This window comes from Serinus canaria, chromosome 3, assembly GCF_022539315.1.
Source record: "Serinus canaria isolate serCan28SL12 chromosome 3, serCan2020, whole genome shotgun sequence".
Lineage (NCBI taxonomy): Eukaryota > Metazoa > Chordata > Aves > Passeriformes > Fringillidae > Serinus > Serinus canaria.
This window is the reverse complement of record NC_066316.1, coordinates 107,039,025-107,182,508: the sequence shown is the minus strand read 5'-3', so window position 1 is coordinate 107,182,508 and position 143,484 is coordinate 107,039,025. Positions and strand designations below refer to the sequence as shown.

At 41.2% G+C, this 143,484-nt stretch overlaps 2 protein-coding genes across 7 annotated transcripts; both read left to right on the top strand.

Moving 5' to 3' along the window:
- The first annotated feature begins 34,934 nt into the window (after positions 1–34,934).
- Positions 34,935–111,224, top strand: CD2AP (CD2 associated protein). 5 transcript variants are annotated; one of them, XM_030236076.2, is made up of 18 exons: positions 34,935–35,110; positions 56,468–56,628; positions 72,500–72,653; positions 76,195–76,295; positions 80,273–80,393; positions 82,706–82,890; positions 86,237–86,345; positions 89,044–89,135; positions 90,677–90,781; positions 93,122–93,158; positions 93,522–93,584; positions 96,886–97,045; positions 98,865–99,007; positions 105,171–105,286; positions 106,087–106,173; positions 106,789–106,973; positions 107,688–107,751; positions 108,916–111,224. In XM_030236076.2, the coding sequence occupies exons 1-18, from the start codon at positions 35,107–35,109 to the stop codon at positions 108,955–108,957; spliced, it is 1,929 nt and encodes a 642-aa protein (XP_030091936.1). In that variant the 5' UTR covers positions 34,935–35,106; the 3' UTR covers positions 108,958–111,224. The 5 variants fall into 5 exon arrangements, with proteins under 5 accessions (XP_030091936.1, XP_018777039.1, XP_018777035.1 ...); XM_018921494.3 differs by lacking the exon at positions 34,935–35,110 and adding an exon at positions 35,383–35,464; XM_018921490.3 differs by lacking the exon at positions 34,935–35,110 and adding an exon at positions 49,888–49,997.
- Positions 111,225–113,394: 2,170 nt separating this feature from the next.
- On the top strand, positions 113,395–125,269 carry LOC103823101 (adhesion G protein-coupled receptor F4-like). 2 transcript variants are annotated; one of them, XM_050972350.1, is made up of 9 exons: positions 113,396–113,656; positions 116,705–116,806; positions 117,187–117,223; positions 117,351–117,511; positions 118,524–118,802; positions 119,501–120,865; positions 121,731–121,772; positions 121,852–121,911; positions 124,133–125,268. In XM_050972350.1, the coding sequence occupies exons 2-9, from the start codon at positions 116,729–116,731 to the stop codon at positions 124,136–124,138; spliced, it is 2,028 nt and encodes a 675-aa protein (XP_050828307.1). In that variant the 5' UTR covers positions 113,396–113,656; positions 116,705–116,728; the 3' UTR covers positions 124,139–125,268. The 2 variants fall into 2 exon arrangements, with proteins under 2 accessions (XP_018777020.3, XP_050828307.1); XM_018921475.3 differs by having other exon boundaries at positions 113,395–113,656; positions 116,705–117,223; positions 124,133–125,269.
- Positions 125,270–143,484: the final 18,215 nt, after the last annotated feature.

The following is a 143,484-nucleotide window of genomic DNA, read 5'->3' as shown; positions in this document are numbered from 1 at the left end:
ATTTGGGTGATGGATGGTCTCTGCTGGGAGCAAAACTCCTCTGCAGTTGAAGCTGACAGGCTTGCTACAGACAGGCAGCACTCCACTTCTTATCCTCTGTATTGTATATCACAGAGTCACAGAGTGTTTTGGGCTGGAAAGGACCTTACAGATCATCTAATTCCAACCCCATACCATGGGCAGGGAGACGTCCCAATAGACCAGGTTTCTCTGAGTCTTATCCAGCCTTGTCTTGGGCCCTTCCAGGGTTTGGGCATCTGCAACCTCCCTGGGGAATCTGTTCCAGTGTCTCACCATCCTCACAGTAAAGAATTTCTTACTTCTATCTAACCTAAGTTTCCCGTCTTTCAATTTGTACCCCAATATGGTTTTACATCTGCTGTGGCAGTTTGGGTGTGCAGTTTAGCCCATACAGACCATCAGTCCTTTGCCCCTAACCCTGGGTGAAGACCTTACCCACCACTTGTGTGTGTCCCTCCCAGGGGAAGGGGTGGGATGCTCCACATGTACCTGTCTGATCACAGCCCTGGGGCTCTCCCGTTCCATTCCAGGCTCAAGACCAGCTCTGGAGCTGACCTGTTTCATGCTCTTGGGCAAATCCCTGGTACAGGGATCATCATGTCCAGTGCCAGTCTCTGAGGGGAGCACAGAGGCTTCATTCACACAGAGCTGATGTTTAGGGAAGGCTTTGGGCAGGAAAAGTGTATTCAGCGTTAAAAATGAATGAGCATCAGTAATGCCAAAAATGTGTGTGTGATAGAGGGAGAGAAAGACAATATTGGAGGACAGAATGCTCAGGGAGCTGGGAGCTGGCCCAGACAGAGCCACAGAATTCCTAGTGCCCAGGCAGAGGGCATGGCTGCAGCCCTGGCTGTGGCACAGTGTCCTTCAGGGACCCGTGGCCCAGCTGGCTTGCCCCACCTTGTCCTGGCACATGGAGCAATGGAATACTCAGCACTCTCCTGGGGAGTAGCAAGCAGGAGATGTGCTGGTACCACTGTCCTTCCACCATCCCTTCATCCCAGTCCTCAGACTTGTTGGGCTGAAGACAGCTCCTGTCCCCTGAGAAACAGATTGTCCAATAAACTTCTCATGCTTCCCTCCCCACCACTGCCCAATTTTACACTTCCAAGGCCACACTGAGGAATGACAGTCACACAACAGCACTGGACACCTTGAAATGGGAATACAAGCTCTGCCTATCCTGTTCATTGAGCAGATCTGCTCATACAGGGTCTGTAACAAAACTACTGAGCATTCAGCACATCTCTAGCAGGGAGCAGCCCTGGGAAACCACTCACTCCTCCTCCTTCTTCTCCTAGGACTGAATGTCATCCTTGGTCCAGATCAGGAGGCTGCAATTTCCTTGATTACAGGAGCAAGTCAGCATGGAGACCTCACCACAGGGAGATGAGCCACAGCTCTCTGGGCTGTCCTTGCTTTTGTGGTGACATTGGCTCAGGCTTTGTGCTGAAGAGCTGGGGGGTGAGAAGGTGTGGAAAGGAGAAGCTGAGAGCGTGAGCACAGCAGTGACTGAGAAGGTGAATTTGCTCACTCACGTGGTTTCCCTGCTGGTCTCCAGGTCCATCTCACTCTGCAAGGAACCTGCTAGCATCCCTGTCCATGGCTTTGCTCCCTGGATCAGCTCCTGTCCCTCCCAGGCAGCTCAGATCTTGGCCAGCAGGAATACAGAGGCTCTCTGCAACTCCAGCAGAGTTCTCAAAGGCTTGGATGGGAAAGTACCTTCTAACCCTTCTCTTCCCTGCCCTCTAGCAGAAAAACATCTTTGATCTCTTGTGTATTACTACAATATCTCCCTTGTGACATGGTTCTGTAAGAGGGAAGGAAATGTCCCTTGGTCCCATCCCAGGTGAAGGTACAGCTCTCATGCACACATGCTGGAGCACACTGTGCCTCGTGCTCGCGGGGAAATGAGGACACTTCCTCCTCCCTCCCTGAGGAGCACAGCTGAACTGCTTGCAGGGAAAGTGCTGCCAAGCTTCCCAGATGAGCTGCATGTCACTTCCCACGTCCCTGGCATAGCAGCTCTGACATTGAGTTAACAAGTGCTGCCAGCATGCTGGGAGCATTCCCCCTTCTGGATGTTTTTCCAAACCAGATCCAAACTCTGAGCTCATTTCACTGGTGACCCACTGTTGCTGCAGGGCAGGGAGGCAGAGCAAATTATATGAGAACCAGGACAATGATAGCAGGGACCAGGAGAACCTTTGGAGGAGTGAGAATGGTTGCAGTGGGATCTGCAGAAGGTTTGTGCTATAGGATCCAGGCAGGACTGAGTGCAAAGTGCAGCAGGACAAGGTTGTGCTGTAATCAGAATTTCTGCTCAAAAGCAACTTTCCCAATACCAGTGCTGGGTGCAGCCTTTCACAACCACAGCTTTCTCAGCCAGCCCACTCAAATCTAAGGGGGGAAAAGAAAGGAAAAGCAATGAAAACTGTTTGATTTTTGCATTCAAGAGAGAGAAAGATTCAGAAGATGGATGTTGGCCACAGGGCTTCACAGACGTCTTCACATTTCTTTTTTTATGATAAATATCATGTGTGACCCTTGGCAAATCAAAAACTTATACTACACCGGAACATCTCATTTACTTTCTTGTTTGACACAGAATTATAAGATATAACCAGCTCCTCCTGTTGTGTCCAACAGCTTGTGTTTGACTAAGGCACAGATTTCCCATCTGTTCTGCAGTCTCAGTCCTTTTTGCTGCAACATCAGACTGAGAGCTGGTACAGATTATCCCCCTAAATCCCTCAAATCCTCTTCTAGACACAGTGAGTCCCCATTCTATAGGCACTGCCTGAGTTTCTTGTTCTCCTCTGCATCCCACTGCATAGAGCAATATTCATCCTACGCTGTTGGAAGAGAGACAGGCCATGGTACAACTGCTCTGTCACTGATTACTGATTGTCCCACCAGTCTTTCTGCAATCCCCAGCTCTTAACAACAATTATATTAATTTTTTTCCCCTCAGTCTAGTGGCAGAGTTGATCAGTACTGGAATTAGCAGCTCTTCCTCCAGTTTCCAGTTAAGGAAAGAGAAAATTTTATTTTGCCTGGAGCTACCTGCACCATTTCAGGCTAACTGGGGGTTATTCCTTCAGTAGGTCTGGATCATCCTACACCCTATAAGGCTCTGACACATGGGCTACTGCCCCACAGCAGCCCCTCCATGGGAAGACCTCAAGGAGAGCCCATCTTTAACAGAAGAAGGGGAGGAAGGTGCTGGGAGCAATGACATAGAAGGATGTGGAAACTCCTGGACTTTGGCTCAGTTTAAGACCTTGTCCTCTTGCTTCTTGCTCTTCTGGAAAACTGGCACAGTGTTCCCTAAAACCAGCAGAGTGGTGCCTCCAAGTCTCAGCAAGTGGAGGCACAACAGAAAGGAAGTAAAAGAGGGCTGACAATGCCAGAGCTGGCTGGGAAGCCCCACTTCCTTGAAATGATGCTGGGATTTGCAGAGTTATTTTCATGTGGGATTAAAAGAGAACCTCAAACAACATTAAAGAAAGCAAAATCCTGCAGTTTTGTTTTGGAAACACAGTTTTTTTTTTAAAGCAAATCTGGCTTCCAAGATCCCTGGCGGCTTTTGGATCAAAATAACAGAATGCCCAGGGGTCTCAGGGCTGCTCAGGGGATGGGCAGCTGCCAGGAGAGACCATGGCAGATGCCTCTGTTCATTACAACAGGTACATGGAGACTTTTACTGGTTGCTGGGTTTGTTATTTTATTATGGAGATCCTCAGAATCTGACATGAGATTTTGAAGAAGGCCAGTGGTGGAGGTGTTGGGAGGGGAAGGAGGACTAGTAGGAAAGGGAATAACCTCTTTCATACCTGAAGTTCTCATGATGCCAGCAGAGCACATAGTTGCAGACAAGGCTGGGAGCGAGACTGGTATGGATGAGCAATTCCACTTTCCAATGTGGTTTTTCCCCTTTCATTCCTGCACTCGTGGGCAGCCAGCCTGCACCACAAGAATACTCCCACATCCCTCCCCTTGCTGCTGAGGGTCTCTGAGACACGTCAGGTTCCACTCATCCAACACAAACCCAAGATCTGCTGCCCCTCCTTCTGCCTCTCCACCCCGTGGGCCCTCACTGTGCACAAGCCCAGGGTGTCCCAGTGCTGATTTGAGGCTGGGGGCTGCTGCCAGGAATAAATGTGACTGGTTAAGCAGGGACAGCAGTTCTACTGCTGAGAAAGCAGCTCCATATCAGCTCCTCCATATCAGAACTTCAAATCACAGCCATGCACAGCTGTGCTGGTGCTGCTCAGCAGTGAAGGAGCTGAGGCATTCCCTGCTGCTGATGTGAAGATTGTACTCAAGGAGGGAAATGTTTTAAGGAAAGTGGAGGCTCAGCAGAGCTTTTGATTACAGATTTCAGTCCCTGAGTGATAACACAGTGAGGGTCCTGAAACAATTTGACACAGGAGGTTTTTAGACACAGGCTATTATCCTTCAGGGCTGATTTGAAACAACTCTTGGGGGCTAATTCTAAAATAGTGAACACATTACACATCAGGGCACAGCAGGCATTAACATGTTAGAGCCTAGTCATCAAACACACCTTTCACTCATAAACACCTGAGAACTTTGCCATTTACCAATCAGCCCAGCCCAGGATGCTTTTGAGATGCCTTTGTATGGCAGCCCAGGGCCCAGTACAGAGAGCAAGGCTCAGTACAGAGAGCAAGGCTCCTTTTCATTGCTGTGAGTCATGAAGGCATCCTTAGGCAATAGATCCTCCAAGGATTTCAGTGCTCTTCAGGCTGGCCCTTTACAAGGCAGCAAGCATCTTCCTTGGGCAACCTTTACCCTGTCCTATCCTGCCCAGGCTGGATGAGTAATGATAAAACCCAGCACAGAGGCCAGCCCCTGTCTGCTTGGATTCTCAGCAAGACTGAGCCTGGGGAGAAAGGCCCCAGCACAGGTTCTGACCATGGAGTCAATGTGGAGCCTGCCAAGGCAAAGGCAGAGCAGTGGTTTGTAGCTCAGCTCAGTGGGAAGGAGATGGGCACCTTCTTTTTCTTTCTTTCCAGAAAAAGGGGAAAGAAGTGGCTGGAGGGCACATGGAGATGGGAGGGGAGAGAGGCACTGCTGCTCATTCCTAAGCCTACTGGCCCTGAAGCACTGCCCTCACACTCACTATGCAGGGCTGTCCTGGTTTGAGTTATGGGGCTGCTTATTCCACCTACACAGCCTGACCAAATGGCAGGAGGATGTCTCCTTCCCTGTGCTCAGTGGTGAAGAAGTGAGGCATGGAAGGGCTGAGGATCTCAGGGAGCAACAGCCCAGGCAACCCCAGCAGCAAATTGCTCATGGCTTGGACAGCCCTTTTGGAGCTATAGGGCTGCTACAGAGATCTTGGGCCTTTTGCAAATTTTGTGGTAAGAGCAGAAATATGAGCAGTCATTGAAGTCCCCTGGTGATGGCTGCCATGGGTGGCTTACCCAAATGACAACTGCATTCAGGGGATAGAATTCCTGGGATGCATCCTGGAGTCTGGGCTCTTGTGACACACCAGCTGCCCAATCCAGCCGTGGTGCCTGGCACTGTTCTATTCCTGTGCCACCCTGTTGTGACCTTCTGCCAAAGCAGAGCAGGTGGGGCAGGTGCCTTCCCCAACTCCACATTTCCACTAAACTGGCCCATGAAGTGGTCTGCACCAAGATGCCTGAACCACAGTCCTGCCCAGCCACAGTAGGGACACATGTTCTGCACAGTCAGATCTGTCTGGGAGCTGTAGCTCCAGGGAGGATGTGGGACTGAGTTGAAAAGCAGGGCAGTGGCTCTGTAGATGGATGTAGCTATTTTTATAGTGCATGTGAGCTGTAGCTCTTTACATTTCCCTTCCAAATGGTGCCCTGCAGTGCCCATGGGACATCCCCCAGAGAAGCTGACCCTGCTGAACACAGGGCTCTGGTGGCAGGTGGGAATAGGCAGAGCATGGTTTGTTCTGTGTGCTGGGCATGCTGTGCCAGCTTCCCTGAAGGAATGGCTTTCAGCCACTGTCTGTCCAAATGAGCAGGCTCTTGCCTTGATTTGTCTGGAATTTGTCAAGGGAGCCAAAGCTCAGCATTGCTCTGAGAGAACATTTTTATTTCCATTTTGAAACATCATCACTTTCAGTTTTGTCTTATAAAAGTCTTCTTTGCCTTTTCCCTGACCTTGAGGTTGCACGGTATGATAAGGCTGCATCCATCCTGTTACACTTTTACCTTTTAAAGGAATGTGTGCATCCAGTTTGCTGCTGGGCATGGCTCCTGTGTTGGGTTAAGCCCTGAATACACCCCAGGAATTGCTTGGGGAGAGCTGTGGCCAAGTTTGTGTCTAGGGCTGTCCCACCAAGATGAGCGTGCAGACAGCTGGGCACCAGTGCCTGGACATTGCATTTACACAGATGGGGCCTTTGTGTCCCTCTTTGGGACCAGGCACACTGCCACCATGCCAGGATCTTCTCTGGCAGCTCAGGGTCAAGGATTTGCCTTTGTGGAATTCAAGTGGGAAAGTTTCTCACTTTCACTTCTCCATGGCTTTTATCTTCATAAATGAAAACACTCAGATGTAGAGGAAATAAATAGAAAAGTGAAGGTAGTGGGAGGAAAGGCAGCAGGGTTTAAAAAGAAACAACAAAACCTTGATAACAGGGTTGTAGTACCAGTTTAGGGTGAGGTTCCAGCTGAGGAATGCTCTGCACAGGCAGAACAATGTGTGTCCCTTGGGGATGGAAGGGCTTTGAAGGGGCTCATCGTGGACAAAGGGGGGGTCTTTTCAGCCCAGATCCAATGACGTGACCAAGCCCCCCATTCACAGGCAACCTCCTTCAAGTCAGCTCCAATCCCCTGAGGGAATTTTTTCTGTGCCTCTTCAGTGTAGAAATGGTGCCATCCCCCGCCTAAGCAACTTCAGAGACCTTTTTAAATCATACCCTGTGTGGTGAGGGACAGAACAAAAACCATTGTTACAGTGTAGTAAAGGATTCCTGAAGGGCAAAGGGGTCCAGGCAGGCTGGTCATTCCTCAGGGAGGAAATCCTAGAAGTGCAGGAGCATGCTGTCCCCAAGTGACAGAAGATGAGCTGCTGGAGAAGACTTGCCTGGCTGAAGAGAGTTTTGGCTGGAGCTCAGGCTAAATAAATGAGTTTACCATCTTTGGAAGAAGGGGCAGGCAACTCAGGAGGACTACAAGGATGTTGTGGGATTATGCAGGGAGAAAATTACAAGGGCCAAAGCCCAACTAGAAATTAATCTGGCTACTGCTGTAATGGTCAATACAAAATGTTTCTATAAATATATTCACAACAAAAAGGGGGCTAAGGAGAATCTCTGTCCTTTATTGGATGCAGGGGACATGTAATGACAAAGGCTGAGGTACTTAGTGCCTTCTTTATCTCAATATTTAAGTCTTTTAAGACCAGTTGTTCTGCAGACAGCCAGGCCCTTGAGCTGGAAAACAGAGATGAGGAGAAAATGAAGCTCCCCAAATCCAAAGGGAAATGGTCAGTGACCTGTGACACCACTTGGACAAACAGCATATGGGGCTGGATGGGGTCACTACCCCTGGAGGTATTTAAAAGATGTGTAGATGTGGTGCTTGGAGACATGGTTTAGTGCTGGGCTTGACATTGCTGGGTTAAAGGTTGGACTTGATGATCTTAAGAGTTTTTTCCAACCTAAATGATTCTATGATGCTAATTTTAGAGAACAAGCTCAGTTTTTTTAGATAACAAGTAAAGCTGCAGCCCCTTTTGCCAGCCTGGATGCTACTGTGTAGGTAAAAATCTGTTTATATGATTTAAACCACTCAGGCATTTGCCACCCTTGACAAACCTTCCTGATATCTCCATAGCAATCTGCTCTAGCTGGAAAGGTTGCCCTTTTCCCTGACTGTTCCAAGCCTGGGCTGTTCCATAAGAGTGCTTGTGGCTTGCACCCCCAACCTAAATGTGTTCTCTATGAAACTCAATTTTTGATTTTGCACGGTCACAGGAGACAAACGCCTGTAAATTGAGTTGCCAGATAGGAAAAAGTCAAGCAGATTGGACCTCTAGAGGCTTTCCAGCATTAGGCATGGAAGAGATGCTACAAGGCTCTGGTCTGAGCTGTATTTTCTGCGGTGTGGGGGATGGCAGCTGCTGCCTTCACCTGCTCGGTGCCTGAGGGCGCACTGCGGCCAGCTGAGGTGCCTCCAGCGCTCTCGGGGATGCGATGCCGCTGTGGAAATGCAACTGCGGTGCCTGGGATGCTGCGGGCAGCAGGGCAGGGCTGCCGGAGCAGCTGCGCTGAGGTACCCACCCAGCGAGTGCCAGCAGCGTTCAGCTGAAGGTGGGATGGGCAGTGATGGATGAGCCCGTGCTCATCCTGGGCTGGACCTGCCGAGTCAGCAGGGTAGGGTGGGCATCAGTTACAAAAGAATAAAGTCAGGTTGGGAAAGATGCCAGAGAGAACAGTGGCTAGACAGAACCCGTGGGGTTTTGCAGATTTTGGGGCACTCAAAATTTCCCCAGGCAGGAAGCAGGACCTGCAGTAGGGCCCGCAGCCGGGCTGCCTCCCGCCCATCCTGACCCATCCTGATCCCCAGCCCCGCCGCAGCTCCGTGGTTATCCCGGCAGCGCCGCGGCGTGCAGAGCCATCTACTGACAGAGGGATGCAGCACAAGGAGGGATTATTTTTTTCCCTGTAGGTTTTTTTCAACTTTGTCCATGGAGTTGAAGGGTTCATTGCAGTGCAGCCCATGGGCAGTAGAGACGGTGTGGTCTGGCTCCTACACACAACTCAGCACAGGAATTGTTTTACTCTGCCAGCCTGACACCGGCTCTTCTCTATAAGAAATGTTCCAACATTGCCCCATCTTTAGCTATGGATCTGTTATGCAAGACAAAGGAAGAAATGAAACACTTTTTGAAATATCCTTGGAACCCAGGAGACAGATCCTTCCCTTCTCAAGCAGGAGCTCTGCTTGGGATTTCAGCACTGTGAAATAATAGATAATGTGGACACAGGCCTGGAAGTTGCTCGAGGACACATCGAGTAGCATCCGGAGCAAGAGGGACAGGCTGAGCAGAGCTGTGCTGAGGCCACAGGCCTGCAGTCCCTGAGTTACCAATGAGGCAGGGGCACATCCGCTCTAAGAAAGTTTCTTTCCATGCCTTTTCTCAGGGCACTTTTTTATCTGCTGTAAATGTACACAAGCTCCAGCACTTTCATTTTGCATCAGCTCATGCAGATCGCTGCCTTCTCTCCAAGAGCAGCACAAACAAACCTCTTCTGCCTGACCTGGGTCTGCAAAACAGATTGTGTGTTTATTCCACCACAATAACCACTTCTTTATCTGTGTGCAAAAAAGCAGGCTTCAGAAGGAGCATGATTCTCCTTTGCAAAGTGCTCTGTGCCTTTGGGGTAGAAACTCACCTTTCCTTTAAAGCTATAAACAGATTCTGTGATTCTTGGGTTTGCAGGGTGACTGCTTCACAGAAAGCAGAGCTTACAGCAGGCTAGAAAGAGCTGCTTTTGTATCAAAATGTGGACATTAGGATGGAGTTTGAGAGGATCATAGAATGGTCTTTAAAAAATCACTTGACTCCAACCTCCCTGCCATTAAATTTTTCCTTAGATCAGGTTGCTCAAGCTGACCTTAGGGTGACTGTTGCTCTCATGACTATTGTAGTTGGTGCTCATCTTGTCCCAGGTGAGCACCTATGGGTGGCTCATGTCCCCTCTGCTCCCACCCTGGCTCACACTGTTGGTTCCAGCTGTTTGTGATACCAATCCACTGCATCTATCTCCATCTGAGAGCCTTTTTCCCAGCATGAGCTGGGCTTGCTTTTGCAGTTTGGAGGACCCCTGGCAATTCAGTTTGTGATACTTTGGCAGGGGTGAAATGAAATCAGAAATGAAGATGAAAAAAAAAAAAAAAAGAGTAAGCAGGCTCAGAAAGTCATAGGAAAAATAGGGGGGAAGAAGAAAGCTTTTGAAAGGAAGGGGAGAGAGCTGAGTCTTTGTGCTATTTTTGTCTTGCCCAGAGTGGTACAGGGTGGAAGACTGCTGCTAGCTAATTAGAATATGCAGAAAAGGTGAAACTGGATCATGCTACTCCTGACACAAAGACTCTCCCCATGGCACAGAGCACATGTCTGGCCTTTTTTCCCTGAGCCTGGCTTTCATCCTGGCATATCTAGACTTTTGTGGACAGGGACTGATATGCATTGAACAAATATTTCAGTTCTGTGTCTGCACAGAATACTGATAGGAATGGGCAGGTTCTATGTATTGCATAAATAATAAACATGTTAATTCTCTCCAAAAAAAAACCAACCATGTGTGAAATAGCATGTTACATACTCCAAAAAAGAGCCTTAACTTTGCCCATTATATTGAAATGCACCCTCATTGTGTGTGTTATCAGTGCCTTTCAAGACCAAAGTGTGAAAAATGCCCTTTATGTATTTGTTACTTATAATATTTTATTTGTTTGATTTTAAGGATTTTTTTATGACCCCATAGCAAGGCTGGGCTGAAACAAGGTATTTCTGGAGTATTTTCATTAAGGCAGCTGTCACTAAGTGCTTTATTTGCCTCACTGATGTGACATATCTCTTTTGCACCACATTCCCTTAAAGGTTTTATTGTCTTATTTGGTGTTACATTAAAGAATATTTGCAAGTCAGAGACAATCCTTCAGTGCCATCTGACAAGAGTGTGGCAGTGCTGCTTGCACTGCTGCCAGTGTGAGACACCCAAAGGGACACGGTGCTGCAGGTGGGCAGGTGCCCTTCTTTGCTAGATGATGAGAACTGTCCTTCATTCCCTTCTGGGAAGGTCTGTGTGGCTGCAGAGAAGATGGAACTGGTAACAAATCAGGATCAGAAAAGTATTGGAGGAAATCAGACAGCAGATCATAGAATAATTTAGGTTGGAAAGGACCCTTGAGATCTAACCCAGCCATTGACCTAACACACCAAGCCCACTACTGAATCATGTCCCTGAGTGCCATGTTCTACACATCCCGTAAATACCTCCAGGAATGGTGGCTCCACCACTTCCCTGCTCTGAGCTGGGCCAGTCATCTTCATCTACTTTGCAGCACCTTGGTTTGAATTGTCAATACAGACTTGTTTTCCGTTTTCACTTGACATCTTTCCTAGAACTGCTGCATGTCAAAGACATCAGGTGACAAACACCTGGCAGGGCCACTTGCTTCCCTCCAGCCCTGCTGAGACCTCCCTGCACTCCCAGGGAAATATCTCTGAAATATTCCCAGGGAGCATTGGAGGCTGGGTCACCACAGGCTGCAGTGGCATTTGCAGCCTCCTGTCTCTGCTCTGTCCCTGACAGAATGCAGTGGAGAGCACCAAGATCACATGAAGGTGGCATTGCTCAGTGTGGGAAGTACAGGACATCTCTTCAAACAACCTCCCACACATTTGTTTGCAGCCAGCCCTGCTCAGCTTTCTTCTTAGATCCATCTGGACAGGGAGCTCTCAGTTTTCTTAGAGAATTTCACTCAGTTTGCCTTGATTAGGCAGCAGCACTCCAAGACAACAATCAACACTATCAGATTCCTTTTGGCCTGACCCCCTGCCCCACACAAATCAGCTGGTGATGGCCTCCACAGAGCTGAGCATGAGGGCCTTGGCCAAACTGGACAGCTCTGCATGGTGGGAAAACACAGGTGTGCGGGGCCAGCTTGAGGCAGGTGAGTTTTGATAACACACAGGTACATCACATGTGTAAAATCATCACATTAGGTTGGAAAAGATCTTTAAGACCATAAAGCTCAACCTTTAATCCAAGGGTTGAAGGAGGAACCTGCTGCCTGTGGCTCCAGCAGGAGCACCATGAGGTGGTGAAAATGGTTTCTCCTTCTCTCTGAGGATATCTTGCATGGCCAGAGTGTTTGTGGGCAGGCCACAATGCTCACCCAACCAAAAGGGCTGTGGGACTGGCAGTGTGCAGAGCTCAAGCAGAAATCAGCTGTGGGGATGCTCTCCTGCTGGGTTCATGGTATTGACAGGCTGAGGGAGGATGAAAAAGGTGAAGGTTTCTTGTGGCTACCTCTCCTCCATGCTCAGGAGCTAGAGTGTATTTATTGGTGTAATAAATACCACTCCTTTGATCTTTCAAATAAATTTTTTCAGGCAGCTTCTCCATCTAAAATCCTTTTTGAATGAGTGCCATGACCAAGGCACCAAGGAAAAATATGGAGGTTTTTTTGCCAAATGCTCCCTTCCTCAAGGGACTTCTTGTGAGATTCTAAGTTTGACCTGATTTTGGATATGTTTTTTTGAAGTAATGTGACATCGTCTAAGACAATGAACAAACTGAATTTTTGGACCAGCCCCCCTGCTGGATGTGCAAAAATGGCCAAGTGCTCTCCTAAGTGGGGTTGTGATCACATGGAAAGTACTTTTGGCATAAGGCTAACTCTGTGCCTCTAGTTTTGTTTGGAGAGCTTTCCCAATATTTACACCTAGGAAATGATGCACAGAGAAAAACACATCCCTCTAGAGAGCAATGCTGGAAGGCAAAATTATTCATGCATTTACTTAATACAGGATCTTTCCTACATTACAGTAATTTTAATATTCTGTCCTGGGGTGACTTTACAAGAAAAAAAATTACCCAAAAAATTTCCTACAAGAAATTTCCCATTAAAAACATCAGGTTCTGTAAAAACTCCATAGTTAATTAAGGGTTGTGCATGCCAGTGTTAATTATGCTTTGTTAGATTATAGTTTAAAAAGGTTTAATTTAAAAAATAATGTAATTAGTGCAATTTAATCTTTGGCATGACTTCATTAAATCATTATTAATAGGAAAAGGATTTTAAAATTAAAAAATAATAATATTTTTAGTGCTCTTTTGAGGTTCATTGGCTTCCAGTTTTACTTGATCCTGTTTTACCAGAACATATATGTTAGAAAAAAGATTTCAAAATTCCATAAACTTGTAAACGTGAATTTCTATGTATGATGCAAATTTTACCATCAGCTGTCAATGTAGCTCAGGTCCTTCTGAACCACTGGTATATGTAGATGTTATGAATAAAACATGTTTTTTTTAATATCATCTAATCACTAAACCAAGAATTCTACCAGCATTTTTTATATGACAGGACTATCCAATATATGACTGAAGAACAACCTATGCAGACTTTTTGGAAAATATGACACCTATATTTGATAAAAAATTCCAAATGAAGAATAAGTCTTGTAAAATTTCACTTTGGTCACTGAGAAAGAGAGCACAGACCCCTTGTATAATGTATAAAACACCTTCTTTACAGGAATGGTGCTTGAACAGCTCAGAATTCAAAGACTGCTCAGATCAGAGCTCTTGCTAAAGCTGAAGCTCAGCCATCCTGTAAACTCATAGTGTTGCACACCCTGGATGAGCATCATGTAGGGATATGGCTTCTGCCAGAAGGAGGGACAGTCCTAGAGACACAGCTTGGTGATCCCAATCCACACAGAGTGGCTGCAGCTGGAAAACACAGCTCTGTGACTCTCATGAGACACCTCAGAGCCGGAGTGGAGAAGAGGCTGGAGAGTGGAGTTTGGGTGTGGGGATCCCAAGGTTCTCCTGCTCCTTCTGCATCATTTCCCTGGCTCAGGAGGTTCTCAGTGCCACATGAGGAAACACCCCTTCCTCTCCAGGGTGAATTCGAGGAGGGGCTGCATGGTGGGAATGGAGCAAGCTTTGCCTGTGATTAACAGAACTCCAGGCTTGGAAAATTCTAAAAATTTTATGTTCTAGGTCAAGTTTTATTCTGAAAAGCACAGGGATTTATTTCTGCCAAGTGACGAAAAACTGGCAGTTAAAGGGTTAGCACGGACACCTCTAAGATGTTTCATGACAGAGCTGCCAAGCAGGTGGGAAATGATCCTGGGTTAGCAGTGAATCCTGGAAGCAGAGATGAGGAATCACTTTTCTTGGCTCAGCCCACGTAGAGGGGCTGCAGACCCAGGAACAAACCAGTTCACCCCCAAGAAGAGACAGATCATATGCAGAGACCCAGCACCACCAGTTGTTAGCTATATTTCACAGGTTTTTTGTTTGGTTGGTTTTGTTTTGTTGCTCTTGTTGTTGGTTTTAGGTTTTTTTTTGTTTGGCTGGGGTTTTTTTGTGAAACATTAGAATACTTTCACTTTATCTTTTCCCATACTTATTTAGTAATGATGCATTCAAAAAGGAAAGGAAGTGTCAGCTGGTGTTCTTTAGCTCAAACAATATATTTCTTGTAAAACTTCACAAGCAATTCATATCTGATTAAAGTTGGGCAAAACACTTTTTTCCTCTAACTTCAGAACTGCCTTTCTATTATGCTTCTCATGAAGGAAAATGTTTGTTGTGAACAATAAAAGGAAAGTCCCACTTTCCTGTGAATAGCTGTAACATCAAACCTCAGGCTTTCATATAATGGGCTCCTGTTCTCTCCCTGGACTGAAGGGGAGCCTAAGTGAAACATTCCCAAAAAGAGATGTGGAAAAAAATCCCCTAGAAACAATAAAAAATTTTCCAAAAAACGAAACACTCAGACTTTGTCTTGTGCCAAATCTCTCTGCTTTGCTATTTACCTTATTGTCTGTCAACAAATGGGGATTATCCCAGAGCAAAACAGGATCCTTTTCCCTGCACCACAGCTTTCACAGGGAAAGTAGAGACCAAGCAGATGGGAAAAAAAAAAAGTAAAATTTCTTTGTAAAAAGCAAGAGGACAAAAATGTGCAATATAGATGTGAAAGAGATGGATGACTCATTGACTAAAAGGGAAGATGCAGCCATTTTTACCATCATGTAAAGATTAATTAAATCGTGTTCTGAATGGGGGCACTGATAGGGAATCCCTTTGTGCCTCTTCAACTCACTGCACCATTTTGTCTCTTCCTTCCAGGCAGGAAGAAAGAACTTTACCTGCATTGCTGAGCAGTGAGAGATCAGTTAATGACTGAAGAGGATTTTAAAGATGGGAAGTGTGCAGCAATAAAACTGGTAAATACCAGGTGGCTCAAGCTTTGCCCTCAGCTCACAAAGGCAATCAAGCATCTGGACTTCCACATTTTCATTCATTTTGGAACAGGTTCAGTTTGTGCTCTGAATCATGCTTAGACAAATGTTGCAAAACCTACAGTCAAAACTCTCAATTATGTTTAAATAAAAACATATTAAACAGTAGAAATAAGAAATATCAGAGAAAAACAGTATTATGGAAGCACTTCAGAACTGTCAAAATACTGTTTTCTGGCTAGTATGGGAAACATTCAGAAAATTCTCAGAAAATATTTGAATTTGGGTTTATCCAACCTTTGCTAGAGCAGTTGTTTATTCATACAGTTAGATTTCAGGTATTCAAACAGAATAAAATGTGCTTTCAGTGGTCAAAGTGTTCCTCTCTTTCATGTCTAGTTATAAAAATTAAAAAATACCATTGCAAAAAAAAAAAAAAATCTGTGGTATTTTAGTTAAAATGTATTTGCTTACTGTTATCTGTCAGAGAAAAGCTAAGCTGCTGCCCTGTGTGACAGAAGTCCTGAATCAAATGGGTTTGGGCATGATGAATTCCTATGACTACCATAACCATAGGGACAAATATGAAGAACAGAATAAGATACAACCAGAAAATGGAATGAAAAATAACATGAGGACATTCTCCAAAGATATGAAAGATAAGCTAGTCCAATATATGAAAGGAAAGAAGTAATAATAATGGGTGACAGGTTTAAGGCCTTTTTTTCCTTCAGTAGTCACTTAAAAAAAGGAAGTTTATTTAAAATGGTTAAGTAGCTGTTGCAAGCAGGATGAGATGTTAGTGATGCTGCCTGAGAACAGCACGGTGAGGACAGATGAGGTTCCAGGGCACAGGGGAAGAGCAATCAGGGTGACTGTTTTCAGAAAAGAAGGAAGGGAGGTGTATCAGAATTGCCACTAATCAACCTGATGGTATTTCCTGAAAAAAGAACAGAACAATATTTGTAAGATGCAGGAAACCTCTCATTAAGAAAAGTCAAGGCAGGTTGGTAGACAATCAGTTGGTTCCACCAGTAAGATGCTGAAATATCCTTGACAGTCTAGATAGCATAGACAAGGCTGCAGATGGAATATATGTCCTTGGTTTGGAAAAAACACTTCAGCAGAGATATAGCCAACTAATCAATTTCTAGAAACTTCTAGACATTTCTAAAAAAGAGAGCAGCTGGAAAAGATTTTAACAACCCTTAAACACAAAATGACTCCTGAAAAGAGGAAAATAATTGTTCCTCTTGTACACTGTGAAGTGAGATAGAATAAACAAAATACAGAAATTACACTTGCACTGATGTTTTGAAGTCCCAAATGAGTGAGCTGTTGCAGCTCACATTTGCTGCGGTAAATTCTGACCTCTCTTGCACTGCAAACCAGTCCTGCTCCACAGTAAGTGATTTGTTTACACTAAATGCTCTCCTTTGTGGGAAGTTGGTCTGGCAAAAATCATTGTTATATCTCAAACAGTGAGTCACTGAGCTTCCTCTGTAGCAGGACAAATTAAACACTTTTCACCATCAACCAAATAATCCCTGCGGATCATGAGTTCTGATTGTTGGAAATCCTTGCAGACAGTCATTATAAAATTTCCTGCCTCTGTACAGAGGCTCCTTCTGAATAATAAAGAGTACAAGGGAGCTAGAATAACCATATGGTGCTGCTCCTGGTCAAAGAATATCTTCCTATGATCTTTTTTCATTGAACCTGTGCACAAGAGGGTGGAAGATGCCAGAAACAGGGGCAGTAGTCTGGAAATCTGAAGATCTTTGCTTGCTTTCCACAGCAGGTCATGAGATAGACCTGCAAGGCAGATGGTACAACAGACAGTTCAGGAGAAGAATTCACAAAGCCCAATTCTCTGTGGGCTGAATTGGGAAGTTTTCAGACCAATGGATGGTGACCACCAGCAGGATGCTCCCAAGGGTAGGGGCTTCCTGAAGGTCTCTCTTTGCTTTTTGCCAAATTTTTCCTTTACATATCCACATAAAAAAATCCAGCAGGCAATTTCCTAAGGGGCTCCAGCCCCAAATAAACACCTCCCCAGTCAGAAAAAGGGCTGCATGCCATGGATGTTTGGCCCATAGGGGCCTTCCCTTAACAGAGGTGTATCTTTGCTGAGACAATCCTGTTAGAGTACAGTACAGTGAGGATTCAAAGCATTTCAGGAAAAACTGCAGCTGTAATATGAAGTCTTCCTCCTGGAAAAGAGTTCTGGACAGTGGGGTTCCTACAAAAGATAAGCATTGATCCTGGCTGTCTATGGGGGATCACAACACTGGCATGCATGTTACACAACTGGAGTGAACCAGGTCTGTGAGGGTTGCCCAGTTTCTAAATTCTGAGTAGCCCCTGACTAAAAATTAAGTCCAGAGAGGTTTAATCCAGAGCAGTGTTTACTGTAAAACATGTGAGTAACCCTGGGATTCACAGGTACCGCATTCCCACTGAAAATGCCAGAAGCTCCAAAGCAGGCTGTGTGCTTCAAATGTCCTCAGTGATAGTGAGGCTCTTGATTTTTTAAGCATCAGAATTTTAACTGATTAAATTTGCTGTGGTATGGAGCCCCTGACAGTTAATTTTAGGTTGTGCTCCTGTGAACAGAATTGTGCCATTCTGATGCAGCATGTGTGCAGTGTAGTATGGGGCATTTTATTGCTGTGGCCTGCTGCCATATCACCTTATTATTATCCCTTGAGAAGGAAACAATGTAGATTTATGTTTTTCTTGATCTCTTTATTTTGGTTGTTTTTTCCTGCCTGGTTATTTTTAGTGCAAAATTGTTCCAAATTATGTCAAGGACAGGAGAAGTTGAGCTAAAACCATGATCGAAAGTGCTGCTGTCTGTGAGGGATGTTTCTGTGAACAACAAAAACCAGAGATATGTTCTATTGCACAACTCTAAAGAAATCTGTAGAAAGTGAAGTGCTGCCTCTGTTATCTCCACACAGTCTCCATTCCAGCCCCTCCTGGTGTGAAGAAGCTGGCTCTCAATTTTAGCAGCTGCAGGATCACATTCTCTGACATGAAACAGCCACTTTCAAGAAAAAACACATCTGTGTAAGGAGATGAGCTAGCTGGCAAAGTCCTTCCCCTTCCATTGCTTTTGAAGAATATACAATATTCAAATCCTGAAATCACTTGCAGGTTTACATTCTCTGCTCAAGACTTTTAACATCTCCCTGGGCTATTTGCTTTTGGAGACAGACCCACGGTGTTTCCCAGAAATTAATGAACAAATTCCCAACCTCTTTTGCTGGCTTGGGAAACAGCAGCATGGATGAATGCTCCATGGATAAGGTTTTAATGTTGAGTTGTCAGAGGTACAGGTACCTGACAGCTCTTGAAGATTTATTATGGAGCACAGCTTTCTCTGTTCCTGTCTGCCTGCACCAAAGACACAACTGTGTTTCCTTCCCTTTAATGACTGTATGCTGTAATAACAGCTTGCAAATATTTTACCTCTGGAAGCAATTACTGAGTTTGTTTTAAAAGCTGAGCTAACACTGAAGACATGTTTTCTCTCCAAGTAGACACCCTGTATTTGAGCTATTACATTTGTTACTATTTTTAAACCAGTGTTGTGAATGCAAGTTGCTTCATCTGCTACAACAAACACCCTAATTTGTTAATAAATTAGCAAAAGGGGATTTGAGGGAGAGGTTTCAAGAGCAAAACAATGTGTTGGGAAATCACCTTCATTCCAAATTAAATTAGAAGTGTGTGATGCTGCCAGACGTTGTGGAAGGCATAACGAGCTGTGTAATGCTCAAAGCCCCTCTGCTCCTCTCCCTGGTGCCTGCAGCTCCTGCTCAAGACATTTTACACTTCCTGGGCTCTTTGCTTGTGTCCATTGCTTTCTTTCTCCTGTGGGAAAACAGTGGCAGCAGCAGCAGCCAGGGACAAGGCAGGGACAGTGGTGGCCTCCACTGGCACTTTCCAAATCCTTTCTGTAGCACTGTAAACCTTAATCTCAAACAATCTGTAGAGATTAGGGCCAGTCTCCATTAGTCTGCTCTTGGGAGTAGCCTCAGACAGGTTTTCTTCTCAATTAATAATTGCCACAGGCTCTTATGTCAGGGATTACTGATTTAGTGGAGACCACCTTTGGAAGTGACCCCTGGCAGGTGTCTGAATCACAGACAGAGTTAAATTCAAGGGAAATTGTTGTTTTATGAATATGAAGGAGTTTAGGAAGATGCAAACTGGACAAGTGAAGTTATTTTCAATTTTTTCTGTGTTATTTTTCCTTCCTTTCCTGGAGGGAAACTTGCTGTCAAAATCCTTCTCTAGCAATTAGGAAATGTAGGCAGAATATCACACATCTTGTGTTCATGGCTCTGTGCATAAGAGCTAATAACACACCTTTGAGAAGAAGGAGGCAGCCTTATAATCACAATGGGTGACATTGGATTTTGGGAAATGGTATCCTATTTCCCCTCTCAGTCACCACCATGGCACATTCAAGGTCAGGCTGAATGGGGCTTTTAGCAACCTGATGTAATTCAGGATTTCCTTGCTCATTGCAGGGGCCATGGACTTCAAAGCTCCCTTACAACCTAAGGGAGCACCCTCTAAGATTTTTACGGTGCTATTTCAACTCAGTACAGCCCTCTACCCCATCCTTCCTTTGCTCTTTCCCCTTGTACCTCCACTGATCCTTTTTGCTCCATTGCTTGTCTCCTTTTGGCATTTTGGTGAAGAAAGGAAAAAGGGCAACAGATGAAAAATAGGGGGCAGCTCCTCTGGTCCCTAGGAGCAGAAAGCCAGTGCAACACAGCCCTGGTTCTGTTTCCTTCCTACACAGGGGAGTTTTTAGGATTCCATCACACAGTAAAAGTACAAAACTGCCTCATTGTCCTAAAAAGCCGTGTAAGAATCTAAAGTAATTTTTTTGCACAATCAAAGTTGATGAGAGGTCTTCCTACCAAATTCACAAGCAGCAGGACCAAGTCTATACAACTAAAATGGGAGCTCCAACATCAAAGGCAGGAAAAGAAAGGGCACAGCATGAGCTCATGGGATTATTTACTATGCAACTGTGCTCTCCACATTTTTAAACCTTTTGCTTTGTTTAAAAATGGTTGGTTTTTTCCTTTGAACTCCAGGCAACATGCATGTTTAGGCCCACTAAAATACATTATGTTTTCTAACAAACTACAATGCAGATTAGATCAATTCTTTAATCTCATGTTTTCCTCTTGAACACTGCAATCAACCATTTTATGCTCAATTAGATATAAAATTAACCCAAGCACTTTAGCTTTATTTCAGAATGTTCTGTATTCTAAACTGTCTAATTTTAATGGGAATATGCCACTTTCTTCTCATCCATAAAGGTGAACATAGCCCAGATCTAAACAGAAGGTTCACAGCTACTTTACTGTGAAAATACTGGGTGAGGTAGAATCACACAACATTTTGATGGATATTAAAGAGAGGCCACAATCACAGGCATTTTTTTCCAGGGAAAATTAACAACATGGAATATGCTGGTGAATCTGAAGAAAAAGCAGCTCAAGAAAATATTTTAAAGATCTGAAAATCCCAACAACAAGACCACCACTGACAATGTGAACAATTTGCAGTTACTGCTCCAGCTACTCTCTGCCAGTAACTGTCTCCTACAGGCAAGTGTTTTCCTTGAGCACATGGAAAGTGTATGGTAACAGCCAGAGAGCTCTTCTATCATGTTAAAAAAAACGGTTTTAAAAGTATTGGGAAGCTTGTGATATCATAAGGTCCTTGTGATACTGGGAGACAGACCTTTATGTAATTTACAGGAAGTGCTTTTAACAACTTTATGACTACAATTTCTATAAATATCTGTTGTAGAAAAAACACAAGGACAAAGGAAGCTTTCTCAGAAAAACAACAAACTGTTATAGGCAGATTGCACTTTGCAAAAACTATACTCAGAAGCTTTGGTTTATAATTTGAAGGAGTAACCTGCAGCCTTCCACTCCTACTGGGCTAAAATCTGTTTTTCTAAAATCTGCCTGTTGCTGAATTCCTCTTCTTCCATTAAGTCCTTTTCATTCTCTTTCTGGGCTGGACTAGTACTGTTTTCTTGTACTTCTTGGAATAAAGTTTGATCCTGGGCAGAATTGTGTCCTGTGTCATTTCCCACATTTTGGACTTTGGGAGCAGGTTTTTTGGGGACGGGTGTTTCACTGTGCTTAATGCAGCTGCAGCCTTTTCCCAACACCCAAGTAAACCATTAAAGTGCTCTCAGCTTTTCTATAATATTTCTGGAAGACCCTGGATGGCAGCCATAAGGGCTGGCTTTGATTATCTGTGAAGGATTGTTGTGAAGATTGGTTTGAGCCCCAGCCCAGACACTTGAGAAAATTTCCTTTCCCATCACACTAATGAATCACTGTGTTAAAATGACAGCAACTTGTTAAATGTGGAGAAGATGAAAAAATAGCATGCAATGACCAGGAGTAATAAACAAAGTAAAACGATTTGAAGTCTCCTTCTGTAATTTCAGGGTTTGTGTCTCCAGTTCTAACACCCCATGTGGCAGACTCTGAGCCCTGTTTCTCCTCCCAGGATAAAAAAAGCTGATGACTCAATTCTGAACAACCCTTCAGCCAACCCCAGCTCCTTCTCTTTTCTGGCTCCTCTAGTAAGCAGCCCCTTTTTGACCATTATTCCTCTTCTTCAAACATTTCTACCCCAAGACCCCATTTCCCCCAAAGACACTCCTTACTGTGATTCCTTCTCTCTCTTGTTTAATATGTACTTTTATGCCCTAAAGCTGCAAGCTATGAAAGATCAGACCAGTCACTCCAGGCCTGTTTTGGCATGGTGAATTGGCTCAGGTTTTTCTTGTGTTAGAGTAATTGTGTAATTTGCTCCCCTTTTTCATGTCTTTTTCTTTCTTTATTTTTTTTAACAGAAATTCTCCAAATATGAAGAACTTAAATGAAAATACAACATCTTCCAGATGGCTTCCTCAAACACAAAAATTAATCAATTTCCCTAGGTGAAAGGCTTTGGTCTCCAAGGCACAGCTCAGATCTATCTGATACAAAGCTCTTGGGTGAGGTAAGTTTCCTCTCCAACACTTGTGCTCATTTCCTGGAGAAGGCCTTTGTTTCTCTGGTCTATGTTTGCTGTGTGGGCCACAAGTCCTTATCAGCCTTTTTCTCCCTCTGATCTCCTATCCTTTCAGCTTCTCTGGTTTGCATCTGTGCCTGGAGCTCCTTTGCCTTCCCAGATCATGGATTTTCTAGTCTGTTGGTCTGGTATTGCCCCACTGCTCCTGGGATCAAACTGTGCTCCCACGTGCAGACTGTCTGAAACTGGGGCTAGAGATTACTTTATAAAAACCAGGTGACTTATAAAATTAGACAGTCAAAATTACAGGCAGTTATAACACATTTGTGACTGTTACACTTCTTTGGGGAATGACTTGAGAGGGTTTTTAAGGCAGCAGGCGAATAGCTGGTACTTCAAAGACAAGCATCATCCTGAAACTTATTACAAAAATTATCAGCATTTCCTACAAATGGCAAGATACATAGAACAGACCTCTGGATTAGATACCAACTCTTTTATAAATGGTTTTACAGAAAGAAATAATAATAGATACACAATTTAAACAAAAATGAATAGTGAATGTGGAGGTGAGAAGGACAAGCAGAAAATTTGAATGGGCAAAGGGAGATTAGGCTGTTGAAAAAACCCCAAATACACATGAAAGACAACACAGCAGAGCAATAGGAGACTGAGGACTGCATAGGGCAGTGATGGTGTACTGACAAAAAAAAAGTAAGTAGAAGGAACAAAAATGTCATTTTCTAAGAAAAGAATCACCATGTAGAAATGACACAATGGCTCTTGGTTTTTTTCTCCCTCCCTCCCTGCAAATGCAGTCTAGGAGAATGTATTACTACATCACATGCATCACATTTTCTCATGGAAGTTACAATGCTGTTAGCGGATACTGCCATGACACTCATCCCACTATGACTTTCTTCAAGGACCTCCCAGAGGAAAACTCTAGAGTGTAGTAAAATTAGGCATATTTTGTCTCTTTCTTGTCTTTGGTAGGGGTGAAATTCAACCCTGTGCATAGTTTATGTGTCTTGTAATGACACTCACTCATTCACTGCAGAAGAGACATTCTATTGTCCTCCAGTGACACTTCCTTGGGATTGCAGCTGGAAGATGTGTCACTGGGATTTCCCTTTGTTCCCGTGCTCTGAGCTAGACACTTGTGGCAGGTGCTGGATTGGGACCTCACAGAAACAGATATTCTAGGTCACAGCTTGCACAAGTGGAAACAGTTTAAGTGTCTGGCTTGTGTGTGGCACTATCACTGCTGCTCGAGCACAGGGGTTAATCAGCAGCTGTCAAACAGCACTGTTCCAGCACTCCTGAGCTGGGGTGGTAACTCAGTATTGTGGGACGACAGCCAAAGCTGAGAGAAGATTTCAGTTCTTGATTTCAGCCTTTTTTATTTTTTCTTTTTTTTTTACCTTTTAGAGCAGGAGAGAATTGTAGTCACTACTGCAGATCTATGCCTCTACTTGCCCCTTTAAGGATGCCTTTCTGGAAATCTGAGGACTGCCCTTCCAAGGAAAAAGAAACAGAGGGAAAGTGGGACTGTGATCACCCATTAATAAACCCAGTCTGATGAGGAGCAGCTGAGGAAGTTTGGGGTGTTCAGCCTGGACAGAGGGAGGCTCAGAGGGAACCCTCTCACTCCACATCTCCCTGAGAGCAGGTTGTACCAAGTGGGGGGTGCTTTGTCCTCTCAAGTAGAAAGTGACAGGACTAAAGGAAATGGCCTCAGGTTGCACTGGAGAGGTTTAGATTGGATGTTATGAAAAAAACTTCTTCCCAAAAAGGTTTCAAGCATTGGAACAGGCTGCCCAGGGGAGGGGTTGTGTCACCATCCCTGGGGATATTTAAAAGATGAGTAAATGTGGCTCTTGCAGACATGGTTTATTGGTTGTGTGAACTTGCTGGGTGAAAGGCTGGACTTGATCTCAGAGGTCTTTTCCAACCTAAACAATTCCATCCTTCCATGCTATAAACTTCAGACTGCAGACTGGCTAGCTTGTTGAGATCTTTACCATGACTGCTGTCACCAGGACTGAGATTTGGCACTGCTAAGCTTGCTCTGGCACCTGTGTGCTGTGTTGGAGTTGCTCCTGCATGTTTGGAGATCAAAGGCAAAACGGGAGTAGTGAAAGCTACGCTGTACTTGTATCAGCCTGTGAAGGAACACAGATGCCTGTACCCTTTGTTTTCCATGGACTGGTAAGAACTTGACCCTTGCGCCCGGGACTTCTAGAAGATGAATAAAGAGCTGTATATATATATAGCACACACACACACACAAACATCCATTCAATATGTGTGTATGTTAATACATGGACTTTGTGAACAATAAAACCAAGGCCTTTTTCCTGCTGCCAAAGCAAATCACTGAATAATAATCCATTAGGTAGAAGGAACAAGCTTCATCCTGAGAACCATTAATGTCACTTCTCTCCAAACTCCTCTATCAATGTTGTTTCAGAATATCATGGCAGTGCTCTGCCATAATATCTCTTTTCTAATTTCCAGTCTAAGCACATCCACCACCATTTTGTGTCTATTGATTCTGAGCAGTCCTGCTTGTAAAGCTTTAGTCATGAGCTAAACCTAACTCTGCGTTGTTTTGTTTGCAAGCAAAACAGAAGTGTAGCAGAACCTAAAGGCAAAACTAACACAAAGATGCTGCAAAAGGAATTTGTATGACGACATTTGCTTTATCCAACTTTAGTCAAGTCTGAGGTGGTTGTGTGTTTTCCCTCCACAATCATCAGAAAGACGGTGGCACCTCTCCAGGGTTTTTATCACTAAGACACTTATTTGAGTATCTGAAGAACCATTTCCCATCAGTGCCTGCTTCTTCCTTTCCACAGATTGTCAAGTGAATCTGCATCAGAAGAGTAGCTGAAGCATGCACCTAAAAGCAGATGAAATGAGCCTCTCCTCACCATCTTAAAATCCAAAAGAATATTCCAGTCAATAGCACTTGGATTTTTTGCTCTTGAGAAGAAAATGGATCACAGAGAAGTCACCTTGGATGTCACAGAACTGTTTTAAAGAACTAAACTCCCTAAATCTGGTCTTTATCGACCAGTCATGAGACAAACATAAACACTGAAAGAAAAACATGGAATGTTTAAACCATTTTTGTTTCCCCAGAAGCAAGTGGCTTTTAGAATATTCATCACACAAATTGCTTTAATTACAAATTGGAACAAGAATAAGTTTTGGAATTCTGATTTCACATGACAGAGCTCTGATTCTATGGTGAAAAAATTGCTGAAACAGGAAATTTCCTTCCTTCAATAATGTGTTGCTCTCTGCCCATATATCAGACCAATTCTATTTTCTAGGAGCTCACTCTGAAAAAATATGATCTTTTAGCAGACCACTGTGTTTAAACAAAATTATTATTCTCCCTCTTATTTTTGACAAAAGGTAATGAATGGATACTGGGAGTTCCTGAATACAACAGGAGCTTTGGAATAACTATTACCATGAATTTCTGGAAAAGAAGGAATTTGATGTGAAGGGCCAAAGCATAAGGACAAATTAGATAGAAGAAGATATGCTGATTTTCCAGTCTGGGCTGGAAATAACACAGATGGAGAAGTGAAAAAGAATAGGAAAGATTGTGTCTGCAAACTGTTCTCTCAATGGGTGTTTTTGGGAGAGTGTCAGCTGAAGGACAACTTTTGGTAGGGTAAGTATGTGTTATCCATGTCCAAATTTGTGGGTAATCAACTCACAAATCAGCTGATGAGTTAGTTAAATGTTGCTTCCTTAGAAAAAAAACCACTCAGGTTTGCAAATACCCTTGATGATACACTTCTGGCAACTCAGGGTCAGGCTGGAGCATGTTCCCCTTCTCTGTCACACGTTCCCCTCTGCACTTACCCATGGGCAAATGCCAAGTCCAAAAATGCATCAAACTATTCTGTATTATTTTCTTTGTGGTGTTTTCCTCTGCAAACAAAAAACTTGCAGTTCTTCGCACACTTATCAGGAGAAGCAGCAATAATCTCAGTTCACCATCCCACTTAGAATGGGAATGCAGAAACATTTCACTTATCAGGCCGTAAATCCAATCTTCTGTTTGTGTCTCTAACTTCATTGGCTCTGAGAGCAAAACAGGAGCTGCTATTCCTCCTTCAGGCTGAGATTTTCATAACAGTTAAAGTGGGATTACAGAGTCAAAATTTACACTTGTAGCCAATGAATGAAACAGAAAACTCATATTCTGCTGCTTTTGTGGGAGGGAATGCACTGTGGTAAAATGAATAATCCCCAATACTTTAACTTCTTAGGAAGGAAAATATAAGGTAATTAGGTGCTCCTGAAGTGCTCAGTCTGTTGTTTGGCTCAGTTTGCTGCCTCTCTAGAAAACCTGATGTGTATTCTTGGCATCAGGCATCAGTGCCCCGAGGGAGAGGACATACAAGCCTGCAGGAATGTAGATAAACATCTAAGTTCTTACTCTGCATAACAACAACAAAAAATAATCAGTGAAAGCCTTCAAAGTGCTGCCAAGGGGCCCTTCTTCATAGTCACAAGTACCATACTAAGAAGAGAGCTTACACGTCTCATTAAAAATATTTCATATTTAATAGATCCAGTCATAATTCTGACTTTTTTTTAACAACAGAAAAAACTAATCTATAGGGTTTTATTTTTCTGGGGCCAAGCAGTGGGAATAGCCAAGCATGTGTGTTCCTTCTAGCACTGGGCAATGTTTTCCTTGTAGTAATGCCTAATGGTTTTGTCAGTTGTTATTTACATAATAACTTTCAAAACAAAAAATGCAGGAAACATTATTTTGTAAAATTTAGTAGATTGCTGGGAACAATTATACACTTCACAGAAGCATCTACTGAAGCATCTACTCTAGAAGCACACAGAGTTCAGCTGGTATAACTGAAGGTGAGGGTGTGTAATTGTCAGGGGAAATAATGTTTTATTAGAGAATTTTCTAACAGTGGGTATTTGGTCAACTCTGGCAATTACACAGAAGTACAGAATGACTGCCCTTTGGGAGTGCTATTTATAAACTCAAAAGTGCCTGAACAGCACTCAAAAAAGGCTGCCAGTTTCAAGAAAATTAATGACAATCTGACGTTGGAGGATGAAGAGAGAAGAGGCTTTGTGCTGAGCTTAAGGCATGAAGTGTGTTTGCACTGCTTTGTCTTGGCTTCTCTGTGGAAGCCTGGGGTATTGATGGGAGCACCCTGCTCATGGCATTGTCAGCTTAGGCAAATCAATACAGGAAAATGTAAACTTAGAGGTAACCTCACATTCCTTTCTCCTAAAGGTTCCCAAGAGAAAACCAAAGAAAACGGTGTCTTTGTGTCCTGGAGCCTTCAGGGTGTGTCTTTGCTGTACTTCCATTAAAAAACAATCCACAACAAAACCACAAAACCCACCCCACAGACAATCACACCCAAAATAGTTCCCTGAGTGCAAGTAGTTTGTGCAGAGTTTCTTCACCTAATCCAGCCTTTTGCTGATAGACTGGTTTTATTTGGAATTTTTAAAATTCCAGTCAGACATAGTTCAATGACAAGTTCACACTGCTCTAAAGACTAACAATTCTCCACTTTAAATTTTCCTGCTGGATGTCAAAATTGAACTTACTGTGCATAACCATCAGATGAGCACCAGAACCAGCACAGGAGTGAGAGCCAGAAAGAGAAGTTCAGTGTCAAAGAGTGACACATTCCAGTTGCTGTGTCAGTGCCTCTGCTCCCGTTGGCAGCCACAGCACAACTTCCAGCACAAAGGGCCTGTACAGGTATCAGTGACTGTCTTTGAATAAAAAAGCACTTTCAGTTGATACCATCATCCTGCCAGTGGCACAGAAATGCAGGCACATATTTAACATGTGTGCATTCACTGTGACGTGAGTATTTATGTATCAAATGTTTTAATAAAACTCACTGACTTCTGAGCAAACTTTTTATCTTCCGATCACTTCAAGTCGGGCTACATTGCTGTTACCTATGGAGTGAGGGGAAAATCACATTTCTAATGCTGTGTGTTTTGTGTGAAGTCATCTCTGCAGAAAAAAGGCTTTGTATCCTGCTCGCAGAGCATGTGTGAGAACTGTTACAACAACAACAAGCAGCTTCCCATACTTTTATTTTGGAAAGACAAAATGGCTGAAGGCCACAGCTGTTGATTTATTCAGATGCCGAAGGAAACCATTAGCCCATTGGACCCTGAAGATGAGATTCCTTTGTGCTAAATGTTAATATAAGGAAATCCCAAATAGGGGCTGCCAAAGGGACATAATACAAATGCAAAACGCCAAATGTACCTAGAAAGGAAGGAGGTAGATGGTTGTTTATTAGAGAAGAGAAAAAAATTCCAGTGAAAAGCACAGTTTGCTTTTTTTCTCCTTCTTCTTAAGTACAGTGTGATTTACTATGAGATGAAAACTCTCCTGTATTCAAATCAAACAGAATATCTTTGAAACACACAACTACGCATATGGTTGTACGTTAACGACTGCATGTCCATGTGAACTGGTTTTTATCAGCATAATGCAGATGGAGCTGCTCCACACACTCCCTGCTGTTTGCAGCTTTGTTTTAATTAGTTATAATAGCCCAGTATAAATGAATTGCATCCTCAGAAGAGAGGTCAAAGAAAAAACATAATAGCTGTCATCAGGGTAGGCAACTCCTCTTTCAGATTGCTGCTGTAATGACCTCATGGCAGAAACATGATTAATCATTGCCTGTATTTAGCCTAAATTTCACAAACGTCTTCCTCTCCCCCAGCTCTTTTCTTTCAAGATTCAACAGTTACAAGTACTTTATTCCATACCTTGCAGGAGTGACATTTCTAATACTTCATTCAGACCTTTAAAAATATTTAGTACAGGACAAGCTGTCATCTACTGCAATGTTTAAATCAATATGGGGTCCTGTTTGAAGAATGTATTTTTATATGTCACAATAAGACCACAGAACTGAAACTTGTCCTGGCTTCCTGTCTTCTTCTTAGCCCAGCAAAATGGAGCTTTTGGCATGTGGCAAAGAAATGACACGAGGAAAATGAACAGTACTCACTAGTCAAGGCTGAACTGATTATAGGAAAGAGAACATGATTGACTGAGGAGGTTGATAATAGTGGAGGAAATAGACCAAGAGTGGTTGAAACAAAGGACAGAGGAATTTGTTTCCGCTGGCTGATGTTCCTCCACTTTTCCAACCAAGATTTTAACCAATAAAAAACAAACCATGTTTGTGGTGTTGTCACAACAGTTTCCAGTTAAATCAAATCAGGATAAACTTCCAGCGTCCAAATAATTTCCCTCATTTTGGTTGGTTGCTTGCCAAATGAGTGAGAATGCAAAATATGGTGGGTTTACAAAGTCATTTGCAGTTATTTGCAGACCACTTCTTATAGAGTTCTTATAGATCAGCATTGACCCACATTCCATGGTTTGAAAGATATGGCACTGGGACATGATTCTTTCAACATCCAGAAAAACGGCCCCACAAATTCCTTACTATCACTGGCTGTATTCTGGCGGTCCTTGCTGCATCCAGCTGGTGACAGTTTTTCACCGTCCTTTAGCAATCATCTCTGCAAGACAGACTCTGACCAGTGCTCTTGGCCAGCCTGGAGAGAGCTGTGCTGTACCCAAAGGGTCCAGCCTGTGACCCTGTGTAGCTGCTAAGATGTCCCTAAATGGGTGTCTGCAGGGGGAAAGAAGAACAGGAAAAATAAAGTTTGCTTTGCTTCTTTGAATAACGATAGAATCTGAGAATCATTAAAATCAGTAAAGACCTCCAAGATCATTGAGTCCAACCTTTGACTGGACACATCCATGTCAAGCAACCCAAAGCACTGAGTGCCACATCCAGTCTTCCTTCAGGAGTTCCAGGGATGATGACTCCAACAACCTTCCTGGAGGCCCCTTCCAGTGCCTGACAACCCTTTCACTGATGAAATTCTTCCTGATGTCAGTCTGAACATCCCCTGGCACAGCTTGAAGCCATTTCCTTTTGTTCTGTCCACCCCTCACCTGGTTGTCCCCTCCTGTCAGAGAGTTGTGGAGAGACAGAAGGTCCCCCCTGAGCCCCTTTTTCTCTGGCTGAGCTCTTTTCCCAGCTCCCGCAGCTGCTCCTCATCAGAACTGTGCTCCAGCCCCTTCCCCAGCTCTGTTCCCTTCCCTGGACATACTCCATGCAACCATCTCCACAACAGGTAAAAAAAAGTAGATTCAATATTAGTATGCAAGTTTCTTTTTCCCCTTGCTTGAAAATCTGCATTTTGATACAATTTTAATTTACAAAAAAACCCTTCTCTGTGGTTTTATATTTTTTCCCTTACTTTTTTAAAATAAGAGTCCTGCCTCCTTCTGTGGAATAAACAGATTGACTCCTCACTGATTATGCAGTGAAGGGAAAAGTGCTGTGTGTGTTGAATGAATATTTTCCCAGTTTGCATGTTTTTAAATGAAATATATCTGCTGCTGCTTCAAACCAGCAGAGGGAGTTTGGTCATCCAAATAATTTTTAAACATCTCAACACAATCCTATTTTTTCAGTACTGTTGTTATCTGGCAAGCACTGCTGCTGAAAAGAAAAGGTGAAATTTTACTATCCACACTGTTTAACTCCTTAGTCCTAGAGACTGCTTGCTTCCAGTCAATTTCTACAGATGTCATTGTGCCAGAAGTTGTTGCAATGAAAAATGCCTTAGAGAACTAAGAACATGAAAAAATCAACTCAGTGGGAATGTTTGGGAGCAAACTGTTTGGTTAAAGGGGAATGTACAATTATTGCAGTGCATGTGCCATTCAAAAGTGCATGAAATCACTGTGTGGTAACAGCTGACACCCTTTTTTTTGGGGGGGGGGGGAAGTTAGTTCCTTTATTTTTTGCACTCTAGAGAGAAGCTTTGAAAGTTCCTGGTTTAGGTTTCTTTATTTGGAAATACTGAAGTAATTTTAAGATGACCGCAGTGGCAAAAAAGGTCAAGTGAAACATTCACTGTAGAGCAGTACTAGGGAGTCTCATTATTACTAGGGTGGCTTTTTTTTTTTTTTTTTTTTTTTTTTTTTTTTTTTTTTTTTGTGAGAGAAAACAAATCAGCTCTAGTGGTGACAAATTGTATCATTCTTATTTTGTGTTATAAACCTGCATAGCAGGAACTACACAATGATCTCTCTTGTAAAATAAAATTATAGCAGTTACTGATGTTAACAGTGGATATTATCTCGATTTGCAAGTATGTCACAACTCTTCCTCTCTCAAAAGCAAGGTAGAAATTCAGATATTCCATTAAGCTCAATCATAAAACACTTAAAATGCTAACCTTTCATTTTAAAAAGTTTTCTTGAACAAATTTATGAGACCATTGTGTTATTTTCGCAAACCTAATTGGATTTGAAAATACTCTGAAACAAATATGCACTTTTATAATTCCATTGAGTCAGAATATCAATTCTCCACACCTGGAACTGAAAGGAAGGTCAGAATAAAAAGCAAGAGACGGTGTTCCCTGTATATCTGTCCAAAACTATTTTCAAAGGACTGCATAAATACCAATTATTGACTAATATTCAAGGGAAAATGGCTCATTACAATTTTCAGCTTTTACTGAAGTGGAAAGTGAGGAAGGAGCTCATTGTAGGTGATTTAAAAGGTAATTTTTGGTAAATAAGCATTTAGCACATGCCACCAGACATAGAGCATAGAGAAAAGAAATGAAGTAGTCACATGATTTAACAGTTGAGTGAAAATAGTCAATAGCCTGGCACAGATGTATTTTCCTTACATGTATTACAATTGTCAACTCAGATGAGATTGCTAAATACAGGTCCCCATGCTGGTCTGAGTCAACATGAGCAGACTCCTGCACTTTTGCAAACCTCAGTGCTGTGAAGTCTTGTCAGACTCAGCAAAGCATGGGGCAGACACAGCTGCCAGTGCCACACACCTCACAGGGCACAGAAATCGGCTCAGGCTGCAGGGCATGGATTCAGCAGCATCGCAGGCATTCACCCACAGACAACGAGACTGGGGCTCAGCAGCCCCCCACAGGGGCTCCCTCGGGAGCCATTCCATTTCTGCCTCACCTGTACTGGAAAGAGAATGGAGGCTGAAGCACAGGACCAGCAGATGCTGGTGCTTTATCATCAGAGCATATGGCTCAGAATAAAGCTCAGGTTTGGCATTCAGGCTGCTAAGAACCTTTGAGCCAGACCTGGCCAGAGTTATCAAGGCATGTTGAAATAAAACAGAATTTCACAAAGGTAAGATACCTGTTGCACAGCATAAGAACCAAGAACCAGGGCTTCTCTCTCCAGCCTGCTCTAGGCTGAAGGGAGGGGCAAAGGCAGCTTTATATCAGCATGAGTGAATATGAACTGGAGTGAGATTTGGACAGCTTCCAGAAAGAAGGCTACATGAAGCTCCCTCAATGCTCTCTAAACATGTACACTATTGACATTTTATTTCTCACCTCTTGTTCATGCACACTTAGCTTTGTGGCGGAGTTTAAAAAAGTAAAAACTGCTACATCAGATAAAATTTGTAATTCTTGTTATCCTTTGTCCTTCTTTTTTAGCACGTAGCTCTACAAAGGAAGTGGAAAAAAGTGATACATTAGACAGATGAGGATAATTCATTCTCATGGAAATTATTTTCTGAATTTTTATTGGAAGAGACTTCAAACTCTAAGGCTGATGTTTCCTTTCTGTCCCAAAACTCCTCTTCTTATTAAGTACTTTAAACCTGGGGGTGCAGGAGGGTTGTAGTTTTATAAAAAATAAATTATCCTTTTAAAGGTAGCATAATGGGGCCATTTATCAGCAAAACACTGCACTTGCTTCAAGGAAATTCTGACTATGACTTGTACATTCTCAGTTCTGCAGTTGAAAAAAATGGAAGCACCTGCTTCAAAGCATGGTGAAGCAGATAAAATACCATAATAAAATGTGATACATAGTTGCTTATGCACTCAGACTTCATGTTTTGTCTTTAGTGCTCATGATCTGACTCATTTTCCCATTCTGTGCCATGAGAAAGATGCTAAGCAAAAGCTGACTCCTGGAAATACTTGACATTCTTTTCAGGCTAATTTTGTCCTGAGCTTGGCTGAAACAGCTCATTTGGAACCACTCATAAAAGGATGTCTGCAGCCAAAAAGAGGGCATATTTTCACTTCAGAGAGCCCTGCTGTGTTATATTCCCTGATTTTCATCAAAACCAGACCATGTTTACTTGTCCTTTTGGCCTTAGGGTCAGGGTTTTTTCTTTAAATTTCTTCAGTTCTATGTAGTTGTTTCACTCATTCCTGAGTTTCCCACAAAAACCTAAACAGTGGCAGCCTGATATAGCTTGCAGCACTTTCCTACATGCATCTGAAGTAAAAAAAAAAACCCACCCAACAAAAAAGACCCCCCTAACCCATAAACTATTCAAAAGATGTGCATAAGCCCACAGACAAGTGCATGATGTTAATGACATTGGCCAAGGGGATGGTTAGGTTGGGAAAGTCCTCTCAGACCATCCAGTCCAACCTGTGACCAGACAGCACCAGGTCAGCTAGACCCTGGCACTAAGTGCTATATCCAGTGTTTGCTGAACATTCCTCCAGGGATGAGACTCCACTGCCTCTGAGCTGCCCATTCCAGTGGGTAATCAACCTTTCTGTGAAAGGCTCCAACCTGAGCCCCCTCAGCCTTTCCTCATGAGATTTGTGCTCCAGACCCAGAGGAAGAGGAGGACTTTGTGGCAGGAAGCAGGGCAGGGATGCGGGTGACCCCAGCAGTGAAGGCAGTGGTGAGAGGGATGGCGCTGTTCATGAGTCCTTGAGGCCAAAATGGTGAAAGGAATCCTGTGTGAATTAGGAAGAACATTGCCAGCACATCAGAGAGGTGATCCTGCACCTCTGCTCAGCCCTGCTGAGGCATATCTAGAGTGCTGTGTCCTGATCTGGGCTCTTTGAGAGACATGGAGCTCCTGGAGTGAGTCCAGTGGAGACTATGGAGATGATGAAGGGAGTGGAACATCTTTCTTACAAGGAAAGGCTGAGAGAGCTGAGGCTGTTCAGCCTTGAGAGGGGCCTCATCCCCATCTGTCCCTTCTGCAGGGAGGGTCAGAACAGGGCCCAGTTTCTGCTCCAGGGGAGCAATGGCACCAGAGGAACAGGCAGGAACGGATCCCAGCAAGTTCCGCCAGAACATGAGGCAGAACTTCTTTACTGTGCAGTGACCGAGCACTGAACGGATTGCCCAGAGAGAGTATGGAGTCTCCCTCACTGGAGATACTACAGATCTGTCTGGACACAATCCCATGCCATATGCTCTGGGTAATTCTGATTGAGCAGGGAGGTAGAACCACTGTGGTCCCTTCCGACCTGACCTATTCTGTGGTTGTGTGAAGGGGGTGATGAGGGTAGTGAGGAGGAGGCTGAGGAGGAGGCTGATGAAGGGACTGTGAGGGGCGGTGAGTCGGTTATGAAAGGGCTGTGAGGAGGTCATGAGGGAGCTGTGAAGAAGCTGATTGGGGAGTGATGAGGGAGCTCTGAGGGGGTTATGAGGGGGGGGTTTGATGAGGGTGGTGATGAGGTGCCTGACGCGGGGCGCGACGAAGGGTCTGACGAGGGGGACGATGAGGGTGTGACGGGGGCGGTGCCGGGGGCGGTCCCTGCCCTGAGGGGCGGGACCGGGGGAGGAGCGAGTTCCCCGCGCGGGGCGGACCCGCGGTGGTTACGTCACCCCCGCCTGGCAACGGCGTGGGGGCGGTGGCGGCGCGCGGCTCTCGCGGGACTTGGCGCCCCCCGCCGTGGGCGGAGCGGAGCCGCCGGTGCCCGAGCTCGGCTGAGGCAGCGGCGGGAGCGACGGGACGGGCGAGCGGTGCCTTTGCCCCGGGCCGCCCGCGGCTCGGAGCCGCCCCTTCCACGCCCGTAGTGCCACGGATGGAGCCGCAGTGCCCGGCTTGAGCGTGTCGGCGGGACCCGGAGCCGCTCCGCCGAGCCTGGGCGGGCGGTCGCAGCATGGGTGAGCGCGGCACGGCGGGACCGGCCCTTCCCGCTTCTTCGGGGGTGCCTTCGCCGCCCTTTGTCTGAGGGTAGGGCGCGGACCCGCGGATCCCGGGGCAGCCCCGGGATGCCCGGGGCGGGAGCGGTGTCGATACCCGGGGGACGGTGGAGGAGCTGCCGGGCCGGCGAGTGCGGCAGGTGCTCTGTGAGCGCTCCCTCCCCGGAGAGGCCGGGGGCGCCCCGTCCCGCCCGGCCGGTCCCGGGGGCTGCGGAGGGCTCCGGGCTGAGAGGAGGCGCGGGGGTTCCATGCGTTTCGGTGTGGAGAGCGAGGTGTGCAGGAATGCCTGGTGCTGCTTGGAGAGGGAGTGGCTTGGTGAGCATAAAAGTTTTTATGGCTAAATCCAGCCCTTTCGCCTTTTTTTTTTTTTTTTCCACTCAGCGTCGCCTTCGCCCATTTGTCCAAGGCGGAAGCGCTCACTGTATAGTAAAGAGTGTGAGTGTAGAACCCCTGGGAATGTTCCTATGTTCAGGTTCACACTGGGAACAGTCATTTGTGATGGGTCTGGTTTTTATTGTAAGCGTCGATATAGGGGAAGTATCAACGAGTGAACTTAAACACCGCTCTTGAGAGCCGTCTTTGCTTATAGCGACTTCCCCTTTATAGAGATTTCGGACCTCACTGGAGTCGAGAACGATGCGCGGATCATTTTGTCTGTCTCTCATACCTCCACCCTGCTCTGCTGTGCTGTGCAGCACCGGTGTACTCGTGGAGGGTGTGTGCAGGGGCGCCGGGCAGTGGCTTCAGTGTCCTGTGTGCAAACATGCTCCATCAGAACGGGAGTAAAGCTTTTAAAGTGGGACGGTACCTGGGTTTTGGATAGCTTTTCTGCCTCCCCGTTGTGCATGAAAATGAAGAAGTGCACGGTGTGCACGTCAAACGTGCAGTTGGTGAAGCGAGAAACGCTCCTCCTGGCTGGTGTTCTGCTGATTATCAAAATCTGCTTTCAGTATGTTCATCTCAGTGGAAGTTGTCTTACGAGGTGAAAGCACACTTAAAATGAAATCTGAAAATAGAAAATGAAGCTAGTGTTTTAAATTCTGGTTGAAGCCAAGCATCTCACTTTTAAATGCTTTTTGTGATTATTCAGAATAGGTAACACTTGCTCTTAATTTCTTTTCACGCTGCATTGTTTTATTTGCAAGTGAGAACTGTCTATGAGAAAGGTCATTGTAGTGGCCTGTGATGGTAGTTCCTAAAGCATAAAAGCTTAGTGTGCTAATTAAATGTATTGAACCGCTGAAATGAAAAATACCTCAGGATTGACCTATAGTAGGTTTGGGTTATTAAAATCCTTAGTATACTCAATTAGTACAGTTAGGAATACTGTATAGGGACTGAGTCCAGTTCATGATTGTATGTGATTATTCTATGATATGGTTTTATGTATTTTTTTCTTTGAGTTTCCTTTTCTAATGGAAATCCTCTCCTGATGAGTATAATGAGCATGTTATTACTGTTCTAGATATGACTGAACTGAGGGGGTGCATACACTGTGTCGAGTATTGCTGTTGTGTGGGTTATTTATTACCATAACAATTTGTGTGTATGTGCAGTTACAGAGCAGTTCCTGCCAGGATGGTGACCAAGTTCTAGAAAGGATTGTATAATAATCCCAGAACCTTTTAAACAGATTTTCCTCTGAAGGTGTTGTCCTGTATTCAGATTTCCAGGTATTTCTTTATTGTGGTCAAAAGGGGTGAGGAATGTACAATAAGACATCACTAAAAGTAAGAGTGGAAAAAGAAGTAACTGTAGCTTGCTTTGCACTCACTGTAATTAGTAGTTTCCTCCCAATTTACCTTGAGAAGTCATTAGTTGATTATTTTATTACTGGTCTTGTGGTAGAGCTGGCTCTTGATAAGAGATTGTCTGTTATGTCAGCTTGTGGAAGGGATTTTACATGTAAGAGGCTGCTTAGAGGGGATTGTTGAGGTATCTTTGATGAACTCAAGGATTTTTGGCTCCTCCAGAGTCATACTGACTGTTCCTACTTCTCCATAAATTTTTTGATTTATGGAGATAATAATAATAATTTGATTTATGGAGAAGTAGGAACAGTCAGTATGACTCTGGAGGAGCCAAAAGGAGAAGGGCAGAAGTACAGAATGCCTTGGAAACAAGTTCTTTCATGTTCTTTTGGTAGCTGGAAATTAATGTTTCAAGAGCATGTGTCATTCAGGCGTCTGAAGGATGGGGAGGGTGATATGATCAGAGGTGACACACACAAGACCATATAAAGTTATTCGTTATGTCCAATGACACGCTTGAGCCTTGTCATTATAATTCTCTACCTTCTGCACTAGAGTAATCCTGTGTCTATGACTCTAGAAACAGCTTGGTAAACAGATTAAAGGGAAAAATTGTATTCAGATGTTCTAGGTAGAAAAAACTTTATTTATTGAATTGTCTTTTGCTGTCTTGGGTTGATATTAACTTGGAGAGATTAGCTTCCAGCTAACTGTCATATAGCTTTATAACTAAGAAGGAAACATTCCAGCAGCAGCTGATAAATTGCCACAGTGGAAAGCTGCAATCCACTGAACATCTGTCAGTATCTTCTTAGCTATATGCATCCCCCCATCTTTTTTATTTCCAAAAATTTGTGCAGTCTTTGATTTGTGGTTCCTGTGGTGAGTATATCTGAATTTGCTACCTGTTATCTTCAGAAAAAATTATAATTTTGGGATACTTTAAGAAGCGAGACATACTTCCTTCTGTTGCCAACAGAATAAGTATAAATATATTTGGTCTACAGAGTAAGTTCATTGAACATTAAACTTGTATGAAGCCTTTTGCTAGCTTCATGTTGGCAACAAAAAACAATCTAGAAGGTTTTTGTAAGCAGACTTAATAATTTTGACATATTGCTGTGGGGACAGTGGCAGCTTCAGTATTCCTCAGTAGTATTCCAAGAACCTGTTAGAACATTACTTCAGGATTTGTTCTTTAATTCAAAAAGAAACAAAACCTCTCACAGAACAATCCCCAGCCAAAAATCTACTCCATACACCCCCAAGCAAATAGATGAAGAGTCCTGCTGCTGCTATTTTTACCAGGAAATATGTAAGGTGGGATGTGCAGTTGAGCTTCAGTCAGACTTTATTGTGGACTAAATGGTTATCAGAAGTTCAAGTTGTTAAATCGTTCTGCACTCAGGTACCTGATGATCATGACCAGCTGTACTTGTGGTAGTCAGCAAAGTGGTTTCATACTACCATTTTCTTTATTGTAGACAAAACCATAAGGGAGAGTGTTGTAAAACTGACTCTGGAAGAGACATGCCTAAGCTACTGGGAAACCAAATTACAGTAACTGGGATGAGTCGATGGATCCTGACTTTGGGTCAAGACCGAGCAGAAATCACTTCAAAAGGTGCTAGGGATTCTGTCAGCTCAGCTCTTGCCTTTTTTGTTTTCTGGGGTTTTTTCCCCCAAGAATGTAAGAACTGCTGTGCTGAGAGTCCTGACTGTGGAGACTGGTAGGGAGGAAAAGGATTTGCAAGGCAGGTTTGTAGTGGAAAGTTGTTTTTTGTTTCTTTTTTCTTTTTTTTTTTTTTTTTTTAATAAAAACCCCTAGTCTGGCAGTAAGTGATTTATGAACTTTCTCAGAGGTGTTTGTGGTTTCACCAGATCTTTTTTTATACATAGTTCAAGTCTGTTCTTGCCCATCCCTAAGGGGCTCAAAAAAGCCTTGTGGTTCTTGTCAACCACTGTCTGTGACAGTGAGAATCCCTGTTTAGCATATATGGGAATGAGTGGGGGAAATATGACCTTTCAGCTTGAGTTTTTTTTTTTTGCCCTGAAACTGCTCCTTGTTCTGCCGGACTTCTTTGTGTTTTTGAGAAATGGTGGGTGATTGTTTGGTGGCTTCATACTGACAAGTCCCTCTACATGTACTTTTATCATGTGCCAGGCATTCCAGGTGCTGGTCACCTTTACTGGATAGTTATTTTAGTACTGATCATGCTTTCATCTTGTTGAAAAGAGTTTTTTCATGTTATTCAAGAGTTAACTTCGTGCAGGGGGGAATTATATTACTGTCTTGATTTCTTTTGTTTTTGTAACAGTTCTTAAGAGCTTTATTTTCAGCTAGGTAGGACCTTGCCCTCGAATTACCCTCACCTTCACAGGCTTTCTCCATTGTCTGCCTGTGCTTGGTTTTTTTCCCTTAGTGGTTTTTGTTGCATAAACACAGGAAATGTGTGGTCGGGCACACTGTCCTGTCTGGGGCTAAGTGAGGTGGCTGCCTGCTCCGTCCTGCTCCAGCTGTCATAGCTCTGCTCTTCCCAGTTGTTTTGCTTCCTTGAAATGCTGTCACATATGACTGCTGGTCTGATAGTTCCCTAACCTGGCTTGATAAAAATGATTTGTTAGGAAAGAGCAACAATGAAAAAGCTTAAAGTGACTGAAATAATCTTGACGGAAGTGGTGAGTCAGTCAGGTGAAATTTGTTGCTAGTGGGTCTGGGGTGTAGTGATTTCTGTCAGCTGTGATTGCTCCTTGGGCACTTAAAATGTGCTCTCGGCCTTGGCAGGGGTTTAACCTTTTTCTTCTGCTCTTTTTAAAGTGGGTATTTGTCTTTTTTTTAAACTGCATCCTGTATTTTGTAAGGTAGCTAAATTCCATTCTGCTTTTTCTTTCCATAATATTTTTTGTTTCTACTCTGAGTTGTGAATGTGCTAATGATCTGAAATGTTCCCAGTATTCCGTGGATGTGGTGCCTGAGCTTTTACTGTCCCTTGCTTTGGATGTAGGCTGGTGAGAAACAGATTTCCCCAGTGCTGTGGTGGTGGGAGCACAACTCTGCTTGAGCATCACCCATGGCTGTCCTGGTGCACTGGTGACAGCAGGACTGAAGCACTAAAACTGCCTTTTCAGTTGCCTCTTTTCTGGTGTGAACTCTTGCTACGCTAATAAGTGTCATTTCACCCTAAATTATTCCCTGTTTCCCAGCATAAACTTCAGACTTCATTTCACCAGCATGGCTATTTACTTTCTCTGACTAATGCCAGCAATAGTTTTTGGGTGGGATTGTGTTTTACTTCACTACTTTGATGCAGAATTGACTTTCTTCATATACAATCAATATGAAATACTTATTTTTCAGACATCTTGAACAAAGAAAATGATGCATTGTAAATATTTTTGAACAAAAATTTAAGTCTTTTCACTGACAGAGTCCTAAATCAGACTGAAGGAAAAATCATAGTATAGGTCTATCTGCCAAATGAGTTAAATCTTTCCACTTTGGGGTGATGTAGAGAGTATAGTATGAGGTAATTTAGAATATTAAGTTCAGTTCTCTTAAAGGAATATTTATTGCCTATAATATGCTCATGACCCTGAGATTGGCTCAGCTCATCAGAGCCTGGTGCTAAAAACAGCAAGGTTATGAATTTAGTCCCTCTACGGGCCATTTATTTAGGAGTTGGACTCAATGATCCTTGTGAGTCCCAACTCAGAACATTCTGTGAAATCTGTATTAGGCCAGGACTGCTTTCAGCAGAATAAATTAGAATATAATATTTTGACTAATGAAAAAAATGAAGCATTTTCCTGTAATTTCAGCAGTTTGCACAGTGCTGACTCATGGTGTTACAGGTGAGGGCTGCAATTGCTCTCCACTTAGTGCTGAAGAACTTTGTGACTGCAAATTTGGTTTAAATTTCACATTGTTGTTGAAGAAACTCAAAATGTATGCTATTGCTTTCTAGTTTTAACTAGATAAAGTGTTGCTTTAAATTATTTAAATGGCTTAAGATTGCACTGTTTCTTAACAGTAAATAAATCCCTGTAAACATGGTACATTTTGTCATTAGAGGCAAACGGTTTTGGAATTAAGCAGTGCTAGGCAATCTAATTTTTACTTCTGCAGCAGTTGTGAATAGGTTTTTGTGGATGGCAGTTATTAATGATTTTTACTTTAATTTAAAATAAGGCAGTTTTGCTAGAGTTCCTGGAAACTTGCCTGACTTACTATTTAAAGAAGACTTTTAAGTCATCAGTTTCTGCCTCCTTGATAAAGTTACTCAGTGGTTGGCCTTTGTTTTTAACTGTGGATAGAGTTTGGTCTTTTTAAGCTGCCACTGAAGTTAAGTCTGAGCCTTTGCTTACCTCCGACCAATGAGCTTGCTTGTATGAACCAAATAATCTGAAACTTCCCCATCTTCCTGAATCAGCTTTCAGCCAGGCTGGCTGTCCAAAACCAGACTGAGCTCATGGCTGAAGGGGAGGATGAGCATGCTACTGACACTGATATCAGCTACAGCATACTTACAGCAGTTGTCAGTTTAGCCCCAACAGAAGTTTTTTGTCTTCCAGTTTTGGCTCTTCAGTTCAATTGTGTCTTTATTGGTAACATACCAGTGTAGCTTCATTCCTCTTAGTGTGTTTTTATTTCGCCAAGTTGCACTGTTTCTTCATTTTTCAGGAAAAATATAAAAGGAAATTTGTCAGAATGTTTCAAGTTGTTTCTTCTCAGTGCATCTTTGGCACTCAGGGAGAAGGGTCTCCCTCTTTGCTGCTTGAAGAAATAAAACCACTAGTTTCATGAAGTGGGGAAGAATCTCATCACTTAACTCTGAACTTGTACCTTGAGCTACAAACAGATTTGTTTTAAGGCTGCTTTGCATATAATCTCCCTTGTCACACTGTGAGTGCAGTTCCAGGCTGTGCTTCAGAGATAACTCCAGGCTGCTGCTGGCCGGGCCTGAGCTCTGCAGTGCCTGTGTCTGGCTCCAGTGGCCGTGAGCCCTGCTGGGAGCTGACGAGCTGCCTGGTGGGGAGAAACTCCTGAGCCAGCTTTGCCATCATGTCAGCAAGCTGGATGGCCTCACTGGCTGCAGTCCTTACTTCCTGGGCAAGAGGGTGGATGGGACTGAATTTCAGGTGTCAGGGAATGTAGAATGTTTTTCCTTTTCCATTTTAACCTGCAGTTACTTTGCACTAGATCCATGCTATAATTTCATAAGTTTTTTCAGTGTATCTATATTAATTGTTCTCCCTAAGTCTTGATGATCCACCAAACTGGTTCTTTCACAGCATTCTTTTTCTGAATTTTTAAAGGTTTTTTTAATCCTTCCCAATCCATTTTAAGCCAGCCAAATGTTACTTTTAAAATGTACCTCTAATCTGCAATTTTTTAATTGATTTAATAATACCTCTAAAGAGGAAATAGATTCTAAACAGCTAAAACCTGTTACTGAGGTGCCTTTTTTATTTCTGTTGGTGTTGGTTTTGGTTGTTCTCAATAATGTGTATGTCTAGAGAAGCGGACTGAGCATAATATGTAAAAGTATGCATCTGTTCTTCTGTATCCTGATTTTTTGCAGTTGGGCTGGACTTGCAGTGTTCCCTTCGCTTAAATGCTTTTATGTTGTTTGGCTTTTTTAGCACTATCGTAAACCAGTAAATGCAAGATTAAGTAGAATAAGCCTGCCTAAAACTTGAGGTAAATCACATTGCTATTTGCACTCATTTTAAAATCTAAATGTTTCTGTCAGGGAAGTTATTAATTGCTAGAACAAACTGCCAGGAGAATGCTAGATCCATCATTTTTTGGTATAGTCAATCCCTGGATAATGCAGATATCAGTGTGTTCTTTAATCTCCGCTTTTGGCAGGTTTAGTGATCATGTGTCCATACAATGATCTAGTCTAAGACACTGGCTAAGGCTGAATCCAGCTGGAAGAGAACCAGCTGGCTGATTTGGCAGCAAACTAGACTGACACACCCTGGAGCAGCACAACTGTGAGACCAGCACAGGGGAAGAGGTGGTGAAATGAGAATGAGTAGGGAGAGACCATGCAGGGTCACTGCTTTAGCATCAGAATGTTGGAGTCACTGTAAAACTCTGGTCTCTGTAAGTGACTGAAGCAGTCATTCCTGAGAAGCAGAGCCTGTCTGCTTCCCTTTCCAAAGAGGTTAAGTGAGGAATATTCTTTTGTTAAGAGATTTTGGTACAGGACTTGACAAAATTAGTGGGATTTACAAGCTCCATGAGTGTCTGCAGGGTGGGCCATGGGCTGTTTGTTTGAAACCTGTGTCCCAAACAGCACTTCTTGCTCTGTTCAGCTGAGTTGGTGCTGTTTAGAAACCAGATGGAATGAGATGCTATGTTGCAAGTGGGGCAGTGGAAGTGCTGAGGTGAGCAAGGCTTTTGAAGCCATGAAGATAAAAGCAAATATGTTAATCCTATGCTCTCCTGGGTATGGTAGATAAAGAGGCAGCAGATTTTCTTGAGAAGTGCAAACAGCAGAGTGTAGCCTTTTAATTAAGGATAAATTATCATGAACTGTGCTGTTTTGCTCTTGAAAATCAAATATAGGGCTTCCTTTACCTGACCTGCAGGTTACTGAAAATACATCTCATCCTTCAGCACAGGGAAGGAGAGTATCTGTGAAGGGGGAGATTATACTAAAAATCACTACATTGACACATTCACATTATCAGAAACCTAACAGAGTCTGCTTTTACAGCCTACCAGTATCTGAATAAGGATTTGGGGTCAGGAAGTAGGGGAGTTGGAAATTATCCCAGTTGACACCCTTTGCAGCTTGAGGAGATCTTGAAGGCATTTTTAAAATCATTGTGTGATATAGGGATATATATATATATATATATATATTATATATATATATATATATTATATATATATATATATATATATATATATATATAAAAACAGGGTGGGGTCGTCAAGTAAAAGCACAATTAAGAATGAATTGCTTCCTCTTGTTTTCATGTGCTCATCATCTTACTAGATGCTTATTTTGTGGGAAGAGTTTCCTGTTTCAGTCTTAGCACTTCATCCTTACTGAGAGAGAGCTATAAGGTAGATGTATGGAATGTAATGTAAATAGCTTCTAATGTGTAGGTTGTAGGAGAAAACCTGCCCTGATAGATAACCAGTAACAGAAAGCCTCAGGCTGAATGAATAACAGAAGAAATAAAGCTGTTTATAAAATAGGAGATGTGCTGTCAGTACAATAAGGCACAGCCTGCCATCTCCATGCAGCGAGGAGACTGGACTGATTTCCCATCAACACAGAGCTGCTGGATCCTGCTGTTCACTGCTGTATCCTGGTTTTTCAGTTCTGGGCAGTGACTGAAGTGGTAAATCCTGACCTTGTTGTTTGAAAAGCTGAGGTTGTGTTGCTGACTCTTCTCTCTTGATTTTTTTTTTTTTTTTTTTTTTTTTTTGTATGTAGCTGGGTCCCCAGGATTATGCCTGTACTTGTGAATATGTGGGAACAACCAAGAGTATTTCATTTGTGTTTCTGAAATCCAAACTACTCCTTCAAGTGACTGTTGGGAACAGCTGAGGCGAGGGTTGACTTTCTGTGAACTTGCCTCAGGTGCTTTTCCTCCTGATGGCAGCAACTGCTATCCCTTGCTTTTCTGCTATCCCAGACTGCTTTTCATGAACTCCTGTTAAGGCCTCTGATCCCTTCTCAAATTCTTCAAATACCAATCGTGGTGTTACTATCAATTAGCTCTGTGAGACACAAGCACATGCTGTAGCTGCTTCCAAGCTGCATATTTGGTGATCAGCCAGCCATCAGGTTAGAAGGGCAAATGTTGGGGCAGTCCTGAAGTCTTTTCCTTGGAAGGACTGAGATTTGAGTGCTTCAGTGCTGACTCTGCAAAAAAAAACTGAAAATAAAAATTGTACAGCTCTTACTTTTAGAGATGCTGCTCTCTGGAATATTTCAGCCAAATGGGTGTACAGGGGAAGAATTATTGGGAGTGAAGCAGGCGGATGAGCAGGTAGGGACACTCACATAACACTGATTTCTTCAAATGCTCAAGATTATGATCAGGTACCTAAAAAATTCCCCGGTGAATGGGGGTGGTGGATGATTGGTGTGCTGCAGTAGTAATGAACTACCTTACTGTCTGCCAGGGGGCATGAGAACGACAGTAGCCAGCAGCTCCTGGGAAGTGGTTGTTCCCTACTCCCTGGCACTCACAGGCAGGCTCTAAAATACTGTGTCCAGTTTTGCTCCTCCCTCCCCTCAAATGCCGCGGGAATGCCCCTGAACTGGAGAGTTGAGGATGGTTGGGAGGGTGATGCATATGGTGTGCAAGAAGTAGGTGTAGCCTGGAGAGAACAACCTACTCTCCTTCGAGGGACAGTGAAAAATTATGAGCAATGCCTGCAAGTTATGACAGAGGTAATTGCCGCTGAATATAATGTAGAAAAATTATTATGAGAATTCAGTATCAGGGGTAACTGTTTTATCTCCCATCCTTTCAAGGCTTCTAAAATATAGCTGGACAAAGCCTTGAGCAACCTGATTTGACTTTGGGATTAACCTTGCTGTGACCAGTTTGGAATAAGTAACCTCCAGAGGTCTTTCAAACCCTATTTTCCTGTGATTGGAAGCATTGCAAACCATGCAGATTGAAATAATGATCTTAATAAGAATTACTCAAATCCTTCTAAATTCATGTGGAAATAGATATTTGTAAGGACTTGCTCTCTGAACTTTTAGAACATAATTGTCTAATGAAACAATTTTGCCTCCTTTAAAACTGTCTGATTGAGATTGTAGGGTGCCCTTGAGCATCTGCTGTTTTGACTGGCTTTTGTAAAATCCATTTCATAGAGATTTCTTTCTGTGCTTTTCCATCAGATGTTCAGTTTATTGTCTTGACTAAAATGCCCACATTAAAAAGTAAATGAACTTTATGTCACAATTAGTGTGCCCTGACAGCATGGAGTCAGATACAAACACTTGTTCCTGTTGTAATGCTAAGCATATTTTGTGGTTTTGCAAAATTCCAATCTGGGACCATTCAGACTCTTGCATCATGTCTGTTTTTACAGATGAAGGGAACACTTTGTGCATGCTCCAAATAATGCTTTTAAGTTCCTGTAAATTTATTTCAAAGCCAGATTCTTGCCATGTTTGCACAAGTACTAATTGCCATTCAGAATTAGAGATGTGCCAAATTGTAGGCTGTCTGTCAAAGCATTTCTGCATTTCTTTGGAGCATAAAAGGAGTTTTCATTTAAACCCAAAAGGCTTTCAGAGATTTTCTTGTTTTCATAACTCTTGAATTCATAACCTGGGGCTATGATCATGATGTCCTTTTTGGCTAGGAAAATTCTGGAAAAAAACATCTGCAGGAGAAGCTGAAGCTTTTATACTAATGTGGAGTCCTGACAGAAGAAAGGAAATTTCAAATACAATTTTTGATTTTTTTCATGGGAATGACTTTGTAAAAAGAGTTCTCAGATAAGCAACAACTTCAAACTTATTTTTGTGAGCGAATTATCTAATGAAGGCTTTGAGGGAACACATGTAAATACTGTGTTGACCTCAAGGTACTTTCACTGCTTATTTGGTGCTTTAGATTTGAACAAAATATAGATGAGGCATGATTCTTTTGTTCTTTAGTGCTTTTTTGGCATGGCTTTGTTTTAGCAGAACTTGTAATTTGGTGTTTTGTGACTCACCTTGAATGTTTTGCCAAATAGATGTTATAAAATTAACTTAAAGGAAGGAACAGAGGAAGAGGCATAAATCTATATATGGAACGATGTCTGAGTCATGGCTTCAGAAAATGTGGTGTGGTTTTTTTTTAAATATGTTCCCCTGTGCCCTCAAAGATCCCTGGTTTTCTCTGCAATGTGAATTAGTAGCATTTTTTCACTTCCGCTCGCGGAGACATTTGCTGCCTTTCCTGCAGGTGTCAGCTCTTATTTCTGGGCTGGTTTCTTGCTCTGACTGAAGGAAATAACATGCAGCACAAACCATCACTTTCTGCTCCATGTCACTTCCCAGGCAAAATGTTTTGACCTCCTTTGTCCTTATAAAGTATTAAATACCTGGAGGTGGTTGAGGTTTTATTCAAATATTCCCATTTCATGTCTTGCGCTGTAAAGGGAATGCTGCTCATAGAAGTGGGGGGTTAAATTAAATACACAATTGTAACATTTATTCAATTTATGACTGAGTTTAAGACAAGTATTTCTGATAATATTGGAGAAGACATGAAGGGGCACTTCTAGAGTTGATAAATGTGGAGTGAGGTATTCCTAAAATATTTTTCTTCCCATCTGGTTGTCAGTGGTGACTTATCATCTACAGCACCGTTGTAAAATTATGAGAGTATGCATGGAGACAATTTGCTTTAGGTAAGTGAAAATTGACAAACATTCTTTTTTCAGTTGTGTTTTTTCTTATGCAGTGTTAAGCACTATAATGCACTCAGTAAATTATGGGAGTCTAGAGCGGGAAAAGGAGGCATATGTAGTTTGTGTCTTTCAGAGCAGGCTGCTGGGCAGGGTTTCTGCTATACTGTTTAGTGTCCTTCCCAAAGTCTCTTGCTAATTGCACCAGAGCCAGCACGAGAAACTGATGTTTGAGGTGGTTGCTGTTAGAATGCAATGAGTTTCTCATTAGTTGAAATAATTTGGGAGGAAAAGCCTATATTTTAAACTGTTTTAAACTGCTCATTTTCCTAATTATTTCAGGCATTCTTACTGGGCTGTAAAATTCAACACAAACTTTGTATTAAAAATGCCTGGTGAGTCATATCTTGGAGAATGCACCATTGCCTTACTCAATCTCAAAATGCCAGGCGGATTCAGGGCGGCTTCCAGATGGACGAGTTCTGCGCTGACAGAACCGAGTCTCCTGGCTTTAGACTGTCTCAAGGGTAGACTGCTATTTTTATTTTATTTTTATTTTCCCTTTTTTTTTTCTTTTTTTTTCTCTAGGGAAGCTATGGATGTAGAGGAATTGTTGCTTTAAGCAGAAAATATTTGTTCTAGAACTGGGTGATGCAGCACAGTGCAAGTTACAAAAGAAGTAAGGAAAAACAGCATATACTGCAGGGTGGACAGAAAGCAAACGAAAAAGAAACTATACAAGTTGTCTTATCACAGTCTTGAGACACTGGAAGAGTGTGCTCAGAGAAGCTGCAGATGTTTCATCCCTGGAAATGTTCAAGGCCAGGCTGGATGGGGCTTGCAGCAACCAGGTCTGGTGCCAGGTGTCCCTGCCCATGGATGTTCTTTAAAAGTTATCCAGGCTATCCTGTGATTCAGGCACAAATACCTTTTATGATTTTTTTTATTATAAAACATACAAATAAATTAACAAATCCCTGCCATTAGCATGTTCTTTTTAAGACATCCTGTAACTTTCACAGATTTCTTATAATCCATGAGATCTTTCATATCTCTCACTGAAGTTTCTTACTTACACTTTTGATTTTACCTTTACAGCTGACAGGAAATTCTGCAGAAGTTGGCCAAACTGAAATTAGTTTCAGCCACTAAACATTCTCCATTAGTTTCAGCCGCTAAACATTCACACAAAAATACCTTCTCACTGCAGTACCACTGACATCCAAATCACGAACTCTTAGACAGTACAACCCCCAGCCAGCTCCAGGTGCTGTCTCACCACCTTCAGCAGCAGGAGTTCCTTCTTGAGGTCTAATCTGAAGTTTTCCTCTGTCAGTTTAAAACCAGTGCCTCTAGTCCTGTCACTACAGACCTTGGGAAAAAGTATATACTGAAAGAATGCAATAAGGTACCTGTTATCACTAGAAAGTAGAAAAGGTGGTAAGACCAAAGAGGAAAATTGCAGAAGTGCTGTTGTGTCAGCTTGTTCCTTCCTCTCTTGCAATGGTATTTTTTTCCCTTTAAGCCCATAGCACTTCATCAGCATGGGAAGCTGACAGTAGCTGGGATGTTGGGGCTCAGGAGTAGGGAAGCAAAGGCATGCATGAAATATGGGATATTGTGAGAGTTTCAAGGTTGCTTTGTTGCTATTTTTTGGCTTTCTTGTTGTTGCTGGTTTTCTCTGCGGTGTGTGTTTATTCTGAATTCTTTCTTTTTTTCCTAAAAGCTATCTTTATAGCAGTTTAAAATATCGTCATTGTAAGCACTGGAGAGTACTTACTAAGTTTTTAAAAGGTCTTGTTAGCCACCACATATCCAACAGTTCTGGCTGGGCAGCCCATGTGCTGAGGAAGTGGAAAGGGGCTTGTTGGGAATTTAGCCTGAATGCAGCAGTGTCTGACTGGGCTCACTCATCTAATGCTGTTTTGAATCTGCTGAGCCTTCTGAGATGGGGTGTGTTGAAGAGAGAGTGAAGGCTCATACTTACTTCAGCATGAAATTACTTTAAACAGAGCAAATCCGGTTGTATCCAAACTGAGTCCCCACTGGGTGACAGCTGGGTGTTGTGGTGCTTCCAGAGACTGGGTGGACATAGCTGAGCTGGTTTTATGTAGAATCAGCTTGGGTCCAACACTGTGTGTTTGTATGTATTGGAGGCATCTTTAGTGCTTGAAAGGATTGTTTGTTTGCCCAGCAGCCTGAACTAATAAATTGTACAGATTTAGGTTCTCTGTTTTTGAAATAATCCATGACTGGAATAATTAGCTTACAGCAAATTGGGAAGTAATTGTGTATGCTTAAAAGAAAATGTACATGAAAATATTTCTATTTTATTGGCATTTAGTTGTATTATTATAAACTAATGAAAGAATTCTCATGGCTCTGGGCATTTTGCTTAAAATAAGACCATAAGTCAATAATTGAATAAATGAGGTCAGCAATATCTTAAACTGCAGAGAGCCTCCTCTGCCACATCCTTTCCTTGTGGCAGCAGAGTTTGCTTGGCTGTCACATGGGATCAAAGCTTCAGGAGCAGGAGGAGGTGTGACTGCTTTGGTACAAAGCCGTTTATCTGGACTGGAGCTGGCACAACTGGTGTGGCTCCCTTGGGAGGAGGCACAGGTAGAAATGGCTCTGCCATGTGTCACTGCCACTCCAGGGGCTGTACAGGAGACACCTGACCTCCTTCTGAGCTCCTGTGAAGGTAAAACATCTCATTGGTGATGCTTAATGCTTGGAGTAGCTCTTGTGATGCAACTATTTGTAAGTCCTCCACGTGGAACGTGAATGTGATGTCTCTGCATGGCTCAGCTCAGTGAAATGTCTACTCTTCTGTGTGGTGTGGCTCAAAACTGGTGACTGTACAGTTCAATATGTGTGGACTGCATGGTTTCCATTAGCTAATAACACTTTTTCGGTTTCTTAATAGCATGGAACATCCTTACCGTCAGACTTGACAGGAATCCGGTGATCTTGTATCAGTGATGTGTTATATTAGGATGTGGTTTCATGGCAGATACTGGCTTTGAGCAAAGCAGCAAGTGCTGAGGGGCAAGATGAGTGGATCTGTAGGGGGAAATTGCTCATGTGAGGGACCATATTCAGATTTTAAGTTTTGGGCATGTTTATAGCATTGTAGTTTTAGTCTTGTCCCGTGGACACAATGCCTGCTAAAGATTAATGTGCATTAAGTGTGTTCCTGGGTTTAGTTTCAGTGAAAATTCCAGATTACTTTGTGAGACTGTTCCACACTGAACTGAACCACCACAAATGAGGGTGGTTTAGAGCTTCACTAAGCAGTGTGCTCCTGATCTGGGGTGTAACAGGGATGTAGAGGTTGATCTAAAGTGGGTTTGAAGCAGTCCTGTGTCTGACCCGGCAGTGAGACATCTTAAGGAGATAAACTTGCAGAAAGTTCTCACTACAGGCTTTCTCTTGGGCTGTTTTCTTTATCTGATTCACCAGTATTATAAATAATTACTAATTTAAGCAGAGATCAGGGGAAGGGACCACTGAATGCACACAGAAGAAAGCAAGGGATCACAACATCCTTGGGTCAAGATGTCTTGGAAATACAGCTTTGTGGATTTCCCACTTTGTTGGTGTTGTAACTTTATTGGGCGCCATGTGAAGGGAAATAGGAAATACTGAATGTTTCTGTTCAAGGTTCAGTCCCTCAGTTGTTCTCAGTTGGATGGTTATTGGGGTGTGAAGGGAAGGACTTTTGCACAAGACCAGTGCTCAGAGTGGTTTTCCTGGTAGTGGGAAATGCGAGGTGCTCCTCTCTCCTCAGATTGAGGGAGAGCAAACCTACATCTGTACCCCAGAGGAATACTTGGATCTTTGGGGAACTGGTCATTCTGGTCATTTGTAACCAGGAATGTGTAGCAGATGGACAGCCAGGAGGGAGCCTGGCTGCAGAGCAGTGGCAGCTCTTGGCCAGGAGGGACTTGTCTTTCTTTGGTTCCTCAAACCCTGGTGCTCACCTTGTGCATGTGTCTTTACAGGAAAGCTTTGTAAACAAAGCTCACAATTCTGGGAGCTAGAATTTTAAGGGCAGTGGGAAGTTTGTCAGGCCTTTCTATTTAAGCATCTGAGTTGTCATCAATGACTCAGGTCAGGTTGACAGGAAATTACATGGTATTGAAGAGGAAAGAAAACATTCTTATAATCACGTCTTATGTTTAACACTTAGGGAAGTGTTTTCATTGTTCAGCTTTTAAACGCCTGAGCTACTTTTTCAGTGTTAAGGTCTGTCTAAAGTGGCTGAACATATACCATTATATTAGTATTAAACCAGCTGGAATTCTTATAGCTCATAAATTGTAGAAGCATTTTTGTGGGAAAGCAGTTGGAAAGATCATTCTCCTAAAGTTCAGCACCTGATTTTGAAACAATTGTGAAGAAGAGTACGGTAGTGAAAAGGGTAAGATTTTTGTCCTCTGTGGTCTTTTGTCTTTAGTCTAAACTTGGTCTGCTATAAAATATCTTTGTAACTCTATTCATACATAATAACAAAATTGTTAGGCTTTGTTTTATAAGAGACTAAACTTGGCAGGTTTTACTTGATAAATGTAAATTTATCATGTGGAAATAAAAGTACTAATGAAGTTTTAGACATCTAGCAACTCTGTTGTGATAAATTGGAAAAGCGAAAGCTCAGTTTGTAACATAACTACAGTTCTGCTGGCAATGTACTTCTGGAGGTCACACGACTTTCCGTGGTTGTTGTTCCAATAAATGACTTTGAACTGGCCTGAAACCTGCCTGAAGAGACTTTTATGGAGCACTGCAGCAATTCTTGCTGCTTCACACTGGACTGTGTCCCTCTCCAGGCCTGCAGCAACTTTCAGCAAGGCTTCCCAGTATATACAAGGATTTCAGTTATCTAATGAATCCCTCTCCCCTCTTTTTAAAAAAATGTATAAGCTATTAAAGTGTGTTTTTAATGGAATTTATTTTAAATCTGGATTGTCTTTTTTTGTCTACTGCAGAAAGGTCACTGGGTTCTGACAACATTGTAATACCCTAAACAAAGTACCAAGAATGTGAAATTGTGCTCTTTGCTGGATGAGGGCCTATTTCTATTGAAGACACAGTCATGTTAGAATTTTGCTGTATTTTCCACTCTTCCTTGGTTTATGTTTTGATTTCTGTTTTAGGGCTGCCAGAGGGCCTTAGTTACCTCTTATAGGCAACTTTGGAAAGTGTCTGAGTAGCTGAAGGCGTCCTTTGTTTAAAGTTGGAGAAGATGGCTATAATGTGGCCATGCTTTTTGGGAAACTTGGCCTCTGTCTTGGCACTGGGATGTGGTTGGCTGAAGAGCTGGTTGTATAAGGTTTGAACAAGTGGGGAGTCCAGCTGTGCCAGCAGTGACTGAATGCCTGGTGCAGGCAGTGTTGCTGTCTTGGCTGACCGTGGAGCGATTTTGTCAGAGGTGTTAGGTAGGACACTTTGTGCTGTAGGGAATAACATAGTCTGTAGCTGCTGCTGACTGGGTTTGATGGGTTTGGTGTGTTTTATCACAGAATCAGCCAGGTTGGAAAAGACCTCTGAGATCGTGGAATCCAGCCTATGACCAAACACCATGCAAAACCCTCAGTGCCACATTCAGTCTTCCCTTAAACACCTCCCTGGGCTGGCTGTTCCAATACATGATCACTCTTTTCATCCTTTTGTGAAGAATTTCTTCCTAATGTCCAACCTAATTGTTTCACTCTTGTTAGTAAGGTTGTCATCTTACTAAAAAGCAAGAGCTGAGCAGACCCCTCCCACAGAGCCATCTTCCTCCAAATATGTCCAGTCAATAATTTTTTTTTGTAGCTCTGTTGATTTGAATCAGTCAGTTGCCCCTGAAAATGGGCCAGAACTTTCAAAAAACACCATCTGGAAGGTTTCCTGAGCATATTGGAAAGCTGTCATCGGATGACAGTATGTTTATATATGTTTAAGTGGCATTTGTTTGTTTTCATTTTGTCCCACTGCCTCTTGTGTTTTCATTGGGCACTGCTTCGTCTTTTCCACACCCTGATTGATAAGATATCCCTGAGCTTTTTCCCAGTTCTTTTAGCCTTTCCTTGTATGCAGATACTGTAAAAATTCAGGAGAAAGTTGTCTGCCCCTCTCAGGTGAAATTTAATGTTTCCTGGATGTGCTAGAAAAGCACAGTAAACCTCACAGTGTTCCTGCTTAAGCCTATTTTTCATTTGAGACTTGATCGCTATGGACTTTAAGCTTCAGATAATTGATTTGAGTGAGGTTTGAAAATGAGAAAGCAGTGTGAAAAGCAGAGGGGAGATAAGATAGAGGGGTTTGATAGCTTGTGCTGCTGAGGAGTTCTGCTGCACCTTCTTCCAGTTCAGAATTTTTAAAAACAGTTTTGACTAGGTTATGTTGCTGGAGTCCACCTTACTGCTGACTGATTGCAGTATATCTGTTCTTGAGTAAAACTTTCAAAAGTGAGAACCTGAAGCATTCAGAACTAGTACAAGCATTAAGAAGTAAAATCAGTAAACTAATGTAATTTCTGGTTAGTGTTATTATAAGGAGTTGTGATTCCTTAAAAACATTTTCTGTCATCGCTGGACTCTGTTTTTACTTGGGTAAATATAGTACTTAAGTATTTTTCAGAGATTTATTTAATCTGGACTATTTTGGCAGTACAGAGGTTTCTTGCCCATCACCTGGATGATTCAACTAATGCTACTTGCTGATATTGAAAAGCAAAACTTGTAAGTGTTCTTGAGGACCACATAGTAGCAAGACATGGGATGTGTAGCTCCTTGCTGATCCTCTGCCTTCATATGAAAAAAATCTATGGGATGAAATACCTTGACATTCCCCATGGTACCTTCCATTTCCACAGACGAGGCAACAGAATTCATACCTGTTTTGTCTTTGTATCCATGAGAGCAAGGGTGGCTTTGGGTATCACTCATAAGTACAAGAGGAAATTCAGCACCTCAATTGCAAATGTAAGAAGTTGATGTCTGTTTACTGCTATTTGTCTTTGGAACATAAAGACATGTGGATGATGACTGGGAGGTTTTTCAGGTTCTCTATTTGTTGCTGGCATGACCAAGTAGGTGTTTAGTAGTCTGGAAAGGTGACCAAATGAATGTTCTGTGCATTTCAAACACAAATACAGAAATGTTCTCCCAAGGGAATAAATAAGCTTTCAATAGAATTGGTTCATGTTGACACAGTGTGGGTGTGATTATCTGCTGCTACTGTGGAAAAAGAACCAGGTGTTTGGCTGTTCAGGTCACTGCTGTGAGCATTTGCCATGACTGACACACTGTTGTGATCCATTTTCCATTTTTAGCTTTGTAAAGCTGTTCCATAGGATATGCTGTGCGCTAATGTGCTTCAAATCAGGAGAGAAATATGTGACATGGATATTTCTTACATTTTTCTACATTTATAGATTTCCAGAATGGCTGGGTTGAGTTGGTTGGAAGGTGATGTTTTCATTTGCAGACTCTTAGGTGATGAATGGCTGTTGTCTTTATGATTTGTGACTGCCAGAATTTCCTGTATGTTTGGCAATATTTTGTCAGCCGCTCAAGAGACAATTGTGTGCAGAAGCAAGACAGAACTACTCTACTTGCTGCAGGCAATAATGGGGGAATATAATGCTTTGAAACAAGCTTAAAGAGGACATTTGGCAAAGATAAATGTCTACAGTACAAAAAGCATGTGCTAGAAGATCCAGGTGCATTTCATAGGCAGGTAGCTGGTGATGACTTCTGTTCATAAAGAAGAAAATTATTTGTTTTTTGTTAAAGGAAGAAAGATTAAAAATTAAGTCTTCAAATTAACTCTCGCAAAATTAAGTCTTCATGATGATGTCTACTGGTTCCTTTGTTAAAGGGTGCATTCAGAAAATAGTTTGCCACACATATCATTCAACCATCTCTTGCATTCATGGCACCATCATGTAGTTCTGTTTTTTACTAAGGGTTTTCTGGCTGTCCATAGGCAGCAGAGGGATAAAGGCTTAATTGCAATCACTGCAGCTGCACTTGTGATTAAAACTGCCCACAGATCAGAATTACACATTGGTTTAATGCAGCTGTAAGTTCAATAACAAGGAAATAATGCTTCTTCTTATTTGATTCCTTCATTTTTTAATTAATTGTTGGGTATTATTATGCACTAATAAAATAGGTTGTTAGAAGTTTTTTTTTTCCCAGGTTAATCTTTCAGGATTTCTGTCTTTTCACCTTGTGCTCTTGTGCATTGTGATCTGCAGAGGAAAGGGAGGTTTTAGTGAGGACAGTGTTTTAACATTTGGCAGTGCCTGGATATTTGACTGAATTTGAGTGAGAGGGAAGATTATTTCATTGCTGCAGGTTTGTGGAAATTTCAGGCATGAACAGAATTTCTTGATGATCAAATGGGTCCTTATTGCCAAACAAGCCTTAAGCTGCCAGTGAGCAACTCTCGTGGATCTTGTGCAACAGATGGAGCAGTGTGTGAATACACTGCTGTGCTCCTCTGAGTAAACTTAATTGTATCAAAAGTAAAGCTCACTTGCTTATTCTACCTTGCACAAACCAAATGACTCTGAAGGAGGGTGCTTTTTTACATATTTGCCATTTAAGTTGTATGATATTGTCAATCACACACCTTCTGGCTGTATTGAATTTCTTGGATCAAGCCTGCAAAAATTCTGTTCGTGCAGCAATTAGTTTTTTGCAAACATAGTAATAGGCTCGAGTATGAGGATTAAAGCATTGCAAGTATGTACCATACACACAGTGTCTGATCCTTGGCCCCAAATGGGCACTGAGTCAGAAGCATTTGCCCTGTGGGCAGTGATTCATAATTGGTAAATCTTCAGCTGGACCTTGGTGGGAAAAAAAAAAAAATCATTGCCAGCAATTCCTTCCACCAGACATGAAGGAAACCTACCCACCGTCACCAAAATACACCCTGGTGTCCTCTTCCTAAATTTACTTTATTCTAATAGGTGACTTTCCAATTGTTTCTCCCTCTCAAAAATACGTGGGAAGCTCACAGTTCACAAATGAGCATTGCTGTGAGGGAGATGTTTGTTGTTAGCATTCATTGTTAGGTTTGCCTTTGGAACATGCACGGCTTTCAAGTTGCATTTCCCAGTCTGGGTTGTATTCATTGTGCATGTTTGTTTGTGTTTTTTTTCCTTTTTAGTGGACTATATTGTGGAATATGACTATGATGCAGTGCATGACGATGAGTTAACAATCCGAGTTGGGGAAATCATCAGGAATGTGAAAAAACTGGAAGAAGAAGGATGGTTGGAAGGGGAGTTAAATGGCAGAAGGGGCATGTTCCCTGACAATTTTGTGAAGGTGAGTTTTCTGCATTGCTTTGATTTTACTGTGATGGTGTGGCTGGGTCATTGTTACTGAAATAGTTGGAATACACAAAAGTTGTATTTGTAACAGGATGATTTTTTTTTTTTTTAATGGGAAGACATTCAAGATGCTAACTTTTTTTTATTATGCTTTTGAAAATTTTTTTTAAAATTAACTTCTGCTGTCTTACTTTTAACATTTATTTTGGCCTGTATCCTTGCATTATGTGTTCTATGTCACTCTGACTTCAACCAAGTTGTCTGTAGCCATGGTTACCTGCTTTAGTGGGATGAACTGATTAAAAAAACAAGAATATGAAAAACCCCTAAACCTACCCCTACAGAAGACGTCCAGACATGAGATAGTTGGTAAAAGTAGGGTCACAGCTCAGCTCATCTGTAATGAAAAACTGCATCCTCAGTTTTGTGAGGATCCACATCCACATCCCCAAGCTGTGCTGATGTGGATTCTTCCACCTGGATCAAGCTGCTTTTTTTGAAGGGGCAATTCAGCTTTACCCTGGACTTTGCTGCTGGCACTGCCTTTTTTGTGACTCTGCAAACTCCTTGGTGTAACACTTCCATATAGTCCTAGTGAATGTATGTATTTCTGCCCCTGTTAAAGTGAAATGAATTCTTTGCAAACCAGAACTATCCAGTATCACTTACTCTGATACTTTCATGTTGTAAAATCTAAGGGGATATTAGTACAGTGCTATAAACACTGTTTGCACTTAACTTTAAATTTGATAATTTTTTTTAAAAATTGAAAAAGTGAAATTATTATTTTCTGATTTACTATGAGGGGTTTTAAGATTTTCCTTTTAAAACCGATGGGAACAATCAGTTGTTCTCAGAGAGGGTCTCCTACCAAGGGAAAGTTTGTACAAATGCTTTTCACTTGTCTAACATTTTCAAGTTGCTGGTAGTTTAGTTCAAAGTAATTTTTGGGTTTTGAGTCCTGTATAAATAGTAATTTGACCTCAAGTGGTGTTTGATGATCACTGTGATGATGTTCTTAATTAGCTCTCAAGTGCTGTGTAGGGAGAAAGCATCAGCCTCGGCTCTGTGCTGCTTTGTGGGTCAGCAACTTGTCCTGGGTCAGATGTGACATGTTTCTGTGTTAATTACCATGCATGTTGGGTCTTTTCTTGCCCTTCTGCAGCTGTGGCTTTTATAAACTTTATTTAAAATTATTTCCATCCTGACATCTCAGCTGCAGGTATTTTTAACTTTCCAGCTGTTTCTATGTGCATGGCATGGTTGCATGTCCTGAATTACAGGGGACAGTCAGTTTTCCAGAAGGTGTAGTGTTTGGAGAAGCAGAAGGGTGTTTGGAGAAGCAGAAGGGAAGTTGTGTAGAAGAAAATTATCACTTTTGTTTCATGACAACAGGGCTAACTTACCTTCTTGGTGCTGGAGCTGAGTGCATTTATAAGGCTGATTTGGGAACTTTGCTTTGAGATGGTATGTTTAGGCAGGTATGTTTTGATGTTGTGCAGTGGTGAGATCATGGGAAAGCATTAATTGTTAGGGAGGTAAAAGTTCTGTGTTTGCTTCATGGTCAATTTAATGACAGGTTTTTTTTTTTAAAGTTAATTTACAGGTAGTGATAGTTTGAGAAAATATTTCTGGGAAAACAGTTGCAAAAAAGTGTTTTGGTGGTGTTTTGTTGTTGTTTGCTTGTTGTGCCTCCTCTCAAACCATTCTCATTTGCTGCTGTAGTAGGTTGTTGGATCATGCTGCAGAATCTATGGGATATTTCTATGACCAGACTGCTGCAAGTACCGAGCCTCAGCAGCTGAATTCAAATGCTGCTTCTTGGCCTGGTGTGCTGTTAACACCTGCAGGGTGTGGGTGGCCTGCTGGAGGGGGTGGAAATGAGCTCAAGCAGGGCTGGACTTTGGCCCTGTGAATGAGGAAAGTCCCTGGAGAGATGGATTTATTTGTTTGCTGCTGAGAGTAGCCACCACCACTGGGAGTGGTAAGAGCAGTGAGGATGCTGACAAGAAATGAGTATTGCTGACTTCTTATGACCCACATGAAAGGGAAGGAGCACAAAAGTCTGAAAGAAGACAGAAATGTGACCAGAGAGCGCAAATTGCTGTGGGCAGTACTAAGGGTTGCACCAAGTTTTACACATTTGGTTGCAAAATTCTGGGGCTCTACTTAAATATTTATCACTTCCTGAAAGGATCATCTTACTCTCCTGTTATGGGTGTAATTTCATGCATTAAATGAAGATCTGGCCTGAATGCATTATGTGGTTAAATTTGTGGGTTTTCGGTGACATATATATACAGACTGGTTTGTTAAGAATTTGAACTGTGGTTAGGATATAGCCTCTCCATGAATGGTAAATTTTAATTTGTGCTGATCTGGAAAAGATGAAAATTTGAAGCTGAAAGTGCATGTTTTATCCACCAGATTTGCCTTCATGTATAAAATTTAAAAACATAATAAATATGACAGATTAAACTGGGTAAAGATAAACATGTTTTCTTTGTCAAATGTTAGATGTTATTAGAGAAGATAAATTATTTTTTAAAAAAGAAATAAAAGCCTTTGATTTTCATCAACTGGAAGAGAATTGGGAGGAAGGTTCTAATTCAAGCTAGTTTGTTTTTGCTAATTTTGTTAGTTTGTCTCTTCTTCATCCTGTGTGAGGGCAGGGAAAGAGCTTGTTGCCTTGGTGCCAGCTGCAAACTGTCCTTGTCTGTTGGGCAGTGCAAAGCTGCTTCTTGCCTGTTAGAAGGACAAGCAAAATATGGACAGGAGGATTATTGCTGCATGCTGCCTGAATATGTTGGATGCCCCAGATTCCGACTGTATCCTCACTGCTAAAGCAGATCACCCCCCTTCTGTTCCCTCCTTCTGGGCTCTGCCCATGCATTGGATTTACTGCCATTTTATGCCACTTCTCATGCTTTGACAAATGCATATTTTCTGTATGAAGTATGACTGAGTGCTGTCAGCTTAATTTTGGGTTGTTAAAGCAGGAAATAGATTTCTCATCATGTCTTCCTTTTATTTCTCAGGTCTTCTAAATATGCAAAATAATTTTAAGTTGTGGTGGTAGGCTTGTTTCATGCCGTGGTAGCAGTTGGGTCTTTGCTGTAAGAAGTGCAGCAGAGGAAGCTGAGACTGTGTTTTTAATTGGGTTAATTTGTTGTACAGTGTGGGTGTGCTAAGCACAGTGTGACTTTGAAATGCTGTAATGTAATGATGTAATGTAATGCTGATGCTTGGCACCTTGTAACACCATCTGGTAACTTTTTGGTTGGGATTTAATGGCTTCTACCCAAGCCTTTTTCATATTGATGGGGAGATCCTGGAGAATGACCAGGATGTCTGGTTCCTGGTGCCAGCTGGGACCAGGATGTTTTCTGTGAGCCCATCACTTGCTGGGTTAATGAGCAGTCTGAGATGGTCTGTCCTGAAAGGTGCAGTTCTTGGTGCTGATGTGCATTGTTTTGCTTTAAAAGAAAGAGCACTGGTAGACTCAGCTAAAGGGAACCCCATAAAGCTTCTGAAACATCCTCAGATACTACTGTGCAGTGCCACGGCATGGGGTGGGGAGTGGGAGGTGTTGTAAAAGTTGGCTGTGAACTCTGCGTGTGGGCTGTCCAAAGCAGTCCTAAAACCAGGAGATGGTGGTAAATGTACAGTTGAATACAAGCAGGTTAAAAGAAAAGTGCAGGCAATTACACTGCCTACTTGTGAAGCTCATTTCCCTGAATTTACTTTTCAGTGCTGCAGCTTCTTAAAGATGTTCTGCCTCTATTGCAGAGTTGGGTTTTGGAGTGCACACGTTTCCAGTGTTATTAACAAAACCTCATCTGAAATTCCTGTTTAAACTGTGTGCATATACTCTTTGAGTGGGGTTGAATTAGAGTTATTGTTTCTGACATTGTTATTGCCATTTTTCTGCTTCTTCCTGTATGGGCAATTTAAAATAAACAACTTCATAAATTCCTGAAAGGATTTAGCAATGGAACCTAGCAGACTTTTATTGTTTTCTTTGAGAGCAGCTTTCCTTTCTAAAATCATCACGGTGAAAAATGTGCACGCATTCGTTAGTTTCCAGTGTGATTTAGAGAAGTGTAGTAATGCTGTTGGATGGAATGTGTGAAGTTTTTTGAGATATTAATGTGTGTTGAATGTGGAAGACTTTTTGATTTTTTGGGTTGGGTTTTACCTCTCTTTGCTTCTGGACTTTATATACTATACAGGAACAGTTCTCTGAAAGTGAAGATTGAGAGGCCAGGCCTCCCCTCCTTCAGGAAATCCCCCAGACCTCCCTCTTTTCTCAGGCTCAATGAATCTTAACTCCTTTTTTTTTGCATTTACTTTGACAAGATGGACTAAGATTCATTTTTGTTGATTTATTTGTTTTGAGTAATTCAGTTCACTCTCCAGACACCTGTTGTCTTGATAACTGAAAGTGATGATTTGGTGTTCATCCTTCTGCTTATTTTCTTAAGGTTTTTGTCTCTGCATAGCTGAGAAGTGTTTTTTAAGAACTGAAGTTCCTTGCTTTATTTCATTTATTGCTATCTTAGTTTTGTAAATAGTTGTATTGTGAGTAATAGGCTTTGCATGGTAGTAAAACCAGTTTGATCATAAGCTCACGGCAGTAACTCGGATGAGGGAGGAGCAGTGGATAGATTAATCAGTAGCTTTCATCCGTTAAGGATGTTTGCCAGCAGGCTCTGGGGACGTTCTGGTGAGCGAGCTGGGCACTGCTCTGAGTGAGTTTGGGCCATGCAGCCCCTCAGCCTTGGAGCTGGTGCAGGGACAACCTCTTGCCTGCACAGGTGTGAGCAGCTGCTGCTGCTCTAGCACTGAGCCTGGATCCTCTCCAGGTTAACATGTGAACTTTGCTCACTGTGACATTTTTCTTCCTACTCCTAAATAAAAAAAGGCTGCCACACTGGGCGTGTTCGAGCAAATATGTCCTTGGAAGTGGTAAGCTTGTTTTATTTTCATATGTTTTTAACATCAAATGCTGTAAACAGACTTTGTATTCCAGGGTCGTGAATGGAGACAGCATGAATTTAAAAATTATGCTTGCAGTATGAATTTGAGAGTTTATTTAGTATATGGTGTAAATTCTTGGTGTTAGAATTTTTTGTGTAATAAAATCACTTGGGGTTGGTTTAGCTCATGTCCCCTTCTGTAGTATAGGGAGAGGCTTACAGATTGCATACAACTGCTTTGCTTGCAGAAAGAGATCCTTTCTAAAAGGATTTGTTTTCAGTTGATTCTTTCTGTTCAACTTCCTGGTCTGTGTGTTTGTGAAGCAAAACACAGCCCAAGCCTCTTTCTTCCCTTTTCATCACCCCTAGACGAACACTTTAGAGTAGCACCACTGACCTACCTTCTTAAGCCTGCCTCTGTCCTGTATTATCACTGTTGGAATGCTGTTAAACCCAAGTGAGCTGTGAACCAGTGAGAGAAGTTTTGGCTGAAAGCTCCTTCAAGCGTAGCATCTTCCTTAATTCCTTTTCAAAAATTGACCTCACCTAGAACTTTAAACAGGAATCATGGAGTTGGGCTGGATTGCAGACAAGACAGACTCTTCTAGGTTAGTTTTAATCTGGGCACGATTAAAAAGTGTAGTAACATTGGTTGTAAAAGCAGGTGAATAAATAAACTTTTCAGCAATGGGTATAGGTTAAGCCATATGCATATGGCATAAGCCATATGCATTTAGTTTGAAATAAGTAGGATGTATTTAAGTACTAGAATAAAATACCTATTTCCGAAATGTTCGCATCTGCTCCTTAAAGTATTCTGTCCAAAATCTTTCTATCCAAGTAAGGCTTGGAGAAAACAAGATTTACAGCAATTTATCAGTCCTGTTGGTCAAATGACATTTCAGTGTATACAGCCTTTTCCTTTGCTTTATTATTGTTTTGAAGAAACTGTCACCACTAGCTGTGGGTTGTGCAGGGAGGTGACAATGAGTGCTCAGAGCAGCACTGCTTCCCAGGCAGAGTAGGCAGTCCTGCTGGTAAGAAGGTGCTGTTTGCTTCGGAGCTGGCAGTTCTTGTTTCTCAGAAACAAAGATTACATGCAAGATTGAAAGCCATATTAAGTAATTTCAGTTTCAGTGCTGAGTATATGAGAGAGACGCTGAGCTCTTTGTCTTCAGGCAAGAAGTGAAGCTGAGCACTCAGGCTGGTGCTTTAGCACCTGTTGCCAGTACATATGATGTCAACCCATTGTTCCTGCTGATTCTTCTTCAGGCTTTTAGGGGAAGTAGGGCCACTGGAGGAGAGTGTCATTTCAGGGGGTACCTTGTGGGTTTGCCTGAGCTGCCCCTGCTAATCCCATCCATTGGCACATGCCTGGGATTTGTGAGAATGGTGAAAATGATACCTGTGCTTGTGGGGTGGGAGGCAAGTCTCTGCTATCCAGCTGTTTTGGCCGGAATAAACAAGGAAACAGTTTTTTTCCATCTGGAATGTTGGTAATTGGCTTGGGTGAGCCTTGCTTAGGATGTGGAAACTGTTGTTTCTAAAAACAACAGCAAAGAAAACTAAATCAACTGAAAACATTGACAGGTATAACCAATAGCACTGATACATCAGCATTTTCACTGTCTTTCACAGCTCACTATGATTTATTCTTACTCCTGTGACTTTTCCAGTTGAGTCACTGGACTGACTGACTGGGTTCAGACCAGTTGGGTCCCAACCCTGTGAAGTCCCTTTGTGATGTGACTGTCTCTGGCATGAAGAAGGGAAGTCTGGAGGTGTGTTTGATTTAGCACTGTAGAGCTGCTGTTGCTGACCCAGCTCTGCCCACACAGCCATTTGTGGGCACCTGTGTGTCAGGTTGTCTTTTCAGCTGTCACCACATTCACACAGGAATTTCCTTTGTTGGTGTTGGTTGGGGATATGTGAATTATTTCATATTCCAAGGCAGTGTAAGTGTCTTGTTTAGTAAGAAAGAGCATGCAAGTGAGTTGACTATTTGAAATATTTATCTTGATGGACTGTTAGATTTGAAGTGTCACAGATACTTTTCTCAAAAGTGAGCTATTTAACTGCAGGAAATTTCTTGAAAGGATGTGCCCCTTTGCCTGTCCAAGATAACATGTCCTTTAAGATGTTGAAAAAATCACCTGAGAAAAAGATTTCACTTTGCATTCACAAACTATCGTTTTATTGTAAGAATAAAAATCTGTGGCGTTGTGAAGTCTTCAGTGGCTGAATGTGAACACAGAATAGGGAAAACACTCTGGTGGTTCTTGAAATATTTAGTATCTTTTCAAATATGGAATATGTATGTGTTGATACTGTGTTGTCAAGAGCATGAGAGAAATGGAAATAGCTTCTAAGTTTTGGCTCAGTAGCAGCACTGTTATTGAACTTTAGGGAACTTAAGGTGCTGTTCTGAAGGACAGCAGGATAAAGAGTGATTAATGTGATTAATGACCTGTGTGAATACTGCTTAATATGCTAATCATTCCCTCTGATTTGAGTTATCCAAGTTTGTTGATTGTACCTGTGTCTCTTGCTTTCCTAAATGCCATATCAGCTTGTGATGTTGCTCTGTGGTAACAGCACACTCCTGGATACTCCCAGAGCTGCTCTGCTTCAGCGTGATGGTTTGTGAGGAAGGAGAAGCAGGTTTATACATGTCCTTATTCCTGTAATCACGTGAAGCACTCTGCTCCTTTGTCCATCCTTATTTAGTTGTTACACTTGATTCATGTGTAATTTTATAGCTTTCTCTTCAAGCACAGGAGCAAGGCAACCATTCCCTGCCTGGAGGCTGCAAACAGGGTGTGCTTCATCAGGAGGTGTTTGCAGCCATCACTGAGTAAACTGCACAAAGCATTGCTCAGGCAGCAGAGACTGAGTGGGCTTGTGCAGGAACATGACTTTTAAGTTTAGACTTTCCCTGTGTACAGAAGTCTAAAATGCAGCTATAAATATGCACTCTGGTATTAGCATATGTAATAAGACCAAAGAGGTCAGTTATCCAGGTGCTGTTCACTGTTATGTTTGTTACATCCCAGGAGGCTCTGGCTGCACATTCCAGCCATGTAATTGTAGTCTTTTGCCATATGTCTCATAAATCAACGTGTGTGTACACCCAACACAGTTAATATTAAATCAATTCTTTTGCTTTTTATGAGGTGGAATGAAGTAATCTAAGCGTGAACTTGAAGCTTAAACCTGCACAAGGGTAGCTCATCCCTGTCCTGTCATCTCTTAATATTTGCACCAACTATGAATTTTTTGTTTGATGGCTCATCATTTTGGAGGGGGAAGTTAGGTCTTCTCTACTGTAGTGCTTTCTGTATTGAGTTTCAAATGTATGTGTTCCTTGAACACTGGCTTTATTCAATATTATGAGCTGATCTGAAAATATATTGTGGTAAATATTTTCTAGGTTTAACAAGCTTCTTTGATGCTCTTCACTTTGTAAAAATAAATTTTGCTGTATGTATGTGAATTCATTAGCTTTGGACTTGTTGTAATAAGCTTTCAAATTCTTAGAAACTGATGGTGATAAGCATGTTACATAGATGCTTTCAAAACAGGAGCAGAAAGCAAGATGCATTTTCAGTTAAAAATGTTAGTTAATGTATGAATCTCTGGTAACGCCTAATCTTTAAACATTTTCTAATATCCACTGAGACTCCAGGATTATATTTTTAGCCCTTATTTGACAATCTCTTAAGCATTTAATTTAGTGCCCTGGGCAAGACTTGTGGAGGGATGTGGATGTGTCAGTGTTTTAACTTGTGGCTACCAGTGAAATGCTGAAGGTTTTATAGGGAATGCAAAGAGATGGTGCCCTGGAAAAAGGATGCAGGGAAGAAAGCTGAGTGCAACAGAGTGGAGGCAGAAAGACAGAATGATTGTGAGAAGGAACAAGGGATGTTCTGAGTTGACTATCAAAGTGAACCTGTAGTGGTTACTGATGCCACATTTCTCTGGACCAGCAGGAGAGGCAATTAATTGGGAGAAGGGAAAGAAATCTGATAAAACATGTGCGGTGGGAGCTGGAGTTCTGTCCTGTCTTCTGCCACATGTGATTCTTGCTTTCATTGATCTGAAGCACTGTTTTGTGGCTGGTGGTTGACAGGACATTAACTGTTATTCTATAAAACAATTACAAGAAATATAATTAAATTTTCATATATATGTATTAGCAAATATAATAGAGAAGAAATGCAATCAGCATTTAAAAACAGTTTTATCTGGCTATGAACATGACAATACCACAAAATATTCTTGAGGTATTATTTTCAGAAGTATTTTAAAATGAACTCTCTTCTTAATTAAATGGTTGGGAAACATTGATGTAAAGATCTGTGCTTCCTCTACTTACACCTGTTAATTTAGGATTCCTTGCTCTGCTGTTGGTAGAGACTTGATGAGCTGACTGCTGAGCTTGCCTGCATCTGGCTTTTAAGTTTTGCTTGAGGTCTCTTGTATTTTACCAATATTAACAAGACTTCATGTCAGATTCTGTTTTGACACTTGCTTAGTGCAAAGTTTATACATATCTAATTCTCCATGACAAAATTGAATTATTTGTATATATAAAAAAATATGCATTTGTTTTTATAATCTGTATCAAAATCTGAAACTTCAAGCCTACTTCTACATTACCTCTATAGAGTGTTCCTTGTGTAGGAAAGTTCAGCTCTTTCTCTGTTCTTGACCTTCAAGTATCACAATTATTCAATGACTCAGGTTTTAGTCTGTAAATCTGCAGGAGTTCAGTTATTTTTTTATGCTTCCTGGAGATCTCACTTACTCCACATGTTGCATGTTATGAGAAAGAAGTGATACCTTGCCTGATTGATGATTGTTTTCCTCCCACACAAGGAGACAGTATGATTAAAATATTTCTATTCAGCATAGATTATAACACATGTAAAAATGTTGGTAATTTGTTAAACTGTGTTATGTGATGTGGGTGTGGTTTGATAGAAAGCAACAAGTCACACTGTGAAGAGACAAAGGCAAGGAGTGATGCTGCCTCAGTTGGTTCAGCCTGATGGAGGGTCAGCATTTAAACCCAGTGATTCACTGTTAAACATTCCCTACTTCAACCATAAATTAGCCCCGAAAAATCAACCCATGACACCTGTTACACTCTCCAGGAGGTAAGTTGTCTTGCAAAACAAAGGTTATCTGTCTTGTCTGTTCTTCAGGTGTTAGCTGCTTTCATCTCTAGGTGATTTGTTTCTATTTTCAAGAATAATGTCTAATTCTCTGGAGTGTCAGGGGCAGCCTCTGACTTCTCCCAGCCAAGCTCTTCTCTTGGGAGGTGGAACCTGCTCTGGTCTCCTGAATGCTCCAGGGAAGGAGCTCAGCAGCTTCTCAGCTATGGATTTTCTTGATGTTTCCCTTTAGAAAGAGTAATGAGACAGGTAGGAATAGCTGCGCATTACTCATCTTTCTTTCGCTGCCTTTATTAAATATTTTGCCTCTGGGCACCAACATTGAGGATGAGAAATCATGTTTTCTACTCAAGGAAGAGACACAGGCAAAATGAATGGATGTGGAATATCTAAGATTTAAATGACTGGAGCTGTTAAGGCTGCAATGTGCCTGCCTGTCTGTTGGTGTTACTAAAACTAGAAATGTGATGCCTAAATAATTAGTTATGTGAAGGTTTTTGTGCTCCAGGAACTGAGGTCTCATTGCTCTTGAACAGGTTACAGATGTCAACCTCTCCTCTTGTAGGCAGCTGCACAGATTTTTGTATGTATTTATGTACAGTCACGTTTGTATGTGTGTTTTTTTCAGGAATGGGATTTTACATGCTGTGAACTTGTATAAACAGAACTATTGCCTGCTTCCAATTCCTCCCTCTCCCCTAAAATGACAGGTTCAATTCCAAGTTACTTATTTTCTACTCAGTAAAATATGAGTAATGGACTTAATTTGTCAGTCCATGTGTTCTTCATTGCTGTTCTGATGGAGAAGAAAAGAGAGGAGATAATTGTATCTGTAGGCTCAGACATTTATCGTTCTATATTCTTTATCTCAGCCTCTTTAGAGATTGAGACCATTATCTGCTGCTTGAGATCTTGTTTTAAAATGTACTCAGCCACTAAGAGTAATGCACAGCATTTTTGCACAAAGTGATGTTACAGTGGAATTAATATAAGCAGTCTGAAGATGATTGTTCCTTGTATAATGGCATATATAGGAGGAGATGGCAGCTGACGCCTTAATATTTATGCTTGAAGAATCTAGCTAAGGATTTAGATTTGCTGGATAATGAACTTCTCTGTGCCCTATAATTCAGGAATAGACTTTGTATTTTTAACTCTTGGCCTTTCAGATGCTCTGACCTGCTTTCTGCATCTCCACTGTCTGCCTGATTTGAGAGCTCTTGGCTTCTGGCGAGGGAAGTGAGGAGGATCCAGCTGTCCCTGCTGGAGCCGTGGGTGGGCGGGCAGTGCTGGAGGGAGGCTGCTCCTGCTCGCCTCGGAAGTAGGTCAGGAGTGCCCACTTGTTTTAACAGCATCATGAAGCTCTGCATGTATTTACATGTGTTGCATTTTTGTCTGCATATAAAGAATAGTTCCTGTACCACACATTGCTGCATTTAAAGGATTTTGAGATTTTTATTTGTAAACATACACATTTCCTTGAGGGATTATTAAACCGTGGCAGGTGCAATTAAAGCAAAAAACACTTTTTTTTTTTTTTTTTTTGCCAGTTAAATTTATATACTTGTTTTTTGCCTGTCAGGCTGCAGTGAGTTTCTAAGGGTTGTGAAATAAACATTTAGTGGAGATTATGAAAACTTCAGACCTTTATGACTACTGCTGTAGTTCACAACAGAGCAAGTGGGTGGTTGCTTCCCAGTGGAGTGTGTTTTAGGCCAAGAGACAGTCTGTATTGACCTTGTACTGCCAAGTCATAAATGCATAAAATCTGCGCTGCTCATGGAAACACTGACAAGCCTTGAACTGCAATGGACTGGCAGAATAAAAATATTAAAATTTCCAGCTGCAGTTAATGTCATATTTCCATTTTGGTTTTGCTGGCTGGCAGCGGCCTCACTTCAGAACAAGATGAAGTGTCCTGGAACTTTTTGTTGGTATTGTCTCAACACAGACTCTCTCTGATTATTTGGGTATACAAGGCTGGCGTAAAACCCACCAAAAACAAAGAAAGAAAACTACCTTGTGAAACCTGTGGACAGGAGTCTTGGGCATGTTCATGTTGAGTATAGTGGTACTTCAGAGGTGGGACCTGTAGGCAGTGTCATTTTCCAACACTGAAGTTCAAGCAAGCTGTTTGGAAGAGATGTAAGAATTGCAAACTCTTATTAATGTTATTAATGGGGCATGAATTAATGTTTGCATCAATAACTGTCAGTTTTGAGAGATCCAGTCTTAATTTGTGTAGAAATTACTTCTTTGTGAAGGGAATCATAAGGATGACACCCAGGACGAAGATGCTAGTAGGGGTAAGGGATGTATATATCAGAGGATCCTGATGAGTGCTTTTGAAAATGAAGCTTGTAGCACTTCCCTGCTGTTAGAAGACTGATGTGAACTACAGGGTTGTGGTGTAGTGGACCACATGCAGGTGTGGAGACCAGGGATTCCTGTATTTGTTTCAGTTTGGTTTAATTTTAATATGATTTATAATGCCCCAAGGAAGGATAATTAATGTTGCAGTTCTTTATCAATGAGAACAAAAAAATGGTTCTTGCTGTACAAGAGGGTTACTAAGGGTAAAGGGTTAAATATGAAAAATAAACCAGTTCCTGGCCCATTTAGTAATTTTTTACTGACACCTTCTGTAGTTCTTTGTCAAAACTAGATTTATGCCTGGCTGCTGTGGCAGAACTCTCTTGTGTGGTTGTTTTTTCTCTCCTTGCTGCAGAGCAGCACCATGTGATGCTCCAGTGCTGTTTTCTATTACACCAAGTAAAACATCACAGTCGACTCTGATTCAAACCTGGCTGGTACCAGTCCCGTACCCACGTCTGTTCCTTGTAATCTGAACAGATTTGCAATCTCTGCTTTTGTTTTTATCACAGTCACCTTGAATTTCTCCTTGCATCCTCTTTACTTTGTGTGTCTTGGATTAGGATGACTTCTCTTAATTGTGTATTGAAATGTTCCCAGCTTTCCTGTCCTGGCTGTGGTAGGAAGGTACAGAGAGTACCTGGTGCTGCCAGGCTCTCCCGTATCTGATTGCTCTTTTTGATATCTGCTGAGGAAATTCTTCATCAGTAAATCTTCAGTCTTTCAATCAGGCAACAAGATTTTCTGTTTGTAATGACTATACACGGAATTATTTTAGATCGTATTTTTTAATGTAATTACACTGTACTTCCTGCTAAAATTTGCCATTGTCTTGTGTTAGACCCACAGTATTTTCTACCTGTCACTACTTCAGGTGGACACTCAACCCTGGCAAGAAAGTTGCTCAGGCATTCCTCTTTTTGGTTTTGGGTCTTTGGTCTTTTGTAGTAGGCACTGCTTTTGTCTGAAATAATTTCCTTTTATTTATAACCTATCCATTATTTTGCTGCCTTTGATGCTGGACGTAAAATCATATTGTCTGTATAATTCAAATTACTGATTAAGGTGGTACTTATCTCACAATATTTTCTAGCATTTGGAAATGGTGTGTGTGTTGATTTTTGTTCTTTTTTCATCTAATAAATAAATTTAAAAAAAAAGGTCACATTTTTCACTAAACTGCTTGTGTGGAGCTTGCCCACTTCCTTTTTGCATCTCTGTGCTTTTTACAAAGCAATTGAAGCAGCTGCTTCTGAAGTCTTTTGCAAAGTGCTGACCTTGAGAGGAGCCTGGAGCCGACTCCTTGCTGAAAAGTGTTACAATTGAGAAACCTGGGGAAGTACTGGTTCCTGGTGCAGCTTGGAGATTTTAGAGCCTGTATAAATTGCATAGCAAAAAGAAAAAAAAAATTAAAAATCCAGGGGCAGGCAAAAGCACTCTAGGGAGATTTTCAAGTACCAGTATGATTTTAAGATGAGCAGAATGGCCTTGTCAGCAAGGCAGCTAGAAGGGCATTTTGGAGGTGACAAACTTTTCAGCTGTAGCCAAATTTAATTGCTTATGGTTTTATCAGACTTCCAAGTAATGGGCCAAAAAACAGTTGTAGGCCTGAGAATGCCAAAATCTTTAAAATGTGAAATGTCTACTCAAATGGGAGGTAGGCAGGACACTGTCCTCTTCAAGACGATGTAGTTTTTAGTTTGTTTGGGGTTTTTTTTGAACTTGGAAGATAGGATGGATTTCAGCAGAGCTAAGATCTCCAGGGCAGAAGTCACTGTGGAGGAAGGAGAGTAACAGCAGGAACTACTCGACTGTTTTCTAAAACCTTTTTTATGTAATGGAGATGAGTGGGAGGAAAAATCCTGCTGTCTGTAGTCTTGCTCTGTTCTTTTGAGAAATTGAAAGATGCTTTGGTCTGTTTAACTTGAGGTTCATAGCACATTTGAAAGCATCAGTGTGTGTTCAGACCTGCTGAGTTTTCCAGCTGGACAGCTACAAGTAAGAAAGCTGGACTGTAATAGTCCAAAAAGCATCAGACAGACAGGTCCTGGGGAATATGTTCCTCATATTTTTGGCATTTTATCAATGTATGGGCTTTGTTGTCTTGAAGCTCATGTTCAAGAGTTCACATGACAAGAGTAAGTGTATATATATGCCTTGCCAATTCTGTTTTCAAGAATTAAATATGTTATTGCAGCTGCAATAACTCATGGAGTTGTTAAGCAGTGGCTACTGGTGGTAGACGCAAGAATTGTTGTGAAGTGGATCACAAAAAGCAGCAAGTACTTACAAGTGTTTGCATCCCTGGGGGTGCTGTGGAGCAGACAGGACCATGGATGCAGAAAGGGATTCAACAGCTCCAGCTGCAGGCACAGGAGGGAGGGGAGGTGATCCATCTCTCTGATGGAACCCTTATGGGTGCTCTGGGATTGTGGGAGGATCTGAGCTGCAGGAGCTCTAAAGAGCATCTGGGATTTTGGCTGCTGGAAGCTGTGTTTTTCAATAGATGGGCCATTGATCCGACTTAATGGGTTTGTTCTTGTGCAAAGTAATGGTTTCCTTCTTTCAGAATATCTGTTCTACTGTTGAATCCCATTAAATGAGCTGATGCAGTAGAGTGACTATTGCTGCTTGGCCTTTTTGTCAAGAACTGATGCTTTCATGTTCATAGGCTTCTCAGTCTTGTTTGGCACAATCAATTTCAGTGCTAACATTCTAATTTAGAAAGATTAGGAGAGTGGGAGACATTACCCAGAAAAATGGTATCTCTGTTATTTTCCTCTTAGATCTCCCTCACTTGCTCCCACTCAGTTTCTTGGAGCTCACTTTATTCTCTGCTCACATCTTTCAGCAGTGCAGTTGCCTCTCTTGTTTGTAAACACCTTGGAGCTTTCTGGGGCAGAGGTGTTCACCTAGTACAGTTTTATGTATGAAAATATTTTAGTACCCTACCCTATGGTCTGTCATTCAAGTAATATTTATATTCTTAAAAATGTTTTCAAATACGAGCTGTTACATAAAAGTTGTAATATGAGATTTCTGGACTCAAAGCTCCTTTTCTGAGATTTAGAGTAGATGGCTAAAAAGCTGCCCCTCTTTCTGATTTTTCTCAGCACATTACCTATTTACTAACATAATTGTTTGGAAAGGTCAAATTTATTACAGTCTTGGGTATGTTTACTTGTAGGATGATGGCCATGATTTTTGAGTATAATATGTCATTATACCCCGAAGGGTAAGTACCTGAAATATGTTAGTCTATGGTACACCTGTTTAAAACCACTGACCTCTTGGGTGATATAAGTGGCCTCTGAGTCTTTTACATCTCTCGTTTCAGGAGGTTAAGAAGGATGTAGAGCCCAAGGATGATGCTGTGCCACTCAGGAGGGAGAAATCTGGCAATGTAGCCAGCCTTGTGCAGCGAATGAGCAGCTATGGGCTTCCAGCAGGAGGATTTCAGCCTCATCCCCCGTCCAAAGGCTTCAAGAAAAGTATGTGGTCTTTCCAATTCCTTCAATTGTGCATGCTGCTGATGTGCATTTTAAAAATAAACATGAATTATTTAATGCATGACTTAGTTTTAAGGTTACGTTGAAAACTAGAAACATAGGAGGAAAAACTGATTCAAAGACAAATTTTGCTCCTGTGTGTATGGGCAGAAAGCTTAAATGTAGCTTTTAACACCAGGAATAGGGATGATTTTCCTGTGAACAGGATTTGGACTCCTTCCAGATGTCAGAGAGCTCTGTAACTTTATGTGAGCTCAGTTTGTATTATCAGGTACCTGAATGGAGAGCTGCAGGCCTGTTCATGATAATAAAAGATTTTCCTATGGTCATTTTAAAAGAAAAGTTGAAACATGAAAACATCAAGTTTTGCTACAAATTCAAGGCTTTGACAAGGAAGTGCAAGGAAGTGTATAGTTCAGATTCTTCCTGATAGGCTCATTTCTAGTGTGAAATAAGGTGCAGTTTGTGGTGTTAACAAAAAATAGTTGGGTTTTTTTTTTTTTTTTGTTCTAACAAACAGGATGGAAGGGGTGTAGCACTGGTGCTTCTGTATCTGTGATTTCTTTGTTATAATGCCAGTTTTTATATTAAGGTGACTAAAGCCTAGAGAAGAAGGCTTACCATTCCCTGCACCCAGCAAATGGGCTTGTGATTTGTATTTGGTCATACCAATCTCTTGTAAGATATTGCTTTAAATTACTGTGTCTTCCTCTGTCTTAAAAGGTTTTGAAGGCATTTATGATTTAAGATTGCTTTTTAAAACAAAGTTCAGAACTTACTGGTTCTGGCATGTTTATGCTTTGAGGTTTTGCTTATATTTCACTAGTTGTTTAAAACCTTGAAACAGGACCACCACCACCACCTTTACCAATTTTTTGAGATTTTGTTCCAGGAACTAAGGATTTAAAATCACTTTTTAGTGACTCTGATCTGTGTGTGCAGGTTGGCAGAAGCATGTAGGTGCCTGTTGGGTGTTTACACAGCAGACTTTGGAAAAATCCAACCTGAAAGATTAGTGCTGGTCCTAGGTAAATACAGCCAGGCTCTGAAGGGGAAACCATGTGATCTTATGGGTCCTTCCACCTGGAGATACTGTAGGATTCTGTGAACATAATCTGATACCAGTTCAGCTGTCAGCTATTGTTCTGGTCACCCTAACCCAGAAATGTTCCCATGTTTTCCATGTCACATCCTCATGCTGGTGGCTGTAGCCAGGGTAGAAGGTCCAGCTTGGTCTCTTTGCAGGGCTCTGGCTACTCTCGTCCTTCTGGAGAAAATGGTGTTCAACATTTCCCTTTAGGCACACAGCTGTTTACCTGCTGCAGTGACAGTCTCTGCATTTCCATTTCACGTTCCCTGTTTCCTGGAAGACTGTTTGAACAGCTCCTGCAGATCCTGTTTGCTATGTGCCTGGGCAATTACTTGCTTTCTAGAACTAAGTTGTCTTTGTGTTTCTGGTTTTTCACTTGCTGAAATGAGGTTTACCATGTTAAAAACAGAGTTAAGTTTCTTTCATGCAGCTCTCCCTGAATTCAGGTATTTTTGTGTCAGGTGGGTGGTAAGCTGCAGGCAGAATTCCTATCAGTTAGATGTCTGCCTGTGTTTAGCAGAATGAAAATACAGAAGGTCTGCTAAGTAACAGCAACAAAGAGCTAAATTTGGTTTTCCCTATACAAAACAAACAAAACCTGAAGCCAGACAAGTTGTTTTGGAAAGGGACAGAAATGCCTGTAGGCTGCCAGCCCTGCAGTCCTGCAGCAGCACGTGAAGCTGGAGTTCTGTTCTCTGAGAGGACAGATTCCCTTCATAGGTTATTCTAGGGATTTTCAAATGTGGGAGGCAGTACTTCCTAAATTGTGTCACTGGAAACAGACCTCAGAGGAAAGGGAGGTTTCTGGATGTGAAATGCATCCATGGGTTTCCCCCCCCCCACACTCCCATTTAGATATAATTACACTATGAAAATGAACACTGAGATCAGATTTATGCCAAATGGCAGTGACTTTTAAATTTGCCTTTTTTTGGTATCAGGTAATCTCTTAGCAAACAGAAGCCTTGAAAGCACTGCAGGAGGCAGTAAAGGCTATTGAACCATTTATTGCAATTACTCTGAACTGAACAATCCCTCTGGGCTTGTGCATGAATTCCAGTGGAGGTAAAAGCAGGGTATATTATGTGGGCAATTATGTGTTACTAGAAATAACCCATAAAGCTTCATATTTCTGGTTTATTTGTTTCTTGCATAGATCATATACCAGCATGAAGAAAATTCTTGATTTGGTGAGCCCTCTCTCAGAAATTTTAGATGCTGATTATTACTCTGGTGCCTGGCCTATTTTGTACTGAGAGTGCTGGGTGTGGTTTTCTAAATGCCTTGCTCTGTACTTTGATCCTTGTCCTTTTACAGCACTGTTCAATCTTGGAGGCAGTATCTGTGTTTTGAAATGTTTTTACACAGCTAATCTTAATTGCTGAAGCTTGAGTGTGGAAGGAGAACAAAGTGTAAGAGAGAGAGCATGGAAATCACACAGCTCCTGTAAGCTTAGGCTTTACCACTTCAAGCTTTTGATTGATATTTTCATTTAAACTGTGGCAGATTGTTTTTGAGGAGGATAGGGAGCACGCATGGGTCATAGCTCAAGATGATAATTGTCTTCAAAAGCATACTGGCTGCTCTGTTATGGAAAAGGTCTGAAGGCATAGCCTCTTGTTTGAAAGAGAAGTGCATAAACTGTCTGGGTTCAGCAGCAGCAGCACTCCAGGATATGTGCAGAGTAATTAGGCAGTGTGGGTTCACACCACTGTGGCTGCAGGGCTTGAGTTCTCAGAAGCCACTTCAATGCTCTCCCCTCTCAGGATGTCATTTTGCCTTTTTAATGTCTGCAGTGCTTTAATGATATGGGGCAAACAGCTAAAAACTGCACTTGATTTTAATCTTGCCTTTGTTGAAGACTGCTAATTGACAGTTTGAATTACTGGATGCCATACTGTCACTGAGAAAAGAGCTGGGTTTATTTTTTAATTTACAGATAAAAATGAGTTCAGATTTTGAAATATGAGCCCAGCAAATGTTGGCATTACCTCAGAGCTGTGGTTAGCAAGGTCCTTGTTAGAGGCCAGGAGGTCTGTAAGCTCTCCAGTGTAGTGCGTAACAAAAGTTGTTCCTGCTTTCAGGATTACTTAAGGACTAGAGGCTCAAACTTGCACATTTTCTTCCAAGTAGATACTAACTGGCAGTGATTGCCATTCCTGCAAATTTTGGTTGGGAAATAGCTTGAGAAATCACTGTAGTGGGGATTTACCTGACTTGCTTGTGTCTGCATCCTTTTTGTAGCAGGTTGGTAATTGGTATTGTTTATCAGAGCTATGGCTCCATAGCGTAAGGTGACCCAAGCAAACCACAAAATCAGGATCAAAAGCTACATAGTTTTTGGAATAGTTTCTGGGTCTTCAGGAGCACAGTGTAGGAAGGATGAGTTCTCCTTTATGAGTGTTCTTACTTCTGGTGTTTTCCTTGGATCAGGGTCCAAGAAGCGGCAGTGCAAAGTGCTCTTCGACTACATCCCGCAGAATGAGGATGAGCTGGAGCTCAAGCTGGGGGATGTGATTGACATCATTGATGAGGTAAGCTGTTCTACAGGGCTGGTCATTCATGTGCTGAGAGTCAAACCACTATTTTGGCTGATTATTTGTATTACAAGTATGTCAGGAAAGTATTTTGGAGTTTTTTCTTTCAGGATCTAATACTAAAACTATGAATGCTAGATGTTCAGAAGAAATATTTTATCACAGTAATAAATTGCAATCTGTTACACAGATTCATATTTTTAAAGGGTTTTGCAGTTCTTTGCTCCCTCTTTATGATCCTTGGCTTTAGGATGCTTGTGGTAAAACTGTTGGACCAGTTTATTTAGGCAGACATACTCCAAGTTGGTATAGTGAAAAATGTTATTTGACTTCATTTGCCAGTTTCAAGCTCTCTTGTAAACTCATTGAGTTGGAGTGATGGTTGCTTATCTTTCCTTACCCATGTGCTTCCTTGGTGTCTGTTCCATTCAATAGCAGTGGTGGGAAGCTTGTATGTGTCAGAGGAGTGTCTCTTCCAAATGTGAAATCTGTCGGGGAAGCCGTGGAAAAGATCAGAGTGATTGTGGAAGGAACCTTTTTAGAACTCAGTGGAAAACTTCTGCACAGCAGGCTCTGACCTTCCCTGGTGCCATCTCTTCCTCCCTGAGGCTCTGAGGAGCGAGAGAGAAGCTTTCTTTCTAACCATGTGTTGGTGGTGGTGCTTTTTAAGTAGCTTTATGAGTCTGTTTTTCAGGTGCAGGACCCTCTTTGGAAGAGAGTGCTAACCAGACAGTTGCCAGGAAGGACTATTCCATTTTTTCTAGCGAGGAAAAAATTATGTCCTTAGATGCATTTGCACTAAAACTTCCAGAATTTAATATCTGAGAGTAAACAGAGCAAGTGACTTGCAAAACCTGCTCACTAAACTTGCAGTTTCATAAATACCTTTGTGTGGGTGTTTTTAGAGGAGTGTTCCTAGGTAACCTCAGCAGTTTAATTTGTGGATGGTGTCTGCACTGGCAGTTGTGACTGGATGGTCCAGTGTAAGCATTCATGAGAGAGCACGTGCAGTGAACTATTGTGGAAATGACTCTTTTGCTTGCACGTGTTGGGATCTGGAATTCTTTTCAGAGGGGTGTGTGGTGTCATATACCAGAGATGGCCAAGTAGCCAAACAGAATAAAAAAATCAGAGCATTTCCTCATCTGATTTCTTAGGGAAGTGTGGATTATATTTTATTATTTAGATTTTTTTTGTTAGTTGCCATGCTTATTCCTTTTTTATTAATTTGAAAATATGTTTTTGTAGTACTCAGTCTTTGCTATTGCATTGACAAATTTTTAGGGAAATGCTACCTGATAGAAAATAGTGCAGCTAATTACGGTCACAGAGCTGTTTGCACACTGTTTTCATGGTGATGTAGAAGAGACATGACAGGTGTAGACTATCTCTGTCTTCTTCATGAGACTGTACTGATGGGACCAGAAATGTAAAGAATGGTAGAAAATACTGTCCATGGGTTGTGCAATATGCTGGGATAACTTGTCTTAGGTAATTTTCCTTACTACTGTAAGATTCTTTATGTTTATATGTAAAAGGTGTTGTTTCTGTACATGCAGATGACTTGTAATTGTTACTTCAAGGAAAAATTGTTTGGTCACCTCTTTCTGTGGGGAAAATAATGAAAAATCATCTCTGTGAGGGAGATTGGCTCTATCAGTTACTTGAGGATAATTCAATATTTAGCCTTTGAGTGCTTTTTGTAAATTGAGTTGATATAAATGACACCACTGATCATGAAATCAAAGGTGAAGGCAAATGGGTTCAGAAATTAAATGGCTGATATTGAAGAGAGCAGAAGTAATGTTCAGGAAGAAAATTGTGCTATGTGCTGGCTGAATCCACAGGGCTTTTGTTTATGGAACGTCACGTGGATTTTACACATCAAGAACATGCACAGAGTGCATGTGGTGACTGTGTCATTGCTCTAAAACCTTTGTTTCTCCTTCATAGCTTCTCCTCTTTCCTGTCAGGAGCAGCACTAAATAGCAGATTTATTTTTGTAGTATTATAGTTTTAGTATTTGTATGCTGTTTTTTCATGCAAAATAAAATGTCATATAAAATCATTAGGGAAGTTTTTAGGAAAAACAAAAAACAAAAACACTACAGATTGGTAAAGCTTCTTATTTCAGCCTTCTTCCCCATTTTTTCTTTGCAAGTCTGAGTTTTTCGTACAAATAAGTCAATGGGATTCACACTGAAAAAAAAGTTCTGGTGTGTGTACCAGAGCTGTACCTCCCTCTTGTGGAAATTGGATCATATGATAATATTTTGGAATGGAAGAGAAGGGTTATTAAATTGTCATCTGTGTTGCTGCTGCTAACTGATGTGCAGATGTTCTCCACTAAAGCATGGAAATATTCTTTAGCCTGTGTCATAGTGTTGATGAAAGAAACCTTTTCTGGCAGTGCAGTTTGTGTGTAGTCAGGGGTTTATATAAAGGCAGTATGGTGAGGAAGCTGAGTGTGTGTGCCCAAGAAGTTTTGGGTTTGTTCCTAAGTGCCTCTGAGTTGGCATCACTTTGCTTTGCTGTAAAGTGCTTTGCTGACCACATCTCTTGGCAGAAGAATAAATGGATGCTCAAGTCACTTTCTGTGTTGTAACCATTAAAAGTCCCTTTCTCATGGCTCCCGAGTGAGTGGTGTGGGTGAGTCAAGGCATTTGTATTTTAGTTTTCTGCTATGCATTCTGTCAAACCTGAGGTGCCAGAGCCTGGGCAGCACTTGCCAGAAATCTGTGCTTAAAACTTGTTTCAGAGGCCCAGTCTCTGAGTTTGAACCATCCACAACAAAGCTGTATTTTCACACCAGGATGCCTTTAAAAACAACAGTGCTCTTTTCATTGCCTGTGTATGCAGCTGCCAGGTTCTCCTTGGGCTCTGCTTGCCTGGAGGTGGACTGGCATTTGAAAACTGTGCATATGTGTCAGGCATAGTGACCTAAAAAGCCAGGCTATAAAAAGATAATGCAAACAGCTGCTGCTTGGTTTGCTTTTTCCTTTTCCTTTTGCTTTTTATTCTTCAAAATAGCTTTCCAGCCTCAAAACAGGGCAACCTAAATAAAAGATTCTGAAAATTTATCTTAATTACAGTTTTTAACTAGTGCTTATTTGGTAAATAAACTGAATTTATTTAAGACATTTTGAAAACTGTTCATAAATTCATAGGGTACAATTCTTAGTCCTTTGGCATCATTTTACCCCATCACCTCTTCCTGCCCTGCTTTTACTTGTTCTGCTTTAGACCATGTGGGGTATTCCTGATTAATTTTCCAATATATTGCTAGCCTTAGGACTGCTGTGTGCCACCACGAAATTCTTGTGGACTTGGTGAGGTTGGTCAGCTCTGATGGGCAGGTCCCTGCCCTTGTGGTGCATGAAGGGCCAGGCCATCCTCCTGCTAGATGGAGTGGACAGCTCAATTTTCCATTTCTCTGATGTCCTTAAGGACTTTTCTCTGTTCTCCCCCACGTTACCTGTAGGAATTTAATCTTTGAAACTCGTCTTTTGATCAAAATTGTGTGAAGCTGTCCTGTGGATATGAGGAGCAGGACTGGTGGAAATTGGACAAGACAGAGGAAAAGACAGATGGACAGCAAGAACACATAAAAATTTCCATGGACACACAGACTCAGTTACATCTGTATTTCATGAACAGTTTAATACTTCTTTGTTGTGTTAAACGTGCAGTGCCTCTTATTTTGTCTTGAGAAAGTTGATGAACATTTTGCTGCTTTTTGGGATTAACTGGAATGGGGCTAATCTCCTGTTAGGATCATTGCTATAGTGATACAAGTAACATTAAATTGTTTTCTTTGTCTTCTTTTTGTCTAATGCTTCTACATGTTTGGTAGGTTTCTTTCTAAAGAAATCACGATAATTTGAACTTTCCCCAAAGTTGTTTGTAGAGTTTGTATGGAATTGATAGGAATTTCCTTTTACTCCATTGGTAATGTGTAAAATATTTCTATACAGGTAGAAGAAGGTTGGTGGAGTGGAATACTGAATGGCAAGGCAGGGATGTTTCCTTCAAACTTTGTGAAAGAATTGGAATCAATGGATGATGGAGAGACACAGGATGCTCTGGATGACCCAGGTAGTGTTCTGTTTCTTGCAAACTCTTAGCAAAGTAATTTTTGATCTCTGGTATAATTTGGGGTATTGTGGTTAAAGTACAACAAAGTTGTAAAGAATTCAGTCTTGCTAAGAATGATGTTCCAGTTTCTTTCCAGAAGGTGTTAATGCTGAGTTTGAGGATGTCTGTCTGCTCCCACCTTCACTCATAATAAAATCACAAAGTCTTAAAGTGTATAACACACATGTGCAAGATTATCACTAGAAATTTTGTCATATTCAGAGTTGCTATTTTTAGACTTGGATATAAAATTTTTTTTGTTTAGTGGCTTTTTTCAGTCTTATTCTCACAGACATGAGCTCTCTAAAACAGAAAATTCAAGTGTTTAACCAACTCATTTGGGAATCAAAACAGTGTGGAGAGCCTCAATTTAAAAGGAGTCCAGGGAAGGAGATCTCTGTTCTTCGGCCTTAGGTTATGTTTTAATCTAACAATAAGATGTTTTTAAGGCAGGATTTACATTTGGCTGTCCATTTCTGGCCATGACTGTATAGCTGGGGCAGAAGCAGATGCTTTGTGGCTGAACAGCAGGTGGGTGGTGCCAGGCAGGTCTGTGCTTCCCAGGCAATTATTCTGTTCCCTTGAAAATGCACTTTAGAAACATTCCAGTCTGCGAAGATCAGTTTGAAGGGGACTTGTGATCTGGTATTGCTTGAACATCATAAGAGGAGCTAATTGATTTTTAAAAGACAGTGGTCTAACATTTGAGAAAAACAGGCTGGGTTTTTTTACCTTGTGGTAATGTGCACCCTCATTTGCATGGTGTCCGGTATTGATTGCTTCAAACAAGGTCTTGCTCAGACATAGGGAAGAGCCTGGCTTGGAATTTGTTTTGGAAATTGTGGAAATCACAGTAGCATAAAATAAGAGTTTGACTTGAGCAGTGCCAAATAGCTCAGTGGCTGTTTCCTTGGAGGTCAGGTTCCCTGAGTTTAGTGGAGTCTGGTGCAGTGAATTTACAGATAGGTGTGTGTTGATCTTAATTCCTGAATTTTGAGATCAGTGGCACTGCACATTAATTTGAAGTAATTGTATTTCCTGTCAGTACCTAACAAGTTGATGTGTTCAGCCCCCCATCCCCCAGAGGTTGTATTTAATGCTCAGTACTTTCACAGTCAGGGTCTGGAGTACCTTTTGATTCCCTCCTCACTCTTGGGAAACAGTAACTTCCTCTTTCACTCACCTGTGGTCATTCAGAGGTACAGCCTGGACTTTGCTCACCAAAGGGATGTTTAGCTGTCCTATGAGATTGGAGGGGGATATAACTAAATAAAGAGCATCTGGGTGGAGAAAAGGTGAGCAAAGTCAAGAGCAACTTAGCTTCACTGTACCATCAAAATATCTTAAATTTATGATAGAAGGAAGAGCCTTTAATCTTTTTTGCAGTTCATGGGCTTGCATGTGTTGAAAAGAACTTGACCCAAAGGCTAAAAGATGTGGAGGTCATTTTGACTTTGGTTTAGGAAAGCTGTCTGTTTTCACATGACTGTCTCCTGGAATTCTACATGCAAAAATTGCTTGCCTGTATATACTAATTTTTGGGCTTTAACAGATCTAACCATAATTTAAAAACTTTAAAAAAGAAAGTTGTAAAGCTCTTAGCCCCAAAATTAGTTTATTCTCTGAAATACATTTCTGGGTGTGGATAAATGCTGTCCCTTAAAACTGAAAGATTAAAAGAATTGCAAATAGTTGAATTATCCAGCAGTGATGAATTTCCCACAGCTGTATCTGGTTTGAATGCTTGGAACATTTTGAACAGTAGGAAAATGTCACTCTGGTTCCTTGATAGGCATCACTCTGCCACTGAAATACACTGTTTTCCTGTGAAAACAGTTGATATTTGTTTGGATTCATTGTGGACCTTTACTGATCATTGCTTTCTGTGGCTGTAGCTGTTCAAATGAGAACCTTTTAAATGTTGGACTAAAATGCCATTTTCAGAGAGTGCAGAAGCAGTGTTTCATAAAACTAATGGAAAACACTGATGTTAATAGGTTGTGGGGCCTGAGTGCTAATTGAAATAGCAAAAATTAGTGAGATGTTGACTTAGTTGCCAGAGTAATCAGGGCAAAACTGGTGTGATTTAGGTTGGTCTTACATTAAATATAAAATGAGAACCAGTGTGAGGCGTTACAGCTACAGTGGTGTTCCTTGAAAAGCTCTTTATCAGGACAGTGCACAAAGCTGTGCTGCTTCCACTTTTTTCCCAGAAGAGCAAATAAATAATTTCAGCTTTTAAAATAGCTTTTACTTTCTTATTTTATTTTCAGAGCCTGTTTTCAATAGTCCTACCTCACCTGTGACCTCTCCAGGAAATGGGAGTGAACCTGCTTTGGGACCAGCACAGCCAAAGAAAATCCGAGGTGTTGGATTTGGAGATATCTTTAAGGAAGGCTCAGTGAAACTTAAAACAAGATTATCCAGTAATGAATCAGAAGATAAAAAGCAAGATAAGGTTTGTTGTGGTACATATTGTTCTTTTGAGATTTCCTGTAAAAATAATTTAGGAGATCTGGAATCTGACCATTACCCTCTCATAGGGCTCTTGCCGATAAAACAAAACAAATCCCCTTGAATATGTTTCACAGTAATTTTTATTTAATATTGATTCCAAAAGGTATATTCAAATGTCTTGGTATTTAAACCATTCGAGACAGAAAACCAAGCTGATACATAAATTCTCTTTTCAGAGCCATGTGGTGATAGACACAGAGGCATCTCAAATACATCTGCAGTGTGAGGTCCCTCTGGTTCATCTTGTAACAAACTTTATGTATCGTCTGGGAGAAGATTAAGTCTACCAATATAAGTTAAAGTTGTCTTTTAAAACGAGGAATATGTTGGCATTTCTTTGTGTTTTGGCTTATTGGGGTTTTTTCTCAAGTTTTGGCAGATGTTGAGATTGCTGTTCTGGGTGTCAACTGCCATTACCTTCAGAAAGTGCTGCCAAGCTTCATAAATTACTAGCTGTGTAAGCCTGAGAAATGCAGTTCTAGGATTTTGGATTTTCTTTTCCCCATTTTTTATGACTGAGTGGGAAAAGGAGCCCTTTTATTCTTTGTTTGAATTTTATTTTGATCTGAACCCCTAGGAAGCACAGCAACTATACTCAGTCCTTTAAATTGAGTTTATTATTCTAAGAGCTTATATATGGATTTTCAGCTTTTGGTAAAGTAAAGGCAGCTGAGATAGGCCAGAGTTTCAGTTTGACTCAGGTGATCAAGAAAGCTTTTAAAGCCTTTGTCTATTTCAATTTTTGTTTGTGGATCATGGTCATTAATGCTGTCTGGAGAGTGATTTGTTTTCCTCTGCCATGATAATAACTGTAATGATGTAGGGCAAAAAGTGAGGTGAGTCCCTGGGAGGAGGGAGGACCAAAGACTTCCTTGAGTGTGTTTTCCCTCAATAGCAATGCTCAGAGCAGTGGCATGGTGTGTGTAGCATTTGTTTCTGGTCTGATCAGAGCATCAGATGATTTGGAAAAGTTGCAAGTGTGTTGCCTTCTGTTTAAAGTTCAGGGAATGTTGCTTCCTAAAGAAAATGTTGTTTAGAAAAGAAGGTCTGTGGCAGACCTTACTGCAACCTTTCAATATAGAGATAGAGACTTTTTCCTGAGGTCTGTAATGAGAGGACACGGGGCAATGGCTTAAAATAAAAGAGACAAGACTTAGGAAGAAAAGCAGGGAGATGATGAAAATGTTCTTCATGGTGAGAGAGATGGGGTGCTGGAACAGGTTGTCCACACGAGTTATGGTTACTACATCTTTGGAATGGTTCAAGGCCAGACTGGATGGGGCTTTGAGCAGCCTGGTTCTGTGGGAGGTGTCCGTGCTCAGGGCAGGGAGTTGGACTTGGATGGTCACGGAAGGTCCCTTCCAGCTCAAACTTTTCCATGGTTCTGTGAAGTCACATGGATTCTCATTGTTCCTCCCCTTTGTTCCTCGATGTGGCAGTCTGTGGTCACTACTGCGATGTTCATGTGAATGCTGTTGGAGTAGGTTTTCAGGACCTAGCTTCCAGTTTGCTTTCTTGTCATGAGATTGATCATTCAAAAGGGTGCTTCCCTACTGTCTGCCTTATCACTTGGGAATATAAAGAGCCTTTCCAAACTCCTGCAATTAATAGGAAGTCTGCTCAGACCTTTTGAATTGTTCTGTTTGACTGTGTATATGCAATGAAATATGCTGGTACTGTGCAGTTTTGGTTTGCCTCTCTGGAAAGGTCTAGTAGATCATTTCTCATCAAGAGAGGAAATGAAGTGAGAAAACAGTTTTGCATGGCCTAATGTCATAGAAATAAACAATTTAGTTTAGCACTTAATATTCCCCTTATACTTGTTGCCAAAGTCATCCCAAAGGTGGATAGACTTAGAGAACAGCATGGGGAGCCCAAGGGAGATAATTCTCATGAAGCTCTTGTAAAAATAGATGGCTTCCTTGGATTTGTGCTTAACTTGCTTTGGGGTTAGCTGATGAAATGCTCAGAGAGCACTGTCAGTCTTTTAAGACAGTAAGAAAAAGAAAGCTGTGTAGAGAAGAGAGGTCTCTTTTCCCTTGGAAAACTCAGGCTGTTCAGCACAGGAAGGCTGAGCACTGATGGATCTGAAGGGCCCAAGAGTGTATATGCTGCTGCAGGAGATCCTTCCTGCTCTCCCAGCATCCCACATGGGCTCAGACTATTTATACCCTGTCTGCCTAAACTTCCTCTCTTATTCCTAATTGCATCTTATGTTGGAAGGGGGAAATGCAGAGGACTATTTCCATGTTGGAGGTGTTTAATCTCAGTGGAAGGTTATTTTAGTGCTTCCTCCATATACTGTTCTGGAGAGAGTTAAATTGCATAGGTACTGCAGGAACATCCCAAGTGACCTTGGCTTCCTCTATGGTATGTCAGAGGCACCAAGCACCAGCCTGCAGGCATTGTCTGGCTCTGAGGAGAATAAATGCAGTTTCTCTGGCAGTAGAAGATCTGCAAAGTTGAACTGTCCATGAAAATGAGCAGAGCAACTAAAGGCAGGGGGATTTTTCATATCAATAATGCTTTTAGTGCTGCTCAGGTGAGTACTAACTGTAAGATCATATTCTGTGGTTGTAGCTCTGGGTGTGAAGAAGTGGATGCAGCTGAAGCTGTCGGAATCTGCCTGGCAGCTCAGTGAGTTTCTGAGGAGAAAAATGAAATATTCTGTAATTTATGTTAGTTAGATGTTAACTCTGAAACTTGTGGCAGTGCCTCTTTGTTTTTTCATTTAGGAGAAATCTCTGGTGACACTTGAACTGTTCTGTACAAATTGCTGAGAGTGAAAGGAAGCTGGGATGGGGTTTACATGTTCTCGTTCATTTGTCTGACTAGTTAAAAACTGCTTGTCTGAGGTGCTCTGTGGCTGCTGAGTTATCCCTGCCTTATTCCAGTGCAGAGTAAGCATGGCCAGAGAGTTACTGTGAGCAGAGCTGTTAAGTAACTGCTTCTATTATGTGCTGGAGGAGGCAATATTCAGGCTAATGGGAGAGTAACACCTGAAACTGCTGAAATAAAATTGCTCGAGTATATTTGGCCATATCCTGAGATCAGCTTCCAGTTTGAAAGCTGTGCTCTGTCTTTTACCAGTAGACAAACTCTAATTGCAGTGACTGTAATAAAGTAAATACAGTAAGCTAGGTACTTAGTGGGAAAACTCATTAAATCTCTTGGAGATGGTAATTTTCATCATCTCAGCTAATGAAAAATTCACTATCTTCTGTGGCCTAATAACAAACAAAACTCGAAAGAATTTTTATTAACAAAGTTCTTTTCCCTTAATACAGCCATTACCTAACCATCCCCCTGGAACAAAATTAATTCATTTTCCGAGTACAACAAAAACTGAAAACACACCTGAAATAATAAAACCAGAAGCTGAAAGTAAACCAAAAGGTAAGGCTGATGGATATTTACATCTGTTAGTAGTAGTAGAAAGGTAGTCCTTTCTTATAAACTATTTGGTTATCAATTTGTTTTTTTGGTGTTAAAATCTAAAATGTCTGTGTGTACTGGAGTTTTGTGTGATGTCCTGTACTTTTGAGGAGTTATGCTAATGCAAAAAAAATCTAAATGAATTTTTGCTTTCATTTCTTTATAAAAAGAATCAAAAACATTTGTAGGGTTGTCTCCCATAAAAAATAAGGCTGGGATAGGAACTTTAATTGCAACAGTCATTTTGCATTAATTTTCTGTTGACATGTTGTTTACTTTCTGCCTGGTTTGATTCTGATGGGATGCTGGAGACCTATTTCCATGGAACAGTCTCCCAGCACAATTTCTGTCCCCAAGTTACGCAAGTTCCTTTGTAGGCTCAGGATTTTCTGTGGAGGTGGCAGCATGCATCTGAAAGTTGGTGCTTAGGTTGTATTGAGGTCTCTTCCTTTCATAATCCAGTTCCATTGTGGTTCTGTTTATGCTGTTTTTTTATTTTTCCTTTTTATCTCTTAAGAATTTATGACTTCATTTAGCTGCCAAATTGCACAGTTTTATCAAGAGAGATATTTAAAAGTCAACCGAAAACATCTTGTGGGACTGCCAATCCCTATGAAAAATTAACTTTGATTATGTGATGTGTAGACTACTCATTTTCCCAGTTCCAGAGCAGACATTTTGTCAACTTCTGTATTGTAATTTTAAGTGTATTTTTGTTTTATGTGAAAGTACCTTATTTTGGTGTGATGTTTTCTGTGGAATGCATCATTTGCAGAAATAAGAAAACTGAGGCATCTTGCTTTTAAACCATTCCAGTGCTATTACTGTAAGAACCAGCAAGACAATGTGCAGCTCTGAGCATTGTGAAATTTGACTTGTCTAAAAATGTGCATAAAAATTAACTCGACTCTGCCTAGAAAAAAAATTCCAACATTCAGTGCTGGACACCCAGAACATTCAGTATTTACCTCTTTAATAGTTTCAGATGCATCTCATGCTAAAAGCATGGAAGTTGGTCTCATCCTATAGCCATGCTGAGTCCCTTTCCCAGAGATGCAAATATATCAGAGAGGAACTTAAATGTGGCAGTAATAGAAGCTGTAGGAGAACATCAGTAGGTGATACCTATAGACACCAGATAAGAACATCTTAAACCTTAGGAAGACAGCTTGCTTTTCTTCCTTACTGTTTTATTTAAATATAGACCATAGTGTAGTCGATGTGTCTCATCCTCAGTTTTGAGAGACCAGGTTTTAAAATAAACTGTGTTCATCTTTTAGCAGATAAACACAGATCTCTGGAATGTTTAGGCTAGGTTGGCTTATTTTTCAGTGAGGCTCTTCTGGTTTTGGAAGTTTGTTTTGGCCTCTGGTGCAAGTATATAAAAATATTTTCTTTAAAAAGTAAAATAATCACAATTTGACCCCTCTTTCCCCCCAATTATGTTAGGATACAATATCTGTATATATTATCTCTTTAAGCTTGGCATACTTTGGCATTTTGACATAATGGTTATTACTCATTTTTATTTGTGAATACAATTTGTGGATTTTTAAACTAAAGATGTGTATCTTGATTAAACAAAACACAGCAACAGCAAAAAGGTTTGACTGCAGCTGATTTCTTCTCTCGCCACCCAGCAAAAGCTGTCATTAAGAATTGCAGATGATTCTGTGGCTTGATGGTGTGCTGCTCTAACTGGAGGGTGAAGCAGCTGCTCATTGTGCTGTCAGTGCCAAAAACCTGATCGGTTATGGCAGCACCTAAAGAGTCCTTTTTGTTTGCTTCCTCTTTCTTAGTGTGTCAGATACAGAAATACAACTTTTATAGCAGCTAAATTGTTTAAAATGTGTTGGGGTTAAAAAGTCTGTGTTTATGTATTTTTGCCTTTCTCATGGTTGTTTTTGTGCCAGTGTGGGAAAGGAAAACAAATCCTCTTGCCTTTTCAGTTGTTACCACAATTTAAAATGGATTAGTTTTGAGCTGTTCCAAATGCAAAGAAAAGAATTATTCTTTCTGCTTTTGCAGAAGAGGCTGTGGCTGAGAGTTGATGGCTCAGATGAGCTCTGGTTTCAGGTGCTTAGCCAAGGAATGCCTTTGCTTTAGTTACTTTGTTTCACTGCACAATTTCTGAAGTCTGCTGCCTGAAATTTCTCTAGCTGTAGATGTTAATAAAGGATGTCACTTGAAAACAGCTGCCTGTATTTAATTAGGACTGCAAATTTGAAGTTTAGATCAATTTTGAGAAAATACATAAAAACTCTAATAAGCTTGAGATCATTTTTGTGTAAAGTAGCTCAAAATTGAATATATAAATGCTGTTGGGGGGGTAGATGTGCTGTTACAATTTTAACTGTTACACTTTTAATGCCTTTTTTCTCCCTCTGAAATCAGAGGGCTTGAATTAAGTTGCTGTTGTGAAAAATAATGCTTTGGGGTTTATACTTCTAACTTCTCAAAGATCTATTTCCTTTGCTCAATAAGTATAAAATCTTATTTTTCCTTTCATTGAATATTCATAAATCAGTCTCAGGTGGCTGGTCTGGAAGGAAAGTGTGATTACAGTGTGAATTTCTCAGCTCTCAGAGAGCATAAGTGAGCTGTTACAATGAATATTACTACCCATGGTATCCAGATTAATTGTGCTCCTCTGTTCCAGCCAAGGAATATTGCAGGACAATATTTTCTTATGATGGCTCAAATGATGAACTTAGCTTTAAGGAAGGCGAGATCATTCAAATAATCAGTAAGGTAAGAAAGTTTGGTCTGCTCTGACCATGTGTATGGCTTTGGTGAATTTTGTGCAGAGAGGTTGTGGATGAATTGAGAAGCAGGAGGGTCTGCTGGAGCAGAAATTCCTGTAGACTGATTTCTCTTGTTTGAGAGTCAACTCTTTGCTTCTGCACTTGATGGAGATACAGATGACTTCAAAGGTTGTTCCAGAGTGGGAGGTTATCTTGGGGTCCTCAAAGGCCAGTGGGATGAGTGTACACTCGGTACCAAATGCCTTTTAAGTGAGGAAATAGGAAAAGCTTTGCAAACTGCCCCTTTACCTTCAGAAAAAGTTCTTGTTCCCTGGGGATTCAGAATAACCAGACAGAAATTAGTGATACTTTCTGTCTGTAAGAAAAACATGATTGTTTAGTTGAATGTTCTCATTTGTGTTGAATTCTGAAAGCACCTTTTTGATATAGCATTTTGATGTAGAGATGGTCCTAAACCGAAAATAAACTTACCCATAATTAATTTCCCTGCACTATCCTGCAGTCTTTTGTTAGTTTATATGCTTGTCTATATTAAGAAATAATGACTTTGCTAAAAAAGTGGAAAGTTTTATCTTCAACTTTCACTCAGTTGCAGAAGACTTAATACATTTTTCTTTATTAAGATTTTAATTTTATGGAATTAAATAATTGATATTATGAGCATCATTGATCATAAGTACAGTGGAAAAGAGTAGTTATGGAAGGCCCTTTTGTAAACACAGCAACCCTTGCTCCATCTCCACTCAATCTTTTGCCTCTCTATCTTTTTAACCCAATTTATCCCAAGCACATACTGGTCCAAAGTGGAGCTAAGAATTGTCCAGACAGAGTCCTGCCCATGGCAGGAGTTTTGAACTGGGTGATCCTTCAGGTCCCTTTAACCCAAACCATTGTAGGTTTCTGTGATTTTTTTGGATCTGAGGTACAGGGGAAAGCTGTTATTTATGCTGGTAAAGTATAACATCATACTTTCTGTTATGGACAGGGGCCTTCATCCAGTAATATCATGTAATGGAGTTCTCTGCCACTGAATTAATTATCCAATACTGTATTTTCTCACAGTGTGGTTATTTTTTCTCTCAGGGAGGTATATTCTTCTGCTTCTTCACCCTTTTCAGACCAATGGAGCTGATCCATCACATCAGAATCACTTTTATTTAGTAGAATTGTGCGTCATGCCAATAACAGTTGGAGTATTTACTGAATAACTTGCTGGTCAAGGAAGCTGAGAAGATCAAATGTTGTTTGTTAGGCCTTAACTGGGTTTATGTACTTGCCTTCCCTTTGCAGATCTTATCCTTACACCCTTATCTTATATGATGTAATATAATTTCATTCTGCATTTTAGAAAACAAACAAAAACTGACCAAACCTGATCCAATCTGTAACTGTTTCCCCTTGTTAAGTTGGCCCATTTCAGAGAAACAATTACTTTGTTGTGAGTAAAAGGAAAGAAGCTGTTGTGTAACTGTATCTGTTCTGGGGAAGAGGTAAATACTGGTTAAAATGACCTCTTCTTTGTTTCAGGACACTGGAGAGCCCGGCTGGTGGAGAGGAGAACTCAATGGTAAAGAAGGAGTCTTCCCAGATAACTTTGCTGTTCAAATACAAGAGTCTGATAAAGACTTCCCTGTAAGTTCTTACACCTATTGTTTAGTATCACAAAAAACTATTAATGAAAATGCAGAGAATAAAAGAGGTCACAGCACATTATGCTGCTTAAAATATTACAGTTGTGGCAGTTTTAACTTTATCTTGACCTAGTTGTATAAAAGAAGAAAGATGAAAAGGTTAATCTTTGTGTTTAACTGGTCCATAAGTATTAAAGCGAGTCATTTTTTTTTGAGATTAACTCTACTTAATGAGGATGATCAGCTCATTTAGAAAAGGATGTTGTTCTGATAGCATGGTGTTACATGTTACTGATTACTGAATTAAACCCTTACTGTTTAGAAAGGAGATAAGATGCTGGGTTTTTCCATCTCAAGTCCTTAAGTAACTGTAATTACAAAATGTTGAGTGACCCTTCTGGGTCTGACTGGGATTTTTCGATGTCAAAATTTGCAGAAGGCTGCAGTATACGAAAGATATTTTTTGAGTGGGATTCAGAAATATTTTTTTACCATCTCATGTACTAACTTGTAGAAATTCTTGTTTTCATGTGGTACTCAATGATCTTATAATCTTGGTCCTTTTTTTACAGTTTTTTTTTTGTTGTTGTTGTTGTTGAGATTAGTGTGATGTTTTAGTGCCATCACATTTATGTAGCAAAGATGGTTGTGTTAATTCCCAAATGTACATCATCCCCAGGTGGAATGGATTCAGCTCCAGATCAGGAGTTATAAATTAATAATTTATCCTGAGTTGCCTCACATACATAGAAACCTACCTACCACCAGTCAGAATTTTCTTTACAGATGGATTCTCAGCTGTGCAAGAGTGGCATAAATGCCATAAAATACAAGAACAGAGGCTAGGTAGGGTTGCTATTTCACAATACAGAGTTGTTTCGTACAGAGAGGAGTGGAAAACCATTATCTTACCCTAAACAGCATTTCCCTGCTTTGATCCTTTATTCTGCTATGTGTGCAGTGTCTCAGCACAAGGATTCACCTTGCACTGAGCAGCTTTCAGGTTCAGGGCATTGGATGGCTGGTGATCATAATCAGCTATTTGATACTGACTTCATGAAAACACAGAGCAGAACTGTACAATGGAAAGTTGATGCTGAACTCTGTTTAATTGTTTTTGGTACAGGCAGCAATGCTGCACAGCTGGATAATGTAGTTACTTTTTTAGGAAGAAAGAAAATAGAATCTTGTTACTTAGGTGCACTCGCTTTTGTGTCCTCTGAAACCAGAGAAAGAAATTGAATATGGGTTCTCCTGCTTGCTTAATTACATTTCACATGTTAGAATAAAATCTTGTTGCATTAAAAAGAGCTTATTCAATAGCTGTAGGGGTGCAGAAGTGAAATCCATCCATTGCAACTGTTTGAAAAATTCCCACTGCAGGGTGTTTTTGGAGGGGCTGTGTTAGAGCCTGTATGATTTCAGCAGTACCTGTGTGAAGAAAAGTGGTTTTGTAGGCTTTTGTATAATTTTATCAGGGAATCTTGTCCTTAGTACAACCAGAAAGACCCTTCTTCTAAAGCAATTTAATGAATCACATTCCAAGGATGAGTGGTTGGGATCTCTCCTGAGAGGTGCCAGTCTCCTTTCAGCAGGACAGAGATTCAACTTCCACATGTATCAGAAAGTGATGAATGACTGTTTCAGAATAGTAGTTTCAATGTACAAACTGTTGCATTGTGATATTTTGTACATTTCTAATTTTAATGGCTGGCATAGTTTGCCCATCATTCCCACTTAAATATAGTGGTAGGGGGGCTCAAATCAATGTTTTTGATGTAACTGAAGTCTTTGAGACAAATGCTGCCAGCATCTATTTGTTTTTTCTTACCCTTGTAATTTAAAGGTCAGTCAATTGAAGCCATTCCTCTGATACTTAATTCAGAAATCTGTTTTTAGTGTAAGTGAACATTTTGGTTAAAAAAACTACCTGGTTGCCCTTTTAAACTGGCATTGTACTAAGATTGAGGTTTCCATATTGAAATCAAAATGAGTGTGATCAGAGTAATTCTTTGGACTACAGAAGATAAAATTACTGGATTTAGAGTTTTTTCCCTCTGTTTATGCACATTGCTGAAGCGCTGATTAAATTTCAACGGACTTGAATTTTGTTCCTGAATTTTTATAACTGGTTGTCTGGGAGATATCAGAAGAATTGTTCCAGGTCTTTGTGTTTCCTGTCTGAATTGATTGCCTCCTTTGTGAAATACTTTGAAATCAGCTGGTAAACAAGCTCCACGTTACAGTATGCAAAACAAAACACAAATGAGGCTGTCTTGGATACAGAGAATATCTGCTTGCTTGCTTGTTTGACTTTGGTTTTTTCCTCTTCATTTTGCAGAAGCCAAAGAAACCTCCACCTCCAGTTAAAAGTCCAGGTATGTAGTACATGTCTGGTGGTCTGAGAAAATACTAAATTGCAGAAGCAGTGTATGACTTGAAAAGAAAATTTAGAAGTAGCTTTTTATTTCTTACTAATGCAGCCATAGTCACACCTTGAGCTTACTTTTCATACTTCATATGTTTTGCTGTTGCTTTATATTTTTCAAATTATGATGGAGCCTACTTTGGAAACATTTTAACAATGGCTCACCGTTTTCTGGGCTCAAGTAAGTGTTTATAAATGGCATTACACTCCTTGCAAAAGAGAAGGCATAACTTGGCATTAGTCTTATTTTTAGTTAGTGACCAAGATAATTAAAGCTCTTTAAAAAATGTCTGTGGTTTGCATTTTCATTCAGCTTCAAGACCTGAATTGCCAGCTGGGGAGAAGAAATTCCTTTCTTTGAGGCCAGAAGAAAAAGGTAAGGACAATTTTCTTCATGGTGATTTGGCTGCTCTGGCAACTGGGGCTCTGTTCAGGAGCCATCATACAAACTCCCTTGACACCATCTACTCAGTTGTCATATCTGTGATGTTACAAAAAATGTCTTTGGAGTGATTAGAGGAACTGCTACACTCTGTTAAAATGTTTATTTCTTGTTGTTACATGACATTCTGCAGATTGGTTATTGTATTGCACAGTAACATAGTTACTGTTAAATTCCTGAAGGTGTAGTTCTGTGACAGTGGCTGCAGCAGCAGTTTTAAGTAAGGCAAAGCTCAACTGCTGTAAAAATCAGTCTGGTCAATAGCATTTTAAAGAGCTACACAGAGGAGATACAAGACTCCTTAGATAGATGCTACAGTCTGAGAAACAGACATTCTTATCCTGATATTTCTTGCTATATTCCATAATTTCAAGTTCCACTGACTTTGGAGACATTTGCTACTTTATTCTTAATTTAAATGACACCTTTTTTCCAGAGGCAAAGCTACTGTTGTCACCTAAACAGATTCTAAAGGGCTTCTTTCCATGTTTGGAAAAAATCTTGCCAAGTGAAAATGTTTGATTGTGTTTAAAAGTGAGAAGCTTAAACAAATGTGCTGGTTGGGCCTTGCAGAATAAATCCTGATGTTCCTGCAGCTTAACCAAATTACAAAACCAGTCTGTCCTGTGAGTGGAGAACTGTGGCTGACCAGCATTTCTACCAGTGTGGCTCCTGATGGGTTTCTTGGCTTCCTTGGGCAGTTTTTATAACACCCATTTTAGCAAGGCACCCTCTCAGTTATTGAATATGAAAGACACTTGTTAAAGTCAGTTCTGTTTTTTCTGTATGTGAGCAAACAGTAATTTTTGTCTGTTGGAGCAGTGTCTTCAGGTGTGAATTAAGATCAACTGTATGATTCCAGAAATGTTGATCTCCTGGCTCCTTTTAAATAATTCTAAACTGAAGCAAGTTTAATTTTAAACTGGTTCTGTTGAGACTATAGTGTTAATCTTTGCATAGTTGAGCTCAACTGTTCATGGAGGAATATAGGAAAAAATACTGAGTGACACCATCCAAAACACACAGGAATGTGAAGTCTTTTACAAAATTACATAAGGTAGAGAACTCTTCTTTACTGAGCTACAGGAAATGAAGGAGGAAAAATTTGTTATGGATTCAGTTGCAGATCAGGTCATAGAAATTACTTTTTTAGATAGCACTAGGATTTTACTGGAAGATATACCCATTTATCAGTGCAGTTGTACTGCACTGATAAAATAGCCCTGTTAATACTAGTAATTGAACCTATTAAGTATGAAATTGTTCTGTTACAAGTTCTCAGAAAAAAAAAATTAATTGAGCTGCTCTGATCAGAAGCTATCAAACCATGTCAATTTTTTATGCCTATTCGGAGTCTAATCTGCCTTTAATTGCAATCAAAAATTGATCAAAAATTAAAAGTAGAGTTTCTATGAGTATTTCTGTATTTATAGTGAAAGACGCTTAGTGGTGTCATGTAGAAACTTTTTTCCAGTGTAAATGTCTTCAGATTTGTATCTTTTCTTTCCATTACTAAACTGTTCATTTTTAGCCAACACTCTTTTTCATTGAGGAGCAAAATCCAAAAAAGACATGTCATTCTGTCCAGCAGAAATGCCCAGTTTCTGTGCTCATGGTGAACCTTGGCCTTTGGTATTAACTTATTCCACTTAGCTATAGACATTTTTTATATTCAAATTCTGAGTGGGAGTCTTAAAAGGGAGAACTGACAGATGAGAGTTCAGGAGTAGGGTTTGATGACAGCAATTTTTTCTGCCCTGTTTATGAGTTCTCTTATTTTTAAAAGCAAAAGGGGTAATTTTCAACTTGTGCTCGGCACAGCTTCAATAAAGCCGATTGATCTGCAGTTAGTGCTGACTGTTGTTGGGTGTTTAAACTGGCAGTGTTGTGTATTGGGTGGGGAGGCAGGAGTGGCTGGTGCTGCTGATGTGCTGCTTTTCACAGGGCAGGCAGCCCCACCTTGTGGCAAATCCTTCCACTGCTTCAGCATCCTGTGTTCTTAGCTCCATCCTGAGAGACTGCAGGGAGATGGCAGCCAGTTTGTTTTTGTTCATTTCTCTTACTGATGTTCAAGTGTCCCAAAGCAGGAAGTTCTGCCCCTGAGCAGTGCTTTTGGCAGAAGTGTCTCTAGGATCTGTTTGCTTCCCAATACTCCTGTGAAAGAACATTGGCTTCTTCCTGTTTTGGGGTTGGAGGGTGCTCAGTGGCTGCAGGACTTGTCCGAAGGAAGTCAGTCCTAGACCTGGCAGTTCAGGCACTTTGCTGGCATGGAGCTGAAGCAAATACCCAGCCCTGCTCCCAGGTCCATACTATATATAAACATTTCACACCAGATCAATACTTGGTTAAAAGCAAATTGCAGAAGGGTCGGATGGGGAGAATCAAAGCTGAAGGTCACTCTCTTGATCCCAGTGTACTGATTTACTGCCCTGTAAGGGCAGTAACTGTAAAGGACTGTAACCCTTTGCTGTAACCTAACAATTATTCTTTAGAATATCAAGTACTTTGTGTGTACTGAACTGTGGCATGGTTTTACAGGGAAAAGTAGATGGTTTGCTTAGGCTATCCAGCAGGGTAGAGTTCGGACATTTGGGTTCAAACCTATTCAGCTATTGCTTGTAAAGCAGCTTGAATTTTTGAGTGTCCCATATGCTGTATGCCAGCTCCTCTGGACAGGATTCAGTTAGGTCATGTAATCATTAAACAAATAAATAAACCTATTTTTTTTTTTTTTTTGTATTATCCATACCGAATTTGCGTCTCTGTAGAAAGGCAGACTTTAGATAAAATAAATTCAGCTATTCAGATAAAAATTAATTTCTCTCCTCCCCTTCTTCCATAGATAAATTATGCTGCTTGTGTGTGTAAGAAGTCTAGTTACAACAAAATAAAACCTCTCCCTCTTTAAAAGAAAATCAATTGAATTTGTAGAAAAGATAAAGCAGTACATAGATTTTTGGTTCTTAGCTATCATTTGCAGTGCAATAATGTGAATCCAGAATTTGTTACTACTGTTTCATGTCATAGGAAGATTTATCTTACTCTAAGATAATTCTTTTTGAGCTCAGGTAAGTAGTTTGTGTGTTTTGATAAGGTGTCATTTAAGACACTTGCTTATGTATTTTTCATTTTGATCTCCAGAGAAGGCATTTCTGACAGCAGGTCCTTTCTAACTGATTAGCAGTGTAAGAATTCTAGACAACGTGAGTTTTTAAAATGTGACTTCCTTTGTCAGATGAAAAAGGAGTTTTGGATCAGAAGCCTTTGAAGCCACAAGCTCCTCAAGTACCACCCAAGAAGCCTATTCCTCCAAGCAAGACCAACAGCCTACTGAGAGCAGGGCTCCTGCACCCAAAACGTCCGGACAAACCTGGTTTGCCATCATCTGCATCCAAGTCAGTATGACTGAAACTGCAGACACCAAGTATATTCACTTTGATTTGTTGTATGATCTTCCCTTATGGATGAGTTGGGAAGAAATGTGTGCTTTAAGGGTAAAAAGGATGCAAGGATAAGTTTTGCCTTATACCTACCATTGTCTTAGTTCTCCAAGTCTTTATCAATGTGAACTTAAGCCTTCCAAATCCTTTGAGAGATTGAATCCATCTCAGAGTCAGCATTAGAGCATAACTGACCATGGGGCAGATGAAATTGCTGATCTGATGGCTGCTGTAGCTACAGTAACAGGGTGGAGTAAAAGAATGTGGGCATGGCCCTTGAGAATTATTATTGTGTTAAAAAAAACCCTGAAAATTTGGGCTACCTCAGTGTTCAAGGCTTAAGCACTTGGTATAGGGTAAGATAGATGAAAAGGAAGAACTGAGCACAGGTACCTGTGCAAAAGGTACTCACTGTGGCTCCTGTCTGCTCCTGGGGAAGGAAGCACTTATTACAGAACCACATTCAGATTCTCTACTCTTAGGCCTTCTCACTTGAGTTACTGGATAAATAGGTATAAATACTTCTTCTAGATCTACTTAATTTTTTTTCCTTGTGAGTTTGAAACTTTCACTAAAACTAATTTTGCATCCATACAGTCTCTCTCACACATAGAATTTTCCTTTTTGTCTCCATTGCAGCAGTTGCTAGGTCCTTACTCAGAAGTGTAAACCAACAGCTGACTGGTAACTGTCCCTTTGGGATGTTCAGTAGGCTTGAAAGAACCATGAGAAAGTGAGGTTGTGATACACTTGGCCTTGTGCAAATAAAGCTGCTGCATCAAAGAGCTTGCACCTTAAATAGCTTTTCAGTATAGAATTGTATTATATTCACTTGGTATTTTGGAGGCTTTCCCAAGTAAAGATTATTTTTTTAAAAACACAAGTCATATTCTTTTCCAGCTTAGAAAATAATTATTGTTCTAAAGGGATGCACATGTGTAGTAATATAGAGGTCTGTAGTAAGCTGTGGTCCTTTAATAATTGAAACCTTTAAATCTTAGAGATATTTAAATGTCTGAAAGTTTTTAGCATTGTTTTAGGGAGATCAGGCTGCTGTCTGTTTTTCTACTGCAATAAAACTTACAGGCTTTGGGAGGTGAATTAATGAAAGGGGCACAGTTTATATATGGCATGTACAGGCCAACCAGATAATCTGGCCTGGTCAGCATGGGTTTGTGATGGCAAGAACTGTAAAGGAAAATGTTTCCTATTATTTTTTATTTATTTTGGAGGGGGTTGCACTACTTTGGATTTTTTTCATTGTTGTTCTTGGGGTTTTTGTTGTCTCTGAATGATGTGAGCAGATATGGAAGGAATGCATAGTGGAACAAAAGCTACAAGGTGGCTTTTTCCATATCCAGCAAGAAATAATTTGTTCTTGTCAGCCCTTTTTCCTGTACAGGAAGATTTCTTTCATGTCAAAGAGTCAATTTCTGAGATATTTTAAGAGGCATTAGTGAAAATATTATTCAGCTCACCTGTTGTTTGAAGTGTAATATTTTCAACTGAAATGCCCAAGTGTGTCCTTAAAGTTCTGGATTATTTTCACATGGGTTTTGTGCACATCTGACCACTCTGCAAGAAATGGAACAGAAAAATTGGTATTCATAGGAGCAGAATTATCTCCAGAAGCCTTGATTATAAAACAGGGCTTTAGAAAGTGATAAAATCTACCGTAATTTTTCAGTTTGCTTCTAATTCTTGGTATTTTTCCCTTTTAAACTTTTTCCTCTCTTGACTAGGCAGGTTTTGTTTTTTTTTTTTCTTATTACAGAACTAATGGAGAAGTTGTTACTCTTCGACCGAAATCTGAAGTTGAGCCAGTAGCAAAACCAAAGTTAGAATCTGAACCATTGCCACTCAGACCAAAATCAGTAGAGGTAGATTCACTTGTGGTAAAGAGCTCTAAAGAATCAGGTAAGAAAAAAATATTCTTTTGGGCCTTTCTGTTTGGATTGCTGTGTTTTACAGGGTTGGAATAAGCTTTTTGAGTGATTTACTCAAAATGCCACTGGGGGCATTTATGCCGGTGTATTTTTTTAGAAGTGCTGGAGGCAGCTGAAGGTAAGAGTCAGGAGGGAATGAGCAGATGTCAGCAGGGTATTTGCAGGTAGCTGCTGAGCTCTGGCTTGCAACAGTGGGTAGGAAGGGAGACAGAGATAATGGTTTGTCCTTCTAATTTGAAAGCTTGCTTTTTTTGCTGCCACTTTCATCTTGAGTTTTTATGAAATTGTTTTCTTAATGGCTGGTTCAGTTTGTTCTGCTCTTGCAATTCAGATAACTTTGCTTTTCTAGCTAATTTCAGAATTCTTGGTAATGCCATTACCTTTGGCCTCCTGTGATTTAGTTCAGAGCTATTCTAGATTTTGACTTTACCATAGCTTAAATTGGGGCCTTAAAAAAGCATGGAACATTGTACATTTAAATACATGCTTATGGCATTGCTTAAAGCACCTTGAGCCAAACCTGACATCTCCTTAATTCTAAATACATTCAGTAAAACTGAATAGTGGTTAAAGCACCCACATTTAATAATCAGAACCTCTGAACTACTGTGTTGATACCATTAGCCCTAGACTGACAGTGCAACTGATAACAGATCTCTATGTGTCACTTAGGCAGAGATCAGCTGCTGTGGGCATATTTTTCTAAATTCAAAATAATTTGTATTTTATGATTAACCACTTCAGAAAAAGATGTAGTGAATTATTCCTGCAATTTTCATCTTGCAAATCTCAAATGCAACTTTTTGTCTCAGAAAAGATTTTAGTAATAATAAATTTAAAAGTAATATAAACATATGTATTTTTAAGGCAAATTATGATATTCTTGTTGTAGAATAGTTGGTACAAAGTTGTTGTACAAAAGTTGGTACAAATAATAAACTCATCTGGAAGATAAAAATAATGCACTGAAAGAACTGAATCAGTTAAGGAATGGAAAAGAATACTCTTCACTTTTTGTCATTGAGCATGTTAAAATGTCTGTAAATTTTTTAAGTGTAAATGCTTTATATGAGGAAAGGTTAATTCATGTATGTTTCTAATACAGAAGTTATGCTACTCAGGTTAGATAGTAGAAAAAAATTCTTTAATATGAGGGTGGTGAGGCCCTGGCACAGGTTGCCCAGAGAATCTGTGGCTGCCCCATCCCTGGAAGACTCCAAGGCCAGGTTGCACGGGCCTTGGAGCAGCCTGGAATAGTGGAAGGTAAAGATCTTCAAGTTCCCTTGCAACCCAAGCCATTCTATGATTATCCCCTTTCTAGCTAGTATAATAAATTCTATGATTATCTCTAGGGTTGTGTTAGATCTGTTACTGTATATCATAGTATCACTTAAACTCATGAAAAACTCCCATGAAAACAGCTGGAATATCTTTTTTTCTTTACATTCAGTTACCTTGACATCTTTAATAACCAGAGTGGCAACATAGTACCTGTGCTGTCAGGTGTTCATGTATATTCTACAACTCAGAATATTCTGTGATAGAAAAGGAATAATTTTACACAATTTGATTTTAAAAAAATATTTTTATTTGCTAACTTAAGTTTTTACAGGCTTCTGGAGAAATTAAAAATTTAAATGCCTAAATGGGGCAGGGCACAGGGGTGCACAATGGGCTCATGAGTGAGGTCTGTTGTGTTTGGTGAACAGAGGAGAGGAGAGGAGACTCAGGCAGTTAATGTGGGGCTGCAACACTGAAAAGTTAAAGGAAAGTTAAAGGAAAGTTTCAGAAATCCTCTGTTTTGTCAAAATGACATTCCTTTAAACAATCTGCATAAGTCAGTCCTACTGCTCTTGTGGAAAGGGACTGATCCAAACTCCTGCCAGTAAAATGTAATGAATCTCATGCTATAATTCTCTACATACTGTGCTGCTAAAGACATAATACCCTGTGCAGCCCAAGGCTACGTTAAAAAAAAATAAGATTTTGGGTCCTTATATAAATTTTAGGACAGTTTAACCTTACAATAACTAGAATAGGTATTAATAAATGATCAAAGAAAATGGATGGCTGGGGCTGGCAACTGCTTTACCAGAGTCTTTATTTTTATTCCACCCCCCCCCCCCCCCGCTTCAGATTATGATCCTGGGGTAGATGAATTTTTAGGAAATCTTTTTTTTTTTTTTTTTTTTGGTTGGTTGTTTTTTTTTTTTTTTTATTATTATGGGTCCTGCTTTTTGCAACATAGTTTGACCATGAAGTGAGGTTTAGATTGAGCCCCTTTCAGTTTAGCATAAGAAGCTGTAAATATTCTGTTATGAAAAAACCAACCCACCCCATGCCAAAATTATGTCACCATCCATCAGATAAGGACAAATAATCAAAACCATTTAGAAACATTGATCACATTGAAATAACTCCTCTTGAAGTTTTAATTGAAAAATTGCATAAATGTTTTTCTATTTGATTAGAATCAAGTACTGTAAAAGACTAAAGCTGTAATGCTGGCATGCTGAACATGTAAAGCAATTCTGTTTCTTCTACAAATGTTTCTTTTTCCTGCTTTGTAAAATAATTTTTTTGTTCAGAATCTTTTTCTAGACATTCCTCTCCTTGACTTTTCTTTCCAGATTTTGTTTCCTATCCTGTTTGCCATGTTTCCCTTCTTACGTGTCAGGAAATTACCCTACCCTTCTCCATTTTGGTAAGATAACAATCTCTAAGGAAATCCAAATGCTTTATTCCATACGCATCCTCTTCTTAACATCGTGAGCATGGTTTTCAGTTGCAGTTATTGGTACTAAAATTTTGGGGGTTCTATTAAAAATGCACTTTTTTTTTTGTTTGTTTGAATGCCTGTTTTCCTTAGCTGTTAAAGAAGTTACTTTAAGTAGGCTTTTCCTTTAGGAACTGGTGGTGACTAAAAGTAAGAAAAAATTTACAGTTTAGCTGTTGATAAGCCAAACTTCGTGTTTGTTTGTAGTGAAATGTGTTCAGTACCTTTAGCGTATCTGGTGTATGTAGGTTGAATGGCTTTATTGTTCTGTACACACAAAGAACACAGTCATGAAGCTTTTGGGCACTGTAAAATATTTTATAGCTTATAGCTGTCCCCTGAATTTTTGGGGGAAGATCTCAGCAAGATTTGTAATATGAGAAAGGGCAGCATCTTTTTACTCCACTCCAGAATGTGAGTTCTTACCTTCTAAAATATTGGCTGCATTTCCCTTGTATCATGGGTATTTAAATCCCAGCCATATGAGAATGGTGGAGCCATGATTTCTTCAGCCACCCTTCAGCTTTGCTTCTTTTTGTGAAGGCTTTTTAAAACAAGCTGCTATGAAAACACTTGAAACATTCACAAGTCTTAACAAAGCCTCTCATTAATTGTGCTTGTTAAAGCTCCTAACAGCTCTGTGGTAGATCTGTGGTAAGCTTGTAGAAGAGACAATTCTAATAGTCCATGCTATGTAACTTTAGGCTTAGTTCATCTTCTTAGAAAGGTACTCTTGCTCAGTCATAAAGTCCTTTTTTTGACCCAGATTGTCTCTAGATGTGTGGAATTGCTCTTTTGGCAATCTATGATGGGATTTCCTTTAACAATTGCTAACAAGTTGTCTGTAAGAATCCTATTTGATAAACAATTTTATTGATTGAAATGGGTGTGTAGACTGTGAACTTTCAATAGATTTCATCAGTATCTCTATTAGTTTACTGATTTATTGGTTAAATTTTCTCTAAAATAACTAAAAATGTTGTTTAAAAAGAAAAACAATAAAATAAACCCCCTAAGCCTGCAGTAAAACCAACCAACCTCCCACCACCAAAAAACCCAAGCCCCAATCTCCACCAACCTGTGTTTTAATTCTTCCCTATACCAAAGCAATAAATTGGAAAAGTAAAAACAAAAATTCAAGTAGAGTCAGAATTCCCTCTGACTGCAATCTGCTGGCTAAATCTTAATGTTGAACAATTCTCTCAGGTGTAACAAATTCCTTTAGAAGATGTTAGAATTATGGAAAAAAGTCCTTGGCTTCTGTATCATCCCACCATCTATATTTAAATAGTACACAATTCAGGCTCTAGCAGTCTTCAAGCCTTGTCAAACATTGTGATTTTATTTTTTCAAACTTTACATTTTTCTTAATATATTTTTAATATGCTTGATGTTTACTGTTCATGGAGACAGGACTGGCATTATAATCATGATAGCAACTAAATTTATAGTTCTTCAATTTCTTGCAAAATTATTTGTTATTTCTGTGGAATGACAAAAGAATCATTATTTAAAGTCAGAAATTAGTGAGATGAGGGAAAAAGCCATAAAAGTTTTTCTTGTTACCTTTTTAATGATACCTAACTAACATAAATCCTAATTCCCTTTGGCAGCCTGGTCTAGTGGAAGGTGTCCCTGCCCTTGGCAGGGTCTCAGATGGAGTGATCTTAAGGTCCCTTTTAGCCCAAACCCCTCTGTGACTCTGAAAGCTTTGTACTCTGGGGTAACTGAGAATTGAATAAAGACCATGCAGATGACCCTGTGGTCACTGTTGCTTGCAGTGTATTAAAGGAAATATTTTATTGGCACAGACTGGAACAGAAATCCCTTTTCATTTATTTCTCCCTCATCCTCTTTTCCGTCAGCCGCTTGCCATTCATCACTCTTCTGTTTCTTCTTTCTTTTTTTTTTCTCCCCTGCTTGTTTAACTGCAGGTGTGATTGCATGTTTGCAAAAGACTGTCCTGACATTCTCTTGAATAGAAGTAAAAAGCAGCAAAACTGATTGGTAATAGTGCTGTAAAGTGATGAAGTAGGTCTGCTCAGGGCTGTCCAAAGGAGCTGAATGTTCTAAGGCCTTCAAGGATATTAATGCAGAGAACAGATTAAAATAAATTAAAACATTAAGTTGAAAACTTAGTACCTGCAGGTGTAAAATAGCTTTGACAATGTATGAGTAATACTTGGGTTACATCAGATGATTTTTAGGCATCCAGACACTAAAGGGGTATGAATGGTCTGGCTCAGTGTACCCAAGGCTTTTTTCTTATCTGACCTTTAATGGGAATGCAGAAAAAGAGATATCATAGGTTCTATTTGCTAAATCATAATGTCAAGTAAGAATCAGAGGTCATGAAAAAAAGTCAAACCCAAAATCTTGAATGCTTTTTATGCTGCCTGTAGTAAATACTGTGTGGCATTTTAGTTACAGTCTATAGAATAAGTGATGAATTTGGGTTGTAAATGATATATAACTGTAATTGTATGTCAATGCTTAATTAAAAACCACCCCTCAATCTCACTAAACATCTGTTGACAGGTAAGTATATTTATTTTTGTGGAGAAAAAGTCAAGTTCTGTTGTTACTTAGGTGAAATACATACATTACTAAGACTAGTTATGGTCAGTTCTTCCTGTTTTTTCCTGAAGTTGCCTGTTCCCAGAGGATGTAAAGCATTTCTGTTGATCTGAGATAGAGAGTTTTCCTAGAGGTCTGAGCATAAAGAGCCTAATGAGCAAAGAGATCTGTGTGATTGAATAAAGTATGAGAGTGGAGTTTTGAAGTGTTTTATTAAAGTCTTTTTGAAGTTGTATATTATCTTTAGATACTGAACATGAAAAAAACTACCCTGAACAGACATAGATGCAGTTAACATCTTGTTAACTTTCACCAATGTATGGAGTACATCAGTATGTAATTTACCATACTGCTTTTATTATTGTCTTTGTCACTAAACTTGCATTTTCATGCTTTTCATGCAAATTCAGTGACAAGAAAATACACTCTCAAGTAGTTGAATATGGCAGCTCTTAGAAAAAGTGATGAACATATTTTCTGTAGATGCTGCCATGTTGCTAGAGCATTTCTTCTGTTCACACAAATTAACTTGAATTTAAGTCCTAGTTGAATTAACTCTTACTTTTTTTCAAGGGGGAAAATACAGTTTCCCAGATATGTCAAAGTCATGCAGTTGTTTCAGATACCTCATGTGTTGTATATGCTGAAAATCCTCAAAACAGCAAGAATTCTGATAATTCTTTTTTTTGTGTCTCAAGTTAAAAAAAAAAAAAAGGTGATAAAAAGAACTCAGCAAAACTTTCTGGTCTTGATGGTGGTGTCTGTTTTCCTCTTTTTTTAGATCTGTTAAGCTTTGATGATGTCATAGCTACCTCAGATAATCTGTCACACCCGACTGCGAACCGGCCCAAGATGCCTGGTAGAAGGCTGCCTTCCCGTTTCAATAGCAGTAGTCCTGTGAGTATTTTGGGGCTGTTCTCCTAGTAGGGAACTAAAAACTGACTTCCCAGGAAACAGTCTTTTGAGACATTTATCTGAAGAGCAAAATGCTGCAGGGGTTCAGTTCCTGTAGGTTTTGTGTGCAGGGAGATCCATTCCCAGCAGGGAAGTGAATGTAAGAGAAACAACTGGAACTGTGTTGCAGCTGAAGGAGTGTTTCTGTTTCATGGATTTTGCTGCAGGAAATGCTCAGCTCTTCTGGCCTCACTGATGGTGCATTAGGTGTTGTCCATTCACACAGATCTGCAAGTGTCTTTAGTGACTTTGACAATTGGCCACATAAATTTGTAATTTAATGCTGCTGTAACATGGGGATTGTTATCTTAGCCTTGATGTGAGGTTGGCAGATAACCTGATTTCAAGGACTCTGCACCACCTGCTTCTCATTTTCTCACTGGATGTTCCATTGTTATGCCAGTTACCATCTACAGTTACTGCCCATTTGTGTTTTGTGGAAGCACCTACAAGCTCCCAAAAGTGTCACAGATTTAAGTATTGCAAATATACTTGAAAATCCTGCCCGAGATCCCTGTGTTTCATTTAAGTTCAGCTCAGTGTAGGGAAGGGAAGTTCTGACTGACTGTCAGGGACAGAAAAGTCTGCTAGTGTAGCAATTTAAGTTTTGTTACTTGGTTTTCTCCTTTACTATTTCATTTTTAGAAACATGTGAAAGGCTTTTTTTAAAATTTACTTTAAAGTTTTGTTGTTTTCATTTTTAATTCTGAAAACTTTTTCATTCCTTATGAATGGTTTACCAGGCAAATCAAAATGTGGGTCCAGAAAAAATTTTGAAGGTGCAGAAAGAAGAAGAAAGTGCCAAACCAAAGCCAGGTGAAACAAAGAAGGTATGATGCTACCAAGGAGCCAGAGGAGTACCAGGCAGCTTGGTGTTCTGCTCATCCTGTTTGCATTTCCAGTACAGGTTCATGCAACCATCTGAATGCCAGTGCTTGTAGTTAAGGTCAAGTGAGCTCAGTCATTTAGTATAAAATTCATAGGAAGAAATTTAGTGTTGAAGTTCATTTGTACTTACAAAGTGCATGAGTTCTGATAAGAGCTGCTGTATCAGGTGGTATTTCCCAGATAAGTTCCATATCTGCTCAGCCTTCAGTCTTCTGACAGACAGAATAACTGAGCAGATCAGCAGAGTGCACAAAAGTTTGTTTATAATGATTCAGTGGAATCCATTAAATCACTTTTTTTTAAGTGAAGAGGACTGAAGTGTAAGTATTATTTTTAGTGACTACAGGAACCTCAGGTAAATCCTTAATTAAGGCTGTATAAAGGAACGATCTCATATACTCCAGTAATCCATTCACACTGGACTTTTTTTTACCTTCTGGGTAGAAAATTAAGGGAACTTATGCACATTTAGCTCCCATCCTGGTACAACCTGTGTGCTGTAAGCATTCAGTTCATAAAGATTTCACTTCTTACCTTTCTGCCAATTTATTTTTTAGCCATCTGCATTCAGCCCCCTGATTCCACCTTCATCTCAGAGACCAAGCTCTGTCATACTCGACTTTTTACCTGGAGACCTCCAACTGAAAGGAGAGACATACGAGGAAAAAAATTCTGTGGAAGAGCTCAGGACTCAGATTAATGATTTAATGGGTTTAGTAGATGCCCTGAAGAAAGAGCATGGGTAAATATTTCCTTTGTCAGTTCTGCAAGGGGTTATATAGACATCTTATGAATGTCTTCAATGCCAGACTTTAAAATAAGAAATTCTATGCTAATAACATATTAATACATAAATTCAGGTGTTTTCTATTCAATTTAGTCCTACTAAATGTCCTAAATTTGTACAAATTTGATGTCAGAGTATTTCTGGAATTTGCACACATTTTTTCCCTCCTACTTTGCACTCCTGCATCTATTACATCTTTTTGAAAGTATTTCTTAAACAGTTTGTGCTTTCATTATAAGGAAAAGTAGTTAATTTTTTGTGGTGATGACATAAGTACATGGTGCAGGCCCTGTGTAACACTGCACAAGTACTTGCAATATTGACATGACTTATATTCTAAGTAATTTATTCTCTTTGTAGAAGTAGCTGTGTTATTTTAGGTTATTTTAGCTTGAATTCAACTTTTAAGTATTAAATAACTGCACAGACATATAAGTAGCATCTTAAAATTGGGATTAAAAATTAGGGAATAGCAGTAGGTAAGAAGTGTTGAGTGATGGTGGAAACTTGTGGTCCAACAGATATGAGTAACAATTCACTGGTGGGCATTTGCCTTGTTTTGTGAATCCCACTTGTAAAATTTTAACAAGACCTGTGCATCCTGTCCTCAGTAATGTGAAGTTTCTTTTTCCCCCTTCTGACTTCTGTTTCTATTTTAACTACTATTAGGAGAGAACTGGAAAAACTAAAGAAGGATTTGGAAGAAGAGAAACTGTTGCGAAGCAATCTGGAGGTAATGTTACCCCTTTGGGAGGGCATGGGGTGTGTAGGCTTTGTTCTGGGATTTGATATCACAGGAAAGTCTTAACAAACCTGTTCAGTCTCTTTTTTTTTTTTGCTGTTTTATTTTGTGATTGAATTAATGCCTCATGAGGCATTTGGATGTATAGAGAAGATCCAAGTTCACCTTTCTTTTTCTGGAATATTATTTGTAACAGTCAGTGTGGGGGTTGGGGTGGGAGTTCATTTTAGTGGATTCTGCTGGCTTCTGCTCTTTTCTAGAAATATGTCCAGCTGGACAAGTTCCAGGAAAGACAGTTAATACTTTGCATTTATAAGATTGAAAGACCTGTTTAGTCTAAGTAATCTAAAGAAAAACAAAAGTAAACTTCTCTAAAGTTTTGATGAATTGTTTAAATATTAAGTATGGATGATTTGCCAAAAGAACAGAATGCATCTGAAAAAATTCCTTATGAATGAATGCCACTCCTGAGTTTGCTGATGAAGAACACTACCTGCAGTGCAGTATGATGCCATTAGGTAGTTAATAGGTTGAGCTTATTGTAGGAAATTATTTCAGTCTGGTACAAAAGGGCATTTTATTTGTGAAATAGTACATCTTGCTGACTACAAAGCTGCTTGCAACACATGAGAGAAACTTCTGGTGAGTCTCTCTTTAATGTGACTCTAAAGTGAAGGTGCCTTAAATGTGCAGTGGAGATGAAGAGGATGTAACTCCAGGTGTCCTCTTAAGTCCATATCAAGAAATACAAATTAGTCCAGGCAGTGTTTTGCATGAAAGGCTGTTCTAAGAAGCTACTCTTAGGTGATGGTGCAGCATTACATGGGGACCTGTCAGGTGATTGCAAAACCCAGCTTTGACTTCTTTTTTCAGAGAGAGTTTATCCAGATAAACTGATTTATCAATCAGATTTTTTTTTTTATTTTAAAAAGGTTATACCAGAACTGTAGTCAAATTTTTAATTATTTTAAATTCCTCTTCTTTTAGCAATATAGTGGTACAAAATCAACTTTAAATACTGTACTGTCAAATGCTTCTATGGTGTGTAATACTCAAGTGTCTTTGAAATGTAAAGGTTATAACTTTGGTGAAAGCTCTGAAGATATTATAGCTACTTCAATAATGACTTTCTTTTCAAAATGTTTGTTTTTTCAGCTTGAAATAGAAAAATTGAAGAAAGCAGTGATGTCTACATGAGACAGCTATGGACTCAATGTTTTTATCTTGCCAGGAATTCAACGCTGAACACAAGGAGAACTGACTCTTATTTCATTATAATGGATGCTCTGGTGTTCTACAGTCTTAAAGAAAAAATATAATAAAAAAAAGGAATATAGTCTTATATTCAGAGAGATAAGAAAACAAAAAAGAATAATGGTGTAATTTTTTTGCCAATATAAAAGAGGCCTTATTTCTTACTGTGCTGGAATTGCAGACCTTATTTTTTCGGTTTGCTTGAAAATACTACTGAATCTGTATAGAAAGGAGAGGGAATTCTTAATAGATTTTTATTGAATACCTGTAGCTTAATTTTTAAAGAGATCTATACTATAAATAGGGTGATCTGTCTTTGCAACTAATCTGTAAAATAGTCTGTTGGAAGGGATGGAATGACTGTATTGTAATTGTAGTCACTACTTTTCCCCTACATGCAAAAGGGAATATATAATATTTGTATAATTTTGGCAGTCTTACCCGGGGTTATGCTGTTGTGCCTGTCTGCAGTGAGAATACTCAACTTATGAACAGCACAGTGTGAATAATGAGATAGGAATTTGTTAGTGCAATGAAGCAGGTGAAACTCCTATGCAGTGTAGAAAGATTGAATGATCTAATTCCAGTAGTTCAGCAGAACGGTTTGTCACTTGCACTATTGGATTAAAAAGGGATTTAAGACTTAATTGTGAAATCGTGACAAAATTACCTGTTAAACCTCAAAATGCAAGGAATACAGAAACAAAGCGACAGTCCAGTCTCGCCTGGTTTAGGTCTGTTGTGCCTAAAATATTACAGTGTAGAGCATGAAAGAGTAAACCTTAAGTCACAGCATCTGTACTTCTGTGTTTCTGAAGTCATCAGTCTTTCTAGAGGTTCAAGTATGCATCTTGATTTGTTTTTACAATAGTCAGGTTTTGTTTATAATATATCTCCAAATAAATCCCTTTGGAACTTTGATACTCTCAAAAGCTCTCAATATTTATATATTTATGCCATAAACTTTCTCAGTACATTGTGTACCTCTAAACTTAGTAACATCTTTGTATTTTAGTAAGTGATTGGAACAATTGCTTTGACATCATTGTGATGGTGTCTTTATGGAAAAGAAGTTGAGATCTTGTGGATTACCATTATCTTTAACCCCTGGGCTCAAAACTTGCACCAGAACAATAGAGAAATAATATACAAAGTGATCAGAGAAAATGGTATTTATTGCTTTGTTTGTCTGATTAAAGAATTAAAAAACATACAGCTTTAGAAAGCCAGTCAAATTCATTAGTTTTGTTAATCAGCTCATCTCCTTTAGGTCTGCTATAAATAAAAAGACAAAAAAAAGCCTCATAGTTTGACATCTTTGCCAATAAAAGAAAGTAATTCAGCTTCTCTTCATGGGAGTAGTCATAAATGTAGTAATTATTCAGTGTTCAAGTGATACAGAAGTGTTACTTTTTGAGAGTAATCCTACACCATGGGATTCTTTCACAGTTTGTGTCATAAAATACAAATGTCAAAAGTTAATTGGGGAATGTTTGTCCATTACTGATGCAGATAGTTCATGAAATCTCATTGAAATCTGATCAATACACTATGCAGGTATGGAGTAATATTTGCTAGTCAAATGGCTAGTAAGCTGATTCACTCTTAATGCTTTTAACTTTGAATTGCCCATGTTGAATTGCCCAAGTGCATCACAAATGAATTAAGGAATCATGTGCTGTCATCAGACACTCAACTCTTGCCTGGAATTCATGCCTGTTGAGCAGGTGATGAAAAACAAGAATTGAGCCTAATGGAGGACCCAGTTTTGTTATACAAGCTCTTCACTGATTGGAGCACAAAACAAATCTTGGAAGGGGTTGCTCTGCAGAAATTGAGCCTGTGTGTGAGCTTGCACAGGATGAACAGAACAAGACAATCAGTTACAGCCACAAATGAGAGGTGTTTGTTATTTAATGGCCTTTGTTCGTGATAGCAATAAATGACCCAAGTGCAATGACTTGATTTATTAAGCCCTCCTTTAAAAGTTGCTGCTATGAGTATTTGTAGCCATAAGGAAGTTGCCCTGATGTGTGTCTGTCTTGTCTTCAGCTAGTGTGACCTACTGGAGTGGAGGGGGAGAGGGTAATGGTTTTGAGACATTCCACAGTACAAGTTCCTAAGAGCAGTGTGCTTCACTGACTTGTCTACCGGTGCTGTAAAATGATGCATGCTACCCAAACTCGGCAAATAAAATGAGTATAAAAACATCTTCAGGCATCTGCTCAGTTCTGTTCAGGATTGTTTTGTATGCCCTTAAATTCTTTCCAAGGAGGAGTGTGGGGAGTGGAAGCAAAGTATTTATAATAGACCTCTTTAAAGTTTTCAGATTTCCATTATCTCACTGGGATGCTCTGGCTCCTGCTTATCAGGGTGTCTTAGGATCCAAACAGTTGGAAAGCTCAGTTTGCCTTTGCAAATGTAACTGGGCATTTTTAATTTCTCAAGATCTATTCATTACCCTCTTTTTTTTCCTCCTTGGCCCATATTGAACTGACTTTACTGTGCATCTTCAGAGGCTTTATTTAAGATCCCTATTGCCACTCAGTAACATGGATAAATGCATGTTTGAATCCCTTTTGAAGTATATAGTGAAGAACTGAAAACTGAGGGTATGGCATGTTTAATAGGGATATGGTAGAGGGAATAGGCACATAAAGAACGGAACAGCAGAAGGGCATTTTTAAACTGCCAGGTTTTCATGCTATGTTAAGATTCTCTAAAAATCTTTTGGTAGTACACAAGGTCCAGTTAAAAAAAAAAGCAAAATTACAGGTGTACTTACTTGATTTTTTTCGACAAAGATGATTTTTTTTCATTAATATTCATGGAAGTGAATTTCTGATGGAAACCTGTGATTATTGCAAGGTTTGAATTGTATAGCAAAGTATCTGTTGAACTTTTAAATAAATACCTTGTATTCATTAAGATAGCACAAGTCTGTTGTTACCTCTTTCCAAAGGACATGGTAAACCCAGATTCACACAGCTGCATTTTGGCTGCTCTAAAAGTTACCTGGGAGGTTTCTGATCTCTGAGAAAGCCGGTGATGAGGACAGCTGGTTGCAGATCTTGGGTCATTGGGTTTTGCAAGAGCTGACAAGACAAACCGCTCCCTGCATGTGCCTGAGGAATGCAAACAACCCCAACCAGCTTGTAAAGCGTCAGACTGATGCTGTTGGGGCCAAGGTTTGGAGTGCCTCTTTGTTGGGAGTCATGGTTTCAATCTCTTTCCAAGCCCCCTGGGAGCCCAGATTGACCCAGCTTCCATCTGGGAGAAGCATGCGGGTGTCTGAGGGCTGCAGGATGCTGGACTTTGTGTCCTTCAGAGAACTCTTGATGTTGAGGAGGTGTTGAGAACCAAGGGCCTTTCAGTTTTGCCATCAAAGTAAAGGTTCAGGGAGTGTGTAGAAGCACAGCTGCAGGTGATATGTCCATACCTTGACATGATACGGTTTTTAGCATTTCTTTCTTCATTATTTTAATTGATCTCTCTCTGGTATTGTATCAAGTACAAGTAATTTCACCTTCCCAGGTGGGTTCTGTTGGCTGTGCTTGGTTGTGCCTGGCTAAATTCCTACTTGATCCTGATGTGAGGCTGGCTGTATCAAAGCAGAACAGTAAATAATACCTGTCTTTAGGTTAAAACTGCAGACATGCCTGTGACTGAGGACTGGCTGGAGTTGTGACAGCAGACAAAATGACAGGAAACCCCATAAACTCCTGACTAATACACTGCAGGAATGCAGAAAAAATAGTGACCAGAGCTCTTCCAAGTCAGTTCTGTGTGAAGGAGTGTTAGGAATTGCTCTTCTGTAGGGATAAACTACTTGCTGTACATTTCTGGCTATTGGAAATCTGGCTCTTGGAAGTGAGGTGGTGTTTAGAGAGCCAGCAGTGACCATGGCACAAGATTCAGCAGATAAAGGGTGACACTAATGATGGGGTAGTCCTGAAGAAAAGGTTATTATTTACCCATTGAGCTTTTTAGCTTCACTAGGTGCTGTCAGTAGAATGCTCTGCATTTATGCAGGATAATGCATTAACTTGACCAGATTGTGATCATTAGTGTTTTGAAGTCTTTAGGAGATTGTTCAGAGAAGTTGTGGATGTCCCATCCCTGGAAGTGCTCAAGAACAGTTTGCAGGGGGCTTAAAGCAACCTGAACAGTGGAAGATGTCCTTGCCCATGGCAGGGGGTTGGAACTGGATGGTTTTTAAGGTCTCTTCCAACCCAAACCATTCCATGATTCTATGAAATACAGGAGAGCAGAAGCACCTGGAGGGAGGGCACCAACCCCACGGGTGTGACTCATCCCTGTGGACTCCTGGCAGAGGTGGCAATCTGGCCAATTTGTGGGTGTGTTTGTAAGGTGTTTTGTCATTTTGCAGTGCAATACCTTCATCTGCAGGTTCCTCAGCCTTAATCCAGTCAGGCAAGAAAAGAAGCAGCTGCTGCCCAACATTATTTCTTCATGGGAAAACACCAAATGAGTCGGGGCACCCAGGCAGGGCTGGGTGAGACTGACAGTGAGACTGGGGCAGGATGGCAGCAGAGGAGTGGTTAGAGAGTCACATCTGAGACCTTGGGGATCCCTGGCTGGGTTAACTTTGCTCACAGTATTCCTCAGACTTCTGAAAACAGTGAGTACTTCAGAGAACATCATTATTGCAGAGCTGCTGGAGAATTACCAGTGGTCTGTGAAATTGGTTCATTCATAATCTAAAATGCATTTATTTGCTAAGTCTGTCTTTACTTTGCACTTCTTTCCTTAGTTTTATGTTGTCTTTACATCTGTGAAAATAATTAGATATTTTAGTTAACCTCTTGTGTTTTTTTTTTTTTTTTTGTAGTTTTGTAATTGGTCTCTCTCTATCACTTTTAAGAAAATTTTGAGTTTTCTTATGGGTATATATAAAGATGATTACTCTCCTATTAGAACTTGCTTCACTTAAAGCTACACTTTCCAACTGTGATTCCTTTAAAAATACAACTGACACCATTCTGAAGAATTAAGAGCTTTACTTTTTATTCTTGGATGACCATATGAACACTAAAGCCTCCTGCTGCAGCCTTAACTTGCTTGGTAGCAATGGCAGGTTATCATGTTATGGTGGTTTATAGAGTTGTAAGTAAGCCATGTGGCCATTCAAGCCCTAAAACCAATAGATTAGGTTTTGTAATAATAGGTTTAATGCTTCTGATAAATGTTGAAGTTATGAGTTTGTAATATTTGGAAAAATATATTTCTCTACCAAATTATTGCAAGGTCAGTATAAATCTTAATTTTGTAAAAAGGGTGCTTGAGATTTTTTTGTGCAGGACACCTTTCCCTGTAAACTTAGCTGTAGTTTGTTTTCTGGAGCAGTGCACAGGGGAGAGAGGTGACTCTCTACCCTTTGGGCAGAGACTTTGGGTTCAGCATTGTGGGGGGTGTAACTCCCATAGTTGTCATTGTTTGGACAGATCCCTTTGTTTGCTGAGTTCATGTGGGGCCAGACTGCTGTGCAGTCTGCCAGTGGTTAAAATCTGCATTAATATGCTTGGGGTAGAGGAAAGGAGGATAGTTCTGTAGAGTTTTACGAGATACTTAAATTTTACACCAGCAGGAGTCATAGTAAGGGATTTGAATGCAAGGCTGTGAGCATTAACCAACATAGGGATTACTTTTTAAATTCATGATTGGTTGGTTTTTTGCTTTTTTTTTTTCTGTTTTAAGAGACTCTTTGCTCTCTTGTAACCACTGCCCATCCAGTCTCTCCTTGCTCTTTCCTTTCTGTTGAGGGCTTTGAAATGAACTGCAGAAGGATCATCAGCTGCTGACAATCTCCTGAGCTGGGTGTGAAAGTGTCCCCTTACTAGAAAGTCCTTTTCACCTGAGAGGGTGACACCTCAGCTGCTCATGTACCTGTGTCCTGGTACTTGGATGGAGCAGAAACCTCTGGAATAGAGGAGTATCATGCTTACAGCTTCTTACAAAGGCAGGGATTATTGGCAGTAGATAGTTTGTGATAAGAGATAAATCATCCTCCCTCTGTTTATGCTTTCATGTGGCCCAGTGTCCCTATACCCTTATTTTTTCCTAAAGTAACAGTGACTTGCTGCTGTTTTGTTTGTTTTGCCCTGAGTTTCTCCAGCTGCACAGTGGTTGCCTTGGCAGGCTGTTGCAGTGCTGGGACTGGGTGGTTTCCAAGATGAGTCAAACAATGCAGCCGAGTGAGCTCCGTGTTCCACTGCTGGCAGGGGCCGGTGTCTCGGTGAGCCCGACGTACTTGGAGATGTCCCAGATTTCTGCCTCACTCAGAGATAATAGCCCTAGGTGGGGTTCCACCTGTGATTAAACACAAAATGAATGTGAATTAATTAGTGGTGAGGCACGATGAGCTCAAGGATTCAGAGCTGTGAAATGGAATTGACAATAAACATTTAATGACCGCAGAAATCAGAAAGGATTTGGTGCAGCCTTTCACCCCAAACCTGTAGGTGTTTCCCAGCCACCTCCCCTTCTTTGGCAATATTGATCCCAATATTCTGCTTTGTTTCTCCTGATCCATTTTATTTCCTTAGAAGAGCTAGTGTCTGCTAGCTTTTAACCCAGAAAATGCTTTTCATATTAACAGCTGAATTCAGAGGCTGACATGAGATTCTCCTTAAGAGCTACCTTAGAAATTCAGTGCATTAGTTGAACTCTTTTATGGCAATTTCATGATTAAGTAATAAACCCTACAGATCTGAAATTATAGCATGGTGGACAAACCTCACAGATGAAAGGGGCAGCCAGCTGTGTGCCTGGGCCTTTGATGCTGTCGAATGGGAGAGTCTGGAGCCTCTGGATGGGAAACCACACCTCTGCTCTCCCAGTGCAGGACCCCTTCTGCTTCTGATCAGCATCTTCTGTGCTGATCCGTATGTGTCAGGGGAAAATTGAGGGGCTCCTCTCAAGGCATGGTAATTTGATCAGGCTTTTCATGTTGCCTTCTCTTGAGATCAAGCTGTCATCCTGTTTTGTCACTGTGCATTTGCTTCTTGCTTTAGTGGTTTAGCTCACTAACTTTTATGCATTTTTTATTTTTTTAAAAGTTAAATTATCTACTTATACTTGTGGTGATAGATTATCAGTGTCTCAATCCTTCTTCAACCCACAGCAGCTGTTGCTTTTCCCTTGGACATTTCTAGCATTTAATAATGATATTTGATGTGTCATGCTGTTTTCCCTTCATTCCCTTTGCTGGATTATTTTTCTCTAACAAATATGCCTGTAACAAGTTGCATCCCAGGATGTTTAGCTTTTATTAAGGACTATGGGAAACTTCATGGAGAGAACAGAAGTCTGAATCCTCCTGCAAAGGAAATAACTCTTCACTCTGGCCCTTCTTTATCATATTTTGATTTCTGGGCCCTGAGTGCCCACGTTTCCTACTCATTTGGCAGGAACTGGCCAAGGGGAGCAGAGCACTGAACTCAGTGGAGATGAGACTGTCTTAAATCACTTCAAAAGGGACCCACAGGCTGAGTGGCTTTAATAAGCTCTCCAGCTTGCAGCTTACAGCGTTGAACAGACAATCACCTTGCAAATCCAGTAAGGACAGTCTCTGGCATAGGTTTAGCTGCTTTTTTACTAGTAAATAATCAGACTGTGTTCAAAAAGTGGAAACAGAGATGACTAAACTTCTTTAACATCTTTATTCCAGGAGGAAATCAGCAAATGAGTGGTGATGGATGTGAGGGTGGTCTACTGCCTGCTCCTTTGGGCTGCACACTTCTTCCTGGCTGTGCCACACACCACTCCCAGGGTAAGTTTCACTAGACCAGGCTTCTCAAATCCCCATCAAGTGATCTTGAACACTTCCAGGGATGGGTCAGCCACAGCCTGTCAGGACAGCCTGTTCCAGTGTCTCACCAGCCTCATCATAAACAACTTCCTCATATGAGATCTGAGCATGAGCTCAGAGTGTCACTTCCATAGCAGGGTCCATCTGAAGGCTTCATTTATAGAGGCAGACTTTAGGTGGAGAGTTCTCACTTGGTCTGTATGAACAAAGGGCCACAAGCTCTGCATTCTGGACCTCAAAAGGATATTTGCCTGTTGAAACCCTTTCTGGTTTGTGCCAAGGAGTCATCTTTTACTTATTTATGTGAACATTCACTCTATGTTCCACTTCTTATTTTTCAGGTTCTCAGTAATGAATCAAAGACTGGTTATGAGCAAGGTACAGTGCCCTGGTTAATGCTTTGTGAGATGTTATCAGTTAGCAATGCTTCACACCCCTGATGCATCACAGACCATGGTATGCTGTCTTTCACCTTGTAACAGTGTCTGCTTGGTTTATTTTCCAGATGCCTGTATAAATCTCATTCCCTGCCAAGATAATGGAGCAATTTGTATTCAGCCTTGCTCTCCCTCCTTCCATGGGGAGACAAGCTTTGTCTGTGAGGACAGAAAGTGGCAGATGCTGTCAGATGCTTGTGCAAGCCTGGATGTTCAGTCCCTTTTTCAGGTGAGGATGCTGTTGTGCACCTTAACCTGTGCTTGTAACTTCTTGGGAAGACAGACCCTTCTTCCATGAACTTTCAGTCTTGAGCAAAGGGAGATGGGATCCTAAAACACAGAATACTTTGATAACAGGCTCTGACTTCATGAAATTAAAGAACTGGTTAGGTTAGAAAAGGCCTCTAAGGTTGCTGAGTGAAACCATTAGCCCAGCAGAACCATTTCACTGCTGTACCTCAAGCTGAACCTCAAGGTGACATCCTCAAGTGTCACCTCCACACCTTTTTTGAGCATGTCCAGGAATTGTGATTACACCACTTTCCTGGGCAGTCTGTTCTAATGCCTGACCACCCTTTCAGAATTTTTTTCTAATATCTAAACCTCCCTTGATGTGCCTGGAGACGATGGCCTCTTGTCCTATCACTTTTTACCTGTGAGAAAGAGCCTGACCCCCACCTCACTATTACCTCATTTCAGGTAATTATAAAGACTGATATGGTTCCCCCTTGAGCTTCCTTTTTTCCAAGCTGAACATCCCAGATCTCTCAGCCTCTCCTCATCAGACTTTTCTCTAGTTCTTTCACAATCTTAAATCAGTTTATAGGAAATAAATTTGGGGGATGCTTGTGTGGAAACATAATTCAGAAGTGAAGTTGCCTTGTTCACTTGGCTGGTGTTCCTCACATGGATCTAAACCAAGATAAGAACACAGAAGGATGAAGCTGAGGAAAGAACAACACCAAAGTGTGCAATAACCAGATGATTTATGACACATTCTCCTCTGCTGCAAGATCCTTAATCAAGTTACTTCAAGAATAAGACATTGCATTTAGTTCTTGCCCCTTCCTTCATGTCTGTAGAATAACTATGATATTCTTCTCAGGTGAGCTTTGGTTCTGTGTTTCAGTCCATCTGGCACATTCTCTGCACACCCAGCACTGCATCTCTTGCCTAGTTGTAGCTGTGGCTTCATTTTCATGCTTTTCATTAATTGTCTCAAATCTATTTCCTCCCTCCAGAGGATATCCCAAAGTGAACTCCCATGCTCTGGAGGACATGGTGGTGGTGCTGGAGAGCATCTTCCTTTTGTAGGAGGAGGAAAGCTAGGGCCTGGGAAGCCTGGAGATGGAGCAAAACATTTTGGTGCTGGGAATCATAGCTGCCAAGCTGATTTTTCATGCATCATCCCAGATATCCTGTCTTCACCAGCCATCCCAGGAAACATTGCTGATATAGTGGAATTGCTAAAGAAGATTTCCCTGCTGCTATCAGAGAATGTCACTAGAGGAAAAATGCAGGTATTTACTTTTATTGGCTTTGGGAGGTGCTTCTGAGCTTTACGGAGCATCCACAAGTATTTTGTCCTTTAGGCCACTGCCCAATGAAGTGGTGGCTGCAGGTCACATGGAGATCACCTGGAAAGAGATTCCAGAGTGGGATATTTTGTTGTCAGAGAAACTTTTTGACTTATTCATGTGTGATGAAAATAGACTGTGAGGTTGAATTTCTTTAAAAGCAAAGGTTTTCAGGAGCTGCTGTTAAAGCCATGGGCTAACAGTACAGGGAAGAATTACTTTTGAAAGTATTACACTGTAGGGAAGGCAGCCTTGTACAACAGCATCTGAGATCTTTCCCTGATTAACTCAGAGAGCAGTGGAAGAAATACAGAGAGGGTGGTAAAAAGGGTATAAAAAGGTGACCCCCTGCACTGTGGGTCAGCATCTGGAATAGAACTAGGGTGTCCTTTTTGCTTTATGTTTACTTCTCTAATCAGTTTTTGATTCAGGATATGAAGAGGATAGGAGAATTCTAGTAATGAGATGTTTGGGTTTGACTGGGATGGGTCATGGGAATATATATATTCATTGTCAAAAGGATTATTCCTTTTATAGAAGTCACTCATTAATTAAATCAGCCTTTTTGGAGGAAATGTCTGGAGAATAATATTTGGTTTCTTCTAACATAAAACAAATTCTATTTTGCTTGTTTGTTACAGAGCTACAGCAGGATAGCAAACCATATTCTAAACAGCTCCATCATTTCCAACTGGGCTTTTGTAAAGGACAGAAATGCTGGTTCAATATTACTGGACTCGGTGAATTTATTTGCTGGGAAACTTCTTCTAAGAAATGGGTCAGAAAGTATCCAGGAGCCGTTCATCGCTACCAAAGGCTACAGCATACACAGAAACACTTCAGGAAAGAGCTTTGACTTTTCCATGGAGTTCAACAGCACAGGCAATATTACTGGGCACGTGGTGATTCCAGAGGAAGAGCTGCTGAGGTTACCCAGGGCTTCCAAAGCCATCAGCGTTGCGTTTCCAACGCTCGGAGTCATCCTGGAGACCAACCGGCCAGACCCCGCCGTTGTGAACGGGATGGTGCTGTCGGTGTTGCTGCCAGAGGAGCTCCAGAACATTTTGCTCACCTTTGAGAAGCTGAACAAGCTGGAGCAGGTGGGGGCTCAGTGCGTGGGGTGGCACTCGGCCGAGCGGCGCTGGGACCCCCGGGCGTGCGCGGTGCGCGTGCACAACATCAGCGCCGTGGTTTGCGTCTGTGCCCACCGGCGCCGCACCTACAGAGCCTTCTCCATCCTGATGGCCCCGGCCGTGCCTCGGAGCTCCCTGCTGGACTACATCACACGGGTGGGCCTGGGCCTGTCCATTCTCAGCCTGGTCCTCTGCCTCGCCGTCGAGGCCGTGGTCTGGCAGCACGTCACCAAAACTGAAATCACCTACATGCGCCACTTCTGCTTGGTCAACATCGCTGCCTCGCTTCTCGTCGCTGATGTCCTGTTCATCCTGGCAGCCATTGTGCACAATGCAGCCCTAAACTACCAGCTGTGTGTGGCAGCCACTTTTTTCCTTCACTTTTTCTATCTTGCCCTGTTTTTTTGGATGTTCACCCTGGGCCTCTTAATTCTCTATGGATTATTATTAATTTTTTTTAAGATAACAAGATCTGTATTCTTAGCTGCAGCATTCTCTATTGGATATGGATGTCCCTTGGTCATATCTATCCTCACTGTTGCTATTACTGAACCAAAAAATGGGTATTTAAGGAGTGGAGCTTGCTGGCTCAATTGGTATGAGACAAAAGCCCTTTTGGCTTTTGTTGTACCTGCCCTGAGCATCATTGTGATGAATCTCATTGTGGTGATTGTGGTTGTGGTAAAGACTGGGAGATCCTCCATTGGAGAAGGCTGCAAGTCACAAGATTTGAGCAGCATGATCCGAGTCAGCAAAAACGTTGCCCTTCTGACACCTCTGCTGGGCCTCACCTGGGGCTTTGGGTTAGCCACAATCATCGACAGCCGCTCTCTGGCCTTCCACGTCGTGTTTGCACTGCTGAACGCCTTCCAGGTGAGCTCTGGGACACTGGGAGCAGTGTGTGTGCTCAGACCTTGAGCCTGGCATAAAGGCATCAGATCAAAGAGGGGCTGGCAGCAGGTGTGTGTGAAAAGTGGGATCTCAGCTCTCTCTTCCACTGGTGCTCTCCCATGGCTCGCGCACGAGACTTCCCGGGCTGGTGTTTTAGGTGCAGCTGGGTCATGGGACAAACTGGTCTGGTTGGAAGTGGGATGAAGAAATAACCCCATGATTAATTTATGTTAGATGTAAAATACACCAGTAAATGTCCATAACTGCAAAGATGTCTAATCCTTATCAATTAACAATTACACAGAAAATTCTCCCTTCCAGTGAAGATGACATAGGCCCAGAGAAGCTGTAGCTGCTCCATCCCTGGAAATGTTCAAGACCAGACTGGATGGGGCTCTGAGAAACCTGGTGTAGTGGAAGGTGTTCCTGCCCATTTCAGTGGGGTGGAGTTGGATGTCCTTTAAGGTCAATTCCAACCCAAACCATTCAATTCCATAGCTGATTTCATGGTTTTGATTAACTCATCAGCATAAACACCCAGTGTTACGAGATGCACTGCTGCACACGCAGTCTGCCTTAGCTCTTCTGGGATCAGGCTGCACTGAGTGGGCTGAGAAACTCCTGGTTTGTCACCCATCAGTCCAGCTCACAGTCAGGATTAACACAGGTTATAATCCATTCCTGCTGTTCCCAGAGAGCCTGCATGCCCTGAGTGGATAAACCAGGGCTTTGCTGTTACCTGCATCATAGGTGATGAGATCTCTCCTTAATGAAAAGATATCTAAAAACACTTAAGAAATATCATGTTGTTATACTGGTTTTGTTAACTGATTTTGCAATTTCTTAGGGATTCTTCATCCTGTTGTTTGGGACACTTCTGGACAGAAAGGTACTTATTCTGGATTATATGAACATTTTCTATACCTTGAGAAACTGGTCTCTTTAATATTACTTATTTAAATTTGCAGACAAGAGAAGCCTTAAGGATGAACTGCTTTTCATCAAGGCGGAAGTGGGGTCTAGAAAAGGTAAAGTTCATTTATTTTCCTGTTAATGGTTAATTTACCAATTTACAAACCTAATTTTTATGTTGGAATAATGGAACCATCCGTTACAGCTTACACCATGTGACATTTTTCAAATGTACATTTTTGCTGAAGGACATGCAGGTGTCTCAAAAGTCTGCTCAGGATATTAAGCTTCTAAATATCAGAAGTGGCAATTGATAGATTTCTGTGACTCTTGCATAACCTACTGCTGTGGTTACAAGTTAAAAGGGGTATTTTTAACCAATCTTTTCACCTGCAGATGTCAAAGCCCTTTTGGTAGACAGTCCCAGTAACTTTTTTTCCTCAGATTTACTTTAAGGACACTGAATAAGGAAGGAATGGAATTCGGAATCAGAAATCCCAATATAACGACCTGTTTGCTGCCTTCACAAAAATATGGATCTGTGTGCCAGCAGGGCTGCTTTAGGATGTCAGAGGATTGTTCTGCTTTCATCTGAGGGATGAGAGCAGAACAATCAACCACTCAGAGCCCAGCCAGTGTCTTTGGTGCTAATTGATGTGCACTCATGAGAGCCTGAGGTTCTTTCAGGTATCAGAACAATTCATAAAAGCAACTCAACCTTAAGGAAACAAACTCTGTTTTAGCAGCTTCCTACAAAACTTTGGCAGAACTGAAGTGTTGGCATCACTGAGCTGGTGTTTCCTACCTCTACAGGAAAACTTTTGTCTGTTGTCCTTAGATTTCTCTTGCTACCAAGGCTTAGTGGTTTCACACAGTATTTATGAAAGGGGATGCCCTTTAGGTGACTCAAGAATTACCTGCAGTGTTTTTTCTGTCTGCCAAAAGAAACCGTGTCAGTCCAGTTTGGACGTGGGAAAAATAATTTCTTTGCCTTTTTTCCAGTCTTTTACTCAGCTATGATCCTTGTAGTGAAAGCTGCAGAGGGTCTTCCAGTGACTCTGTGTTCAAATGTATTGGGTTATGAAGGGAAAATAGAGGGGTTAAGGCAACTATTCCTCCTCTCTGAAATGGGTCCTTTGGGGCAGAAGATTTGAGATTACAATTCTTTTATAGATCCAGGAAGATCCAATAAAGATGTTTCACATCTTGTCAGGTGTTAGATGAGGATTGAAAGTTTGAAAGTTAAAATTCTCTCTAAACACCATCCATATAATGGTCTGGAAACAACAGATGGAAATATTACTAATCCCATGACTCAGCAACATTTGATAAAAATATTGAGTGATCTCACAGGGCAAAACCTGATGTGGAAACTATGGCTGTGTGTGCCTGGGAATTCGGGTTGATGTTGTCACTCACCTGGGTGGAAGAAACCACGTGTAGGTGTTTACTGTGGCATAACAGAGGGGAAAGGTGTGAGTCATCCACTTTTGTAAACTTGGGTGTAAACATGGAGTTTGACTCATTACAGCTGGAGAAGTTTGTCACACCTGAGATGATTGTTTCAAAACAAAAAAAAAGTATTGTTTCAAAGAGCTTCAGAATCATGGGATTGTTTAGGTTGGAAAAGACCTCTGAGGTCGAGTCCAACTGTGAACCCAGCACTGCCAAACCCACTACTAAACCATGTCCCCAAGGGTCACATCTGTGACTTTTAAATACCTCCAGGGACCTTATGGTTATTCCACCACTGCCCTGGGCAGCCTCTTCCAATGGATGACTACTCTTTTGGTGAGGGAATTGTCCCTAATATCCAATCTAAATCCCCCTGACACAAGTTGAGGCCATTTCTTTTTGTCCTTTTGCTTGTCACATGAGAAAAGAACCCAGCCCCCACCTGGCTGTCCCCTCCTGTCAGGGAGCTGTGCAGAGCCAGAAGGTCCCTCCTGAGCCTCCTTTTCTCCAGGCTGAGCCTCTTTCCCAGCTCCCTCAGCTGCTCCTCCTCAGACCTGTTCTCCAGCCCCTTCCCCAGCTCCATTCCCTTCCCTGGACACGCTCCAGCCCCTCAATGTCCTTCCTGAGCTGAGGGGCCCAAAGTGGGACAGTGCATTGGGGGTTCAGTGGTCACTGTAAAACACTGGAAGGGTGATGCAGACTCTGCCTTCAGTGATGTCTCTGGGTTTCCCCAGACCTGCAGGAGCCTTTCCTGTTGGTCACATTTTAAGGTGATCATCTTGTGCTGTTTCTCACAGGATGCTGAGGCACCTCCTGTTTGAAATGGACCTTCCACCTCCACAGATGATACTTGTAATCTGACCTGGTTGTTTTCCCTCCTAGTCCTAGCAGTGGGCTCTTGTCTTCAGTGGATTTGAGCAGCGAGAAGAAAAGGAGCACTTCTGGCAGAGATGCTGGTTTGAGGGGAGCTGAGGAGCCCGACCAGCTCAGAGCATGGACAGCCCTGTCTGTCTGGGAGCACAACCACAGGAAGCATCATGAAAACCAGAAGAGAAAGTCCCTGAACCTGCTGTCAGGAGCAGGAAATCATCAGTGTTCCTGCAGCCCTTGGAGGAAACATGCTGAAACACAAAGCTTGTTTCTCACCTTTGTGAAAACTGCTGTGAGGAGAGTTTGTCCTCCTTTGTTTGCCATTTCAGTGCTTCAATTCTTCCTTTTTTTTTTTTTTTTGTTTGTTTGTTTGTTTGGCAGTGCAATAAGGAGCTGTACAATATGTGGAGCTGTTCTAAAATTATTTAATTTTTCATGTGATGTACAAATGTTGAGCATTATCTAGCTGATTTTGGTTGTCTTTTGGGCAAAGCTGATTCTATTTGTTGCGACTGTATTCATCATTTCCATTTGTCCTCCCAGATTGATGGACAATTCTGTTTCTGCATTGCAGAAACATTGTTCTCTCCATCTCAGTACTTGTACTTTTGTGTCAGAGGAATTGTACAAAGCCCTTTTCTGATCTGTAAGGACAGAATTTTCATTCTCTTTCCTGTCCTGCAGGACAGTGACAGAGGTGAACAAGAAAGAGGACCCTGCAAATCATCAGTTTCCCCCTTTAGATGTGGAAAAGCAAGAAGAGCTGAATCAAATGGATGGAGATCTCCTGTGCAATGTCCTAACAAAGGAGATTATTTCTCCAAGTGAGATGGGGTGTCTGGTTTAATTAGAAAATCTGTCCTTGTTCAGAGAAACCCTTTCTTATGAAGGCCTTGATAGAAGCATTATTGACTCCTGTTAGGATAAATCGATGGTTTCAAATGAAAATAAAGTTGAAATTTTGTCATTGTTTCTAACAAGTGGTACTTATCCTTCTCTACCAAAAATGTGGATAAATGCCCTGTAGTATTACCTCAAGTCAGAAATCACTTAAACCCACATGATTTCACATACATTTGAAATATGGAAGATTTAAGCAAAATAACAGTTTAATGTCATCAACAAGCCTCTACTGAAGAGGGAGAAAAATGCCCTGGCATGGAAAACCCACAGGCTGATGTTCTGTGGGAGAAGCTGAGGAGGGTCTGGAGGCCAGAGCTGTGCCTGGGCCATGGGGCATTTCTTGTCCTTAGGACTCTGCTGCTTCCTCTCCTCTCCTCTCCTCTCCTCTCCTCTCCTCTCCTCTCCTCTCCTCTCCTCTCCTCTCCTCTCCTCTCCTCTCATCTCCTCTCCTCTCCTCTCCTCTCCTCTCCTCTCCTCTCCTCTCCTCTCCTCTCCTCTCCTCTCCTCTCTCCTCTCCTCTCCTCTCCTCTCCTCTCCCTATCCTCTCCTCCTCTCCTCTCCTCTCCTCTCCTCTCCTCTCCTCTCCTCTCCTCTCCTCTGCCTCTCCTCTCCTCTCCTCTCCTCTCCTCTCCTCTCGCTCTCCTCTCCTCTCCTCTCCTCTCCCTCTCCCTCTTCCCTCTCCCTCTCCTCTCCTCTCCCTCTCCCTCTCCCTCTCCTCCCTCTCCCTCTCCCTCTCCCTCTCCCTCTCCCTCTCCCTCTCCCTCTCCCTCTCCCTCTCCCTCTCCCTCCCCTCTTTCCTTGTAGACTGATTTTGTTATAGGAGTCCATCCCTGCTCCTTTCACTCAGCCCAGCTGCACGTTGGAGAGCTTTATTCAAATAGAGGTAAAATTTGGTCTGTTTGCTGCTGTAACAAATTTAAAAGACCATTACCCCAAGGTCTGCTTCTTGGTGTCATTTTATTAATGAAATTATTGGATTTTTTTTCTAGCACCTGAAAATTTTCAGCTAATTTAGCACAGCCCAGCACCTGCCCTCCTCTCCCATGTGTGCATGTTAAACCAGTCTGATAAACAGTGAATTTATAGATGGTCTTGGGTAAGGCTTCCTTCATTATACAGACCCCTTCCAGAATCCAGGAAATTCAGCAGGAGTCTGCCCCAGCAAAAGCACCATGAAAGGAATCTGTTTCATCTGCTGTTTGTCTAAGGGTGTTTGAAGCATGTGCTTATTTTCAGCACCTGGCACATATCAGTATTTCCCCCTGTGTTTTATGGTCATTTAGGTATTTAAAAATAACAGGGGTGGGGGAGCTTTACAGAGAACCAGTTCATGGTCCAGGATGAGGAGGAGCACTGAACCTCTATTTTTAATTTTTAAAACTGTGCAGGAGCATTTAATGAATAAATATATTTTAGGGGTGAAAGGTGTAGCTGTCCTTTGTGGGCTGTAAACTGGTGTTTTTCTGAATGCCATGGGCTGACAGCCCAGCTTTAATTGCAACTGAGGAGAGGGAACCACCAGAGCTGGAATTCTGCCAGTTTCACAAATTACCCGTGTGGCAACAGCTTAATAAGGTCAGTGTTGTGTCCTCATCAGTTGGACTCCTTGATGTGCAGGAGCTTGGTTGGAGCTGTTCCACCCTGGTGAGCCCTGAAATCCCCCAGTGCCCTCCCTGCCAGGGTGTCCCAGTTCACTGCACATCCCATTTCTTTCCATAGCTCACTGCCCTGGCAGTGTGGTCACACAAACAGGGTCTGCAGGGCCACATCCTGCCAAAGTTAAGTCTCATTTCAGGGGGAAAGCACAGTTTGGGACATGCAGCACTACTTCACCTCCTGCCCCACAGGGAGGATGCTTCTAAAATCCCTGGGGGATGTGCTCCCAGGAAAGGGCCCCTTGGTAGCACTGCCTCCGTCTCTGGCTCATTTCAGTGGTTTTGTTTAGGCCAACAGCATGATGGGAATGTATTTTTGGCACAGAAATCTGTGAATGCCATCAGGTGAAAATTCTAAATTCACCAGAATTCCCCTTCCCTGCCCCCAGGTCAGATGTCCCATTTGTATCCTGCAGGCAGGGCAATGCTGATTATGTAGTTTACAGTTTCTAACATATTCTGTATTATGAAGCAGATTATTTTTGTTTTCATTCTCTCAAGGGGGCACAATCAATATCAAATTGATACTGGTGCACAAGGAGTTCCAGCTGAACTTGGGGGAGAACTTTGCTGTGCAGTGAGTGAGCAATGAACAGATTGTTCAGAGAGTGTGTGGAGTCTCCCTCACTGGAGATATTCCAGAGCCATCTGGAAACAATCCTGTGCAATGTCCTCTGGGATGATGCTTGAGCAGGAATTTTGTGCCAGATGACTCCAATGTGGTCCCATCCAACCTGACCCATTCTGTGATTCTGTAAAATGCCATTGGAGTTGTTTAGAATTTTAACTTCCCTGTTAGATTTTAATGTAATGAAATCCTTCCGTGGTTTTTCCCTGAACACTGTGGTTGGAGATGTTTTCCTTCAGTAACTTCCACCTGGACACAGCAGAGAAGCCTTTCCAATGTGTAAGGCTTGTGAACATGTTTACTTGCCATCTGGCTTTCAGATCAGATGTGGTTGCACACTGGGTGTTCCTTCAGGCCCCTCAGTTCCCTTTGCATCCAAAACCCAGCCTGGCTCCAGTGACACCTTGGGGCTGCCTCAGGCTTTGGGAGAAGGTGCATGTCCCTTCTGATCTGACAAAAATAGTTCATCTGTCACTAATTACTACAGCCATGTGCTAAGGCCGTTCTTTTTCACAACTGGAAAACATAATCTGAGGTCTATTTATTTACTAAACTGCAGCCAGTCAGTGGAATGGCACTTTTATTTGCTCAGCAGTGCTAAACTTTAAAAGCCCTGTTCTCTCTTGCTTACTTAAGCATCAATCTTTAATTATAGCTCTTGAATCCACATGTAAGATGTATGTGTACCCTTTGGGTACTTTTGTTTCAGGTTGAGACCTGTAACAAATCATCTCTTTGGGCTGTTTGAGGATTAAGTGTTGAACAATGGATTGATTAGCAAGATCATTCCAAGCCTTGGGCAGTGCAAGTTGAGTTTTTTCATGTAATTCCTATTCATGCTGCAGCACCTCTGGGCAGGGAACAGGCAGGCTGTTGCAATTACTGGGCTCTTGGAAGATGGAGCTATATTTAGCCTGAGTTTGGCTTTAAATAAGCTTATTTAAGAAGGGTAAGTTAATAGAGGAGTGAGTGTTTTGAGAAGCAGTGAGTTTTCCTTACCCTGGTGCTGCTAAACAAGCTTTCAGTAAACACCAGTTCCTGGGCTCTGTGCAGTGGAGTGAAGGCAGATCCCCAGCCTGTGAAATGGTCCCTGGTGGCCTCAACACTTGATCCCTGTCCCAGGCTGTCCTTCCCACTGCAGTATTGATATCAGCAGCCAGATGGGAATTTCTGGGGTTACAGTGGCCATCTCCAGGCAGAGCTCTCTGGAAAAGGAAGCTGGGGCCCTTCTTTCAGTATACCTGCATCCATGCCAACCCTTTTAATACTCCCTGCTGCCCATTAGTAGTACCTTTGGCCCACATCCTTGCTCTCAAAGTAGCCAGAAATCCAGAAATCCATCTTCCAGAAATGCCCCACTGATGTCAATATTTCATCCTGACTTTTTGCGTTACAAAGGAGCAAAACTGGGCTGGGGTACCCCTGGCCTGTTTAAATCCCATCAGACCCCTCCCCCTGCTCTGTGCCTTTCTGCTGTTCCCACAGTAAATTATCCATTTTTTCCTGGGTAATGACAGTTACTCATGCAATCCTTGTTTCTGCTGTGCTACAGCTGAAATTCTCCCACATTGCTGAGATGGTTGGGTTGGGAGCCCTGGGACAGCCTGGATTTCTCCTGCATTATTACAAAATGTTATCTTAATCCCTGCTCATTGCAGAGAGCCTGGGGGATTCATCTGTGCAGCTGGAGAGGTGCAGCAGAAATCCCCTGGTTATCTGCTGTGCCTCAAGCACAGAGCAGGGATGGGGCACTGGAACAGGGGATTGTGACTTCTTTATCAATAAGCTGTAAAGCTCCTGGAGAGTAATGTGTGTCAGGCTCTGTCAAAAGATCTATTGAAGACAAGACTTGAAGGCTGACTTTGAAGTGTGCTGATTAGCACTAAAATTTCCTTTAAATCGAACTGCCAAGCTCTAAGTGTCTTGAAAATGTCTGCTTTGGGGAAAAGCTCACTGATACTTTTTTTAAGCTTTTATATTTTAACCAGAAGTAAGTGCTGAGATTAACCAGAGGCTTCTCTTCTCTTATGTGATCAAACCACCTTTCAAGTTTCTTTTGAAAGATGGACCTGTGTTTTCCCTTTCAGAAGAGGAGCTGTTGTATTGAATTTGTATTGATTTCCATTTTTGGTAGCAGACAGAACAATTAATTTAGTACACAAATGCACCCATCAGGTTACAAGCTGTTTGAAATTAATAGGAATTTGGGTCTTCTTCCTGTAATGAATGTGTGTGAAAACCTGCAAGGAAAAAGGAGCTCTCCCAGGTGATCTGGAGTGCTGAAATTTGGCAGCAGCAGAAGGCAGCCCCTGGGGAGGATGCTTCACTCTGGGGTGTTTATGAGGAATAAACATGCAAAATGTGATGCTCCTCATGAATATGTGCTTCCTTTTTTCTGAAGGAATGCTTCCTGTATTGCTGGTTAAAATCCTAAATTAGGAACACAGAATGGGTTGGATTCGAAAGGACCTTAAAGATCATTTAATTCCAACCCCCTGCCATGGGCTGGGACACCCTCCATGATCCCAGGTTGCTCCAAGCCCTGAGCAACCTGGCCTGGAACACTTCCAGGGATGGGGCAGCCACAGCATCTCTGGACAACAACTTTCTGTATGTCAGCACCCTCACAATAAATAATTTCTTCCTAATACCCATTCTAAATTTTCCCTCTTTCAGTTTGTACCCATTACTCCTTGTCTTGCCACTGCAGTTCCTGAAAAAGAGGTCTTCACACAACCTTCTCTTCTTGCAGAATTATTCTTAGTTAATAATTTTGTGTCATTATGGTTGTGTTGCTTCTGGTGAAAGGTGACTGAAAGGCACCAATTCTGAGTTTTGAAGAAGCTTTTGCCTCTGAAATATCCTGGGGAGGGTCAGTCTGACTCAGGTTGCACAGCTTTGTAGCAGCTTTTGGATGAAGTTCATGATTTTGTTTTCTCTAACATCATGTTTCTCATTATATTAATTTGATTTTTTTTTTCTTTTTTAGTAAGGAGTTGTAAAGTTAGAAAGGGGTAGATTTATTCTTTGGCTTTATCACCAGATTTAAAGGTGTGTATAGCTATGCACATGTATCAAAATTCACTGCACAGCCTTTGTGAAGTAAAAAAATACATCTCCTCGTGCAGTTTCAGTGGAGGCTGTGCCTGGAATAATTTATTTTTGCTCATGTCTTCATATGGCTTTGGGTATGAAGAGCCATTTAAAATAAATCACTGAATCAATTAAGTAAAATGCTTTTGATAGGATTAAAATTTGCCATTTTGTGGCCAGCAGCAAAGATGTGGTATCTGTTGGAGCTTGTGTGGCTGGGGCCCCAGAGCAGTGCCATTGTTTGTTGCCTGCACTCATCTAAGGAAGATGAGAAAAAACAAATTAATTTTTTTGTGTGTGTCTTCAAAGATAGAGGCAGTAGATCCTCAGAGAGGCTGAAGTAAAGGCAAAAAGTTTTTCCCAAAGGGAGACTGAAGGACTTTAGAGGTGGAAATTATGTGGAAAATATGGAAATATGAAAACAATATGGAATAGGATAAAAATCTTTTTGCTTACAAAGAAGTCATAACTTTTGGTTAAAAAACTCAATGTTTTAGAGATTTGTTCTTTTATTATCAGCAAAAAAGGAATTTTCTGGGAGAAGCGGAAGGATCCTTTGCCCCCTTCAAAATGGTCCAGCAAAAGAATTGGAAGCAATCACATGATGAAGAGTCAGTGAAAACAATTTTTGTTTTTTTTTCTTTTGACAGTGCTGAGTTTGAGATGAAAATCTGGTTTTGAGTCCTTGTTCAATATTTCCTGGCTGTAGTGTGGACCCTGGCTGTTCTTACCCTTTTGTTTGCTGCTTTCTGTCAGGAACTCTGTGGTAGATTTTCAGATGTGCTGTGGCTTTAGGTTCTCCTCAGTTCTCAGCTTGTTTACTCGATGTGCTCAGTGCAGAGCTGAAAGCCATCCCTGGAACACATTTGGTTTTGCTCAGTGTGAGCTGAGCTCCTTTGGAAATAGGTGGCCTGACTCTGTCACGGGGAAAACACCGTGTGCTCTTCAGCCTTGGGTAGTCCCATGTGAAGCCAAGGAGGAGCCAGGACAGGCTGAGCATCCCCAGCCAGGCTGAGTGGTCAGGGAGCAGCACCCAGGTAAAACTTTGGGCTCCTTGCATGACCTGGATAAAAGCATTTTTAAAAAGTCAAAGTCATCTTGCTCAGCACATTCACACTTTCTTTCTCCTGACAAGACAGACTCTGAAGGTGCAAATCTAATGGAATCTGTCATTTTAATGTCATAGATTTTCACCCTCTCATCAGTGTGAGCACAGGCCTGCAGGGAATTTGCAGTGTGAGCTCTGAGATCTCCATCCTGTGAAGAACCTCATTTATTAACCAGAGCCAGCTGCACAAAGCAGTGGTTTTTCAAACACCAAATTACCTATTTGAAGGAATAACACCCACAAACTTGTTCTCTTTTTTGACCTAATCCAAAACCAAATAACAGGTTTTTCATCCCTGAGACTGTGGCATAATTAAATATTTTTTTTCAGATATTAACAATTTTGAAGATGAATTAGAGATCTATATAGCCTCAGATCTTACAGAGGTTCTAACAGATGTCTGTAAGAAAAATACAGGGAGTGTGTAAAACAATTCTCCATCTCCCTGAGCCCAACTCCTCACAGGGGTAGTGTAGCAGAAAGCATGCATGAGATTGTTAAACACAGCCCATTTTCACTAATTTATAATCACTTCCTGTCTCTCTGTGTGCAGGGAAATAATCCATGCTCACTGCTAAGCACCTCCTATGTTACCCAAATATATCAGGAGTCATGCCAGCAAGAACCAGCCCTTTCTATGATTCCATGATGCTGTTGGTGGGAAAAGTGTTGTAAATTCAGCCATGCTTTACTGGGAACTTTCAGAAAATTCAGATATCTGCATCTGGCTTTGTATTTTCTGTAAATATTGACCTAACTATTAAGAGCAAATGTGATGAGGTGAAGACCTTTAGTCACCTAAGCAAAAAATTCACCCAGCCTTCAACCTGCACCTTGCCATCCTCTCCCTGGGACTCTCAAACAGGTTATTGCCTTTTCCCACAGGGAAATTTTGAGGAAATTGAGCAATTTGCATTTGCAGCTGAATGCTTTCCTCAGCTTCTGTCCCTCCCTCAGCTTTGAGACAGACTGTGCAGCATTCCATAAGAAAAGTGAAATTGCCCTGGGAAAAAAAAAAAAACAAACATGTCTGTCTTTTCCTCCTGGAGGGGTGAGGCAGGAAATGCTCCAGAGCATCACTGCAGGTGTGGGCACTGTGAGGATCTGCTGGGGCCATGGCTGGGCCAGAGATGGGCAGGGAGGAGAAAGAAAAAGGAACTCCTGGATCATCTGCACAAGAAACTACATGGCCTGTACATGTGGATTTAGTAATTTTTGGTGTGAGTGTTGTCCAGGGTGAGTCTTTCTGCATCTATCTGTACCTTTCTGTATCTTTCTGTGTCCTGAATAAAACTTCTAAAAATGACAGAACAACAAGTGGATAAAAGTGGAATTCTATTCTCAATTTCGTTGCACCCATATTTTATGGAAAAAGTTGGGGTTCTTTCAAATTCATGAACATTTGGTTAAGCACTTTATGGGAATGGTGAGCCAGCATTCTCCCTGTAAAATATTTCATTTCCAGATTTACTTGCTACCAGAACTTGGCTCGTGCACAGTTGAACCACAGACTGTAAATACAACACAAATAACAAATGCCTTCTCCAGTTCTGCTTCCTGTGTTATGGGCAAGCATGAGCAGATGTTTTAGAAGGCCAGTTCATCCTCTCTCACTTCATTTTCTTCCCCAACCCCTGTATTTGTTCCAGGCTCTTTCCATTGGAGTGACTGATACCAGTTTGGTACCTGTCTGACTGGGGGTTTAACTGAAATTTAGCTAAGTGTGTCTAATCTAAAAAATGCCCAAGACACACATTAGAATTAATTCACAAACCTCCCCCTTCCTCCATGCCTGACTCATTTGCCTCTTTTTGTTGATATTAAAATACAGTCCTGCTGATTTGCCTCTGTGACTAAATGTACTCTCAGAAAACCCTTTTCTTAATCAGTTCTCTGGATTTTTCTGTGCTATTTGGGATTTTTTAAAATACTCTTTCATTGGAGCTGCCTGTTGCATTCTAAGATGTAATCACAGCTAGAAAAAGGTTGAAAGAATTCTCTAGGCAAAATAATGGAAACAACTTTTTGTCTTGGCAAGTTAATGCACAGTTTCACCTTTGCATGTACAGTGGCTACAGCAGCTGAACATTTTGTGCTGTTGGTACTTGTTTTCATTAGAAATGTGAGGTGATGTGACTTTTCCTATTATTATCTGATTTCTCTTTAGGGGAAAATGTCACTATGACCTGATTAAATTAACATTCTTGAGGCAATTTCTGGCTGTGAACTTTTCTCAGAAAAAAAACCAAAACACTCATATGTGCTGATCATCTTGAACTTTAGCATGAATTTGGTATGCACTAATTCTGCTGGCAAATTGTTAATTAAGAAAACCCTGAATTATGCCTTGAAAAGCTGTTAACAGTCAATCACAAAGGTATAGACAAATATCTCTTTCTTTTAGGGTTCCCCTACAATGACTTGTGAACAGTAATCTTAGAAATAATTTCGTTATTTCAGGATTTCAAAAATCTCAAGAAGATTGAATGGGTGGTATAATAGATACAGAAAATCATGAGTTAACTAATTTTAAAATTGATTTGGGATAAGGAGAAAATATTGCTGTGAAATATCTGGGACCCCTTCATCAAATTCTGTGGGAGCAAGAAAGAAAAACTTACTTGTAGATTTCTGCTTAAGAGTAGTCATTACAGGTTTACAATCTGAAGTAAGAAACAAGGATTATGATGTCATAAAGTGTTCAGAAGAAAATAAGAGTGCACAATCTCAACCTCATATAGTTTCCAGACAGTAGATTTCAGCCAGAAAACCTTTCCAAGCTTCAACAGACCCGATTTTACTGGGAGTTTAGAGGAGCACAATGCAGTAATGAATCAAAATTAAATTATTAGACATCTCTCAACTGTGCACATAAAGGCAGGTTGTGGTGGATGTGTTTCCAGGGATGGTGTCTTGGTTTGAAAAGACTGGTGTCTGCTAAGGAAGGCAGGAGCCTCCCTTGAAATAGGAAATATAAATCCCCTCCCTCTGAATTATTGTAATTTTGAAATTAAGGGGCTCTCAGGAAAAGATATGGGAGTAGGAATAGCAGTTTTTTTATTAGGGAAACAAATAAAAATAATATAAAAATGCAGTAATACAAAGCAACCCTCACAGAGAATATGACCTGACACCTTGTGGGTCAGGGTGGTGGCAGCAACCTGATTGAATGGTGGCTGCAGCCCTCCTGCAGTGACAGGTGTGGTTCTGTTGGAGCAGTGATCCTGTAGAAGGGTGGCATTTTCCTCTGAGGGTGCAGTGGTGATGTAGATGGGCCTGGGCTTCCTCTGGGAACCCAGTGGGAAAGACTGGCTGTGGTGCTCCAAATCTCAGATTATATCCAGGTAGGAATACTTGGCTCCTCCCCCTGGGTGGAACATCTCCCAGTGGGATGATGTAATTTTATCAGCCATGCAGTGACACTCAAGGGCCCATTAACAGAAGATATCTCCTCTGAGGGAAGATTAGTCTTGGCAGAGATAGAGAAAACTGTCCCACCTGGTTTTAACAGGTGGCCCAATTAACAGAAGAAAACTGCCCCACCTCTAACAGATGGCAATAGAATACACACCCCCAGCTACATCTTGCATTTCCAGCCTAAGGCAGATGCCCTGCAGGCTGTGGCTCTCAGGGCTGGTGTGGAGCTCCCAGGCAAAGACAAACACATTATCCTTGCAGAAAGGGTTTAATGGCTGATCTGTGTTAGGCTGTGACAAAGCGAAGGTAAATCTGTCTTCTTCTCATGGCATAGATGGACAAGGGACCTCATCAAAACAAAGATCAGAATTTAGTGAAGTATCTATAAATATTCACTGTTTTATGAATGACTATCTCCTATATAATGGTTAGAATTCCATTTAAGTTCTTGGGAATGAAGGAAGAGCACTGAATGCTTCACTCACACCTGCATTTTTTCCCTAGAGTTAGGTTCCAAAGTAGCTCTGTACTTCACTTTTGTTACTATTACTCAGAAAAAAAACCCAAAAGCTGGATAGAAGTAGAAAACTTTTCTGTCCTTATTGCTAAAAGAAACTGCCAGTGTGATGCTTCAGTTTGATCTGTGCTTCCTGGTTTTGGTCAGGCTGAAATAATTAAATCATGGCTCCTCTATTTTTCTCTGCAGAAATTAATTAAACTCTTTTCCCTAGAGAAAAGCTCAGGGACCTTGGAAATGTGCATTACACCAGCTCCTACCAGCACATTTGTGTGCAAATGTGCAGCTTATGTATAATTTATGTGGATGCTCTTGGATAATCTGTGCATGTTCAGCAGTGGCTGGTTAGTGTGTAATTCCCTGTCATGATATGCCTGAGTCTTTTTTTGAACATCATTTACCAGTCCTCAAGGGATTGCTCTCAAAGTTCTAAAATTTCCAGCTTTCATTCCAGTAATTATCTTTTATCCTTCCTTCTGAGCCTTCCAGGGGACATTATTTTCAAATGCCGTGTTTGCACTGCTAATGTAGTTATTTATTAAATCATTTTCTGCTTCTTGGGTAGACTTTTTCTCAAGTTCCAGTCTGTGTTATAAGGTCCAGCCTCTGGCTGGGAGCTCTCAGTATCCCAGCAGAGATCCTAACACTGGTGTGCCATCTTTTAGAGGGAGAAATTGCAAACAGCAAGGGATTTAAAATAAACAAATAGATCCCTCCTGAACATTTGGAATGGCTGAAGTGAAGGCTTATCCACCATCATGGGTTTGCATGTTTTCAAATCTCTTATTCCTTTAGGAAGAAAATGTTTTTAGAGGGTAACACTTCAGCTTGCACATTTTTGGCTGGGACTTTACTCAGTTGCCATGTGGGACATTAGGCTCTTGGAATGTGAAGGCTCTAAAATTAACCCTCTGAGTGTAGAGGGCTCTTATACAGAATTTTCTCCATGGTGCTGATGGTATGATTTATACTGCAGTAAAAACATCATGAAAGAGTGGTTTAGAAAAAAAAATTGGGTCTGTTCTCATTGACCTGTCCAAGACTGAGCCAGGCTCATCTTCTTACCATGGCCATGAGTTCCAACCTCAGCTCTCTGTGCTGGGGTCACTCAGTGCTCCACCTCTCCTTTGGTCTCTGCCTCTCAGTGAATATAATCTGTTAAGACTATTTTAAGTAATTTCAGTGCTTCATTTGGTTCTCCTCACGTTTTAGTTCTTACCCTGCTCATTTTATCATCTCCCAATTAATCTACTTTGGTCTCAGAATATCAACCCTCTTGTTAAAAATATACTATCATAGTAAATGAGATAAACACATGATAAATTTACTTGCCTTAAACATATATTTAATATTTTAGATATATAATTAGAAAATAAATTCTCTGCTTCTTTGCATGTTGAAATAATGAAAACCCCACCTTGAGCCAAAGTTTGATTCATATAAAAGCTTTTTGGATTTAATGATAGCTCACAATTTGAGGACAATAACAGCATTAGCTTTGCAACACTTGGTGTAGTGTGAACAAGAATTAGTCATTTAGAGGTGATTAGTTTGCTTGTGGAGAAAAAGTACAAACAATACAATGCCTGTTTCAAGAATTAGGCAACACTTTTTGTTGTTATATTTTGTATAGAAGCAGAGGTACTTTTGTTTCCTCTCATATTAATGATCAAAAAGCCCTTAAACCCTAATTTGTCCTAATTCAGAACACTTAGACTGCCTTTTTTTTTTTTTTTAATATTGCAAACGTTCTTGGTTCTGCTTCCCTTACTAAGAAGTGAATAAGTAGCTCTTTTATTAGAAATGCATTGAGAGAATCTTAGAATCATTAAAATTGGAAAAGATCTTTAAGATTATCAAGGCAAACCATCAACCCAGCACAATGACTAGTCAAAAAAGGAGATTTTATTTGCAGGATTTGCTTTTACTACCTTTAGCACCTGTGTAATATTGCAACGGTATGACACAAAAATGCCTCTCAGGATAATTGGAGGACATTATTTTAATAGTTATCTTAAAAGAAATTTAAAAAGAAATTTAGAAAGGAAATTTTAAAAAGAATTCAATCTCTTACTGACTTTAATATTTAAAAGGACAAAGTGCTCATAAACCCCATAGACCAGGAAATTAAAATGTCAATATTTTCTCAGAAACTGGGGTACTTCTACATTTGTAGTTCCATATAGTCACATCTAACTGTCACAAAGACAAAAATCATCCTTAGTCCAAAGGCAAATATTGCTTTTGACTGATTTAAGCTGCCAGGAATACACCAGGTCTGTGCCTGTCCCTGCTGCCCATCAGGAGAAGATTAAACCAGCCCAGGCAGGGTGAGTTGGCAGTAGGAGCATTATCAGGCTCACAGCATCTCTCTGGCCCTGGTGCCAGCCAGGATTTCCATTCTGTGAACAAACTCTGGTCTCCAAAACGAGGTAGCTACACCCAAGCCCTCTTTTGGCAACATTTCCTGGCCCAGAGTTGGGATTTCTTGGCTGGGTGCTGGTTTGTTGTGGCCAGCTGTGTGGTGAGAAATTCAGCTTTAGTGCAGGTGGCAGACTGAGTGCCAGGGAAGGATTTCCCAGCAGTGATGGGGTCAGTGAAACCTGAGTCACCCTGAAGTCTGAAATCAGTGGAAATGGGGTGAGGTAGATAATGTGCAAGGACAAGGGAGGTAATTAGGAAATAGTGTGAGGAACTGCTCTTAGGTTTTTTCCTGGGCTCAGCTTATCTTGACAATAAAGTCTTTTCCCAACACAACAATACCGCCAATGGTCTCAACAGAACCCTCGTCCCACTGATGTCAAAAAGCTGGATGGTCTCCAATGTTTTATCACAGAAAACTTTCAAAAACACAGAGAAAATGAATAACTCAGGTATGGGATATAAATACATATAAAATATATTAAAATTATATAAAATACATAAAATATACAAAATATAAATCCTGGGTGTAGTGTCTCACACCCATTACAATACATGTTCAAGAGAAATGGGAACACTTCCTTTGTACTATTTTCCAGAACAGATAATTATTTTAAGGCAATAATCTTCTGCTGTGATTAAATATATATATATATATGGGGGGTTTTTTTGTTGTTTTTTACTAACTCCACCTTTAGTTTTTAATTAATCCACTAGAAATGGATCAACGATGAAAGCTCCACAAGCTGATATTTCACATCTCCAAGCACATCTCCAATGCCTTCTAGGTGGCTTGAGAAACCTACAGTTTTTCTTGGTGGCATTGAAGGTAATTCTGTTTAGGCTGGGTTTTTTTGGTGGTAAAATTGTTAATTTGCTGGTAGAACCTTCTTAGCACTGTGCTGCCTGCAGAGACTTGCCTGCCCCCACACCTGCTCTCACCCAGCTGGGACAATCCATGTTGGCAATGAACTATGGGCATAACCCAGAACAGGTAAAACAGTCTCCAAAACACCTCACCTCTCCTTGGTTTTCCTTCCAAATAAATAAATTCCAGCCTGGTCCAAGGACTAAAATGTGTAACATGCACAGGGAAGCAACAGTGCCTGGGAAGAGAGCAGGGAGAGAGGGGAAAAGGGAAGTGATAGACAGAGCTGAGGCGTGGAATTGCACAGGGAGCTGAAAAGAGGAGATGTCCCTGCCCTGAAGGGGATTTTGGGGATTGTTGCATCACAGAAGATGCAGTTTAAATGAATGAGGATGTATTTTCAGAAACTCTCCTTTTTTCTTGTAGTCCTTTGAGCCTCTTTCATCTTCCAACCCATTTTACTTCACGATTTTTCTCTCTTGCTTTTACCAGGTTGAAGACATTTCTTTTTTTCCCTACCTTCTCCTGCTGTTGCTGCATATTCTTCATTTCTTTTCCTTTTCCTCCGTTTTGCAACCTCCTCTCCTCTCCCTCCCCTCTCTGCTTGTTGTGCCCAAAGTGTACCCAGAGTAAAGAATTACTTGAAAATACAATTTACACATGTAGTTGCCATTGGACATCTCAGCTGGTGGCCTCAGCTGAGTCATCCTTGTGTTAAACTGCCTGATGTGGCTGCTGCAGCTCCTTGATCTCTGCTCCTTGTTGGAGGTCATGCAGGCAACCATCAAACCTTCTCACTGTGGTGAATAAACCAGTGGCTCCAGGGAAGACTCATGTGACATCCTGGGAATCAGGTGTTACCAAATTTTGCTTTTAAATGAACATGTATAGTAGAGCATGAGTCAACAGAGGTGGATAAAAAAAACACTTCCATCTGTTTCTTTTCCCTCTTTTTCCCAGGAGAAAGGAGCTGAAAAAAGCCTGGAGCCATAGGAAAAGACAGAACATTACTTCAAGGATATGGAGTCCATAAAAAAATTCAACTTTTCATGGAATCACAGAATCATTTAGGTTGGAAAAGACTGGGTTGGAAGGTGAATATCATCAGGTCCAACCATTAACCCAGAACTGCAACCCACCACTAAACCAGGTCTCTCAGTGCCACATCCACACATCTCTTAAATCCCTCCAGGAATGGTGATATTCCATCACTTCACTGGGAAGCCTGTTCTGGCACTTGACAATCCTTTTGGTGAAGAAATCTTTCAGATCACATTCATTAAATTATAAAAAAACAAAAATCAAACCAAAACCAAACCCTGAGTAATTTCATACCTTCTGCCAAGTTCTGCAAACGGTTTGTATTTTTTGGGATGTGATAACCAAAACAGTCTCAATTCTCTCTGCTGCTGACTCCAGAGGGTGTAGCCAGACCAGGCTGCCAGTATGCTCAGAAACTGAATAAACAGGATGGTGAAATAAGAACCACAAAGTTAAAATCATTATTCTCTCTAAAGGATTGTGTTGGAGCAGTGGTGACTCCACAAGTGGAGTAATTTCTGGCAATTAGGAGAAACAGTTTGGATGGAATCTTATCACAACCCCTTGCTAAGCCAACTGGAATAAGCTGGATTACTTTACCAACACTTGCACAAATAGCAGGGAGGTTTGCAGCTGAAAGAATGGCAGGTACAAACCCAAGCACATCTCTTCAGACAAAGATGGACAAGGGAAGGGATTTGCTATCAAAGAAGGGATTTGCTGTTCCAAAAAGTGAGTTTGGTGGTTCCCCTTGTGCTGCCTATGGTTCTGCATCTCCTTTTTCCATTTTTGCTGTTTTTATAAGGCATTAAAGAGATATAATTAGAGATTTCCACTAGTTTCTGTTTTTGAGGGAATCGACAAGTTCAAAAGTTATTGGAGAAATTGTGGACAGTGTAATTGTGTAGTCCTCATTCCCCTAAGAAACTGAGAAGCAAGTAAACTGCTTAGCTTTCATTCAGTTTTCAGAATTAATATATATTTTCAGGGATGAAGAAATTAAAAATTAGTTTTAGGAACTATCTAACATCAGAAATTTTAATTTCAATTTTTTAATCAAACTACATTTTCCCATTTCTCTTTAACCAATTTTCTCTTTTGAATGATTCCATGATAAAAGTGGTTTCTGGTTTTGTTGGGGTTTTTTTGTTTGTTTGTTTGTGGGGTTTTTTTCTTGGGTTTGGGTTTTTTTTCCCTCATGCTTAAAGATAAAAAGCTGACAGATATTTAAATTTTGATGTTTCACATTTCACCAACTCCCATTAGGTGGGATGGATTTTAGTTTGCACATAAATTATCTTTATTTGGCATAGCATAACCTCTGGAATTCTGCTCACCTGCCCTTCAGTGGCTGTTCCTTTGCTCTGTGCCATCCCTGTGCCCCCTCTCAGCACTCTGGGGACCAGTGGCTGAAAGCAGGGGCTCCCAAGGTGTCCTCAGTGCTGGAGAAAGGCTTTGTTTGAAGTGAGATGTACCCAGATGGCCTGAGAGAACTGTCAGCAGGTGGCCTAGTTTGAAGTTGTCTTTGGCAGGTTCTGCACACCCAGAGGACAGAATTAGTGGCTTGGTTGATCTCACAGATTTTATATGCCTTAGTAAGAGAAATGCAGGGCTCCGTGCAGGCTGAAGGAGAGATTGCCAGCGTTTGCAGTGGAGGTTGGTGCAAGGTGTTTGGAGGGATGTGTGAGGAAAAGTTAGTTAGTTAGCACTTAATTATAGACTTAGTTCTCCAGTTTCTAGAAAACTTGGCATTTTTAGAGGGCAATTCACTTGGCTGCTCTCAGCTCTTCGCTCTTAGTGAGATGAAATGGCCTCTGTGGTTACATCTTTAAGAAGGAAGGAAAAAAGCCTCCCTGCTGGAGTGGGAATGTGTGAGAGGAGCAGCTCTGCAGACACCAAGGTCAGCTCAGGAGAGGCAGGAGCTGCTCCAGGGGCTGGAGCTGAGGTTCCCCAGCAGCCCCTGGTGAGGACCATGGAGAGGCAGCTGTGCCCCTGCAGCCCCTGGGGATCCCTGGGAGCAGAGATCCACCTGCAGCCCCTGGGGATCCCTGGGAGCAGAGATCCACCTGCAGCCTTGGGGAGCAGAGATCCACCTGCAGCCCTTGGGGAGCAGAGATCCACCTGCAGCCCCTGGGGATCCCTGGGGGTCCCTGGGAGCAGAGATCCACCTGCAGCCCCTGGGGATCTCTGGGGGTCCCTGGGGAGCAGAGATCCACCTGCAGCCAGGGAGGAGCCCACAGCAGAGCCAGGGATGCCCAAATGAGGCTGTGGTCCTGCAGGGAGCCTGTGCTGGAGCAGGGTCCTGGCAGGACATGGAGCCCCATGGAGAGAGAGGAGCCCAGGCTGAGCAGCATTTCTGGCAGGATTGGTGAACCTGCAGGGGATCCCACTGGAGCAGCCCATTCCTGAGGGACTGCAACCCATGGGAGGGATCCACACCAGAGCAGTTCATGCAGAACTCAGCTGGTGGGAAGGACTCACACTGGAGCAGTTCATCCTGGGATCTGGATCTGTCTCCTCAGAGAGGAAGCCCACACAGGAGCATGGGAAGAGTGAGAGGAGTCCTCCCTCTGAGGTGGAAGGAGCAGCAGAAGCACCATGTGATGAACTGACCACGGCCCCCTTCCCTGTGCCCCTGCTGAGGGCAGGAGGGACAGAAAATCCAGGGTGAAGCTGAGCCCTGGAAGAAGGGAGGGGTGGGGGAAAAGTGTTTTGAGATTTTATTTTGGTTATCACCCTACACATTTGCTGAGCAAGCTATCTCCCTTCCAGAGGCTGGGCACTGTGGAGAAGGGCTCAGGGTGAGGGCAGTGGAGCTCCTCCAGTGTCTTGCCAACAGGGAAGTCCTGGGCATGACCACCAGTGCTCCACCTGGCAAATCCTGTCCCTGCAGGGATATTTAAAATATCATTCAGATTGGAGTGAGGGGACCCAGCAGAGTCCATGGCTCAGTTAACACGTCCTGGCAGACAGAAGATGAGGCCCCAGGGGAGGATGGCACCCACCTCACCCAGCTCTTCTGTGCCTCAGGCTTTGCACTGGCATGGTGTTAATTGTGCCACATGCTGCAGTGTATGACAGGCAGGTTTGCACAGCCTGGCCCCCTTTTGAGTCCTGGCACCTATTTCTCAATGGGACAATAACAGGAAAAGGAACAGTTTTGTTGGACATGTCCAGATGGATCAAGCCTTGCACTCAAATCCTTCCTTCAGTCCTTGTAGCTGAGGATGAAATCATGTAAGCAGAGCAGGGAGTTAATTTTTATCTCAGCTGACTAGTGTGACATTAAGCATCAAGCCACAATTATTATTTTTTTAATAACCATGTGAGCAAATGCACTGAGCATTTCAGACACCCTGCCCTTGGCACAAGAGCAGGTTTGCCCTGCACTGGTGCTCTTTGTGCTGCACCAGGATTTCCCCACAGTGCTGAGCAGTGAGCATGGAGCTTGGCTGTGCTTCATGGGGTGTGTTGAAAAGACACCTTGCAGGGCTGTGGTGTATCACTAATGGAAATGCTGCCATTCCAATTTATTCTTTATTTCCTGTTGCATTAAATCAATATTTTTTAAAAAAAGCTGCTTTAAAAATAGATAGAATAATTGAAATAATGAACTGGTAGGTTGGAAGATATTTTTCTCTGTACCTTTCTTTTTTCTTGTATATATTTTTTATTTCTAAAAAATCAATAAAGTATTCAATTTTCTGTCCTTG

Bases quoted from the DNA above. Each gene is read 5' to 3' on its own strand.
- LOC103823101 (XM_018921475.3), top strand. From the start codon at position 117,046: ATGAACAAAGGGCCACAAGCTCTGCATTCTGGACCTCAAAAGGATATT. The intron at 117,224-117,350 runs GTACAGTGCCCT...TTTATTTTCCAG, and splicing joins AAAGACTGGTTATGAGCAAG to ATGCCTGTATAAATCTCATT. The intron at 121,773-121,851 runs GTACTTATTCTG...TTAAATTTGCAG, and splicing joins GGACACTTCTGGACAGAAAG to ACAAGAGAAGCCTTAAGGAT.
- CD2AP (XM_018921490.3), top strand. From the start codon at position 49,922: ATGGCTCTGCCATGTGTCACTGCCACTCCAGGGGCTGTACAGGAGACA. The intron at 93,585-96,885 runs GTAAGGACAATT...TTCCTTTGTCAG, and splicing joins TTTGAGGCCAGAAGAAAAAG to ATGAAAAAGGAGTTTTGGAT. The intron at 107,752-108,915 runs GTAATGTTACCC...TTGTTTTTTCAG, and splicing joins TGTTGCGAAGCAATCTGGAG to CTTGAAATAGAAAAATTGAA.